Source organism: Trifolium pratense, linkage group LG4, assembly GCF_020283565.1.
Source record: "Trifolium pratense cultivar HEN17-A07 linkage group LG4, ARS_RC_1.1, whole genome shotgun sequence".
NCBI lineage: Eukaryota > Viridiplantae > Streptophyta > Magnoliopsida > Fabales > Fabaceae > Trifolium > Trifolium pratense.
Window position 1 is genome coordinate 31,395,232 of NC_060062.1, and position 141,739 is coordinate 31,536,970.

At 34.5% G+C, this 141,739-nt stretch overlaps 7 protein-coding genes, 4 long non-coding RNA genes and 1 pseudogene across 15 annotated transcripts; 6 read left to right on the forward strand and 6 right to left on the reverse strand.

Annotated features, from left to right (window-relative positions):
- The first annotated feature begins 17,517 nt into the window (after positions 1–17,517).
- Positions 17,518–24,762, forward strand: LOC123923088 (sorting nexin 2B-like). 2 transcript variants are annotated; one of them, XM_045975728.1, is made up of 5 exons: positions 17,518–18,888; positions 19,244–19,453; positions 19,604–19,864; positions 23,432–23,518; positions 24,440–24,762. In XM_045975728.1, the coding sequence occupies exons 1-5, from the start codon at positions 17,806–17,808 to the stop codon at positions 24,518–24,520; spliced, it is 1,722 nt and encodes a 573-aa protein (XP_045831684.1). In that variant the 5' UTR covers positions 17,518–17,805; the 3' UTR covers positions 24,521–24,762. The 2 variants fall into 2 exon arrangements, with proteins under 2 accessions (XP_045831684.1, XP_045831683.1); XM_045975727.1 differs by having other exon boundaries at positions 17,535–18,888; positions 19,601–19,864.
- A 14,592-nt stretch (positions 24,763–39,354) lies between these two features.
- Positions 39,355–45,988, reverse strand: LOC123882126 (transportin-1-like). The gene is made up of 9 exons (XM_045930930.1): positions 45,813–45,988; positions 41,437–41,487; positions 41,020–41,105; positions 40,545–40,611; positions 40,403–40,459; positions 40,282–40,311; positions 40,147–40,206; positions 39,880–40,013; positions 39,355–39,608 (listed from the first exon to the last, which is right to left on the reverse strand). The coding sequence occupies exons 3-9, from the start codon at positions 41,076–41,078 to the stop codon at positions 39,584–39,586; spliced, it is 432 nt and encodes a 143-aa protein (XP_045786886.1). The 5' UTR covers positions 41,079–41,105; positions 41,437–41,487; positions 45,813–45,988; the 3' UTR covers positions 39,355–39,583.
- On the reverse strand, positions 42,288–45,072 carry LOC123882127. The gene is made up of 4 exons (XR_006799690.1): positions 44,696–45,072; positions 43,907–43,969; positions 43,285–43,440; positions 42,288–42,566 (listed from the first exon to the last, which is right to left on the reverse strand). It is a non-coding gene; the product is annotated as an uncharacterized LOC123882127 (long non-coding RNA).
- An 8,330-nt stretch (positions 45,989–54,318) lies between the features above and the next one.
- Positions 54,319–56,460, reverse strand: LOC123881993 (F-box/FBD/LRR-repeat protein At4g26340-like). The gene is made up of 4 exons (XM_045930763.1): positions 56,282–56,460; positions 55,273–56,012; positions 54,836–54,997; positions 54,319–54,738 (listed from the first exon to the last, which is right to left on the reverse strand). Exons 2-4 carry the CDS (start codon positions 55,987–55,989, stop codon positions 54,466–54,468), a joined length of 1,152 nt encoding a protein of 383 aa, XP_045786719.1. The 5' UTR covers positions 55,990–56,012; positions 56,282–56,460; the 3' UTR covers positions 54,319–54,465.
- A 6,812-nt stretch (positions 56,461–63,272) lies between these two features.
- On the forward strand, positions 63,273–67,040 carry LOC123882339. 2 transcript variants are annotated; one of them, XR_006799780.1, is made up of 6 exons: positions 63,273–63,837; positions 64,812–65,105; positions 65,287–65,406; positions 65,698–65,746; positions 65,892–66,045; positions 66,695–66,999. It is a non-coding gene; the product is annotated as an uncharacterized LOC123882339 (long non-coding RNA). The 2 variants fall into 2 exon arrangements; XR_006799779.1 differs by lacking the exon at positions 65,698–65,746 and having other exon boundaries at positions 63,285–63,837; positions 66,695–67,040.
- Positions 67,041–74,060: 7,020 nt separating this feature from the next.
- Positions 74,061–75,357, forward strand: LOC123922478 (FBD-associated F-box protein At4g10400-like). Its single transcript, XM_045975194.1, has 4 exons — positions 74,061–74,194; positions 74,273–74,744; positions 74,832–75,002; positions 75,091–75,357. The coding sequence occupies exons 1-4, from the start codon at positions 74,061–74,063 to the stop codon at positions 75,355–75,357; spliced, it is 1,044 nt and encodes a 347-aa protein (XP_045831150.1).
- Positions 75,358–78,058: 2,701 nt separating this feature from the next.
- LOC123924613 lies at positions 78,059–81,060 on the forward strand. The gene is made up of 4 exons (XR_006814787.1): positions 78,059–78,379; positions 78,539–78,670; positions 79,406–79,990; positions 80,521–81,060. It is a non-coding gene; the product is annotated as an uncharacterized LOC123924613 (long non-coding RNA).
- Positions 81,061–83,183: 2,123 nt separating this feature from the next.
- On the reverse strand, positions 83,184–86,855 carry LOC123924612. 2 transcript variants are annotated; one of them, XR_006814786.1, is made up of 10 exons: positions 86,508–86,855; positions 86,363–86,393; positions 86,235–86,263; positions 85,672–85,801; positions 85,522–85,583; positions 85,331–85,446; positions 85,101–85,239; positions 83,944–84,062; positions 83,709–83,851; positions 83,184–83,399 (listed from the first exon to the last, which is right to left on the reverse strand). It is a non-coding gene; the product is annotated as an uncharacterized LOC123924612 (long non-coding RNA). The 2 variants fall into 2 exon arrangements; XR_006814785.1 differs by having other exon boundaries at positions 83,204–83,399; positions 85,672–85,981.
- Positions 86,856–113,108: 26,253 nt separating this feature from the next.
- LOC123919465 (cytochrome P450 71B9-like) lies at positions 113,109–118,582 on the forward strand. Of its 2 annotated transcripts, XM_045971388.1 has the most exons (3): positions 113,109–113,631; positions 113,815–114,056; positions 117,770–118,582. In XM_045971388.1, the coding sequence occupies exons 1-3, from the start codon at positions 113,130–113,132 to the stop codon at positions 118,382–118,384; spliced, it is 1,359 nt and encodes a 452-aa protein (XP_045827344.1). In that variant the 5' UTR covers positions 113,109–113,129; the 3' UTR covers positions 118,385–118,582. The 2 variants fall into 2 exon arrangements, with proteins under 2 accessions (XP_045827344.1, XP_045827343.1); XM_045971387.1 differs by having other exon boundaries at positions 113,109–114,056.
- Positions 118,583–123,161: 4,579 nt separating this feature from the next.
- Positions 123,162–125,783, reverse strand: LOC123922479 (annotated as a pseudogene).
- Positions 125,784–131,592: 5,809 nt separating this feature from the next.
- On the reverse strand, positions 131,593–133,023 carry LOC123922480 (putative F-box/FBD/LRR-repeat protein At5g56810). Its single transcript, XM_045975196.1, has 4 exons — positions 132,894–133,023; positions 132,346–132,818; positions 131,953–132,118; positions 131,593–131,837 (listed from the first exon to the last, which is right to left on the reverse strand). The coding sequence occupies exons 1-4, from the start codon at positions 133,021–133,023 to the stop codon at positions 131,593–131,595; spliced, it is 1,014 nt and encodes a 337-aa protein (XP_045831152.1).
- A 6,853-nt stretch (positions 133,024–139,876) lies between these two features.
- Positions 139,877–140,715, forward strand: LOC123924647. Its single transcript, XM_045977600.1, has 2 exons — positions 139,877–140,114; positions 140,201–140,715. Exons 1-2 carry the CDS (start codon positions 139,986–139,988, stop codon positions 140,438–140,440), a joined length of 369 nt encoding a protein of 122 aa, XP_045833556.1. The 5' UTR covers positions 139,877–139,985; the 3' UTR covers positions 140,441–140,715.
- The last annotated feature ends 1,024 nt before the right edge of the window (positions 140,716–141,739 follow it).

The window sequence follows — 141,739 nt, forward strand, 5'->3', positions numbered from 1 at the left end:
AAATTTTTAAAATATGAATCCTGAAGATTCATAGTATGATGAAATTTTAAAATATGAATCCTGAAGATTCATAAACCTACGCTTCTAAAATATCAATCCCTGAAGGATTGAAAAAAAATAATTGATTTGATCTATTATATAGTTCTTAAAGAACTTAAAAATCCAAATTTTGTTCTCCATGAAATCTTGATGAATTCAATTGGGACACATCCCTGAAGGATGTACAAAATAATTGATAAGATCTATTATATTTATAGAGTTTTTGAAGAACTCATGAATAATTCAATATATTTATGCATCCCTGAAGGATTGCACCAATATATGTATTCCTATTACATTATAATATATGTTATACAGTTCCTGAAGAACTCGATGTTGTATGCATTCCTGAAGAATTGCATAAATGATTAATTTTACATTATAATGATGTTATATAGTTCTTGAAGAACTTCTTATAAATTATTTCTTATGAATTCCAGAAGAATTCAAAATACATATACATGCATCCCTGAAGGATAGCTTTATCAATTTTTTTAGAGTTTTGGCTATTTATAATTTTTATTGAATTTATTTTTATTTATTGTTATAATAATAATAATAAATAATAAGAATAATAATTTAATATGTATCATCATATTGTAAAGCTAAAGCATAAAAATATTCCAATTTATTTTCAATAAGTTACTAATTAATCTCATTCATAGCATATGTTACATTATAATTATTATTAATTTCATTATGTTACTATTTAATTTGCATTATAAAATTTTAGTACGTTACATTATATTAGTATTAATAAAAATAATTGGAATTATCTTTTATTAGACTGTGTTTACTATGTTTATTTAATTATTTGCTTAATTTTATTATTTGATGATAGTATATATCAATGATAAATAAATGAAAAAGCATTCCCAGAAGTGAATGAAACCTAACCCACTGATGTTACTCCATTCCCAGAAGTGAATGTAGTAACACACGATTACCATGAAAAAAATTTGTGGTCATGGTCGTGGTAATAGTCATGACTGTGTTAACTTTAAAATTTCGGCTTCTCACTAGAAGTGAAAGAAAAAATAATGAAAAAAAAGAGTAAAAAGTGGGCAAATTAGTTCCTGAAGAACTAAAGAAGAAAAAAGGAAAATTCAATTGAATGCACAAGGAATAAATTATTCTTAATCATTATGAAGATCACTTGTGATATAGTTCTTGAAGAACTAATACTTTAATAATAATGATCTCCGATGGATTACTCAAAGAATATGAATTTCCCGAACCATTGTTAATGAAAAATTATTTCTTGTAGTATCGCTCAAGAACAATTTTTCATAATCAATGTTTATAAATATTGGTGGTATAATTCTTGAAGAACTAATATTTTAATTTCCCTAAAGATATAGTTCTTGAATAAGCAAAAGTTTAATATCAAGTATTCCAAAAGGATTGGAAAATTGTAATTTTTCCATAGCCATTGTTGATAGAGATATATTGTTAAGTTCCTAAAGAACTTACAAAATTTTACAACATGATTACAATCTATATGATATATTTGATCTTGGTATAATGTGAACCAAAATTAAAAGGAAATCAATAGAAGAATTATTTATGTCTCTTGAATATGCTCTTGAAGTAGCAACTTTGAAAAAGAAAAAAAAGTTCAAGAATATTTTGTATATCCATTGTTGTACATACATTGGATGGATATTATTGATATATTAAACTCGTGATTGAATGCATGGTTCAAACGTTTTTTTTCTTCCTCTCATAATAATAATTATTCTTTGCTCTTAAAAAAAAAAAAAAAAAATTATTCCTTGCAAACATAAATTGATTTTAATTATTCGGTTACATATTTAAATCAATTGATTGATTTTAATTTTAAAATCTTTTAATTGTTACTATATTTTAATTATTCGGTTACTATATTTTAATTATTCGGTTACTATATTTTTACTTTTTTAATTCTCATACAAATAAATTATTACTATTTTTTTATTGTGTTCCACCGAAAAGATTTTTTTGTAGAAACATATTTGTTTAGCTTGAAAATATTCATTGATACTACTATTCATGAAAAATTAAATTTTATATTTGGTAGTACGAAAATTATTGAAGGCTCCAGAAGAGACAATGCATTGTTATATCGAGAAACAAAGTTGCACTTTGCTAATGTATTTTATATTTTAAGTCTTAAAGAAATTTGTTACCGAAGGATATTCACATAAATGAATATCATATTGAAACAAGAAACGACGGAAATAATTGGCAAGATCAGTTGGGTCATTTCTGGTCTATTATGAAGCGAAAAATTTCTATGAATATGTATTGAATGGCCAGAAGTTCATTCATTCTAACACTTTTTGTGTATTACTAGTTCCCGAAGAAAATTGATAAATTTAGTAAACGAGCGTCTCTTATTTTATATATAAGGTGATATTTATAAATCAATACACCGATCATGTGGACCAATTAAATTTCTATAATTTTAATTGATGCATCAACTAAATGGTCACATGTATGTTAGTTATCAACTCACAACCAAAAGTTTGTGAGATTATTTTTGAGAGCTCATTATGTATATATTATTCTAGAAAGTATTTGATAAGTATCATATGTTAATTGAAATTTATACCGAACATCTTGTAGAATATGTTCATACAAACAAAAATAATAATGGACTTGAAGATCCATTCTTTAGACGTCTAAAGTTAATTACATGATCGATACTTATGAGATCAAAACTTCTATGTTCTATTTTATATTTTGGGAACATTTAAATATATATGTTGAGATATTGATTCGCTCAAGCCAATAAGTTATTATACGAAAGTCTTCCCCTTAACTTACAATTAAGTTTAGTTTTATACTCTAATATTTTTCATATAAGCATTCTTGGATGTGTTGGTATGTTCCAATTGCTCCAATATAATGCAATACGATGAATTATTAAAGAATATTGGGAAAATATATTTGATACAACTCTTCATCCCTTATAAATTATATTGAGCCAATAGGGACTTGTTTGTAGCCTAGAAGGATAATTTTCGAGTGATGATGAATTAGTTTTCCCAATATTAGGGGGAGGGAATAAGCAGCTGAAAAATATGAACCTGAAGTTCAAATGAATCACTTGAAATAAATAGTTATTATTATCTCATCTTGATCCTCATATAAAATAGATTGAACCAGATGTTCAAAAGATGTATCATTTGCAAAGTTTATGAAATCAACTATCAGCTGCTAATGCTCCAATCAAAATGGATGTCCCTGTTGGACAATCTTATATTGCAAATGAATTTTAACCACCCTGTAGCGTGGTAGGTCAGTCGGTTCCAAAGATTAAAATCCTCAAATAAGAAAAGGAGCTAAAAAGAAAGATGACCCAAGTGAGGATATGAAAAGATTATTTGACATAATTAATTCTCTAGTTCCATAAGAACTTATCAGGTACCTGAAATTTATGAAAATAAAGAGATCTCGACGAATTATGTCATGAATGGAATACGATGAAACCGAAAGAAAAATCAACGTTGACGATGTTTATTTATATAATATAGCGCTATATATGATAAGAAATAATGAGGATCATAAATCAAAGTCTATTAAGGATTATAGACAATGAAATGATTGACTAAATAGATAGACGCAATTGATACAAAATTAAACTAGCTTTGCAAAGCGGAATGTTTTTGGACCAATAGTCCATTCCATCTGCAGATGGAAATAATTCGATATGAATAAATTTTCAAGAGAAAAATAATGAAAATCAAATATTTAGAGTTTTAATTGTTATTCAAGTATATTGATAAATGTCTATCATTGATTTTCAAGAAGCCTATTCACCTAAAGTGAATTCCAAAACTTCTTTGTAATTAATTAAGTTGAGTAGCATATGAAATACTCAATTTATGTGAAATATGTGTTTTAACGTATTTGACTAGCTCACTTGATAACGATGATTATATGAAAATCTCAGAAGGATTTAATTTTCGTAAGACACATATATATTGGAGAGATGACTTAATAAAGATGAATAAGTCTCCTTATATACTCGAGCAACATCTATATGCATGTTGAATATTTCCAAGTGAGAAATATGAAAATGACAATTTGTTCATTTTAAGAAAATATTTGGCAATAAATTTGTTTAAGATTGTATCATCAAGAGACTCCCAAAGAGCTTGAGATATTGTCATTTATTACAAAATAAGTATTTGAAGAATATTTTGTGAATCATGAAGCTTATATACAAAAGGTTCTAAAATGATTCTATAAGATCAATTACATACCCTAATTTTTGTAAGATCGTCGATGTAAACAAATGTCATTTTAGAGTTCGAGTAAATGGTGAAGAACTAATTGGTCCTGAAGCACCACATTTTGGTTCTAATGGGGACAAATACATTGTTAACCTATTATTTGTTGTCAATATATCATCAAGTATATACTTTGCTATTTTAGATATGCAGGTAATTTGTTTAATCCTCGTAAAAGTATAGATCACAAACAAACTATATGTTCACATGAAGAAGTACAATTACTCATGGAGATCTATGAAACAAACAACAATAACAATCTCATGAAACAAAATGATGAGGAAAGATGAGCACTATGAAGGTGTGAAAACACAAGAAGGGGGGGGGTTGAATTGTGTTTTAGCTAAGTTAAAACTTTTTCAAGTTCTTAACTCAACTACGTTAGCAGCGGAAAAATAACACAATAAATAACAAGATAGAGAGAGAGAGATCACACAAGCAATTTATACTGGTTCCTCTCACAAAACGAGAGTAGTCCAGTCCCCTTGCACTTCCAAGGGATTTCACTATAATCACACAAGATTACACCTGCTCAAGCACACAAGCAAGAGACTTCTCAACAATGCTCAAGCACACAAGCTTAAGACTTCACACTTAAGCACACAAGCTTAAGTTACACACGTAACAATAAAGTATATAAAAATATACAAGTGCTCTTAGATGAACCTAAAGAGAGCAAAATACAAATAGTACAGAGTATTTGGCTGAAGTGCAAAAACACTTGACAGAGGTTCAGAGCTTGTATATCAGAGTTCAGAGTTTGTTCAGCACACGTTCAATTCTTGATAATCAATAATTTGTTGTAGCTGAATCTTCTAGTATATATACCACTAGAAAAGAGTCGTTGCAAAAATAACCGTTGGAGTTGATAATCTTTTGTCCTCAAGCAGTCTGTCTTGATGCAGTTTGGTTGTATCCAAAACTAAGAAAGAGTTTCAGGTACTTTGACTACTGCAGAGTGGACTTTCCTTATTCAGCTAACAAAACTGAAGACCCACGTTCTCAAGATAGGACAGACAAAACAGAGGTAGCTGAACTAATCAGGCTTGAAAGGTCCTTTTCTTCATTGGTAGAAGAGTTGACTGGAAAGGAGAATCTTCACAGCTTACAAAGAGATCTTCAGAGTTTGATGAAGCTTGTAGACAGATAAGAAGTTCTGAAGTCTTCATCCTCTGAACGTTGTAGCCTCTGAAGTCCAACATCTTCTGAGCGCTTGTGAACTTCTGAGTTCACATCCTCTGAACTTCACTCAGGACTTAAATGATGCTTATATCTGCGCACTTAAAGTAAATTTTTAGTCCTTCCAATTGTTTATTAATACTTTGTTATCATCAAAACCTTTATAGATTTAGGGGCAAACATTTTTAAATCAATTTTGTTCCAACAATCTCCCCCTTTTTGATGATGACAAACACAAGTATTAATTGACAATTGTTGTTAAATTAACTTATCATGTTTCTCTTAGGTTTATGAGGTTTGCAAGCTCCCCCTAAGATTGATACTCCATAAAGTCTGAACTTTATGTTTTATCCATGATATTTTAATTTAGTATAAGATTAAGATGGTTTGAAATAAAACAAGTTTCATATCTTTCTTCAGAGTGAGAGGTTTGCAAGCTCTCCCCCTAAGTCTCATAAGGCTAAGTTAAAATTGCACTCTTAACTTATCCTTACTTATGAAATTTATTTCAGTTTCAACTAACTTAGTCTCCACCTTGAAATACGTAAAACAACTTAAAAGTAACAACTTTTAATTTAACAGATAAAAGCGAGATAAAAGGCGTGGTTTCAGTTTTGGAACATATCAATTAATGCGTAACTACTCCCCCTTTTGTCATTATCAAAAAGTAAAACAAAGTTATAAAACCAAGACAGTCAAAGAAAGAAGAGTGGTTGTTACAAAGGTGAATTAATTGCAAAAACGAAAACCAACGCGCTCAAGGATTTATAAAAAGTGAACGAGTTAACATGCCTTCTTCACGTAAAAACAAGAGTAAACAAGTGAAGCAAGAGAAAGTAGGAATAATGAAAAGATTTAGTTTACGCATCGCAGAGTTTAAGAGAAAGAAAAACGAGGAGAAACGCGAAGACGAAGAGAAGGATAAAGAAGACAACAAGATACCACAAGATGCTGAGATAATAATCATCTCATCAGATTCTGAAGCTGAAGAGAATGAAGATGATGCTGACTATGTTGAGTTCTTGGCTAGCTATGTTCCAGAGGAGGAACAAGAAGAAGAAGAACAAGAGCAAAACCCAGATCCCATAGAAATTTCATCAGAGGATGCTGAGGAGAAATCAGAGATTTCTTCTGAGTTTTATCCATCTGATTAGGATTAGGTTGTCTTTTTCCTTTTCTTTTTACCAATGTACTCAACATGGTTAGAGCATGAATAAAAAATTTTCGTTTAAAAGCATCTTGTGTTCTTATGTTCTTATTTATCAAAAAATTAGCACAAGCAAAACAAACAAACATAAACCAAACCACATAACAAATAGCTTAAAAAGAAAATTGTTCAGAGGATAAACAGAGAATAAAAAGAAAGCATAAAACATGTGCATAGAATCCTAGGGTTTCTTAAGAAAGGCTAAGAGTTGGTCGAATTTATCATTCAAAGATCCCACATTGGAAACTAAACCATCCACCTTGGTTTCCAATGTCTCTTGAGCAGCTCTTTGACGTTCTAGACCTTCTTGCTGTTCCCTCAGGGCTTCTTGAAATATCTGCAACTGTTCTGCCATAACAGGAGCTTGATCTTCAATCACAGGTTCTGGTTCTTCAACTAAAGGTGCCTTGCCTTTATCAGAGGGTTCACCTTCCTCTGGATAGTCTATCATCAGCACATCCTCTTGATCCTGAGAAGCAAGCACATCCAGTACATCCTCTTCTGTGGCATCTTCATTATGTAGCTCATTTGCTAACTCAGCAACTCTAGTAGCAGCTTCTTCCAGACGTGCAGTCTCAATCCTTTGATCCTCAAGACGTTGCAGAAGAGTAGAATCAACCCAGCAATCTTTGAATTCAGACATACGCCTCACAGCAGCAGCTATAGCAACAAGCTTAGCACGCTCATGCTCTTCATGATTGAATGGCGTTAACCTTTTCAACTCAGCCCTAGCCAGACTGTCCCTCATGAAGCTTATACCTTCCAGATCCCGCTTACCAATAACAGCCTTAACCTTTGCAGCAGCAACATCCAACGCATTGCAAATCCTTGCCTTAATACTTGATACTTCGAGGTCCACATCAGAAGGACAAACTAAGAACCTGTCCTTTATTGTAGATAATCTAAGCAAGTCTTCATGAAATTGAGTGGATAGATTACTAAAAGTGTTGGATGAAGAGGGTGAAGGATTGGGAATGGTAGAGAGAGTAGGTATTTCAGGAGTAGGGTTGTCAAAGGTCACAACTTCTGCCTCTGAAGGCTTGGGAGCACAAGTGTGAATACGCTCAGGAGAAGCATGTTCAGCACTTGGGTTAGGATGGGGTTCAGGGGTTGGTTCAGATGATGAAATGTCAGAAGTTGCTTCAGGGTGAATATGTTCAGGAGATGGTTCAGGAGATTTATGTTCAGGGGTTGGTTCAGGAGATTTATGTGGAGAGGGTTGTTTTGTGGGAGAGGTTGGTTTAGTGACAGGAATATCTGGTTGAGGTTCAGATGGTGGAATGTCAGGTTGAGGTTGAGGTGATGTAGGTTTAGGAGGTGAGTTAGATTTGTGTTGAGTTTCATGAGAAGGAGGGTGATTATTGAGAGGGTCAGGGCTCAGATGTTTTTCTAATTCAGATAGGGGGTTATCAGAGGTTGGATTATCAGAGGTTGGTAAAATGGTTCTGAGAGGTTTGGTGTAACCTCGTCCAATCTCATTTTCATTAAAAACATACTTAGAAGACTTACCTTTATCTTTGAAAATAGGAGCAGGTCTTCTACGAAGGCTTTCAGCAATTGTTTCTTCATCAGACTCAGTCTCATCTTCAGAGTCAGATTCCTCAGATGAACTTTCAACTTCAACAACCATAGGCTTTTTGGAAGCTCCCTCAGCAGCCTTGTTTGCAGATTCTTCGTGCTTCCTCTTAGTTCTTTGCTCAGCCAAAGATTGCTCAACCTTAACTTTCTTCTGAGCCAAAAGATCTGGCTTGGGTAGATCCTCTTGAGTTCCAGCCTTTCTCTTTTGCTTCCTAGAAGGATTATACTGATTTGCAGGAGCAGGAGGAACCATACTCCTATCAACAACAAAACCTTCTTGTCTGAGCACTTCCAAGTAATCCTGAATTACATGCTCAGCATCAGCTTCAGATATAACTGGGTAGCCTTCGACATACAGACGATCTTCAAGTGTAGTAGATATCTCTTGTGGAGGTGCAACAGGCTTAGAAGCAATAAGGCGCATCTTAGTAAGGAAACTAGCATGAAGAATTTCAGGAGTGAACTTCTTCTCCACAAGCTCTGGGTGAAATTTCTTTAAGTTCTGAACAACGTGACCTTGATGCAGAAGGTCTGACAACAACCTAGGATAAACTATAGTAGTTTTCCTCTGAGATTTACTTGCAAAGATGGCTTCACAAATCCTTTCAAAGAAGTAATCTCCAAGATTTACCTTCTTTCCTGTCAGAAGGAAATACAGCAGATGACGATGAGTCCAGGAGATTGTATCAGTCCCTCCAACTCTTGGACTGATAGCTGCTATGATGATCTTGAAAAGAACTCGACATTCATCAGTCAAACCCTTTACTTTCCCTTTTAACTTAAAGTCAGTGCAGATGAGATGCAGAAGATCATCTCTGAATCTTGTATCCTTTTCAAACACATCTAACTCTATCCCAGAGTTAGGCAGACCAAGAAGAGCATTGAAATGAATAGGCGAGAGTGCCATGTTCATCCCACAGATATTTGACCTAATCTGTACACCTGTATAATCCAGCAAACCCATTTCCTTCCTAGTTTTACCCTTCAGACTAGGATTCCTTTCTATTGCAGCAAGCTCTTCCTTCTTAGCTTCATGCTTGTCAAACACCTTAGCTTTCATCCAGAATTTCTTCAACAAATCTGGGTAGATAGGACCGTTAAGCATGTCGAAGTACTTATCCCAACCTTGAGTGATAAAGTACGGCTTAACGTCGAAACCATTTGCTTTCAGACCATCAAAATCAACTATCTTCTCTGACAGAAACGTGAGTTCAGATTCTGGGAATTCCATCTCGTTCCCAACAATCTGAAGGTTCTTGAATATGAACGGTGGAATCCTTTTTGACGAAGAAGATGAAGTACCAGCCATTGTTGGAGATTAGGGTAAGGTTTGGAAAACTAACGAGAGAGAAAGAAATTGTGTTGGAGGTTTAGAGAGAATATGAAAGTGTAGGTTGTGAAAGTGAATAGTGTGCAAGTGTATTGTGTAAGTTTATTTAAATGAGTACAGTTAACACGAAAATAGCAAATTTGGGAAGTTACGCTAATTGACAGAAAGTTGAATACCAAAAATCATCATTAACCACCCACTACCTGACACACGTAGACCACGTGCAGAAATTTACTCGGTAACTGCTATTTTAATGGACAACTGTTCAGCAGTGAATACTAAACGTTTCCCACTAAAATAATTCAGAGCCTCTGAGTTATTTAAAATTCTCTATCAGAGTTAAGTACTTCAGAGCTTGTGTTTCAGATGTTCTGAATCATAAGTTCTGATATACCTAACCTCTTACACTTTAATTGCCAAAAACAATTTTTCATTCAGAGATTGAAAACATGTTCAGATGTTTCTTTATAAAATCAAATCTTTCAACAGATAAAGCTTTAGTAAATATATCAGCCCATTGATTTTCAGTATCAACAAACTTAATATCTATAATGCCTCTCTGAACATAATCTCTGATAAAATGGTGTTTAATTTCAATATGTTTGGCTCTAGAGTGTAGAATAGGATTTTTAGATAAATGAATGGCTGCAGTATTATCACAATATAAAGGAATATTGTTACTGCTTACCTGATAATCTTCTAACTGATATTTTAGCCAGAGTAGTTGTGTGCAACACTTAGCTGCTGAAATGTATTCTGCTTCTGCTGTAGACAAAGCTATAGTAGTTTGTCTTTTACTAGCCCAGGAGATAAGGTTTTCACCAACAAATTGACAATTGCCACTTGTGGATTTTCTTTCAATTTTATCTCCAGCATAGTCAGCATCACAGAATCCATTTAGCACATAATCATTGGATTTCTTATAGAGAAGTCCAAGATTAGTTGTTCCTTTCAGATACCTAAAGATTCTCTTTACAGCAGTAAGATGAGATTCTCTGGGATCTGACTGGAATCTTGCACATAAGCAAACACTGAATAAAATATCTGGTCTAGAGGCTGTCAGATAGAGTAAGGAACCAATCATACCTCTGTAGACCTTTTGATCTACCTTTCCTTCATCATCTGACTTGCCCATGTTGGTAGTTGGATGCATAGGAGTATTCATTATCTTGCAGTCATCTAGATTGAATTTCTTCAGAAGTTCTTTAGTGTATTTTGATTGATGAACATAAGTTCCTTCCTTCTTCTGATTGATTTGAATTCCAAGAAAGAACTTCAACTCTCCCATCATGCTCATTTCAAATTCATCCTGCATTATCTTAGAAAAATTCTTGCACAAAGCAGCATTAGTTGAACCAAAAATAATATCATCAACATAAATTTGAATAATTAAAATGTCTTCTTTGGTTGTTTTTCTAAAGAGTGTGCAGTCAACCTTTCCTTTTTCAAAACCTTTTTCAAGAAGGAAATTACTGAGTCTATCATACCAAGCTCTGGGAGCTTGTTTCAGACCATACAGTGATTTCTTCAGTTTGAAAACATGTTCTAGGTTTGAGATATCTTCAAAACCAGGAGGTTGCTTAACATACACTTCTTCAGAAATAAAACCATTTAAGAAGGCACTTTTAACATCCATCTGATATAAGGTTATTCCATGATTAACAGCATAAGATAGAAGTAACCTGATTGCTTCAAGTCTAGCAACTGGTGCAAAGGTTTCAGTATAGTCAATTCCCTCTTGTTGACTATAACCTTGTGCAACCAATCTAGCCTTGTTCCTTACCACTTCACCTTGTTCATTCAGCTTATTTCTGAATACCCATTTTGTTCCAATAATGTTCTTGTGTGAGGGCTTAGGCACTAGAGTCCACACATCATTCCTTTGGAATTGATTCAGCTCTTCTTGCATTGCTACAATCCAAGCATCATCCTTCAGAGCTTCATCAATCTTTGAAGGTTCCATCATTGAGATAAGACCAACTAATGATTCCTCATTTCTCAGTTGAGATCTTGTCTTTCTTGGACTATCCTTGTTGCCTAAAATCAGTTCTTCTGGATGTGATGACTTGTATTTGAAAGTATTCCTTGGGGGCTCATCATCTTCAGACTCATCAACATCAGGTTCAGCAGATGCTTCAGTTCTTGGTTGTTCAGAGTCTGTAGGAACTAGTGTGTTCAGAGGTACTTCAGAGAATGGATGTTCTGAGTAGTTTGGAATATCTGAATATTGATCCTCTGATACCTGAAATCTAGACAAACCTTCCACAAGCTCTGACACTTGGTCAGGCTCTTTGTCATCAAATTTGACATGCATAGTTTCTTCCACAGTATGTGTTTCAGAAATATACAGTCTGTATGCTTTTGAGCGTTCAGAGTATCCTATAAAGATACCCTTATAACCTCTAGCATCAAATTTCTTTAGATGGACTTTGTTGTTTAAGATGTAACATGTACATCCAAACTGATGAAAATAAGAAATATCAGGTTTTCTTCCTTTGAACAATTCATAAGCAGTTTTGTTCAACTTAGATCTGATATAGATTCTATTTTGAACATAACATGCTGTGTTTACAGCTTCTGCCCATAAAAACTTTGCTACATTTGTTTCATGCATCATGGTTCTGGCCATTTCTTGCAGAGTTCTATTCTTCCTTTCTACCACCCCATTTTGTTGAGGAGTTCTAGGAGAAGAGAATTCATGCAGAATGCCATATTCTTCACAAAAGTTTTCAAAAGGTTCATTTTCAAATTCTCCACCATGATCACTTCTGACTTTTAAAATAGTGTAGCCTTTTTCATTTTGAATTTGTTTGCAGAAGATGCTAAACTCATCATAAGCTTCATTTTTTGTTCTTAGGAATTTTACCCAAGTCCATCTACTGTAATCGTCAACAATTACTAATCCATACTTCTTTCCATTGATTGAAGCAGTGTTAACTGGTCCAAAAAGATCAATGTGAAGAAGTTCCAATGGTCTTGAGGTAGAGACAATGTTCTTAGGTTTAAAAGATGATTTTGTAATCTTTCCTTTTTGACATGAGCCACAAAGTGTGTTTGAGTGATATTTAATTTTAGGTAAACCTCTGACAAGGTCAAGCTTACTAAGCTTAGAGATTAACCTCCAGTTAGCATGGCCTAACCTCTTATGCCAGATCCATTTTTCTTCACTCAAGGTCAAAAGACACATCACTTTTTGTTCATTCAAATCAGAAAGATTAACTTTATAAACATTGTTCTTTCTCAGACCTTTGAATATAATGGAGTTATCAGATTGTTTAGACACAGTACATGATTCCTTATTAAAGATGACTACATAACCATTGTCGCAAAATTGACTTATGCTCAATAGATTATGTTTAAGTCCATCAACTAACCAAACATCATTAATAGATAGGGAGGAATTACCTACTGTACCTGTACCTATTATCTTTCCTTTCTGATTACCTCCAAAGCCAACAGAACCTCCTTCTTTCATGGTTAGCTTGGAAAACAGTTGCTTGTCACCAGTCATGTGCCTTGAACACCCACTATCCAGATACCATGAATGATTCATGATACTTCTTTGAGTGATAGGCTGTATGAGAAACAACTTTAATCACTACGGTGGAACTCTTTATCACAGTTAATGATAAAGTCATCCCAATATTCTTCCTCTTCATTTATCAAGTTCTGATTGTTAACTTGAGAGCTTGTCAGCCATTGGTCAAGGACATAAGCCCTTCTTCCTTTGCATAGGACTTGTTTCCATACTCTAGGTAGGACATATCCTTTCCTAGTTGGTAAATCTGAATGATACATAATTTCAGCTTTTGGTACCCATCTTCTGGGTCCACGCTTGTTAGTCCACAAATGTTTACTGTGTTGTTGAGTGTGAGAGAAAGATTTTGGTTTGGAATAATAACTCTTTTGAAAATGGTTCTTAGTTTGAGTTCTGTTATTATTCCAGGACTTGGATTGTTTGTGCTTCCAGAGTTTGTATTTATCACCAGTCCATTGATTTGACTGGTTATATTTACTGACTCTAGAATCATAAATAACCTTAGTCCTATGTTGCCTCTGAGGTTTGAGGTTTGACTTTCTTTTAAAAACTACTGAGCTTTTAGGTTGACTTTTCTCATGAACTAGAATTCCTCTGGTTCCAGAAGTTGAAGCCTCAGATTTTGAAACTTTCAGAACATCTGAACTAATACTGTCAAGTTCTGAATAGCTTTTATCTTCTGAGCTTTTCTTCCCAGATCCTGAGGAACTTGGTTCTTCTGAGTTGTTATTTCCCAAATCTCTCAGATTATTGTCCTCATCTTCCAGAGTACCAAATTTCTTTCCTTCTTCACTCTGAGGTATAACATAGTAAACCCAAGATTTTCCAACCTTTTTGGGATAGGTCTTTAGCTTTGAATATGTTCTACCATATTCATAGCCAAGTCCCTCTCCTCTATGTCTCATGACATTATAAACAAGATTAGCAGCTTTGCTTTTACCAAGGTTGAGATGCACAAACTGTTGAAGAGCCATTTCTTGCTCATCAGTAGGTTTGTGACACACAGCACAACCCTTTTCAAGATCATTTACTCTATTCAGAGTTTCTTGATATAGACCTTGAAAATGTTCTGCTTGTTCAGTCAGAGTGTTAAGGTTTTCTTGTAAAACTTTTTGTTTACTTAACACTCTGAGATGTTTCTCAATGACCTTGTTAAGTGCAGTTATGAGTTGAGATTTAGAGCAGTCAGAAAATACCTCATCAGTTGCTTCTGAATCTGATTCTGATTCATCGTCTGAGTCTACATCTGAGTCAGTTGAAGCCATCAGGGCTAGATTTGCTTCTTCTTCTTCCTCAACTTCTTCCTCAGATGATAGCTCTTCAAAAGTAGCCATCAGACTCTTTCTCAGTTTACTCTTGAATTGTTGCTTCTTTGAGGTGTATCTTTTGCTTTTGTCTTTAGCAGACATTTCTGGACAATCAGCAATAAAGTGTCCTGGCTTCTTACAGTTGAAGCAGTTCTTCTGATCATCCTTTTTGCTGACAAAATTTCTGGAGCTGTTTCCTCTGAAATTTCTTTTGTTAAATCTGTTCCATTGCTGAAACTTGGTGAATAAAGCAAACTCATCCTCATTCATCTCATCCTCTTGACCATCAGCAGAAGATTCTTCTTCAATATCAAGAAGCTGAGTCTTAAGAGCCTTAGAAGTAGTCTTAGTTGACTGTAAAGCCACTGACTTAGACTTCTTCTTAGTTTCTGAGTCGGCATCCAGAACCATCTCATGGCTTCTGAGATTGCTTATCAGAGCTTCAAGACTCAGAGTCTTGAGATTTTGAGCTTCCTCTATTGCAGTGACCTTAGGTCTCCAAGCAATAGGAAGACTTCTCAGAATCTTCTGAACATGGTCATAGGTTGAATAACTTCTCTTAAGAGCTTTAAGACCAGATACAAGGATTTGAAACCTTGTAAACATAGTCTCAATGTTTTCATCTTGTTGCATAGTGAAAAGTTCATATTGTCTTATCAAAAGACTAGCTTTAGCCTCTTGAACCTTTTCATTACCATCATAGGTAGCACACATAGAATCAAAGATAGATTTAGCAGTAGACTTGTTCTCTATTCTGACATAGTCCTCATGTCTAATAGCACCAACAACAATGTCCTTTACTCTATGATGTTTTGTGTAGATTTTTAGGTTAGCTGGTGTGAGTAACTTTCTATTCTCCATGGACAACCTACCATGTTCATTCAAGTTTTCAAAAGTTACTCCCAACTCAACCAAATCCCACAACTCATGATCAATAGCAGTAATATTGCTATACAGTCTCTCTTTCCACCACTCAAATAATGAAGCATCACCATTGAATATAGGGGCTTTTCTATTGCCACTATGTTCATGTGATTCATTACTTAAGTAGTCATAACCAAAAGCATTTCTAGGACCACCACCAGCACCACTGGCATTACCGGCTTCACCGGTTGTTCTAGTACTACTATCATCTCCTCCAGACATAGTGTTCTCACAAGATCTTTACTGTCTCACTGTTAAGTGAAAGTAACAGACCAGGTGCTCTGATGCCAATTGAAGGTGTGAAAACACAAGAAGGGGGGGGGGTTGAATTGTGTTTTAGCTAAGTTAAAACTTTTTCAAGTTCTTAACTCAACTACGTTAGCAGCGGAAAAATAACACAATAAATAACAAGATAGAGAGAGAGAGATCACACAAGCAATTTATACTGGTTCCTCTCACAAAACGAGAGTAGTCCAGTCCCCTTGCACTTCCAAGGGATTTCACTATAATCACACAAGATTACACCTGCTCAAGCACACAAGCAAGAGACTTCTCAACAATGCTCAAGCACACAAGCTTAAGACTTCACACTTAAGCACACAAGCTTAAGTTACACACGTAACAATAAAGTATATAAAAATATACAAGTGCTCTTAGATGAACCTAAAGAGAGCAAAATACAAATAGTACAGAGTATTTGGCTGAAGTGCAAAAACACTTGACAGAGGTTCAGAGCTTGTATATCAGAGTTCAGAGTTTGTTCAGCACACGTTCAATTCTTGATAATCAATAATTTGTTGTAGCTGAATCTTCTAGTATATATACCACTAGAAAAGAGTCGTTGCAAAAATAACCGTTGGAGTTGATAATCTTTTGTCCTCAAGCAGTCTGTCTTGATGCAGTTTGGTTGTATCCAAAACTAAGAAAGAGTTTCAGGTACTTTGACTACTGCAGAGTGGACTTTCCTTATTCAGCTAACAAAACTGAAGACCCACGTTCTCAAGATAGGACAGACAAAACAGAGGTAGCTGAACTAATCAGGCTTGAAAGGTCCTTTTCTTCATTGGTAGAAGAGTTGACTGGAAAGGAGAATCTTCACAGCTTACAAAGAGATCTTCAGAGTTTGATGAAGCTTGTAGACAGATAAGAAGTTCTGAAGTCTTCATCCTCTGAACGTTGTAGCCTCTGAAGTCCAACATCTTCTGAGCGCTTGTGAACTTCTGAGTTCACATCCTCTGAACTTCACTCAGGACTTAAATGATGCTTATATCTGCGCACTTAAAGTAAATTTTTAGTCCTTCCAATTGTTTATTAATACTTTGTTATCATCAAAACCTTTATAGATTTAGGGGCAAACATTTTTAAATCAATTTTGTTCCAACACACTATAGAAGATAAATCAAGAATGTGATTTGGTTGAAGTATATGATTCATCAGATACAAGAATTTGTGAGTTTTCTTCTAAAGGGTTCTTGCAACGATTCAACATGAAGATAATGTCGCACAAACTACATATTTGGAGAAGAGTATATGATCAAGAAGATAAGACAAGTCTTTCTACAAAGTCAACTTCAAGTAAAACTTTTGAGCAACTACTACAACTACATAAGATTATTTGAGTTTCTTCGTCTCATATACAATTGTCTTTATGAGGGGGAGATATAAATATGTTCTGCACTCTTTTTCCCTTCACCGTGGTTTTGTCCCACTGGGTTTTCCTGGTAAGGTTTTTAACGAGGCAGTTCACACACAAAAGATGTTGTACTCTTTTTCCTTCACTATGATTTTTCCCACTGGGTTTTTAATAGTAAGGTTTTAATGAGGCATATCATCGATGGACATCCAAGGGGGAGTGTTATGAATAATATAGATGTGGATGTCCATTTGTCTAGCCCCATATTCTTGGCCCATGTAATCTCCTAATTCGGTCGCTCCTTTTATTATTTCTCTAAATAAAAACAAAAAAAAAACATCTCATAAAAATAACATCACATAATTCACCTCGTTCAAAAAAAAAAAAAAATACATAATTCATCATTTTTCAATATAAAAAAATAAAAAACTCACCCTTTATTTTAGTAATTTTATTTTTTGACAAAATTTATTTTAGTAATTTTTAGTTAATCTAAATTGACACATCCATACGCCCAATCAACGTCCAGACTCCTGCCACTTCAATTTCCATCTGGTCCTTGCATGGTCAGTCTTCTTCAACCTCACACCATCCCAAAAAAAACCATTACACCTCTGCGCAAGTTAGCCTCCACCACCACACTCATGCAAATAAACCTCAACTCAATTTCTTAATCATCTTCATTCCTCCACCAAACTTCTTAATTAATCAATCAATTAACCAAAACCAATCTCTCACAATTTTTTTTTCTATCACTTTCTATTTCAATTCAACAACAAAAAAAACATCAACAATGATGGACTCCGAAAATCACACCACAGAGGAACACCTACACCCGCACCCTCTCTCTTCATCAAATGATGAATTAGAAAACCTCAATCTCCACGAAAACAACGAACACGATTCGTTATTAAGTACTAAATCGTACTCTAATTACCGGAGCGTGATGTCCACGCTCTCTGATTCTCACAATCATCCACTTTCTTCGCCGAGTTTCGTATCATCGGCGGATTCCGATCCACTTCTATCTCCACCGCAACACTACCGCGAATTCACAAACCCTAATTCGTCTGATACTTCTTCTTACATCGATCCTCCTTCTTACGCAGACGCGATTTTCACTTCTTTCGACGGCGAGACATCTTCTAACGGCGTTGATACTCCGACTCGAAGCTCCTCCGATGGAATTTTTTTCTCGAGATCTTCTTCAAGTTCGGAGTATTTGAAAATAACGGTTTCGAATCCGGTTAAGGAGCAAGAGAATTCGAATTCGATTGTTCCTGGTAGTAGTAGTTATGTGACGTATTTGATTACAACGAGAACGAATATTCCGGAGTTTGGAGGTTCGGAATTCGGTGTCCGGAGAAGGTTTAAGGATATAGTGACGCTTTCTGATCGGTTATCGGAGGCGTATCGAGGGTTTTTTATACCGCCGAGGCCGGATAAGAGTATTGTGGAGAGTCAGGTGATGCAGAAACAGGAATTTGTTGAGCAGAGGAGAGTGGCATTGGAAAAGTATCTTCGGAGATTGGCGGATCATCCGGTGATTAGAAAGAGTGATGAGTTTAGGGTGTTTTTGCAGGTTCAAGGGAAGCTTCCATTGCCGACTACGACTGATGTGGCGTCGAGGGTTTTGGATGGGGCGGCGAAGCTTCCGAAACAGTTGATGGGGGAGAGTTTGATTGCTCCTAGTGAGGTTGTGCAACCGGCGAAAGGGGGGAGGGATTTGTTGAGGTTGTTCAAGGAGTTGAAGCAATCAATGTCCAATGATTGGGGAGGTTCTAAGCCACTTGTTGTGGAGGAAGATAAAGAGTTCCTTGCAAAGAAGGAAAGGGTTCATGAACTTGAACAGCAAATCAATAGTGCATCTCAGCAGGTGTTTTTTTTTTGTAAATTGTTAATTATAATTTTCAATTTCAGCTTATTAGACCGTGTTTATACTTTTATATCTGCTCATGTGTTTGATATTGAGATCATTGTTATCAATTGTGGATTGCGGAAACGGTTTGCTTAACTTCAGTTACGTGTGTTATAGCCGTTATAGCTGTTATTTGACAACACTTTATACTAAATAGTGTATCACGGAACAGTAGCAATTTGTTCAAATTCCGCTACGCTATTGGGTTGTACCTGTATCTACCCTACGACTGATATTTGAAAACATTTGGGTTATGAATGTGTGGTTAGATTGGTACTTGTAGAGTTTCTCATCATGAGACAATTTTGTGCAGGCTGAATCGCTTGTTAAAGCACAACAAGATATGGGAGAGACAATGGGAGAATTAGGGTTGGCATTTATTAAATTAACAAAATTTGAAAATGAAGAAGCTGTTTTGGACTCTCAGAGGGTACGAGCTGCCGACATGAAAGGTGTAGCAACAGCTGCTGTGAAAGCTAGCAGATTATTTCGAGAATTAAATTCTCAGACTGTGAAGCATTTGGTATATAACAAAAATTTTGTAATGTTAATTTTGCAGTTATACATTTGTTGTCGTTGTCTACTTAGAAAGGGATCGCGCTTTCCTTATTAATAAAGGGCAACCCACTAACTAGGTTTAATTGTTGATGATTTTCCATTTTATGCATAGCAGGATACACTTCATGAATATCTTGGATTAATGTTGGCTGTTCACAGTGCATTCACGGATCGCACAAGTGCACTCTTGACGGTACAGACCCTTCTATCAGAACTCTCTTCTTTGCAATCAAGAGCTGAAAAACTTGAAGCGGCTTCATCTAAAATATTTGGGGGTGACAAAACAAGGTCTCGTAAGTTAGAGGAGCTACAGGAAACCATAAGAGCAACCGAAGACGCCAAAAATGTTGCAATCAGAGAATATGAGCGGATCAAGGTAGGGGTTTAATTGTTATATAGTTTGATTTGGTTTCTTAGGCTAGATACATTGTCTTCAATTAGATTATGCTTTGCGACAGTTTGTGATTCAAAATGGTATATGGTTCAATCTTCTATGATTCGGCTGATAATGTTTCTTGTTCATGAGATCCATCAAAGTTTTGTTTTGGTTAATTTCCTGTTTTATATCTATCATAGCAGACATATTAACATTAGTGCTCATCACTTTATTTTCTCCAGCTTAAAATGTCCTATAATTGGTCATTTACTATCCTTTACAGATATGATTGATGCCTATTAGTAAATTTATTATTAAATGTTATTATAAATAAATTAGAGGTTTCACTCTTTGTATTTGTAGACGAAAGTGTTTGTGTAAACTTGTAGATCGGACTCGTGCTATAGGCTAATATCCATCTACATTGGAAAATTTCTTAAGTGTTAAGACTTCAGACATTAGGGTTTAGGGTATAGGCTAATGTAAATTTAATTATTTGGTTCGAGTTTATAATACGAGGACTGCTATTGACAGACGCTTTAACACTCCTCTAAACACACACCCATTTGATAAGCCACGTCACTCTTTTTAATAAACTACTTGTTTACGGGCTAACCAAGTTGAGTAATTTTTTATTTTTTCTTAAAAAAAAAGTTCAGTAACACCTCTGCGGCGCTCACAGTCGCCTGCCTTCTTACTATGACTGTCGTCTAGCTTCAAACACCATCCTTCAACAATCCAACTAACTCCTCTTCCCCATCTTTACAACCATCAACCCATAAACAAAAAATAGAGAAACTAGTGTTGGGGAGTAACGACTAAAGTAAACAGAGAAGGAATAATCTAATTCAAACTCTTTGAACTTCAATCTCACTTTTCTAGAGGAGGAACAATCTAATTCAAACTCTTTGAACTTCAATCTTCACCTTCGTTTTGCTTTTCCTAGAGGAGGAATAATTTAATTCATCCCTCGTGATTAACTAATTTGGGTGAAATTAAAAATTGGGTCTAAAGCCATGAGAATGGTGTGGCCTGAGAATACATGGCAACGATAGGATTTTCAAAAGTGAGATTTATATTTTTTTATGACGAACAAGGGGGTTTTTAAAAGGGAGATAATGGTGAAAACTTTCCAGTTTCAGATATGTTTTGGTGAAGAGATTTTTAAAAAAAAAGTGTTGGAAAAGTAAACTTGAATAGCCGGTAGCCAGGATTGGATTAGAAACCTGGTCCAATATATGTGCGTGTGTTAATTGGAGAGTGACAAAGCGTTTGTCCCTAGCATCTCTCTTATAATACATCACATGTATTAATGATATTTTCAGTTTATTTATTGTTGATTGACTTTTTTTCCTTTCTCCCCTAACCCAAAACTTGATATTCTTAACATGGTATCATTTGCCAGAGTCTCTTCTTGTGTCCAGTTCTTTGTAATTGATGACGTTTTCTCCTCTGCCCCTATATTATTCTCTCCCCTATTCATGTATTGTTATCTCTGTTGGCGATACTTCTCAATAATCCTAACCATCTCTTTATCTTTCTCTGCCTAAAACTTGTAATTTCAACATGTTATCCTAGCCTCTGTTGAATAAGTAGTCGCGGGTTCAAGAACCACTGCCAAAAGTTAACTTTTAAGTGGAAATGCACAAATCATTCCATAACTATCTCGGGTACTATGGTGAATTTTCTGGCAAACTGTTGCATGAGAAACATCAGACAGCTAGTTCTCTTGTGGTATAGATTTTCCACTAAGCATCGTATATAGATTGCTTGTTTTTTCGTCTGTTATTTCTTATTCTTTCAGATTTTTCTTGTTCCTTCTTTGGTGTTTCTCGTTTGTCGTGGTTTTGGTGGGTTGGGTAACTATCCAACATTTGATAAATGTTTTCTAGCTACATCCCTCCTTCTGTGCTTGTTTTGGGTTACCAACCTTCTTTCAAATAAACTTATGGTTGCCTTCTTATACAGCTGGTTCAACATCTCAAACTGATTTCCCTTCCTTTTCTGCTAAGTTCCTTTCCTTTTTTTCTCTATGACATTGTTCCAACTTGTGATTTGCTCTAGTTCATTGCTGAATTACTGTTCTGCCAATGCTTGGCATATTTGGCTGTTCTGTTTTTTTTTTATTGTTAGATTCTTATCCATGTTGCAACTCCGCATGCCTGCCCTGTTTGGCGTTGCAGTTTGAACAACAATACAACGATGCTATTTAAGATTGTGGAGTAATTTATATTGTCTATTTTGTGGAGGGTTTTTGGTTGAAAATTTTGAACTTCTGTAAAGAACCCTACTCAGTGTTTTCGTAATTTGGTTAGAGGTGGATTTTATGCTAACCAGTTAAGAGTTTGAGAATCAGTTTGGAGGTCAAGGGCACCTCTGAAGTGAAAAGTCAAAGACTGGAGTCAAGATAGAAGCCAAGATAGAAACCATCTCATCTGCTTGGGATGTGTTCAGAAAAGATAGAAGCCAAGATTTATGTCTCAGAGGGAGTATTAGGTTCCCAAGGTCTTAGGCTAGAGAGATTGGTGTTATGTGTCTCATGTTTGCATGTTTATACTTGTAGCAGCTAAAGCTTCTGTCTTGTATATTAAACAGTTATGTGGTTATTAGTCTTATTATTAGTGAGCTTTGGCTCGTAGTAGTACTGTAGAAATAATTGTTATTTGGCCTAATTACAAGTATAAAAAGGACTTTTAGATTTAGCGATTCAATTCATTCAATGTGTTAAAGTTATAGGTCAAGACCTTTGGGTATAGGAGGAGAACATAATTTTTCTATTAAATTAAATTGATATTAAAGTGAATGATATGCTGGATGTTATCTCAAGAGACAAAGCACTAATCCTCATATCATACTTGAGTCACAATCTTAATTAAATAAGGAAAGATTGATATATACGAAATTACTAAACTAATCCTAAGAGATAATTTAAGATACTCTAAATTACTCTTAAGATACAACAAAAATATTACAAGATATTTTTCATATATTCTGAAATCATCTATCAATTAAACCAGAAATTCTTCACAATAAGTATATGTGGCTATTATTTATTTATTTATTTGTTTATTAAATCCCGGATGTTTAGTATAGAATCTTCAATTAGGAAATCCTACCATTGGGAATCAGTATCACAAGCTACGGTAAATACCCTATTCAACAAACTGGCAATGTAATATGATATAGGTGGGAACTAGTGTTCTATCTGCAGCATTGCTTTGTATGTGAATTTTATGTTAAGAAGAGTACATGCAATGAATATACAGTTCTTGTCTTCTGTTTGGTCAGGAACCTACTTTTAATGGATCATGGTTTATCCCTCTTTTCTCTCTTTTCCATTAGCAAACTTCTGCTAGTCTAGTCTTTAATGCATTCTGGTTTGGTCTTCCAAACTTCATATTATAACTATTATATATTCGATTTTAAAATGTTATACCTGGCCTTTCCGATGGATGTTTGATTATTAGATTCAGTTTTCCGATTTCATATTTGTATTATGTTTATTTTTCCGTTTTTGTCTATTTCCTTTGTTGCCTTGTTTATTGAATGATGATGATGCCAATGCAGGAAAACAATAGGAGTGAACTTGAAAGGCTTGATAGAGAGAGGCAGGCTGACTTCTTAAACATGTTGAAAGGATTTGTAGTTAATCAGGTATAATTTATGTTTGTTCGTTTTTATTTCCTCCTTACGTAGAACTTAATTTTCCTTTCATGTTGTTTCCACTCTCTGTTTAATAATTCGTTCTAATTTGTGTCGTCAACTCTAATGAGTGATCTGATTTAGAAGTGTTGGTGATGACATAATTTATCATTAAGATCACTTTTTCTGACATGTATGTACCTTGTGTAACTAGAACTTTTTGATCAGTTGAGATAATGCACTAGTTCTAGGGTACTTTATTATCCTTACATTAAGTAATAAGTGTGACTAGGCAATGCATTAGAGCTGAGATGATTTTATTTTTATCAAGAAATCTAATGGAGAAATAATTACTCGGGAAAAGAGAAAAATTGAAATCTACTTGAATGTAACTAGTTAAATTATATCTAAACCGGGATTCAAGAATTAAATTGACATCTAAATATGTTGAGCTTTTTCTTCGAGAAAAAACTTTTGGATTGTTTGGCCCTTGTTGCAAGCATTTTTGAAATGTTGCATATGCAATGCTATCTCATTGAAGAAGTTGCAATACACCGGTGGTTGAACCGAATATTGCCTCTTCTGCAATGTAACCCGGGTATACCATTAATTAATTCGATCGACAAAGTGTAGACATAATCATAACATGCTAAAATTGTGAAAGCATGCTTAAGAAACCCTAGAATACAAGATTTTAGTGATCTACCACTGCATGCTATCAAGAATGGTTGGAGAGCAATTTGAATGTTTTGAATTCATCTGTCTGCAAGCGTTTTTAATCTTAAAGCAAAATTAATGGGACATGCAAAAGAATGGTTGGAGAGAAATTGGAATATTTAGGTCAACTTTTTATTAATTTGACACCTTGTCGCATTTTGTTAATGTTATGTTATTGTTAGTTTCATTCATCATATGATTAACTTTCGTTAATAGGTGGGATATGCTGAGAAAATTGCTAATGTCTGGACAAAAGTTGTTGAAGACACCAGTGGATATGCGAAAGAAAGCACGTGAAATCCGGCTATTGATTTAAATTTTAATCTTTATTCATTGATGTGCAATTCTCATAATATGTCTGTATTCATGACAATAAATCAAAATGTGTTTTGCGGGTTGGTAGGTTTTTTCTTTCTCACTTGTACCTCAGAACATTTTACACATCATTCAATACTTGATGTTGTACATTACATGCTCTTTGTTTGACTCTTTCAGCTTTAACAATGCCTAATTTTTTTTTGGTTTTTTTCTGTTTCTAATTGTCTAAGTGTATGCTTGATTATGCGGTGGCTAAAATTGATTTTGATTGAATTGATTTTGTAGAATTAATTTTGGTTAAAAGTGAGTTGAATACAGAATTATTTTTGTTTGGACCTTCATCTTGTGTTATCCTCCATCAGCTACACCTAATTTTCCATTAAAAATTTCAAATGCAATTTCATCCATAAGTTATGGCCTTGTGTGCACCACTCTATTCGATGAACATAAGAACAAAAACAGATTTAGTTTCTGCACAACATAGTTACATTGATCGATCTCACCATTGTTGTTGATTGAAGTTTAAACACCTTGATATAAGCATGGCATCATAATGTTTTCCCTTCAAAAGAACCCTTTGCCAGTTCGACCCCTAAAGGAGCAACGGCGTCTGTGCCCATAAAGGAGCTCTGTGATATTGACAATTATAAAGGGCACTGATAGCAATGACACTTTGGGCCTTCCTACTACAAGGAGACTATCTAAGAGAATCCCAAAAAGGCCCATTTATCTTGATGACTTTGTGCCTAAATAGAATAATAGCATATTCCTTAGTTTTGTCATGTTATTCTGTTTGTAGATATCTAGATCCTTCCAATAATTGGAACGTAGTAGTATAAATATTATGTATGTTGAACCGTTGGAATCAATGAAGAATAATTTTATCTAGATTAGTATAGCAGTAGTAGTAGTATTACCATATCAATTTGGTGCTCTCATTGCAATCTACTCATGGCCTCCTCTGAAAACTCAGTAAACATGGACGCCCTTCTCCATGCTCTCCATGAGAAATTGGACTCCATAGCTTCTGATGTAGCCACCCTCCAAGCCCGTGATTCACCGCCTCCATCACAACCACCACCACAACCATCTCACCAAATCACCCCCAAACCACATGAAACTTGAAGTCCCAAAATTTGATGGATCTGACGCACTTGGTTGGATCTTCAAAATTACCCAGTTTTTCGATTTTCATCAAACCCCCGATCACGATCGTCTCACCATCGCATCCTTTTACATGGACGGTCCTGCTCTTAGCTGGTTTCAATGGATGACCCGTAACGGCCTCATTCAAGCTTGGCCGGATTTTCTGATGGCGTTAGAAACGCGTTTTGCTCCGTCTTACTACGACGATCCTCGTGGCGCTTTGTTCAAGCTTACTCAGCGTGGTTCTGTTAACCAATATCTCACCGAGTTTGAACGTCTTGCTAATCGTGTTGTTGGCCTTCCCCACCACTTCCTCCTCAGCTGTTTTATTTTTGGTTTGATTCCGGAGATCCGTCGAGAGGTTCAAGCCTTCCAACCGATGTCACTACCTCAGGCCACCGCTCTTGCCAAGATCCAGGAAGACAAAATTGAGGATCGCCGCAAAGCTTTCAAATCAACCAAACCTTTCACTCCATCCAGCTCTACCACCACATCACCTGTTTCCACCCCACCAAAAACACCCACCGCTTCACCTGCCAAAGTCCAATTTCGAAAGCTCTCACCTGAGGAGATGGCTGCTCGCCGTGAGAAAAATCTTTGTTATAACTGTGATGAAACATTCACCCCACAACATCGTTGTAGGGGTCGCTTTTTCATGTTAGTCTCTGAAGATGATTTGGAGGATCCAGATCTGACTCTGGATATACCGTCGGTAGACCCTATTCCGGTGATTATGACAGATATTATTCCTGCCACCGATGCTCAGCTCAGCTTACATGCTATGTCTGGTTCTATTACTCAGAACACTTTCCGCATCCTGGGGACTATAGCCAACAAGCAAGTCACCATTCTTGTTGATAGTGGAAGCACACAAAATTTCATTCAGGATCGTGTCGCCAAATTTTTGGGGCTCGCCATTACTCCTGCTTCTCAACCGTTCCGTGTTATGGTAGGCAACGGTAGCACTCTCGAATGTGTCACACAATGCGCCGGCGTGACTTTCGCAATACAGGGTAACAAATTTCTTTCTGATTTCTTTGTCCTTCCTTTGGGTGGTGCCGAAGTTGTTTTAGGGGTATCTTGGTTGGTTAGTCTTGGCCCAATACTAATGGACTACACCACTCTCTCAATGCGTTTTACTTATCTGGGTCAACCCATTGAGTTGAAGGCAGATGCTCCCTTCAAACCAAAAGACATTACTGCCCCTCAAGTGAAACGGTGCGTCTCTACTAATTCAATTTCTTACTTTCTCCACCTCCAACATATACCTAACCCCTTCAACAGCCCATTCCACAATACCCCACACTATCTTACCAGATATCCAACAACTTTTGACCCAATATCAGAATCTATTCAACCCACCATCTTCCCTACCACCTCCACGCACTCACGACCATCATATTCATCTCCTCCCAGACGCACCACCAGTTAACGTTCGTCCATATCGTTACCCTTACTATCAGAAATCAGAAATTGAAAAACAAATTGCTGAGCTACTTCAATCGGGTATGATTCGACCCAGTCGCAGCCCATTTTCTTCACCTGTGTTACTTGTTAAGAAGAAAGATGGGACTTGGCGTTGTTGTATTGATTATAGAGCTCTCAATGCTATTACTGTGAAAGATCGCTTCCCAATGCCCACCATCGATGAATTACTTGACGATATTGGTTCGGCATCTTGGTTTTTTAAGCTTGATCTTCGCCAAGGGTTTCATCAGATACGTATGAGTGAAGCCGATATTCCTAAAACCGCTTTTCATACTCATCAGGGCCACTATGAGTATCGTGTTATGCCTTTCGGCTTGTGTAATGCGCCATCCACATTCCAAGCTGCTATGAACGAGCTCTTCCAATCATTTCTCCGACGTTTTGTTGCAGTTTTCTTTGACGACATCCTGGTATACAGCTCTACTCTTGCTGATCACATTAAGCATCTTGATCAAGTTTTTGCTACCCTGCTCTCTGCTGAATTTTATTTGAAGCAATCCAAATGCTTATTTGCTCAGCGCCAGCTTGAATATTTGGGACACATTATCTCTGACAAAGGGGTTTGTGTTGACCCGTCCAAAATTAGCGCCATGGAGCAATGGCCAACACCTAATTCTGTCACATCATTGCGTGGCTTTTTGGGACTCACTGGATTTTATCGCAAATTCATTCGTAATTATGCTTCTATTGCCTCCCCACTTACTAATTTACTGCGCAAAGATGCTTTTCTCTGGTCTGCTGAAGCACAAGTTGCTTTCAATTCTTTGAAACATGCCATGACACAAGCTCCAATCCTTGCTCCGCCTGACTTTTCCATTCCATTTATTTTGGAAACATATGCATCGGGTATTGCTATGGGTGCAGTGTTGATGCAGAATTCTCACCCTATTGCATTTTTCAGCAAACCATTTTGTCCTAGATTACTACGTGCTTCTACATATGTACGAGAGCTACATGCTATCACAACGGCAGTAAAAAAATGGCGTCAATACTTGCTAGGCCACAAGTTTATTATTTTTACGGATCACCAAAGTTTGAAGCAACTTATTTCGCAGGTCATTCAAACCCCGGAACAACAGGTTTATCTTTCCAAACTCTTAGGTTTTGATTTCTCCATTCAATACAAAACTGGAAAGACTAACGTGGTAGCAGATGCCTTGTCTCGAATTACCACTGATAATACTTGTTTGCTCCTTACTGTGCCCACTTTTGTTTTCCTCAATGACCTGCGTGCCCAATTAGCTGTTATTCCTGAATTCCAACAACTTTTACATGATATTGAGGTTAATCCGGGTGCACACCCTGCTTATCGTGTTAATCAGGGACTTATTTTCTTCAACAATCGCATCTGGCTTCCGTCCTCCTCTGATTACAAGCAGCGACTTCTAGAAGAGTTCCACAATTCTCCAATCAGTGGCCATATGGGAGTTGATAAGACAATACATCGTCTTCAAGCTCATTTCTTTTGGCAGCATATGCGTAACGATGTTCGTGCATATGTGGCTCAGTGTGCTGTATGTCAAGCCACTAAGTATGAGACAAAGAAACCGGCAGGTCTCCTTCAACCATTGCCCGTTCCTTCTGGGATATGGGAAGATCTTTCCCTCGATTTCATTTCTGGATTACCTCCTTCACACGGCAACACTGTGATTCTTGTTGTGGTTGACCGTTTTTCTAAAGGAGCTCACTTTGGTGCTTTGCCTTCTACTTACACTGCATATAAGGTAGCATCATTATTTCTGGACATGATTTGCAAGCATCATGGTCTCCCTAGAAGTTTAGTATCTGATAGGGACCCTGTTTTCATCAGCAAGTTCTGGCATGAATTGTTCAAATTATCTGGTACAAAGCTTCGTATGAGCACCGCTTATCACCCGGAAACGGATGGACAAACCGAGGTTCTGAACCGCTCCCTGGAACAATATCTACGTGCTTTTGTTCACCATAAACCATCTTTATGGTTCAATTTTCTCTCACTTGCTGAATGGTCTTACAACACCAGCAAACACTCTTCCACAGGCTACTCTCCCTTCCATATTGTGTATGGCAAATCACCTACTGCTATACCTCAATATGTGCTTGGTTCATCACCAATTGAAGCTGTGGATACATTATTGGCACAACGCCACCAGCTCCTGCAAGTTCTGCACAAAAAATTACTTAAAGTGCAAGCCACTATGAAGGATATTGCTGATAAGAAGCGCCGATTCCTAGAGTTTGCTGTTGGTGACTTTGTTTATGTCAAACTCCGCCCGTATCGTCAACATTCCCTTACTCAAGCATCCTATACTAAGTTCTCTAAGCGCTTCTTCGGACCATACAAGATTCTGGAACGTATCGGTCCCGTGGCTTGTAAGTTGGAACTGCCTCCCAAATCTAAAATTCATCCGGTTTTTCATTGCTCGCTACTTAAGCTGCATCATGGAACCGTGCCTATTGCTGCGTCTGAACTACCTCCTGCTTCCACAGATCACCATCCTATCATTGAGCCATTGACTATTGTGGACTCCAAGCTCGATAACACTACCACCCCACCAACTCAATTGGTTTTAGTTCAGTGGTTGGGACTCCCTCCAGAAGAGACTAGCTGGGAAAAATGGACAGACCTGCAAACTACCTATCACCTTGAGGACAAGGTGGTTTTCCATGGAGAGGGTATTGATAGCAATGACACTTTGGGCCTTCCTACTACAAGGAGACTATCTAAGAGAATCCCAATGACTTTGTGCCTAAATAGAATAATAGCATATTCCTTAGTTTTGTCATGTTATTCTGTTTGTACTAGGCCTATGAGCTGGCAGATATCTAGATCCTTCCAATAATTGGAACGTAGTAGTATAAATATTATGTATGTTGAACCGTTGGAATCAATGAAGAATAATTTTATCTAGATTAGTATAGCAGTAGCAGTAGTATTACCATATCAGGCACAAACGGCCAATATCCATATCGTGGAAATTAGAATCATTTTTGTCTAGTGAAAAGCTAGCTATGTGACAGGAATTAAGTATAGTTTAATAGTTTATTTTAAATAAATAGTTTATTTTATTTATTTACTCTTTTAGTCATGAGAGTTGTATTTAAAGGTCTTGTGCCTCATTTGAAAGAAATCAATCAATATTCAACAAATTATCTTCTTCTCTAAAAACCTTTCTCATTCAATATTATGCTTTGCATAATCTCTCTTTGGTACCGGATTCTATTCTAAATAATTGGAATCCCTACTCTTGAGACTTGATTCTACCGGCTTGTCCCTAGAATCTAATTTATCCGGTTACACAATACCAGTTTCATTTGAAATGCGAGTTAAGCAACAAACGCATGTTGACCAAGGGCGAATCAAACATGTAAAATGCACGACCTAAATGGCGAGACACACGTTTTTTACGGTCCACGGCCAAACCAAATAGGGGCTACAAAAGTTTATTATAACTAAATTTTGTAAAATGTACTTTACATCAAGTTCCAATTGCTTTTAACTTTGTCATTTTTATTGTTTTAATAAAATAAAAATAATCTACAAAGGTATGTTTCGGAGGGGTTTTTTTTGGAAAGTTTTGGAGGGGATGACTTGGTTGAGTTAAGTCTATATTTTTGAAAAAATGCAAATAATCATATAATAATATTTAAATTGCATTTAATTGATTTTAAAGTATCATATGTGATCCGTTATGCAAATGTAACCTCTCCATTTGTTATGTACGATGTGTTAACACAACTCGTCTTGTTTTGAGTTCCAGTGCGGACATGTGTCATGACACCGATAAATGACACCTATAATACGGAAATCCTTCTTCCCTAACCTCTCTCTTTCTATTTCGAACTATCTATTCAAACTATATCATGTAATAATTACTCTCAAATTTTGATTTACAGATCTATTTATACCAGGTAAAAAAAACCATATCATTTCTAGGCGACCAAGCTTTTTTGGGGTGTCTAGTAGCTAGCATCTTTTTAGTGAAAAAAAATTCTTCGATGGAGGGAAGTGTCACGTCAACTTAAAAGTCCTTTGAACCGCCCTTGGTCGCTCAACGACCGATTTTGGGTTCCAAAACTAGAACCTATTGGTCATGGTCACTTTGTCTTCGCTAATGGATGGCATGCTGTCGGAAGATACTTCTTGGGAGCCATGGGACGAGGTGAAGTGCACCCACAACCTTTAGGAAAGGGTTTGTTTTGATGGGAGGAGTATTGTTATGAACCTACCTTATATATGATGACAATGAGACACAAGGCACGTCTTATAGAAACTCACTTAACTGCTCTCACCATCCAATTTGATAGGATGAGAAAGCCCCATTTGAGTGAGAGGGACACCCATAATCCATTTCGGTTAGTCATATCGTTTCCAAAATGGCCACAAAAAGTCTCTCGTCCATTACCATATTGTTCTTAACGATGATGACTAACGCTGATAAGAACAATATGATTAATCGAGGACGAATTATGTGACCGCTTACACGAATGAGAGAATGAATGTCTGAATGTAAAAGTTGACGGAATGAGAGAATGAATGTGAGTGAATTTTGTTTTTTACACAATGGTCCCCTTTTATAGAATTAATCGAGGCTTGTGATTGGTGGATGCTATGTCACAGTCATGCACGTGGCCAATCAAAATTGGCTACCTGTCAACACAACTTGATTGAACCAGGACTTTTTTTTACTTGCCAACATGTTCACTGTTTGAAATGCGAACCCCAAACACTTTTTTTCTTCTTATTTTTTATAATTTTACACACTCGCTACTTAACTTATAAGGAAGGTAAAATTATAAATTCATATGGCACTTGAGAAACTCGAGGACGGAGGCGAAAAAAGAAATACTTTTATTTTTATCTGACAAATTGGGCCTTAAGGCCCCTTCATTCTATTTCATTGGAAGAACTTGTTAAAGAAAATTGCTTTTTTCGCCCCCCCATGTTCCTCTTAAACCCCCCAAAAATCCCAAAATAACCTTGAATTTGGGGGGTTTAGGAAGCTATGGATCCTCGGATCCGAAATATATTATGTGTGGTCTGTGGGATCCGAAACAAGCCAATTATAGATGGGAACACGTTTTGGGGGGGGGGGGGGGGGGGGGCGAAAATTGTGCTTATACGTTGGTTTGGAGTCTACAATCCAAAACCAATTATGTTTGGATTCTGCGAACCGAAATGGTCACGAAAATCACAGGTTTGGATCCTGCGAACCGAAATGGTCACGAAAATCACAGGTTTGGATCCTGCGAACCGAAATGGTCATTAAAATTACAGGTTTGGAGTGTACAGTCCAAAATCAAGTTTTCTGCAGAAATTTTTTACAGTTTTACAGGCCAACTTTATGCATGTTCGGAATTTGCTCTTTTGCACTAAATTAAAAGTTAAAAATAACCATTGTCATTACATACGATAACTTCAAACATAATCAAATAAATCACAACTTCAAACTCTCACTACAAGATAATGAGTTTTTTGCAGGGACTTTTGTCGCTGACAAATGTATAAAGTTGCTGCAAAAGAGTTTTGTTCCAACGGAAAAAAGTCGCTGCAGGTTGTTGCGATAAGTTCCGTTACCAAAAGTTTTGCAACGACTTTTAATATTGTTGTCGTTAGTAGTGTTTTGCCAATGATTTTTTTGTTGCCAGCACACAACACAATTGTTGTTATATCTAACTTATCTCGACGATTAAAGTCGCTGCAATAAATTTTTTCCAATATATAGTTTTTGTTCTATTTTTTTTCTTCTCGATAATAAAAGTCGTAGCCATAGTTTGATATTTAAACACAAATAATTTTTTATAAATGTTTTGTGAAATTTTTATATCATATTAATTGTTTTATATGATTACATTTTATTTTAATATTGATTATAAAGTTTTGTCATGTAAGTTTGGTATAGTCTTCCTTGATGCGTAAAATATAGTATCTTTGTTATGTTCTGATTCACCAATTTTAAAAGTGTCCTGCATAGAGCAATGAACATAAAAAAAACTATGTTAGATATTATTAACACAAGAAATAAAAAAAAATTATGAGATTAAAATTACCATAACTCAAGATTCTTAATAAGAATAAGGATTTCATTAACAAAATCAATAGCTATGTCTTTTCTGTTGGAATGAAAGTTCTTCCCCTTTTTTTTCTCTCTCTTTGCAATACTTAAAACTAAGAGTTGAGTTCTTCCGATATTTTTGTATCGATTCATTCCTTTGCATTATATCACTGAAAAAATAACAACGAATTTTAAAATAGAAATAAGAAAGAAAAATTGTGTAAAAAGAATAATTGAAGAACAATTAAGTAAAATCATTATTTTACCTTCTTAAAGTAGACACACACTTGTGATGTATTGAATTTGAAATAACATTTGAGACTTGAGAAGTTGAGAGAGAGAACCAATGAACCATTACTAAACATGGATTGGGAAAATATTAAACAAGAAAACTGAGTAATTGGAGTTGTAGTGCTTAAACTCTTCCAGCAGTTTCCAAAGCTCACCCAAAGAGAAATTCTAGGCTCACCCAAAGAGAAATTCTAGCGTTATTATACTTAGTTAGTGGAACGGTTTAGTTTTTATCCTCAAACAATAAAGTGGCTCCTAATTTATTGGTACAAAATATGTAAATAAAAGCCTCCATAATTCAAAGTATGTGTTGATCCATGTTCACAAAATTTTGAGTGGACAGTTTTTTTTTTAAACCTTGTGAGTCGGATCGGTAGTTAAAAAAGGTAGTGATGTAGTGGGATCTAATTAGCTTATCAGTTTTTTTTTTTTTTTTAAAAAAATAGCTTTATCAGATTTTAGTTAGAGAATTATTGTTATTATAGAAAAAACTTGGTATATATTTATAGATTAAATAAGATTCTGGATAAAAAAATAAAATAGAACACATTTTTATTTTAGTCCAATAAAAAAAGCAAATATTTTTTTAAGGAAAAAAAAAGCAAATATTTAGGTCCTTTTAAATTATTTTTTTGGTTCGGATATTTTAAAATAGGAAAATGCTGAATCAAGCGAAAAAACTTTTCGTGAAATATAGCGAATGCACTGTTTTCATTAATTTATCGTTTTTCAACACAAAGTTGCATGCCTTATTATATTATTATAAATTATAATGTATCATATACATATGATCATTGTCCACTCACTCAGCAACATCTTAAATAAGTGTAAATAAAAATCTTAATAATGCAATAAAACAAAAATAGGTAAATTATTTTTTAGTGTAGAATTAAATATATTTTTTTGGTTTTCACCACCAGTTTAATCTGATTCGGGGGTTAATTCTGACATCAAGTGGTTCCAGCCCTCTCTCATCGCAGTTGCGAGGGATCGAACCGTGGTCCTCTCTACCAAGTTCAACGTCAATCACCAATGAACCAACTAACGATTGGTGAATTAAATATATTTTTAGTCCCTATAAAATAGTGATCTTCTAAGTATAGTCTTTATTTAATTTTAATAAATTTTTAGTCCCTAAAAAAATTTTTTGCACTCAATTTTAATCCATAAAGTTAAGATAACTTGTATTTTTGAGTGATTTAATAGTAGATAGGTTTAGAACATCATAAAAAATTTGTACGTCCAAAAAAGAAAAAAAAACTCAAAATATGATTTCTTCATGATTTTTGTTACGATCGAGAGAACCATGGTTTGATTCACACAACCACTATGGGAGGAGACTGAAACCACTTACTGTCAGAACTTTCGACCAAACTAAATTAGGCGGTCCGGTGGGCTAGATACCGGTGGTAAACAAAATTAAAAAATAGGAACAATCTATTAAAAAATTAAAAACAGAAACATGATCAAATTGATGTTGCAACAGTGACATCAAGCTGTAGAAATATTTAGTGAATGTTAAAGTGACAAATTGTATGTGGCAGATGACTAGCTAGATATATTTAGTAACAAGTGCTGGATTCACGTGGAGAAGCCGTCGACAGCTAACTTTTGTTGGAAGGAAGCGTAAAAAAAAACCAATTCGTGAAATTCACGAAGAAACTTGTTCGCTATATATAGCATTACTCAATATTCTTGAACATATATCGACACGTAGAGATTTGAAATAATAATAAATACTAGGTATCATACTTGTGTGAACATAAAAAAATTATAATTTTAACATAAACATATAGTTGTTTTAAAAAAATAAACATAAACTAGTTAATAGTGATTAAAAACAAAACTAAAATTAAGAGAATGAAATAACTCGTTTTTTTTATGTACTAAAATTAAAATTTGCAATATTTTTTAGGGCTAAATTTCTTTACTCCTATATTTATTAAGGTTTTTTTTATAAGAAATTTATTCAAGTTTTTTAATTGTATATGTGTACTACTTTTTTTAATAAAAAAATTAGAGATGCCTGTATTATAAAAAAAATAAAAAATAACAATTACCCACTAATTAAAACGTGAGAATATGGATAGCAAGTTGTATGTCAATTGGCAGCAATCTTGGAAAATCATTGAGAAATGGATATACTATACCAGCGATTTTTTTAATTCGTGGGGATAAGTGTATTTATCCCAACGATGAAAATATTGTTAGGAAAAAAGTTACTTATCTCAACCATGTGTAAATATTGCTGCTAATTCCTTTAATTTGCCAACAACAATTGAACTGTTGGAAAAATGTTGCAGCCATATCTCCTAATCCTTGTAGTGTCTAAAACGTAAATTACAACTTCAAACTTAAAAACAATTCAAGCAAAATGAGTTCGTCTTCATTTGGCTCCATCTTCATTTGTCTCTCACAACTACAGGATCATCTTCATTTGTTTCCATCTTCATGTCACCTTTTTCATTCTTCATGAGTTCGTCAAACTCAACCATCCGGTCCATAAATGTATCCTCCCAAGTCTCAGCCTCTCTGGCACCCTATGATTTTTCCATTCCTTATAAGTTGGAGGCAGTGGACACCCAACCTTCAATTTAACATACACAAAATGGTTTGGAACCATACCAACACACATAATGCGTGCAGATGGATCCAACGGTGGACGGCCGCGCAGTGGAAAATAGGTTTCACAATAACCAATCTCGTGTTTAGTTAATAAAACTACAACGCGGTTGTAGGTCGTTGCAAGGATATGCCCCATATCTGATTTCACAATCCCCATAGTAAATCCAGCTTTTATAGCCTCTTTTTTTGCACCATTCGATCATCTCATCTCGGACCTTATACTTTTCACATTTAAAAAAATAATTGGCAGTGTTAACCAAAATATTTGCGGGTTCAACTACATTAGGTTGTGCAATGTCGGGTTCATCGATGTTCGGTTTCATTTCAAACGGAGGTTCGGCCATCACAAACCCTACCTATCACAATAAATTTCAAAATTTTAAAAAGTTGTCCATTTTGGCATGTGGGATCCGAAATGGGTTCGGATTGTATGAGCCAAACGCGACTGCGATCATAAAACCATGAAAATTGAAAAAATTAACGGTTTAAAGTGCTTATTACCTCTTGTATGACTCCGATTGTGTATTGCGCCCCTCTTTGAGTGAATAAACGTTGCTTTCAAGTCTCTGATACGCCAAAAAAATCGCCCTAGCTCCAAAGCTCCCAATTGAGTGTCCAAGTGGTTATGAAAGTGCAACTTCTGAAATATAGGCTATATAGACTCTATTCGGATCCTACACACCGAATATGAGCGTTTCCGGTTGGTAGAATCCGAAATGACGCAAAATTTTAAAAATCAAAGCATTTCGGATTGTACAGTCCAAAATCAAGTTTTCCTAGGCAAATCATCAACGATGTACAAGTCAGGCATAGCCAGCCAATGACTTGTTTAAACTGGTTTCGGATTGTATGGTCCATATCAAACAAGTTTCGGCTTCCATACTCCAAAACCGTTAAAAATAAGGACGTTCGGATTGTATAGTCCAAACCCAGGTTTTCCAGGGCAAAACATCACGTACAAGGCAGGCATAACCAGCCAATTGCTTGTTTAAACTGATTTCGGATTGTATGGACCATAACAAACAAATTTCGGATTCTAGAGTCCAAACACATTTATAGGGTCAAAATGGTCACTTTGGGAGGCCTTGGAGGAAACAATGGGGAAAAAAAGCAATTTTCTTTGTTAAACAGCGGATTGCAGAGAAAAATGTTACCCATGTGTATATATATATATATATATATATATATATATATATATATATATATATATATATATATATATATTGTTTAATTTTAAAAATGAAAGAGGGAATTTTTCTTCTCTCTACTGGGAAAAGTCTAATGTGCACAAGTATATCAAGTTGTGCACCATGCACAAGTCATTGAAAATACTATAATGAATACGAATTTTATAAATTCATCGTTGGATTGAAAGTTTATATCGTATAGATCATCCATAATTTTTTTAAAAAAATTGAAAATCATTTGATATGTTATTGAGACCCATCAAAATTAACGGTTTATAGATTTTTATTGAATACCATTAATCTTGATGAGTCTCAATAACCTATCAAATGATTTTCAAAAAAATTTAAAAATATTTATGAATGATCTAAACGTTATAAATTTTTCATCCAACAATAAATTTTGTAAAATTCGTATTCGTTATAAAAATATCGAAGACTTGTGCACCATCAAGTAGTGCATGTTAGACAAAGCCCTCTGAAAGTCTCAAAGAGTTTACCAAGGATAGTATATTAATGGTTGTCAATATTTCAAAAAAAATTTGCAAAAAAATTAAATTCATAAATTTCTGTTTGTATCTAGGACTAAAGTCTCATATTAATGGTCGTAAATGGTCTTCTATATTTCAAAAAAATTTGCAAAAAAACTAAATTTATAAATTTCTGTTTGTATTTAGAACTCCTGTTTTGTTGTTTTAGCCACCATCTAATTTGTTATTGATGCGGATAATTTGCAAAAATTTTACTCTAACAGACTTATTTTTAAAGTATCTGCAAAGATTACTATTTCTCTAGTTTTCATAGCTTTCATATTATGTGTTTCATTGCTTCTTTTTCAGCTCCGATGCCGATAAAATGTTCTCTCATTTTTACACTAATTATTCTATTTTGTTTTTTCTATTTCTTAATCTTCTTCAAAACATTTCTTTTGAAGTATATCTACAATAGTCATATTCTCTAGTCTTCATAGCTCTCTGGTTTTCATGGCTTCTTCCAGCTCCAATTTACACAAAAAAAAAAAAAATTCTTACATAATTTTGTTATAACGAGACCAAGAGAGGTAGGAGAGCTATGAAAGATACAAACTCAATGAAAAAACTCATGGTGGTTTTTTCAAGAAACAGAATGGAGGCTTTTGGAAATGCTAGATAATGCAACCATGGTATAAAATTATTGAGAGTGAAATGTTACAATTTCGTGATTATAATATTATGATAAATAATTGTATTGGTAAAAAAGCTAGAAGATTAATATAAAAAAATTTAATAATTTAAATAATATCAAATTTCTATAATTTTTTAGTTAGGCCCCAAAATTCCAACTTTCCTGTACATAGACACACATATATAAACCCTGAGACTGTAAGATTAGTCCTGCATTAGTAGCAAGTTACAAGTTCTAACATAAATACATTTCTAAATATGAGGTCTTATTGCCAAGAAGTGCATTCTAACAAATATTCTGCATATCTTAATCATTTGATGCTAGAACTCCCTCCGAACTCTGAATTTCTAGGACCCCCTTCACCTAGGAACCAGAGGGTGAAAACCAAAAAAATAAAATATTCTGCATATCTTAATCAAACTCATATTCATAATTAATACAACAACTACACTAGTACAGAAAACACTTTTTACATCTGGCCAAAACCCCCTTTTACATCTGGCCCCAGTCAGAGGTAGACGTACGAGAAGTAGTAAGTTTACGCTTTTTACATCTGACATTCGCCAGATGTAAAAGTATCCCCTTTTACCTCTGTTCTCGTGTTTCAGCTGACCAATTTTTTTTTTTTTAATTAAATTGGACCTTTTACATCTGACCAAGTCACCAGATGTGAAATAGTAACTTTATTTAATTTTTTTTTTTCAAAATCCTGCGTTTTTTTTTTTATATTTTTAAATCCTATTTTGTAATTAAAAAAAACCAAAATAGCATTACAATTCAACAATCAACCAAAATACAATTACATTCAACCAAGTCATTAAAATTCAACATTCAACCAAAATACAATTACATTCAACCAAAGTCATTACAATTCAAATAAAATACCAAGTCTTACAAGTCAAGCAAAATACCAAAACAATCCAAAATGTTATAACATTCAAGCAAAATACAAGTCATTACAATTCAAAACATCCTAATTAATGTGAATCCATTGTAACTAGCTAGCTCATAAACCTCATCATCGGAAACAACATAATCTACCTCGGGATTGTACAGGTCAAGAAAACAAGTAGCCCAGTTGTTTCGCAATTCATACATCTCCTCCTCGGTTAATGACGTGGGATCATCGAACACCTACAATACATATACATGATCAAGAATGAAGCATATGAGAAGTGAGAAGGCTAGGATTAAAATGATGCCATTATAATTCCAAATACAAAACACAGCTAGGAAACTACAACAGCTAGGAAACAGGACAGGAAACACAGCTAACTACAATAGGAAACACAGCTAGGAAACTACAAGAATTTCTAATTGTGGAAGGAAGTCCTACACAGCTAGGAAACTACACAGAATGCAGGAAACTGCATCCAATTTGCCAATCAAGAAGAAAAAAAAATACCTCCATCCAATTTGCCAATCAAGAAAAAAAGGCATCAGAGTGGGAAGGATCTCATCTCCAAACACGTTCGAGAGAATATCTAGAGCAGCTGCACTACATTTCCGTAAATTCCAAGTATTAACAACATCATCATCCTGTAATGTGGAAAATAAAATTCAAGTCCAGATCAGAAAAGCACATTTTTCTCGTCATTTCATTTTATAAATAGAGACAAAATGATTAATCAAATGACTATAATAAGCAATCAACAGAGTAGATACAACATACATCATCTTCTACTTCATCTGATCCATGAAACCTTGATACATGAAATCGAGGTTTAAGATCCTGTGGGAAAAACTATCAAAATTAGAAACATGTCAAACTAAAGAAATCCAGTAACTCAGCCAAAATCAATCAGACCTGATCTCGATCAGGTTGAGAACCCTCTTCCTGGAAGAAAAAAGAAAAAAATGAGGTCATGTAATCAAGAACAACAAGAGGATTTAAAGGCATCTACAAACACAAATCAATTGAAAGCAACCTCAGCTTCAATAAGTGATTCATCATCATCTGCATAAGCCATGTTTGACAACAATATCTGCAAAGATACAACAGATAAATTTCAAATTTTAAACCTCGCAACGTAAAACAATAATAGTATAAATATGTATAATTAGGTTTACTGGAATAAGACGAGGCAAATATTCTCTCAAGTTTTCTGGTGGCATTTGAGCATCACAATATGCCGACCTGCAATAACAATTATTAATAAGAAAAACAGACAGAACTTGCACGGTTTAAGATACAGCATAACCATAATACAGAAATGTCAAACTTTAATTTGCATTAGTTTGCTGACTTCAGAAACAGGAAATTGACTATTCATATGCTATCCTAGTAAACAAATCATACATAAACAAAAAATAAATAAATTATAAAATCAGCTACCCTTGTGGGATATACTACCCATACCCATATTGTAAAATATTATAGACACCCCCCACCCGAACTCTCCCCCCATCCCCTTTTCCCATAAAACAAGCAATTATAATTAAGTTTATTCTTTTCCATGAGAATCATAGCAATATATAGAAGCTAGCTATTAACAAAATCCCCTAGTTGTACAGTAAGTAAATAAAATCCCAAAAAAAGCAGTACCAAAATTCACAGGATTCAAGGGCCACTTCTTCATCTGGGTCCTTGTTAACTTGTAACATATATTCAATCACATTCCTTAGATGTGGCTGCAGTGTGGCAAGCAATTGATCAGAAAAGAAGGAGCTGATAGAAAAGGATTAATTTTAAATAAAGCAAATGACCATCAGACTTGGTGCTGGCTTATTTAAGAATGTAAGACATAGCAACATATTCAGATTTTACTGCTTCCAAATGACATGCATGATAATTTTCCAGTTTCTTTGCTTCCTACTTACTCAAACAAGTAAACACTTATATGAAGTGTAATGCGATGGAATCAATAAAGTGCAAAACCCAGCTCAATATGCAATGTTCCCAAAAAACAGCATACTCAAATAACTTTAAAAATTTAAATGAACTAGAATAAGAAGCTCACACCTCCAAGACAGACGGACGGACTTCAATCAGCTGGACAAATGCTGCACAAACCTGGTCGTCAATGGAAATCAGAATGGTCTCAGTTAATTACAGCATTAATAAGAAATAGAAATAGCTGATTTGAGAAATAGAAGTTAATCAATTTCCTTCTTATGAATGGGAAACCTATCAAAAATTAGGTTTCGTGAAACATCAACAGGATCTGATCTTGACTCTCCTCAGTCATAAAAATAATACATTCAATCACTCCCCGTTCAAACTCGGCACTTAATCTACTAGCTTTCATCCAACTACGATCCATACCTATGTTGTGAAATTAAGTTAAAACATGGTAACACCAACTAAAGTATTGGTTTCGTACCCGATGGGAAACCAATCACTTAAATGAATCAATTGCAGATGAAAAAAACATAAATCAATTGCAGTAGAAACAATTCTAAGAGCTAAAACCAAGTAACAAACCACAAACCATGTAAAATCACGAAAGAAATCACAAAGAAATCAAGTAACAAACCAACACTAGTAGAAAAAAGCTTTTTTACATCTGGCAAAAATCACTTTTTACATCTGAAAAATGTCAGATGTAGGCGCACGAGACTTAGTAAGTATATACGTTTTACATCTGGTGTAGTCAGATGTAAAAAAACACTTTTTACCTCTGACCAAGGCGAAAATCAAATATTATTTTTTTAAAATTAAATTGGACCTTTTACATCTGACCAAGTCCACCAGATGTGAAATCTTAACTTTATTTTTTTTTTCTTTTCAAAAACCTGCTTTTTTTTATATATATATATTTTAAATCCTATTTTGTAATTAAAAAAAAACTAAAATAGCATTACAATTCAACATTCAACCAAAATACAATTACATAATATAATCAAATGTCATTAAAATTCAACATCATCCAAAATACCAAATGTCATACAATATTTCAAACCAAGGCAAACTAATTAAAATAATAACTTATTCTGTAAAAAAATTAGAAATTTTCATTCCTACTTCTGACTAAAGTCTCTTCTATTCTACTAATTATGGTTTACACTATTAGCTTACTTGGAAGATAAAGTGTCCAAGTCAACATTGAACCAGTTGTCTCATGAGTTATCCCTTAATTGCAAACTTGAAACCTAGCATGTAGCATCACCAAGTAAGAATATACACATGAAGAACATACCAAAAGAAACTTCAAGTACCATATACATTATTCTCTAGTTCATTATGCTAAATTATGCATTTATAATTCATATAGAGTGGCATCTACTACATTCCTGCCAAATCCCACTACAGCAAGGCCAGAACACAATAATTAGGGCCATCTAAACATAACATGACAACAGTGGCATGAATTGTCTAAAACAAAACTATATATAGCATACCTGAAGCATTCTAGTATCATTCTTACATACTTAATGGGCAAAATTTACACATTCAGAATACACACATATCATAGAAATATGTTCAAAATATTTGCACTTAAATAAATTATGTAAAACTAACCTATTATATAAGTAATCACATTATACCTTTGTACACATTTTTATATGTAAGACAAGGAATCAAGAGCTCCTTTAATGCTAACCATTGTAAAATTTCATTTCTTTCACCAATAAAAATAATGATATTGGCAAACAAATAAAGCCATCATAATTTCAATGTTATCATAAAATCCAATTCGATTAAGAGAATAAGAGAAACCTCTCATAACATATAAATTCATTCATAGGCGTTCATGTATGTACTCTTCTCACTTTCTTAGTTCTTACATGCGCAAAGACACATGAAATAAAAACATTGCAGGCTATGACAATAAAAAGTTTTCCTTTTAACTTAAAACTCTAAACTCACCAGCTTTACATAGAAACTATTATGGTCCCCTGGTCATATCAGAAACATTTGTTAGTTACTCTAGTTTGTGACCATATGACAATAGTGCATTACTTTCTGCCCGGCCATAGCAACCATTGATCTCTCTCAACCAAACAGACCAAGTTATATAATCTCCTGTTATAGACAAAAATTATGAGTCTTTTCAGAAACTACACAATAACAAATACAATCGAGAATCAACGGTTACCATAATCCCAATAATTACAATCTGAGTATATTCAATTTGAAAAAGAGGCATGCTAATGTCACCTACAACACATGCTACTTACAATTTGAAAAATTCTAGCATATTCAAGTATATTCTTTACATTTAAGACTTGAAATTAAACCATTGTTGCATAGCATATGAGACAATGTCTGCCACCCCATGAAGATAAAAACACCAATGGATTGGGACAAGGAAATCACTTTCCTTGTTCTTGGTACACTAGTAAACACTCAAGTAAAGACATAAATAACATTTAGTTATTAGTACTTATATTGTTGTTACTATAACAACTGATGCATTATTTTATATTGGTAAGGAGAAATATTATACATAGTCCAATCCTAGAATAAACTGAAAACTTTAATGACTGACCTTGCTCATAGCTAAGCCAACAAACTTTGATGGTCTGAATTGACACACTCTAAGTAGGGATCCCTGAGAAATGAAAGAGAAGGTACGCGTTATCTTCAAGAACTCAGCATATACAAAATTCAACGGGTTCGAGTGAGAGGGAGCTTCAAAAATATAATAACTTTTATATAATAACTTTAGAAACTGAATTGAAACTACTATAGCCTAACAGAGTAGAATATTTGTTCTTTTCACAAGCGATGGTTAGATAATTTTTCCACCAAATTACTTTAGAACCAACAATTGATCTCAACTCTGCACCGAGTAAATTTTCAAGTTGCTAGATTAAACCTCATTCAAATCCACAAAACACCATCATAAAATTTCCAATCAATTGAGATAACAAAAATTCAAATAACACCACTTAGGACATTTAACAAACACCTTGAAGGCAACACATTAAGTGCAAATAAGTCAAATAACAACACAAAGATGTACACCAGCATTTTAAGTGCACAGATGAAAAAATAAGTCAAATAACAAACACCTTGAAGGCAACAAATTAAGTTACAAAGAGACATTACACATGAAGTGCACGAATGAAAAATTTTAGAAAAAACCAACACAGTAAAACCAGAATGGAAACAGTTCTAAGAGCTAAAACCAAGTAACAAACCACAAACACAAAGAAATCACATAAAAACCTGAATCCACTACTAGAAATAGTTCTACAAGTATTCTAGAATCATCAATAAATATACAGAAAATGGAAATATTTAAAAAGGAATAAAATAAAATAAAAAAGAGTACCTGAATCGATGAAGGTTCGACAATAGTGAAAGAGAAAGAGAAGCTTCGATTCGTGAGAGCAGAGACCGGTGAGAAAAAAGAGAAAGGACGACAATAGTGAGAGTGGAGAGAAGCTTCAATTCGTTCCCCTTATAGCTTCGATTTGGAGCTAGGGTTCAAGAGAGAAGCTTCGATTTGACAAGTTCGAGAGAACGAGTGAGAGAGAGAGAGGAAGGCTGAGAGTGAGAGAGAGAGAGAGGACGGCTGAGAGAAGCGGGTGGTGGTGAGTTGATTTTAGGTTGCTGGCGTGAGAGGAATCAATCGAGTTTGGTGTGAGAGGAAGGCTGAGGGTTTGTTCGCGTGAATGTTTGGGTATCGAGAGAGATAAGATTGAGGTTTTTTTTTTTACTCTTATAATTGACTTATTTGATTCCAAAAAAAATATTTTATTTTTTTGACCTTTTACATCTGTGGATATTATGCACAGATATATATTTATTTTAGACAATTTTCGTCATAATTACAGGATTGCCACCGCGTTCAGTTTTGTTTCTGGTGAAATTGAAATCAGATGTAAAATGTTTTGCCCATGTATTTTTCACTTCTGTGGATATTGAAACCAGATGAAAAGACCACTCAATATAGCTTTTCACATCTGATATATGTTCCACAGATGTAAAGTGCTTATGTAATATGTCATTTTTCTACTAGTGCAAGTAATAAACCACGAAAATCACAGAAAACATTGTTTATAATATGAACGCTTATAAGTCACGAAAATCTATATTATACTGGTGTTAAGCTATCAATTTATATAGCTATCAATTTAGTTTCACTTTGCTAAAATTTCCTCAACACAAAAGAATCAATTCAATCACAAACTAATAGCATAAACTAATTATTAGTAAGTAATCACAATGCAATAAGCTAATTTTCCAGAAAGAGATTAACACCAGTATTAGCTTTAAATAACATCAAATCAGAGAGAGAGCGAGAGATTACGGATAAGCGACAAAAATCACGATAGAAATTTATAAGCACTTAGATTTAGCTTAACACCAGTATTAAAAAGGAAAATCACGACAGAAATCACGAAAAGGAAAATATTTAAAAAGGATTAAAAAAGAAAGAAGAGTACCTGAATCGATTTGGAGTTAGGGTTCGTGAGAGAGAGGACGGCGCTGGTGGTGAGTTGAGAGAGAGGACGGCGCTGGTTCTTGCGAAGGTGAGGACGGCGCTGGGTTGATGCGTTTTGGGTGCGAATCGAAGGTGAGGACGGCGCTGGGTTTTGCTTCGTACGTGAAGGTGAAGAGGGTGGGTGTTGCTGGGTTGCTGCGAATTGAAGGGACGGCGCTGTGGGTTTTGCTGAGGACGGCGCTGCGAATTGTTGCTTCGTACGTGAAGGTGAAGAGGGTGTTGCTTCGTACGCGAATTGAAGGTGAAGGTGAAGAGGGTTTAGTTCTTTTGATAATTGGGAGAGAGACAGATACACATATTACCTTTACCTTTGTTCCAAAATTTTTTTTTTTTTTTTATTTAACCTGACATTTTACATCTGTGGCTAAATATGGTCAGATACATACATATTTTAGATAATTTTCACCATAATTACAAGATTGCCACCGCGTTTAGTTATGCTTCTGGTATATTGAAGTCAGATGTAAAAAGTCTTGTCTATTTATTTTTCACATCTGTGGATATTGAAGCCAGATGAAAAGGCTACTCCATATAGCCTTTTACATCTGACATATGCTCGTCAGATGTAAACATGATGTGTAATATGTCATATTTGTACTAGTGCTAGTCTAACAAATATCCTAATCAACCTCTATTCAAAGAATATCTTGATCAAACTAACATTCAATATTTACGACAAAGACACAACCATGCTAACCATATCGTGAAGAGGTCAAACCCACAGGACAGAAATCAAATGACCTCTCTGTCTCTGATAAGGGGCTGTTACCACGAAAGCCAAGTGATTGTTGATCATGATAATTGATAACATTCTTCTAAGATGCTTATTGCAAAGTAACACACAATCCAAACTTAACAATATTCCTTAAAAGAACAAAAAACAGCACAATCCAAACATGAATATATCAGAACAAGCTCCTCAGATTTTGCAGTTTAAGTAGCATAGTTGCAATATTAGAAACAAGTGAAGATATATGGTAGCTAATAGATGGTTAATTTCCTTAAAGTATCTACTAAATTTATCAGTAGCTAAATTAAAATTTCTAAAAAATAGACTGATTAGTATAATCTATTCAATTCAATAAGATAATAATATATCCATCCAACAATAAAACATACATAGTTGATTGTTCTTCAGCCATAATGGCAGTTCACCCTCAAATTAGATCATATTAAGAACTGTGACTTGCCTCCTGCTCATTTGTATGACGAGACAATCCTATGTTCTTTCAAATACAAGAATTGATTGAAAGTTTACATTTGGGAGAAATAGTTGGACACGAGGTTAGTTTTTCTAAAGCAACCCGACTTAGCCTTGAATAATAGGAACGTCTAATGTTGATCTTCATGACCTCTAAAAGTTGCGCATTCTGTAGAATATATTTTGTAAATTGAAGTTCGTCTTTCGAACCTTGAGGGCAATACTGAAGAACTTCTATTACTTCTTTCCCGTGAAATCTACATAAGCATAAGTTAAGGTCAATTAAGTTTCCAAATACCGGAAAGCCTCCATAATAGGAATTGATCTCTGGAAGCCTGATCTCCGCCTACGAAATTTGAGGTGAAACGTTTTGATGAGTTTGGTGGAGAGTATGACTGTGTTGACGAAGTGGCGGAAGTGACGCAAGGTCTCTTCGTGGTGGATAGTTTCAGCTTGGACAGATTGTCGTCGAAATGGAAAGATGTGAGTGATCGGAATAGCGAGGTCCATCTTTTGGAGAGAATGGTTGTGGTGAAAGCATCTTTGATTGGGAGTAAAGAGAGTACGTCACACAACAAATCATCAGCTAAATTGCTAATCATATCAATGCCTTCAGAGTCCTCCATTAATTAGGGGAGAGCAGAGAAGAGGTGACGGCAACACAATCAATCAATGAATGATGCGTTAGGGTTTCGAAAAACCAAAATCTTTTTCTTTTTGTTTATCTTTATTCTTTATTATAGGTATAGATAGATAAAAGTTGTAACTTCTCCGAGTAACCCTAATAATACATATTAAAATGCTAAAAAATTACTCGGATTCAAACTCATGTCCTTTTAGTAGGGGTGTACATGAGTTGGGCAAATCCGGTCGACCCGGTCAAACCCACCCAATCCAACCCAAAAAAGTGGGTTGGGTTGGGCAAGTGGGTGAATATGGATTTCAAAAATGAAAAACCCATTAAAAAAATTGGGTTTTGGGTAACACCGGACCCAACCCAAAAAACCCACTAACCCACTAGTGCTATGTTTCTTGAATTTTTTTTATGAAAATACTAAAGATTTTTTCATTTGATTATTAAATATTTTTATATTGAAAATGAGTTATACTATTTTTTACGAAAATAAAAAAGATTGAATAATTTTTATAAACAAATATGATAATTTTTCGCATTATTTTTTTAAAATTTTTAAAAATTGAATAATTTTCATAAACAAATATAGTGATTTATGGTTTAGTCATTTAATATTAAAAAAAACAAAAAAAATCATTTTGATAACACGCTATCCAACCCGTAAATTAGTATACTTACACAAAAAAATGGATGATTATTTTTTATAGTGAAAAAAGTTACCCTATTTTTCAAGAAGATACATTGATTGAGTTATTTTTTATGAAAAAATATGATGATTCAACATTTAGATATTTAATAAAAAAAATAGAAAAATAATTTGGGTAACCCATAACCCAACCCAATCCAACCCGGAAATTAATGGATTTACCCAACCCGGCCCAATGTTATAACGGGTGGTTATTTTACTAAACCCAACCCAGAGTACCATGTGTGGTTTGAGTTTTGGTTTTAGCCAAACCCAACCCAATCCGGCCCACGTACACCCCTACCTTTTAGTATTGCTTTTCAATTATTTATGAAATGTTACTTTTCAATCATTGAAAAATCTTTGGTCGAAGATAATATTCCATCGAAGGTTAATATTTTTTGGTGGAGATTGTTGCTTGATAAACTACCAATTAGGGAGGTTTTATTCAACAAAGGCATCTCTTATACTCCTTATAATTCAAATATTGCTTATAAAAAAAAAAATCATTTATGATTTACCATAACTTAAAGCTATATAAATTAATTTGATATAATTTTGTAACCAACACAATTGATATTTCTCCCATTTACAAATTAATCAACCTCAATTGTCAAACACAAAACTCCCACTTTATTACTTCTCCCACATATTTTTTCTTCTTTTTATTTATAAATCCAATTTATTGTATGTAATCAAAATTCAAATTACCCCTCTTTATTTGTTACTTCTCCCACGTTTTTTTTTTATCTACAAATCCTATTTTTTGTAAGTAACCCAAATTCAAATTATCCCACTTTATTTGTTACTTCTCCCACATTTTTTTTTCTTTCCTTTTTATCTACAAAACCAAATATTTTTGTATGTAACTCAAATTCAAATTATTTTTATGCAAATTAAAAAAAAAATTATTAAATAAAAATCAATTATTAATAACACATCAATATGGAAAGTCAATGAGGATGTCAAAAAGCCGATTCTGTTTAGATATGGAGCCACAAAGCTGATGACAATGTGTGGTACAAATATTTTAAAATTAATTTATAGTAATTTTTTTATATTGAACAATTTCATATCTGATTAAAATTTAACACAATTATATGAGAGAGGATTCTCTCAATCGTAGATTTCACTACAGAGGAAACAATTAACATCTACACCATCCAATATTCTGTTATTTGATTTTAGCCACTTACGGTCATCATAAGAATGGTTGAGATCAATGCAGAGTAATGTCACTGCAGTGGATCTGTTCTCCAATTATATGTAGGACGTTATTGAAGGGGTGATTCAACCAAGGATGAAATTGATACTGTAAATTCAAATACTACACCCACTAACAAGAACTTGGGAAAGATACTGGCTAATAGTATCAAGGATGTATCTGTTATTGATGTTGACGGTGACAGTGACGGTGTATAAATAATGGAATGGATTGATACATAAAAGAAAACACTTGAATATTGTATATGAATTTTTTGTATTACACTTCCTTGTAATTTGATGTACGTATATACATATAAGAGTACAAGCATTTGTATATTAATTGCCTATAATTGTCTAGTCTATAATTGCCTATAATAGAAATCCTATTTTAAATATAATTATGATACAATTCCTGATATACTTTGACAGCTATAATTGCTTGTGCTTATCTTAATGTGACTAATATGTGCTTATCCTTAACACACGTGCTTATCCTTATCTTTGACACACGTGCTTATCCTTAACACCCCCCTCAAGTTGGAGGTGGGATTGAAATCTCAAGAACACCCAACTTGCCGAGTAGTCGTTTATAAGTATCGCCTCCAAGAGGTTTAGTAAATATGTCAGCTAGTTGGTCAAAAGATCGGAGATAAGAAGGGCTGATAAGACCTGATTTAATTTTCTCACGAACGAAATGACAATCAATTTCAATGTGTTTTGTGCGTTCATGAAAAACTGGGTTTTCGGCGATGTGAATAGCAGCTTGACTATCACAATGAACGGTGATTGGTTGAGGATGGTCAATGCCGAGATCCGAGAGAAGATATTTTGACCATTGTAACTCGGAAGATAAAGTTGCAAGGGAACGATATTCTGCTTCAGCAGAGGAACGAGAAATTGTTGGCTGCTTCTTGGTTTTCCATGATATAGGATTAGAGCCCAACATGGTAAAATAGCCGGTAGTGGAGCGACGAGTAGTAGGACAACCAGCCCAATCAGAGTCGGCATATATATCCAACTAAATTGAGAGGGCTAGAAGCTGAAAGGAATAAGCCTTTGCCAACACTCCCTTTAAGATATCGGAGAACTCGTGTGGCCGCATCGAGAAGAGTTGTACATGGAGACTGCATGAATTGACTGAGAGTGTTAACAGCGTATTGGATGTCGGGCCGTGTCACTGTTAAATATAATAGACGGCCAATGAGGCGACGATAGACTGTCGGATCAGGAAGAGGGCTTCCTTCATTGGGCCGTAGACGGAGGTGTTGCTCCATAGGAAAATCTGATGGTCGGCAACCAGTCATACCAGAGTCGGATAAAATGTCAAGTGTATATTTCCTTTGACATAAGAATATTCCCTTTTTAGAACGGGATACTTCGATGCCTAAGAAATATGAAAGATTTCCAAGGTCTTTGATGGAAAAGGCCTGGGCAAGAAATTTCTTGATGTCGGAGATAGCGTCTTCGTTATTTCCAGTGATGATGATGTCATCTACATAAACAAGTACAAATATAGTCGTGTGAATACTTTTGAAAGTGAATAGACTATAATCAGAGATGGATTGATGAAAACCCTTTTGAATGAGGGTGGTGGAGAATTTTGAGAACCATTGACGGGATGCCTGTTTGAGACCATAGATGGATTTGTTTAATTTGCAAACACATGATTTCCCTTTATGAGAGAAGCCGGGTGGTAATTTCATGTAAACTTCTTCATTAAGGTCTCCTTGGAGGAAAGCATTGTTAACATCAAGTTGATGTAACGACCAGTTTTTAATGGCAGCAATGGAGAGAAGGAGTCGAACCGTGACAAGTTTGGCAATCGGTGCAAATGTTTCATGGTAGTCAATACCATGTACTTGATTGTAGCCTTTGGCGACTAAACGAGCCTTATATCGCTCAACAGTACCATTAGAGTGATATTTAATTTTGTATACCCACTTACAACCTATGGCGGTTTTGCCATTCGGGAGAGGAGATAAAACCCAAGTGTTGTTGGATTCAAGGGCGTGGATTTCTTTAGCCATAGCGTCACGCCATTCAGCTGATTTGATAGCTTGAGAATAAGATGTTGGTTCTTTATTCTCAATGATATGAACAAGAAGAGCTCGATGGGAAGTGCTCAAATTGGATAAAGAGAAATAATTCTTTAATGGGAAGGCACTCGGTGATGTGACATTATTAATGTCACATACGTGGCCCGTGAGGCGAACGGAAGGAGTACGAAGACGTTGAGGATAACGACATTCTGGAGGATTGGTCGCTGTAGGTGAATGTTGTTGGGGAATTTCTACAGGAATGGATGGAATATCCGATGAGTTAGCATCCTGAGGAGTGGGGATAGGCACAATTGTGTCATCATGATGACTAATGCCGGGAGAGATACTTGATGCAGGTGATAAGTTGGAAGAGGAATCATCAAATTCACAATCAAGGATTTGAGTGTTGATGCTTATGTCGTTAGCGAAGGAAGGAGTTTGAAGGTCGTGATATGGAAACATGGTTTCAAAAATTACCAAAGCACGGAGTTTGAAGGAGTTTGAAGCTTCATCTGTTACCAAAGCACCAACAATTACCAAAGCACGTAAATTGATCCGTGTGAAGCAAAAGAATGTTGATTGAAATTGTTTTGAAGTTTTAATATTATAAAGTGTCCATTGCATTACTATTAGTTTTATGTTTCGTTTATGATGTTTTAGCACTTTCTCTTAGTTTTTTCCGTTGCTTAGTGCTTTTTGATGTTTTTTTTTTTTAAACTATTTATCTAAATTCGTCTTTGCACCTAATATTTTCATTTTTAATATTACTATACATCGAATTCATTTTATTTTTTTCAATTTTTATTTTAAAATTATTCTTATACTACATTTAATATCATATATGATACTGTACAAAACCCTTACGACAGAATGGGTCGGCGTCTAATTATTTATTTAAAGTTATAAATTTAATATAAAATGCACAAATTTCAATACAAATTTTCTATTTATTTAATTTGAACAGAATAAAAACTTTCCATTTTAAATAATTATTTATTTATTTATTTATTTATTTTTTTGGTTTTTCACCACCAGTTTAATCTGGTTCGGGGCTCAGTTCTGGCATCAAGTGGTTTCAGCCCCCTCCCGATTGTAGTTGCGCGGATCAGACCATGGTCCTCCCTACCAAGTTCAGCGTCAATCACAACTGAACCAACTAACGATTGATATAATTTTTTTAACATGTGCACAAATTTGCACATGATAGAAAATTCTTAATTACTACTACATTCGATCCTATATATAAATTTTTTATTTATTTTTTAGATTTAGTGTAAAATGTATATTTCTAGATACTTGGGAGATTCTAGGTGTCTCGAACTACCTAGCTTATCTTTACAATTTCTGCATTTAACATTTTCTAATTTCTCTTCTTAAGGTTCATCTATGAATACAACAATGTTCTTACTATATTACGATACTTTACTTCAATATGTACTCTAGATGCATAAATGAATCCTATCAGATTTCTATACATACCAAATCACTTTCAATTATCAATTACACAATTTTTACCTATATGAATTAAACTAGCAATTAGTAAAAGCGCAAGATACACTGAAAAGTATGCTGAAAGATTGAACCCAGCTACACAAATCGCACCAACACCAAAGCAAAAAATATGGGCACAACAAAGGAGCAACAAAATAAATTAGCACTTTGATGGACGTGGGAAATTGGTGGATTTAGTGGACTATTGGATCAAACCCACAAGCAGGAGGACCATGGTGAATTGAAATCATATTCAAGACAACAAGAGAAATAGCAAAGCAGATGTTTACAACCAAGACAGAGGGAGAAACCATAGTTTCCTTCATAGAAACACGGACTGATTAGAGCATGCACAGGCGAACCTCAACGGAGAAGAGATAGAAAAATGGAACATGTTTCGAGTGGTTTAAGTAAGTTACATTGTATGATATGATGGGATAGTGATATAAGAGTTTATAACAGTTAATAATATAGAAACATACATGGCCTCAAACCTGACTCCAAACGACATCCTGTCTACATAACGGGTGAGGAAAATTGATAATATAGAGAAAAAACAGCGATAACAGTTTGATAAAGACTGCACGGTTCGTAGTTATTAATAAGTTACTTTAACTCAAAAAAAAAAAAATAGTACTGTATAATGCAACTAGTACCCATCATGTAAAGTTGAAATATATATTGACCCAACCAAAAATGAACTCAAAATGCTTTGCTACTTGTTGTATTACTTATGGTTTGGGCATTCCAAAAATTGCAACAAGCTACATATGTTCTGAGTTCTGACCTTGGCCTAGTTGGAAGATATGCAGTTTCCCATTGATGACAAGCATACCAAATCCATAGAACTAGTATTTATCAATTTCTGTTGGCATTAAACTCTAATTAATTACATCCACTTATTGATCTATGCACCAACTTGAGGAGGGTGTTGGATAATAATAATATCTGCAATTCTATCCTTGTTTAATTAGTGCAAATTTTCTAATATTATATTGTTATGATTTTGTTTCCTAAAATCTCTACCTAATTCAAGGAAGATAACTGATTGTGATTTCACTATAGAAACAATCTTTGACTGATGAGTAAAGCATAACAGAATATTTATGATGGCATCATCTTAGATGCCAATAGCAAGGTAATGTTCCATCCTGCAACATACTGAGATTCCTTAAAAAAGAACAAGATATACAATCCAAACATGAATTTATCAGCAAACAAGCTCTTCTACTTTGTTATGAAATTCATGAAAATGCAGTTGAAAATCCACTCCTACATAAAAGTACTCATTCAAATATACTCCAACTAGAAGAAAATATAAGGTAACCTTCATCGTCTCTAGTCTACAACAAGTATACATTTGGGGGAAATAATTGGACACGAGGTTAGCTCTTCTGAAGGATCCCGATTTAGCCTTGAATAAGAGGAATGCCCAATGTTGACCTTCATCATCTCTAAAAGTTGAGCATTCTGTAAAATATATTTTGAAAATTCAAGTTCACCTTTCCAACCTTCATAGTTTATAGTACATGATATGAGGTGAGAGGCAATGCATTCGGGAACAGAACTTGGGTATTTCCAGTTTATGGACAGATGTTTTTTGACAGCCAACTGCAAAACATATGCAAAAATATGACCAACAAAATAAGATTGGTGAAACACATGCGAAGAAAAGAAAGAACAAAAACAATTGACAAACTCAAGAAACCTTAAAAATAGAAAGGATTTGAAGCTTGGGGCAATACTGGAGAACTTCTATAACATCATTCCAGTGATTAAATTTATAAAAGCATAAGTTAAGGTCGGTTAAGTTTTGAAATACAGGAAAGCCTCCATAATAGGAATTGATCTCTGGAAGCCTGTTCTTCACCTACAATAAAAAAGAAAAAAGTAAACAAAAGTTACATATATATAGAGTAAAAAGAATATCCACCGATAGTGTAAAAAAAATTTACATTGTCATCCAATAACAACCATGTATTCTGCCATGCTACTCCACTTTACCCCACTTTCTTGATATGACATGGAAAATTAGACCATTCTTATTGGATGTCAGTGTAAAAAAGAATTAATTTACACCGACCGTTCTTAACCATTAAACTCCTATAAAAACAAATTTGATTCATATTAATACCGGGTCCTTACCGTGAGCATTAAAATCTTGACATTAGAGATTACTCTAAACGGAACATCGAATGCATCAATATCGATATCAGCAGTGTTCAAGTTGGATAAGGATTGAAACCATTCTGTACTAAGCCTAACACCCTCATCTTCTTCTTTTTTTATATAGTAAATGGAAGTACGCAAAGTCCTTAAAATGGGACACCCAAAAAGAAGCTTGTTAAAACATTCCTTATTTTCGAAACAAACATCATTCAATTGAAGGGTCTGAAGCGAGGGAAGATCGGCAGAGATATCACCAACCACCTTTACACTCATCAACTTGAGAACAACAAGCGTTGAAAATCTGAAAATATTAGGCGGCAAGGAGATACAGTTAAACCTACTAATGAGTTGGAAATTCTCCACAGGATGTTGCTTTGCAGTTTCGATCCAACGGTCCACATTGTAACGGTCGTCACGCCAATGTTTAGAACGACACTTGAGGTGAAATGTTTTGATGATTTGGGTGGAGAGGGTGACTGTGTCCACGAGTTGGCGGAAGCGAAGGAAATTCTCTTCGTCACCAACGGATTCATCGTCGAAGTGGAGAGATGTGAGTAATTTAAAGAGTGGGGCCCACCTTTTGGAGAGAAAGGATGTGGAGAAAGCTTGTTTGATTGGGAGAAAAGAGAGTATGTGACACAATACCTCATCAGGTAAATCGCTGATTTTGTCAATGGATGCTGAGTTCTCCATTATCGAAGGGTAATTAGAAAACCCTAAATTATACAAACAATACACAAATATTAACACAGGATCACATCTATTCCTAAAAGCAATTTTTTAGGTCTATAAACTATATAATATTCATATGGATCACAGCAGTATAAACAATATTAAGAAGAATAAACATTGCAATGGCAACACAATCGGAAAACCAGAATGAATCGAAAGGGAAAAGATGCAACCGAGAGACAACACAAACATGGAAATCGAAACCCTAAAGCCTAAATTGAAACAGAGGAAGAATTTGAAAGAGAAAACATACCTGGAAATCGCAATAGAAGGAGTCGCAGAAGCCTGTATCGTTACCCCTTCAACTTCATCACCATGGAAATCTTCTCTATTTCGTTTTCATCTTTCAATTGCAATTTCTCTTTCGTTTTTTCAGTTTTTCCCTTGCGATTTTTTATTGTAAGCTCCTAAATTTCAAATAGAATCAAATTGATTTGCCAAATAAAAAATAAAAATAAAAAAAACTCAAATTTTATTATTTTTGGCAGTTAATATTTAGTTATGACTATAATTTTTTATTTTTTTTTAAAGAAGTTATTATAATTATAACTTTGTTTTTTTTATATGATGGAAGGCCTAAGCCCCAAAATCAGTTTGGAAATATTAATTTCAATTTTGATTACAATAGTAATTTCAATTTTGTCATCAAGAAAAGTATGAAAAACTTTGTCATCAATAGTACCAAAAAAAAAACTTTGTCATCAATAGTACCAAAAAAAAAACTTTGTCATCAATATTAATTTCAATTTCGAATATGACCCATAAATCACTCAAAACCTAGATTTAGGCATGACAATGGGGCGGGGGCAGATTTTGTCCTCTCTAAAGTCAAACCCATAAAGTTTAGGTTTCTTCAAACTCATTCAAATTCTAAGTGCGAATAAAAAATATAACTTCAAACTTATACCCAACAATGGGGATCGGGTATCCCGTTACGTCTCTTTTCCACATGAATTTTGATTGTATTTTAGTATTTTTTTTTTAAAGTAAAGTTAAAATCCCAAAATTATTTTGTATTAACAATTAACAATATTTTTTAAATAAAGAAAAGAAATAGAGAAAACGGTTTATTTATTACTCAAATTAAAAGTTAAAAATAAACATATGAATGTAATTTAAGAGTTTCTAATTTAAAAGAGGTAATAAAATATAATGTCAACATAAGCGGGGCGGGTTCGTGGACGGGTTCAGGGTGGGTATCAATGTCATCGTTACCCGCCCCAACTCCGTTGTTTTGAAATCGAGGAAAACTCAAACCCAACCAACTCGGGATTTCCTCGTCAAAGCGGGTAGGGTTTGAGCGGGTACCCACGAGTATGAGTTTTATTGCGATGCCTACCTAGATCGCACCCTCTGTGTGTGAAACTACAACCACTCAATCCAAATGCAAAAGTCTTCTAATTTGCTGCAATAACATACTCCATCCTTCAGTACAAGATCTTTCTTCATTTTTCAACATGCTCACCACACTCATGGAATCACTCCTTAACTACATGCTCACCACACTCATGGAATCACTCCTTAACTCCACACGTCGAAACCTTAAACTCCACGTTAGACGTAAGCCTTCTAACGTCCCTCGTAGCTCAATAGTTATAACAGTACAGTCTCCTAATCCTTTTGCATATCAACCCAACTAGTCGCCATTACTTCCTCACACAATCCCACCACAACCACATCTACATGCTATCGTCTTTGCTCCATCTATGTTAACAACAACCCAGTCAATTATTGGAGGTTTCCATTCAACTCGATGCTCAATGTTGTTTCAGACTTGTATTGTCCTATCCGCCTTCTTGGACATTTCATACCCTCGAGTATAATTGGCTATAATTATATGCGAATTGCTCGGCCTATTGAAGTTATCAACATGGTCTTCATTATTAAGCCACTTCCAAATTGAGTGACACACTACAACCCATAAGCTTGACCAATTCTCAATATCAATACCACCAATAACACCAGTGATGTTTAATGTTATCCACTGATGAAGTTTATATTTAAAAAATAAGTTGAGGGCCTTCTAATCCACATTATGCAACCATATACTACCATGCATTTGGAATAGTCCCTTAACACATGAAGTTTCGTTTCTATAATATTTCAACAAAATAAGCAACTCGGGGAGCCTAGCTGCTTCTTACTCTTACGGTACTGAGTCAATAAATGATCATGTTTCATTAACCAAACAAAACTCCTACCTCACTCCGACACTTGCAATTTCCATATCTTGCTCCACACTACATCATGCGTCTAATGCTCATCCGTGGACAACAAGTTGTATGTTGATGCTACAAAGAAACCACTATTCTCACCTGCTGACCACAACGTTTTATCTATACCATGATCAATAGTTGGAGGCGGAATAACATATAGTTTCTGCAAAATAATTTCAGGTAGCCACGCTCTCAACAGATTCCAATAACTTTTTAAACAATAGAGAAGAAGAACAAGAACAAGAACAAGAACAAGAACAAGAAGGGTTACGTTGCTTTCAAGCTTGACCTTGAGAAAGCTTTTGACAATGTTAATCGGGAGTTTCTTAAATCCTTCCTTCAAGAATTCAGATTCCCAGACACTATAATTCGGCTCATCATGCATTGTGTTACGTCCCTCAATTTCTCGATTTTGTGGAATGGTAAGCAAATGCCCCGCTTCAAGCCATATATCTCACGGTCACATCAGGAAAGGAGATCCATTATCTCACTATCTTTGTATGGAAAAGCTCTCTATTGCCATCAATGATGCAGTTCAACATGGTGCTTGGAACCTCATTCACTTCTCTGACAACGACCCTCGCTTATCTCACCTTTTTGCAGATGACGTCATGCTATTCACCAAGGCTAAGAATTCCCAGCTTCATTTCATCAATAGTTTGTTTGACTGTTTCAGTTGTGCCTCCGGGTTAAAGATTAATAGCAAAATCTAGAGCTTTCTGAAGGTTCAAGAAACACAAGAAAAAGGGGTTTGAATTCAGTTTCTAAATGATTTAAACTTTTTCCCAATTTCAACATACACTAAACCAAGACAATAAAAACAACAACAAATAAATGACAAGGTGATTTTTTATACTGGTTCACCATTAATAAGACTAAGATTTCCCAACTTCGCTTCATTAATAGTTTGTTTGACCATTTCAGTTGTGCCTTAGGTTTAAAGATTAATAGAAAAATCTCGAGCTTTCTATAGGTTCAAGAAACATAAGAAAAAGGGGTTTGAATTGAGTTTCTAAATGATTTAGACTTTTTCCCAATTTCAACACACACTAAACCAAGACAATAAAAACAATAGGGTATTCCGCCTGCATTGTGTTTGTGACCGTAATTTCTCTCGAAATCTTTGACTCCACCTTGGCTGCACCGATTGATAGGTTCATCAAATTGAATAACAACAACCACTGTTGTATCATCCTTAATGTTGATGGAAGTTGTCTTGGTTCTCCCGTTCGAGCCGAGCTTTAGGGGTCTTATCAAAAATAACTCAAGTTACTATTTATCAGGGTATTTTGGCTTTATTCATAGGTCTTCAGACATTATGCTTGGTGAATTATATGCTATCTATCAAGGCCTTATTCTTGCCAAGGACATGGCCATTGGAGAACTTGTTTGTTACTATGAATCATTACATTGCATCAATCTTATCAAAGGTCCCACTTCTAAGTTTCATGTCCCATTTCTTTGATTCAGGCACTACAACAAATTTTGTATTTTACGGCGGTTCGGGATGCTATTAACGGTGGTTTTGAACCGCCACAACACCATATACGACAGTTACACAAAGGTGCAAATCCTGGCGTCGACACCACATATTGCGACGATTGTGTCAACTGCCACACAAACTGTCTTGTGTCGATTAAAACCGTCGCAACATGCAAAACAAAGCTAAAAATGTTGAACTATTTCACAGCGGTTTTGCACTGTCGCCATTGTATTTTAAATTTTTGTTTTTTAAGCGGCAAGGTTTGTTTGAAACCGCCCAATATCACTCATCAAGACTTTGATCAAAATATCCTTGTTGTTCTTTATAATTTTAATGCAAACATCAACATCTCTATGTGATGCACCTGAAATTTAAATTCTCTCGGTTTCATTTCTCAAGAAATGTCGGGTGATGGCTATCAAATACAATGTTCATATAGTAATCAAATATTAATGGAGTTAGCCACTCTTTTTCAATATAAAATAATCTAAATATTAAAAAATCACAAAAAAAAAAAAAACAACATAAGAAAAGTTGAACAGAGAAGAAGAAATTTAAAAACAAATAAAATGGGCATATCGTATTCTTCAATTTCCTTAGAATTCACATATCGTATTTTTCTTTTGAAATTTACATCTGCAAAGAGAAAACAATATAAAGAAATGAATATAGATTGTACTATAAATTGAAAATAATATAAAGAAATTAACCAAAGAGAAAACAATTAGAAAATGTGAGTGATTGTTAGTATTCACCAAAGACCATTTGTATAAGAAACAAATATAAATTGGTTAAAAAAAAAAAAAAAGAAACAAATATAAAAAAAAAGTAAAAACAGGCGATAAAAAAAAAAAGTAAAAACGAAATATAAAAAAATAATACAATGTTGACAGGACATCATAATAACATGTACTATATTTAATCAAATGCATAAAAAATGTTGTGCATGGTGGGAGACCTAGGAGGCTTGTGCATCCTAGCGAGCGCCTTAGTAGTAAACTTGATAGTAATTGTTTATGTTTATTTATTTTTTTGATGGAAAATATTTTTTATGTTTTTTTTTATAAAGTATTGTTTTTTAATATTAATTATTTCTACATTCTTATTTTTATGCGGTTTCTTCTTATTTTTTCTAAAATTTCTTTTCTTCACTAAATTTTCTATAATGTTTTTATTGTTTTGTTCCTTTTTATAGTAATGTTTTTATTGTTCTATTTTGTTTCTATCTATAATTTGTTTTGTTATTTTTAAACATATATTTTTTTTTGTATTTATCTTATATTTGTTCTATATATATTTTTTTATTTATCTTATATTCTTTCTATATATATTTTTTAGTGAAACTACAATAACAGATATACAACTTGCAAACGTGGTTAAAAGTATTAAGGATAATTTAGGAACTTTGGTGGTAATCGATTTTAACTAGTTTAAAGACCCGTGCATTCGCATGAGTCATTTAATTTTATAAAATATTTGAATTTTTTTTTTTGAAGGATAAAATATTTGAATTTGTCACTATATTAATGTAGCAAATCTATTTAAAATTTTGTTAAAATATAAGTGGAATTATTGTGTTAATTATTTCTTGTAAACTTATTTATTCAATTTTTGTTTGTTTCAGCGACAAATAATGATCTCGTGTATATTTTTAATTAAAAATTAGAAATTTTATTAGGAATATATAGGGTAATTTAGTAGGTTTGATACTAACTAACTTTATTATATTATTAGTAAAAAAAACTTTATTATTTATATTATTAGTAAAAAAAAAAACTTTATTATATTAATTATTATTAATGGTTAGTTTTTTTTAACTGGATTAAGAGCGTCTAAACATCAAGGTGAAGGATGGGCATCCCAACTATGTTGGCATCTCCAACTCCCTCCATCCCAATTATTAATGGTTAGTACTAAACTTGGTAGTAATACTAATATTGGTTATGTTTCGTTTATAAAAAAAATTGTTGATGTTTTTTTTTTATTTATTTTTTTTATTTTTTTTATAAAAAATATTGTTTATATTTTTTTATAATTTATTTTTTATTTATTTCTATATTCATATTTTTATGGGGTTTCTTCTTATCTTTTCTATATTCTTTCGGTATTTTTTTATTGACTAAACTTTCTATAATTTGATTTTATTTTTTTTTCCCTTATTATTTTTATGTATAAATTGTTCTATTTTGTTCCTATTTATAATGTGTTTTCTTCCTATGTGTAAGCATATCATCTTTCTATATTTTTTGTTTTGTTCCTATTTTTAAGCATATCATCTTTCTATTTTTTTATTTTTTTTAGTAAAATTACAATGAAGGATATAAAATATGCAACATGGTTAAAAGTAATAAGGATAAATCAGTAACTTTTGCGATAATCGATTTCAATATATTAATAATTAGTAATCGATATATTAGTAAATAGTAATAGAAAACGGCACCTCCAAAACCAAACAAAACTCCCGTCACATACTATCTTTCTCTCTCTCCCTCCCTCTCTCCCGAGGATGGAGAACTCAACACATATTGATAGGATCAGCAATTTACCAGATGAGTTACTCTGTCACGTACTCTCTTTTCTTCCAACCAAACTCGTTTTTACTACCGCCATTCTTTCTAAGCGGTGGACCCCACTCTTCAAATTACTCACAACTCTACACTTTGACGATGAATCCTTCTGTAACAAACAGCCCTTCCCTCGCATCTGTTAGGAACAATAACCGTTAGAGTAAATTATGCAACAATCTGGGAATGACTTGTTTATTGAATTGAAATACTACTAGCTATTAAATAGCCTTTACATACCAAAGAAATAGTAACAACTAAGTGCCACATACATGCTTATCTAAAACGTGGCAATGAGTCAAATAGAAAAAACTACCTGCTACTTAACTTTCCTAGTTAATAGGATTATTCCAAACAAACATAATCTCAAACTAAACATAACATAAAATAGGGAAATGCTACTTATCCCGAAAACTTGAATCACGAATTATTCCCGAATGAAGTGGCAATCGTTGGTGGCATCGATTTGCATCATCTAACCGTTAATTTAATAAACTTTGTTTCTCTCTTCTGTCTCATCTCATCCCCAACAACAACTGCCCCTTCTCTTTGCTCTTCTGAATTTCTCTCTCAAATTCTTGGCTGGTCGTTTCCCCCTCAAACTCTTGAAACAAAGATTTTTCTATTACCTCTCAAGGCCAGCTTGCTCAATTGGATTTTGTTTTTTCTTTGTTTGGAACTTGGAAGTACCATCAAGATGGGGTTTTTAAAAGTAAAGATTTTGATAACAAATTGGGTTTAGAAAGTCTTTGTTCACTACTAAAAATGTGGGAATTAGTGACGAAATTTAGGGAGGGAACAAAATCCCTCACAAATTGTGACGGATTTAGTGACGGAAAGTGATTTTTTTATTAAATAAAAATTAATTAATGTTAGTGATGGAATTTGTGACAATTAATTTCCCTCACAAATATTCCGTCATAAAATCCATCACAAAAGTAGACAATTTAGATTTTGTTACGGATTTTGGGTTTAAATTAATCCCTCCCTAAATATTCCGTCACAAATTTCCGTCACTAATGTAGATTTTAGATTTTGAACTTGATGATTGTTATTATAACTTTAGTCACAAAAAAGAAAATCGCACAGAAACCCTTCTCAGATCAAATTTTCACAAACACGTCCTTTGTTCGTCGATTTCATCTCTCCGAAACCCTTTCTTCATCGATAAATTTTCAGATGAATTCTTCATCGCGTTCTCACCGTTTCCATCTCTCAGATCAAATTCTTCATCGATTTCAGTAAACATTACCGATTTTAGTAAGCTTCTTCATCGATTTCAGTAACCATTACCGATTTCACAAAGCTTCTTCGTCGATTTCATCTCTCAGATCGCGGTGAAGATCGAAATTTCTCTCAAATCGAAATCACACATAACTTTAGTAACCTTTCTCAGATCAAATTTTCACAAAGCTTCTTCGTCAATTTCACAAAGCTTCTTCATCGATTTCACCTCTCAGATCACAGTGAAGATGGAATTTGTTCTCAGATCGCTCGCTTTCCATTCCAATTGATCTCAAATGAAATTGAATTGACTTTGCTGAAGGTTCGTAAAATTCATCTCATGTTTAGCATTTGAAATTGTTTAGGTTCTGCTTCATTTTGATTTTCTAATTTGATTTTGTGTATGTTAACAGTTGATTTTAGCAGTAGAGATTTGATAGTTTCTTGGATTGGTTTTGTTTTGAATTGTTTGTTATTATTGTCATAATTTGAAATTGTTCCTGATTCATATGCCTGGTATGAGGTTTGCCATGATGAAGTTTTGGTATAATTTATGAGCTTAGCTTTGATGAGTTTAATGGTTGAGAGAAATTGTGAGAAAATTGAAAGAAAAAACTATTATGAATATGTTGATTTATGATGATATGATCCAGATTCAATTAGAAGCAATTAGATACATTAAACATAAGCAACTAAAATTAGGCAAGTCATACATTAAACATAAGAAACAAAACTCCTTTACATTAATTGTAAAAACCAAGCACAATATTGAAACAACCTACGTTTCCAATAAATTATTCTTAAGTACTCTCACCTAATCTGTTCCAACTAGATTATTCCATGCAAAACTATACAAAATGATTGATAAGGGAAAACAAATACATACTAAGTTTTAACTTCTAAGTGAAGATTAGAAAGAGATAATGTTTAATGTTCCATATGCTTGTGCCACAGGTTGGATCAGAAAATAAGCAGAGATTCCAAATGTTTTGACATACGTCTTGTGCATATATTAATAACTAGTATTGATCTCATGGACTTGGACTAGATGCAAAAAAAAAAAATCCAAAAAGTGATCGTTCAATGTGCTAAGCCCATCAGGCTATGTGGGCTGAGAGTACAACAACCTAAAATGTATACTAGCAATTTGATTAGTTTGGTTACTCTAGAAGCAATTAGAAGATAAATAATAATTCTATTACTAGCCATTGAGATGGTGATATTTAGATACTATTTAATTACTACGATTATGGGGTTATTTATTGTTATTTGTATTGTGTTTCTGTTGATGAACAGGTTGGACTTCAGACATGATGAAAGAAAAAAAAGGGAAAAAAAGACATAAGAATTGGAGAACAAAAGAAAAATAGGTTTAGTACTAGTGATGGTGACCATAGATTTGGATAATTGGAATAAGAAGAAAGATGAGTACAATGTTACTGAAAGAAGCAAGAATGTTGATAGAATAAGGCCAATGCTTGTTTTGCAACCACGTTCGGTGAAAATCAAAATGTTCCTACTGCTGCTGTTTTTTGATTAGAAAGGTCTGAATCAGAAGGTTTTACCATCTGATGATGGACGTTCAGAAAGGTTAGGGTTATAGTTTTGATTATGTACAAATGAATACATTTTTATTAGTCTTATCATAAGCCCACTTGGTCATTGTGTTGGATACATTTTTTTGCTACTGGTCATTGTGTTGATTGTGTTGAGTTTCAATAGTATTGTTTCATGTATTATTCCTATTCTTAAATAAATTTGTAATTTGCAGTACCAGAAACTACCAATGTCAGATTGAAATTTTCAAGAGATATTTGGGAACCAGACTCTTCAACTCCTCCCCATTGGACCTAATCTCTGCACATATCAGCCAGCCGTTGTTAATCGCCAAGTAATAAACACTGTTTTTTCCTTGCTCCTTTGTTACCACTTCTAACATAGTTTCTTTTTAACTTTTGATTTTTGTCTATCTTGCTGACACCAATGATGTTAGAGAACTAAAGGTATCATACAACATTTAATAGAAAATAGACAAAGGTGAAACAAAAGCATAATATGTAATAATTATAATAGCTAGATAAAATGATGCACATATGGGATTAGACCTTCCAGGACAGAGTTGGAAAATATACTTTTGTGATATAACTATTATATTAAAACTCTCAAATATAACTCATTTCAGGGGGTAGAGTTAGAACTGTCCAATTATACTAAAACAAGAGAGCTTTATTGTATGTAATTATCTTATCTTTCATTTGTTTGAATTGTTCATGCGTTGACGAATTATTTGTGAACTGGCTATTTCATTTGTTATAATATATCTTTCTGTCTGCTTAATTTCTTCTGATCATAAGCATCGGTTACTGATTGGAACAGTGAGATAAGTCAAGCCCAGGATAGACTTACAGAGTTGCTCCAGAATGTTTATGCAAGTTATTCACAGTACATGGAAGTTGTGAGGATGATCCATTCTACTGTTGATGGAGGTGAAGGTGATGTGGGACAGCGTATCTGTCACCCTTTTTCTCAGGTATATGCTGGATTAGTACACATAAGCCTGAAGCTGTATATTAATTGTTTCAGCACACGTGTTAATTTTTCCATTAACCAATCTTTATATTGTTGTGATTGTGTGTTTACTTTGTGATTCACAGTTTACACTTCCATGTAGTTCGTTATGTTGTATTGTTACTTGATTGTCCGAACATGGTTGAATCTTTAAAGACCAAGTTTTTAGTATTTGGTTAGGATATATAATTATGTAACTTGGCTTTAAAGCAAGTCTTTAGTATTTGGTTAGGATATATAGTTATGTTGTATTGTTACTTGATTGTCCAAACATGGTTGAATCTTTACATGACACATCAATTCAAAAAGCATTCATATTCTCTTAACAATCAATATGGGTTACTCTTGGGGTGTTCACTTTTCAAGATCTTGAATTTTTTAGAAACTGGTAATATGATGCTCAATTCAGTGTTTTTTGCTTTCTTTATATGTAGAATAAAGCAATTTCGGAGTTGTGTTGTTTCTCTATGCTGTTACTAGTTATGTGCTTTGTTTCTATGTTTCTTTGTGATCTATCTACTTTGTTTTTTTGTGATTATCTGCTTTGTTTCTTTCGTATGTTTTACGCCTTTTTGTTTTGTTCGTTACAATTTTTGTTCATTTTAATGTAGGTTACACAATTGAAGACGAATGAGAAATTGATTTGTGCATTAGATGGAGAGTCGCTTTTAGCTATGGAGGAGTTGCGCGTGTTCGGCTCGAGAGGACCACATTTGCTTAGGGAGTTATTATTTGGCCTTTGAGGTTCCTGGGACTAGTAAATTCTTCTTCTTCTTTTTTTGACAAAAAGAACTAGTAAATTCTTAGTTAAGTAAATAGTATATTTTTGTTTTGAGAATTTGGTTGTAAACTATAATTTCAAGAACAATGTTAATACTAATGAAGGCTGTTTTGTATTTTTGTGATGTATATGTTAAAAACATATGGTTTCAATTAAAAAAAATTATTTGTATAAAATTTGTGAGGAAATTTAAGAAGAGGAAATTGTAGTAATTAGTGAGGGAATTTCAAATCTGTCACAATTATTAGTGATGGAATTTCAAATCTGTCATAAATTAGTGATGGAAATCATATTCGTCACTAATCAGCGACGGAATTCCAAATACAAACGTTGTATTTCTGGTCAGTCATCAACGACGGAAGTATTGCTTTTGCGGCGATATATTTCCGTCTCAAATTGCGAGGGAAGATAAATTCCCTCACTAACCGTTTGCGACGTTGAAATTGGGTACGGAATGTGGGTCGTCGCTAAATCCGTCACTAAATGTGTTTGTGACGGAAATTCATCACTTCAGCGACGGATTTTGTCCCTCTCTAAATTTAATTTTTCTAGTAGTGGTTTTAGGATTAATAGATTGAAGCTTCTAAATTAGTTCTTACTTTGTTCTTTGTTTGCTGGGCAACAAATTAAGCTCAACATGGGTATGGTTGATAGTGTTCTTTGAGTCTAGTTTTTCACTCTGTTACTATCCAAACGGTGGGTCTCTATGTTCATAGCACCTATGCTGCAACACATAACTAATATTTTTTATTAATTTTTTGAGATGTTAAAAAAATAAAGCCACGCTCTAAGTAAAAGAAGAAGCTATGTCCACGTTCTAAAAAATATAAAAGAGACAATATCAAGCGGTTCGTGAAAATTCGGGAAAACATTTTCGCTCTAAATAGCATTACTGCATAAAATATCTATCATTCCCTCCCTTAAACTGAGCACTCAGTTTACTTCTGGTATTTGACAAACTCCTAATAAACTTCTCAACTTAAGAAAAATGTCCAACTTAAGAGGTTTAGTCATCACATCTGCAACTTGCTCTTGAGTTCCACAGAAAACTAACTCCACAATTCCTTCTTTTGTAAGATCACGCAAGAAATGGAAGCGAACATCAATGTGTTTGCAGCGACCATGTAACACAGGATTCTTAGATAGTTTTATTGCTGAACTATTGTCACAAAACATAACAGTACTGCCACTTTGTGAGTGACCAAGTTTATCCAAAATTCTCCTCATCCAAACAATCTGACTCGCACAATATGCAGCAGCCACAAACTCCGCTTCAGTTGTTGAGAGAGTAACAATAGGTTGCTTTTTAGACGACCATGAAACAACACCTGAGCTCATCAAAAATACATATCTAGATGTACTTTTCCTGTCTTCTAAATCACCAGCATAGTCACTATCAGCATAAGCTACCAAATTTTCACTCCCTCCCTTCTTATAGAAAATTCCAAAATCTGCAGTTCCCTTCAAATATCTTAAAACTCTTTTTGCAGCCTGCAAATGCAGCTCAGTTGGTTGTGCCATATATCGACTAATGAGACTGACCACAAACATTAAATCGGGTCGAGTAGTTGTCAAGTACATCAAACTACCTACCACTTGTTTGAAGAAAGTTGCATCCACTTTGACTCCATCTTTATCTTTGCAAATTTTAAAACCAGGGACAATAGGATTATGTACAGAGTTACTTTCTTCCATTCCAAATATCCTCAACACCTCTAAAGCATATTTCTTTTGGCAAATATAAATTCCATCATTTCTTTGCAGTACTTCAATACCAAGAAAGTATCTCATCTTTCCAAGATCAGACATATCAAATTCATGCATCATTGAATTTTTAAAATCTTCAAACATTGACTCATCATCACCAGTAAAAATAAGATCATCAACATAAATACTAACAATCAAAATTTTACCTTCTTTACTAATTTTGACAAACAAAGTGTGCTCACTGTGACATTTAAGAAATCCCTCCTTCACAAAATAAGCTTCTATTCGACTGAACCAAGATCGTGGGGCTTGTTTAAGACCGTATAGAGCCTTTTTCAACTTGTAAACCTTGTTTGGACTATCTTTCTTCTCATAGCCCCTTGGTTGTTCAACAAACACGTCCTCATTCAATTCGCCATGTAGAAACGCTGATTTTACATCTAATTGATATATAATCCAGCCTCTTTGTGCAGCAAGCGCAACAATCATCCGAACCGTGTCCATTCTTGCAACAGGTGCAAATACTTCAGTGTAGTCGACTCCAAACTGTTGTGCATAGCCTTTAGCAACTAAGCGTGCTTTGTACTTATCAACCTCCCCATTTTCATTGAGTTTTGTTTTATAGACTCACTTAACACCAATCTTTTTGGCATGTTCTGGGAGATCAGTCAAAACCCAAGTTTCATTCTTCTCTATAGCTTTTATCTCAGCATCCATAGCTACTCTCCATTTCTCACTTTTTACTGCCTCTTCGAAATACACAGGATCAGCAGTTGCAAATAGTACCATATTAGCCTCATCTTCTTCTTGAGAAAGGCCTTCTCCACTCTCGTAATCATCCATCCAGCCTGATCTTTTTCTAGGTCGCTCTTCATTTGAATTGTGTGAGCTTACATCATTCATATTGCTTGAGGAATTAGTCTCCACTTCTTCCGAGTCATCATCTCCTTCACTGCCGTCGAAATTGTCATTGTTTAAGACAACTTCTCCATCGTTTTCACCCCACTCTAAGTCAGCTACAATTAATTCTTTGTAGCTATTGTTCCAATCCCAAAATCTATCTTCTTCAAACTTCACATCTCGACTCACCACAATCCTTTTTGACATTGGATCATAAAGCCTATAGGCTTTTGATTCCTCACTAACTCCCAACAATACACAAGCAAAACTCTTATCTTCCAATTTCTTTCTCTTGGCATCGAGTACATGTACATGTGAGACACATCCAAATACTCGAAAGTGCTCAACTGACGGCTTAATTCCACTCCAAGCCTCTTCAGGAGTCATGTCTTTCACAGCTAAAGTAGGACTGCGATTCAGAACATGAACAGCCCAATTCACAGCTTCGGGCCAAAAATTCTTTGGAATCTTTTTCTCTGCAAGCAAACTCCTTACCATATTCATGACCGTCCTATTTTTCCTCTCAGCAACTCCATTTTGTTGTGGAGTGTATGCAGCCGTCAACTGTCTCTTTATCCCATTCTCTTTACAAAACTCATTAAATTCAAGTGAGGTGAACTCCCCTCCTCGATCAGTACGTAGACACTTAATGTAATTTTTAGTTTCTTTCTCAACAAGACTTTTAAAGTGTTTAAAAGTATTGAATGCATCTGATTTCTCCACCAAAAAATAAATCCATATTTTTCGAGTAAAGTCATCAATAAAACATATTAAATACCTTTTGTTGCTATTTGACATGGGAGTGATCGGACCACATAAATCTGCATGAATTAGTTGAAGCTTTTGTGAGGCTCTCCAATTGCTTTTCTTCGGAAAAGGGTTACGATGTTGCTTTCCTACCATACATGATGTGCATACTGTTGAGGTGGCAGAAAATTGAGGTAGTCCATAAACCATTTTCTTGAACTGGAGAGTTCTTAGGCCTTTGTGACTCAAATGACCGAATCTGCAGTGCCACAAGTGAGACAAGTCTTGAGAGGTTGTATGAAAACAAACTGATTTTCTTCTTTGAGACATAGCTAACAGAAAAAACATTCTATTGGATGTCATTTCAGTTTGGATAATCAATCCTTTCTCTGGATGGTAGATTTTGCACTTGTCATGTTGAATAATAATTGTTAATCCCTTTTCTTGCAACTGGTCAATGCTCAATAAGTTGTTCTTCAACTCTGGTACATAAAACACCTCTGTGACTACATGAACAACACCATTCACCAGTAACCGCACGTTTCCTTTTCCTCTTACAGACATCTTCGAATTATTTCCCAATTTCACAATCTGCCTGAAGCTTTCATTTAGATCACTAAACAAGGTTTTGTCTCCGCACATATGATTGCTGCATCCCGAGTCCAGAAACCACACATCTTCGCTTTTTGCTTCGTTTTGCTCCACATATGACATTAGCAACATCTCTTCATTCTCATAGAGCTCCGCATAATTTGCTTCTTTGTCTAAACTAGGACACTCATATTGAAAGTGTCCGAGCTTGTGACATCTGTAACATTCAATATCGGATTTGTCGAAGGCTTGTCGACCTCTCCCTCTTCCTCTTCCTCTAAATGATCCTCGGCCACGACCTCTTCCTCCTCCTGATCTATTCTCATGAGTTATTTTCAGGGCTTGCTCCTCGACATCATGCTTATGAAACTTCTGCTCAGGGACCATTAATGAACTTTGCAACTCATCGATGGATAAAGTATCAATATCCTTCGACTCCTCAATAGAGCAAACAATGTAATTAAATTTCTCTGTTAAGGATCGAAGTATTTTCTCCACAACTGTTGTATCTACCATTTGTTCACCAAGTCCCCTCATTTTATTAACCACTGACATTACTCTTGAAAAATAATCTGAAACATTCTCACCAGATTTCATCTCCAAGGTTTCAAATTCTTTTCGAAGAGCTTGAAGATTTAACCGCTTCACTCTTGCATTTCCTTCATACTTTTTCTTCATAGAATCCCAAATCTGCTTTGAGGTATCCTTCTGAAGAATTGTCTCCAAGATGATACGATCGATAGCTTGTAACAAATAGTTCTTAGCATTCAAGTCCTTCAACTTCAATTCATCTAGCCTTTTTCTTTCTGCATCTGTCACAGCCCCTACTGGTTCTGCATAACCAGTCTCAATTAAGGACCAATACTCTTTGGATCGGAGAAAATTCTCCATCAACATACTCCAATGATCGTAATGACCATCGAAGCGGGGAATTGCAGGCTGCACAAAGGTTCCTTCACTCGTCATTTTTGTGTTTGTTTGTTTTCAAGTCACTCAAAGTCTGCAACTTTTATATAATATCAGGCCCCAGTGGGAGCTCTGATACCAGATTGTTAGGAACAATAACCGTTAGAGTAAATTATGCAACAATCTGGGAATGACTTGTTTATTGAATTGAAATACTACTAGCTATTAAATAGCCTTTACATACCAAAGAAATAGTAACAACTAAGTGCCACATACATGCTTATCTAAAACGTGGCAATGAGTCAAATAGAAAAAACTACCTGCTACTTAACTTTCCTAGTTAATAGGATTATTCCAAACAAACATAATCTCAAACTAAACATAACATAAAATATCTATCAGCATCTTCGAAACAGTAATCCTCTCTACCGAAGTCATCAAAACATTTCACCTCAACTGTCATTCTAAGCATCGAAACCGTTTCAACCTTTGGATAAAAACTGCAAAATTGCATCCTCTCGAGAATCTCGAACTCCATAGTACGTTTCATGACATTGGGATCATCTTGTGTCCAAGTATTTTCATATTTCCAACACTTGTTGTTCTCAAATTGACGAAACTAACAGTGGTTGATGATATCTCTGTCGATCTTCCCTCTCTTAAGACCCTTCATTTGAATAACGTTTTTTTCGAAATCAAACTCGAGATAATTTCAACAAGCTTCTTAACGGGTGTCCCGTTTTGGAGGATTTGCAAACTCGCGATATTTTCTATATAGAACAAGGCGATGGTGGTGTGGTGTTAGGCTTAAAACCTTATCTAATTTGACTAGAGCCAATATCAGTACATTTGATGTTCCTATTAAAGCAATTCATAATGTCCACTTTTTACAACTCAAAGTAATATACTGATTTCATTGGATGAATATGTTGTTCCCTTCGGATCAATTTATAATGTTGAAATTTCAGTTTCAGAGAATTGATTTTGCCATGAAAAAGGTTTAGTAGTGTCCGTCTATTTTTCATTCATGTGTAATTATCACTTACATTATGTATTGTATTCTATTATATTAATTGTAGATGTTGGGTATGTATCGTGAGCCAGAGATCAAATCCTATTACAGAGACTTTCTTGTACTTCAAAACTTAATCCACCTTGAATTACACTTTCATCATCAGCATCACTGGGAAGATGTAGCGAAAATGCTCCTGACTTGCACCAAGCTTCAAATTCTTTCTACTAAAGGTTTCTTGTGTTTGTTGTCGATTTTAGGTGCGATGCAATTGCGTGGAGCAATACTGCGCCGCAATTGCCGATACGGACTGCAATTTAAAACCTTGATAACACTTATAATAACAAATAAAATATAAAATAAAATAAAATGAGATAGTTTTCAAATTTGATCAGAAATAATTGTTGATTGTATGCTTCTCAACACTTGATTGACCTTCTTATAGTATATTTTCTAATATTAGATAATAACTCTGTGCTTTGTCAAAAAAAAGATAATAACTTTGTGCTACACCTATTTTTATGATTTTAAATTATGAATATTATGTTATTTGATTTCAGTTAGACAAATAGATCAGAGTATTGGAGCTGGGAATATGGCCTTGAAGGGACCATTTTATGTCATTGAGCATTGCAGAGTGAATTGAATCCCTATAAAATTGATAGCCACACAAATTTGATGAAGGTTCATAGATAAACATGGAAGTGGTCATGTTTTGAGCTCAATTTCTTGAACATCCGCAAACAATGAACAAAAGAAAAGTATGAATGAACCACCAATCTCTTGGCAACTTAGAAGCGTCAATTTTTTCTTAAGGTTTTTACATCTCTTTCATAGCTAACCAATTTTCCCATCATTTCCATTCACCCGAATGAGAAAAATAGGTCTGAGATTGTAACAGAGAGTTACCTAAATTGTGAAAGAGTTTGAGAGAGATATTTTGGAAGAGAGAGGAATATGACCAGCCAAAATTTTGAGAGTGAGAAGTTTGAAAGAAGAAAGAAGAAACAAGAGCATAGAGAAGAAGAGGTGTTGTTGGACTAGGGTATGTTTGGCCTGACTTTTTTTGCTCTTATTCTTATTTAGAGATTATGCAAATAACTTATGCAATTTTTATATATTAGGAGTATGAGAGGAGTATGAGAGAGAAGAGAGAAACCGAGATAAGCCTTCGTGATATTAGTGAACAGACTTTTCCTGATATTAAGCATTTTTCTTATTTGAAATTATCTTTCAAATTGGTGATACAAAAAAAATAAAATAATCCTATTTACCGTATTCTAGGTTTAGCGATACAGAAAAAAAAAAAAAACTCCCTCATTCTCTCCCGATTATGGAGAACTCAGCAGACATCGATAGGATCAGCAATTTACCAGATGAGTTACTCTGTCACATACTGTCTTTTCTATCAACCAAACTTGCTTTTACCACCGCCGTTCTTTCTAAGCGGTGGAGGCCACTCTTCAAATTACTCACAACTCTCCGCTTCAACGAAAAATCCTTCTGTAACGAAGAGGCCTTCCCTTGCATCGTCGAAACGGTGATCCTCATTACCAAACTCATCAAAACATTAGACCTCAACTTTCATCCTAGGAATCGCAAGAGTTTCAACCATTGGATCAAAACTGCAAAACAGCATCCTCTCGAGAATCTCGAACTACGTAGCATGCTTCACCACAACAAGAGGATCACCTTGTGGCCAAGTATTTTCATATTTCCAACACTTGTTGTTCTCAAATTGACGAAACTAAAAGTGGTTGATAATATCTCTGTCGATCTTCCCTCTCTTAAGACCCTTCATTTGATTAATGTAATGTTAAAAAATAAGGATAATTTCAACAAGCTTCTTAATGGGTGTCCAATTTTAGAAGATTTGCACACAAACATTTACTATATGGAAGAACAAGGCGAAGGTGTTAGGCTTAAGCCCTTATCCAAATTGATGAGTGCCAATTTCAGTAGTACACTTGATGTTCCTATTAAAGCAATTCAAAATGTCCATTTTTTACAATTTAAGGTAATTAAAGTACTGATTTTAATATCAATTCATAATGTTCATATGTTCCCTTTTGAGCTATTTTAATACTCTAACTTTTAAATGCAGATTTTGGGGATGTCTCTTGAGCCAAAGATAAATTCGTATTATAGTGACTTTCTTTTACTTCAAAACTTAATCCACCTTGAATTACACTTTTATCACATGCATCAGTGGGACGATGTCGTGGAATTGCTCCTGACTTGCACCAAGCTTCAAATTCTTTCTATTAAGCTTAAGGTTTCTTGTGTTTGTTGTGGATTTTAGGTTCTTCTTTTCTTTTTCTTTTTTTTGTTTCATAAATCTTATTTTGGTATATGTTTTGCAGTGGTCATACTTATCCAACAAAGATTTGGATATAAACCCAAATGTTGTTCCTAAGTGCATTTCTTCTCACCTCAGATCATGTACTTTAAACTATGAGGGCTTCAAAGATCAAATTCAATTTGCAACATATATTTTAGAGAATGCCCCACTTTTACGAGTCATGAAGATCACCGTTGCTGAAAAATTTTCAAGTCAGGGAGATTTATATGAATTAGAATCGTGTCCAAGGATTTCTTCCGAATGTGAACTTTCAATTAGTGTCACCTAGTTTCTTAATATTTATCGTTTTCGTTAGTTTTTACATATGCAACTTCTAGATTTCCGTAGTTTGACGGAGGTAGGATTGTCTCCTTAAACAAATGAACATGAACAACAATTTTTATTAATTTGATGGTGAACTGCAATTGCAGTGGAAGAACTACGCAGTATGCACTATATTTTATTATCTGTTGCTAGACATATTATTATCTTATTGCATTGTTTAGATTATACTAATCTCTCGATATTTCAGAAATCGCTAACCAGACTTTTGCTACTGATAAATTTAATTAATAGCTCTAAGGAAACCAACTATCTATAAGCTACCATGTATATATCATGATGAGCGCAAGACCTATCAAGCTGATAGGCGCAGCTTAGACTCAATTTGTTGTAATTGAAAGGTGTTTCAATATGAATACATGTTTTAATCAATAACACTTCTATGAAAATGACTTGTTATTTTAGCATGTGTATTTGGCATTAAAAATGTGCTAACTCCACCACATTATAATCAAAATTATGGAAATAGTGAGCACCTTTACTGTTTTATTAAGATCAAGGGTTTGTGCTTGTCCAATAGTAGACTGTAGAAGCGGAAGGTTACTAAATATTTTCTTCTGGTTGAAGAATATTTTAATGACTACTTTTATGTGGGAGTGGATTTATTTATAAAAGTTTGTGCACTATGCTACTGTTAGACTTCTTATTAGAGTACAATATATACTTAATGGATGTAGGCCGCTTGCTAGTTATTTTCGGGTGTTTCCTTGCATACTTATATGTTAAAATTAGAATTACAGACTACAATATGTTACTATGGGAACATAATGTTTGTTAAAATGAAAAAAGAATAAAAAAATATTGGGGACGGTCCTCTTCATGTCGTCAATCCACTTGTTATACCGTTGTTTTTGTCAAAACAAAAGCTAGTTTAAATTGAATTTGACAAAATGAATAAAAGTAAAAATGCAGAAACTTTATGTGTAAGGCAAGTTAAGAACTTGAAAGATAAATTGCGTTCGAATGTAACAATTTTACATTAGATAGTTTACATAATCTTACATTTGGCCTTGGATATTCGTTTCTCTCTTTTACGCGGATGCTTTGAATATTTGGTAAGTTTTTTTCTGTATGTGATTTGTAACCCCGATTTCAAATAATGAAACCAATATATATATTGAAATTCTCCATTCTCCCGCGCGATGTTTGGAAAAGAATGGAGGAAGGACGTTGTCTCCGTGACAGACGGGGTCCGACGGCAGCGGCAAAAGCAAGAGGAGATGAGGCGATCGAAGATGGAACGGAACAACTAAAGAAAAAGAAGACAACCAGGCTATTTTTTACTTTTTGTTAAAACAAATAAAACAAATACTTAATTATACTGTTTTAACATATACTCATTATATTAGGCGTGTTCAGGTGTCGGACACTCATTATATTAGGCGTGTTCAGGTGTCGGACACTGACATATGATTATATTTTGCTCTTTCAACTTCCTGCTAATTACATCCATATGACTGCTAACCCTTTTTCAGACTAGTTTTTACTTCAACACATAAACAACTTCAGTCCATTATGTGATGTAGATCTGATGTGTTAGCATATGTGCTGGAACCGCTCTAACAAAACAGAGTGACTATCAAATGAGAGTGCAAAGTTGCAATATTAGAAACAACTTAAAGATAAAATAAACTATCATGTAATATATGGTAGCATATAGATAGTTTATTTCAGAAAAATAGAGAGATTAATATAATCTAAACAATTCAATAAGTTAATATGTCCAGCCACTTATTAAAAAAAATAATATGTCCAGCCAATAATAAAAATATAGTGTATACGAAGCAGTTCTTCCACAGCAATGGCGGTTCACCGTCAAATTAGATCATAATAAAAATTGTTGCTCATGTTCATTTATTTGAAGAGACAATCCTACCTCCATCAAACTGTTGGCGCAGCTGAAGCTTTTGGCTTTGATCACTTTGGCCTGCACAGGCCTCACAAACCAGCAGTCAAGCAAGGAATCTCGCGCGCGCTGCACTGTCACTCTGGCCTTGCCTATGAGCACACTTTCTGCAGGATCTGCTTTTCCTTGTTGCTGCAACAATGGTGAATAGTTTTGGAAGAAAGAAACACACGATTTACAGAGGAGAAGGAAGAAGAAGATTAGAGAAAATAGGAGTCAGTTTTATTCATCCTCAATGGGGAAAGAAAAGTTGATTACAATCACTAATCATGACACTAGTAGAAAAATGACATATTACATAAGCATTTTACATCTGAGGAACATATGTCAGATGTGAAAAGCTATATGGAGTAGTCTTTCCATCTGGTTTCAATATCCACAGATGTAAAAAATATATATACAAAACATTTTATATCTGGTTTCAATGTACCAGAAGCATAACTGAACGCGGTGGCAATCCTGTAATTATGGCGAAAATTATCTAAAATATAAATATATCTGGCTATATATAGCCACAGATGTAAAAAGTCAGTATGAATAAAAAAAAAAAAAATTTAGAACCAAGTAAAAGAAAGGCAAATCTTATCTTCTCACCAAACACATCTTACGCGATATCACCAAACACCATCTTCTCCAAATCGATCGAACCCAGCTGCAACCCCAAATCGACTCTCCGCCGTCTCCCTCTCTCACTCTCAGCCGTCCTCTCTCTCTCTCTCTCTCTCTCTCTCTCTCACTCTCATCCGTCCTCTCTCTCACTCGTAATCTCCAACCCTAGCTCTAAATCAAACCTTCTCTCACTCGCAAGGGAAACGCAGCATCGCAAACCGTCAACTCATCCTTCAACCGTGACGATCCCGATATCAATTGGCGATTCTCCCTAAATCTCAAACCCCAGTATGGATTCGTCCCCAAATCCTTAACCCAGTGTCGATTCATCCCCAAATTCCATACATCAGTTCGCGCAAAATCTCTTGAAGAATTGGTACCACCATCGAAGGTTCATTCTTCCACTTCAACCGATTTCGTCGATGCCGATTCGCCGATTCTTCGTTCGTCAAAGGTAACCATTTGTTCTAATGCACTTTGGTTGTTCTAAAGTTATTATTTATTTTTTTTGTTTTGATTTTTCTGTTGTTGTGCCTCCTCACTGTGATTTACTTTGTTTTAATGTCCTGTTTGTTGTTGCATTTTTTATGGTTACTATCTATGGTGTGGAAAGTCTATCCTCTGCTCTTTAGTTTGGAAGTGATGTTGGTGAAGCCTTGGAACCACAACGAAAGCTTCAGTTTGGAGTGTTTGAATGTGACATGCTAAAGTGTGAGGGAGTTATAGAAGAGTTTCTTTTAGAAGTGTAAGATTGTTAAAATTGTCCTTTCTAATAACAGGATGTATAGTTCTTTATAGAGGAGTTTTGTATTTCCATTACATGAGCTTAGTCATGTTTTTATGAGGAACTGTTTCTTAGTTGATTTTAGGTGTCTTCGTTTTGGAATTCCTCTAGCATACATGTTTGTTTTAGGAGACTCACAAGATTCATATTGTTTTTGTATGTCCTATCTTTTGCTTCTTACTTTGTTTCTTATTTGGTTCTAAACTCACTTTGTATGCTACTAGTCTCGAGAGTATAATGAAAGGATAAGAAAACGAAGAAGAAAATTTCAATTACTATACTTTTATGTGATGTGTCACTATCCAATAACCAAATACTTAATTAAGATATTGAATGCTTCACTGGCCATCATTATATAAATCAATTTTATGTGTGAATAAAAGTTCTTAAGAATTAATGTATTGTTAAAGCTTTCTTAGGAATTTATGTTATTTGTTTCTTAAAAAGCATTTGGACTAGTAATCCTTATCATGAAAGAGTAGTATATGCAGAACTACATCACCTATATAGTGTGTCTATTTGTGATTTCCAGCTGCTAATGTATTCTTGTGGAAGTGTAGAAACTGTGGTTTTTTTCTGATTCATGTTTATAATGTACCAATTTACTTGTTCAAATGTCAATTTTATGTTTTCAAATATTTAATATATGGTTTCTCATAAATTTTTTCATGTGATTTGTGATTTTTTTTTTTATAGATATTTTGGAATGAAAGTGAGTTGGAGATGATTGGTCAAAGTTCAGATTATCAGAAAACTATTTACCAAAAGTCTCAAATGCAAAAGGACTTTTTGGCCATCAGGTCTGTGAGTACTTTGCATACTTAGCTTGTTTCTTCAATGCATAAGTTGTTTTGATCAATTTTAGTTTGAATTATTGTTTTGTTTTATCATATAGTATTATAGTAAGTGAAGATGATGTTCGTTCCATCTGTGTCAAGGCATAATATTATCCATGTTTGCATGTAGTTGTAGTTATGCAGTTTGCTAGAGTAATCTTATATTAATTATCGATCTTGTGTTGGGTGGTTTTTTCTTCAATACACTATATGCAGGCTATTTTCTCTTTTCATTCTTTAGCTTCGAAGAAAATTTCAATTTTGGGTTTCATTGTTTTTCACTATGTGATCAATTTTGAAGAACAAAGATTGGCCTTTTAGATTTCTTGTTTTTCTTCTATTGACTATTGTTGTTGATTTTGATTGTTGATGATCATCATGGAGAATTATTCAAGAAGTGGTGTTCATGATTTTACTATGGCTTTAAGAAAAGCTGAAGAAACAAGTAAGTTTTCAATTTTCATTTTACCCTCAATTCATTCTTTTTCTTTATTATAATGTTTCAATGTTACAATGTTACAATGTTAATTTGAATTTCTAAACCCTGAATGAATGATTATGATGATCATGTTTTCATAGAGTGAACGCTGAATGAATTTCTTAACCCCGAATGAACGCTTTTATTTGATATAATTTTTATAGTCTCTGAATGAATAAAAATTACAAAAACATCCTCAAATATATTTATCTAGTTTTACTGCAAAAGCTGAAACTTCAATATTATTGTTTTAGATAATTAATATATAAATGGCTCAAGACTAATGTTTAGTACTAGTTGTTATGCTTCCCATGTTGCTGCATTTTGATTTGGTTGGTTACTCTAGAAAAATTGAAATATTTGATGGTTGGATATATATTATCTATCGTCTTTATAGTTAACTAACTCTGTTTGGCCAAACTGGTTACAATTAGTGGTGTAATAGGAGCTACACTAGTTTTATTTTATAGTCAACTTATGAAACTAAAATTTTGCAGTGTGGTTAGTTGTATCAGTTGAGGATGCGTACAATTTCATGATGAATTGGCTTACAAAGGCTCCCACAGTTTATGGGATTTTTCATAGCAAGAGAAAGCTATGTTGGTAAGGGTAAGTGTTTAATTTGAATTCGGTTAGTATGTTTTTTAGAATTGTTTATGCTCTGCGTAGTATTTAAACTTCTGATTGAAGGAGTACCGATATGTGTCGGCGATACAACACCTACACCGTTAATGGTTATATTGAATCACTTTTATTTTCTTTTATAATGCTTTGTTTTATATGCTAGCTTGTTTTAGGACATTGATGCAGAAGACTTTGGATACTCTAGGATATAGACTTTGGATACTCTAGGATATAGATTGATGCAGGTAATTTCGATTTCTGCTGTCCCATGGATTGTTCTTCGAGTGTGCCTGTTTTCAGATGTTATTACTTGCTTGCTATGTTCTAAGGAGCTGTATGATTTGCGAGACCGCTGGGCAACTTGTTTTCTTGACCTATATAATCCTGAGGTAGATTATGATGACGCCGATGAGAAATATTAGGAGCTAGCTAGCTAGTTTGTGTGAAGTTACAATGGATTAGTATTAATTATGATGATGTTTTGATTTGTATTTTGGATGAATTAGTATTAATTATTATGATGTTTTGTATTTTGGATTTCAATGGTTGTACTTTAATGACATTATTACTATATATATATATATGTTAAATGTTGAATTTGGCTATGGATGTTGAATGTTGAATTTTAGTATTATGTTCTTGATGCAAGTTATGTTATATTGTTGGCATTGTGGGTTAGATTTTTTTAATAATAAAAAAAAGATTTAAAATGTATATAAAAAAAAGCAGGTTTTTGGAAAAAAAATTAAATAAAGTTAAGATTTCACATCAGGTGGACTTGGTCAGATGTAAAAGGTCCAATTTAATTTTAAAAAAATAATATTTGATTTTCGCCTTGGTCTGAGGTAAAAAGTGTTTTTTTACATCTGACTACGCCAGATGTAAAACGTATATACTTACTAAGTCTCGTGCGCCTACATCTGACATTTTTCAGATGTAAAAAGTGATTTTCGCCAGATGTAAAAAAGCTTTTTTCTACTAGTGTGAGCCTTATTTATACTAACACTAGATCATCACATTTTGATGATTCTCCTAGGCTCTAACCACTTTAACAACTCCCTAACTGACTCTAAAACAATTTAACAACCTAGGTGAAACAAACACTAACTGAATCTAACAAACTCTATTAACAAACTAACTAACTTGCATCTCAAGTAATTAGTTATTCCTTCACTTTTGGCCAGCTTGCACACCAAGTCAGCTCACACAACATGGATTAATCATCTAAGGCCTTCTTAGATTTAACACACCCCCTTAATTCATGTTGTCCACTGTCTCAATTCCCATTTCACTTCTCAATTTTTCAAATACCTGTGTTGTTACAGCCTTGGTTAACAAGTCTGCAACTTGCTCATCACTTCTGCAGTGCATTAGGGCCAAGTTACCATTGCTTACCTGCTCTCTTAAGTAATGGAACCTTAGCTCTATATGCTTGCTTCTTCCATGAGCAATAGGGTTCTTTGCAAGATTGATAGCAGACACAATATCAATCTTCAAAGTAACAGTTTCACACTTGTCTTGACTGATCTCTTCAATTAGGTTTTTCAACCAAATAGCTTGACAAGTGCTGAGTGATGCTGCTATGTATTCAGCCTCACATGAGGATAAGGCTACTACAGGTTCCTTTTTTGAACACCATGATATTGGTGATCCACCATAGAAAAACATATAGCCAGCTGTTGATTTTCTATCTTCATGATCACCACACCAATTTGAATCTGTATAGCCCACTAGCTTGCATTCTCTGTCTCTGTCACTTGCAGGGAACATAATACCATAGTTTATAGTCCCTTTCACATATCTAAGTATCCTTTTTACTGCAATCATGTGTGAACTTTTAGGCCTTTCCATAAACCTGCTAGCAATCCCTACACTGTAAGCCAAGTCTGGCCTTGTATTGCACAAATACCTCAGAGAACCAATCAGCTTTCTATAGAATGTAGGGTCTACATCCTCTTCTTCTGCACACTTAGTTAGCTGTGACCTTGGCTCAGCAGGTGACAATGCAACATTGCATTTGTCCATCTCAAATTTCTTCAAAATCTCTGATGCATATCTAGTCTGATGCATTAAGATTCCTTGCTCATTCCTCAGAAACACTACTAGAAAAATCTTAAATACCGACGGGAGAAATCTGTCTCTAAAATACAAATATTCGGTCACTAAGCATGTTAGAGACAGAATTAGAGACAGATTTGATTCTGTCTTTAATTTCCTCGTCTCTAAACTATCAGAGACGGATTTTATATTCCGTCTCTGATTGGAGACCGAATCTATTCGTCACTAACAAATAAATATCTGTCACTAAACATTGAATTCAAAATACAATAAATCCGTCTCTATTAGAGACAGAATTGTCCGTCTCTGAATTTAAAAAATTCTGTCTCCATAGAGACAAATATTTTCGGTCTCTAATTAGTTAATAAATTATTATTTTTTTGTCTATTTAGCAATTAAAGGCTTATACAATTTTTTAAATATTAATTTTTATTTTCTATATATAATTCATATAATTCTAGAATGTGAAAAAATCAAATTTTGATCAACACCAAATTTATAAAATTTGTAACATTAACATAAAAATTTGTCGTTCTTACAAAGTATCAAGTGCACTACTGCGGCACTACATAGTATCAAAAATACATAACGAAAAGTAACTAAAGCTAATTCGTCGGAATATAATTAGCTTCTAGTCTTCATCTCTTCTATCTTCATCAATGTGTGGACTTGGATAATTTGTTTGGCCTTGAACCTATCGAAAAAAAAAATATATATATATATATATATATATATAAGTTATAAACTCAACTTAATAGATGTCATCAACTAAAAACAAGCTATTTTATTTTTAGTCCAATCTAACCACAACCATGTATCATAAATTATATTCAAGCTAAGTCTCAGTGCTGCAAGATAAAAACATAAGTTATCTTATTTTGGCAACCTTGTAAACCATAAGTACAAAGCATGCCTACGTGGGTCACAAATGCAAAAACAAATGGCATTATACAAAGTATCAACTACAGCATAATATCCAAACCAATTGCAAGACTTAACTTACCTAGCTAGTAGAAGCTTAATCCAACATATAAAGTTTCTAGCTCCTGACTTACATAGTCTATGTCATCTCTAGATTGATCCCTGTGAAGTGTCTTTATAAGCTCTAATTCATTTATGTATCTTTTACATCACTTTCGGTTTAACCTGTATATTAAATAGCAAATAATTAAAGTCTAGAATCATAAAATAGTGTCAATTTTATAAAGTATTTTTCATCCACAACAATTACAACTTACATTTTTGTGATAATCAATTGGTAACTAAAGAGCATCCCATCAAACAAGTAATGAGCAAATCAAGTGTTTCAACTCTTCTTGAGTACTAGAACAATGCTAGTATGTGTTCTAATGAGAAGCTGAACATGTAAAAGTAACTAAGTTATTTCATCTGAGGCATAGTGAGTATCAAGTGTTCTATATTTAAAGTTAAAATATAACCCTTGACCAAAAAAAAAAGAAGTTAAAATACAACTATTGATGTCATTAAAATAAAGAAAAGGAGAACTTAAAATTGACACTACAAGAAAATAAGTTATCTTTATTCTTACTCTCATTGACTTTGAAATAAGGGGTATATCTAATATATAGTATACATAGTTCATTGTTTCATATTGATTGTGGCTTGGTAACTTTTGAGTCAGTTAGAAAAGCCTAAAAAGGCTCAACAAGACAACACCACCTGCTAAACAAAACTACAATAGTAACCACCCTAAACCAGCACTAATAGAGCCTAAAATCCAACGGATAACCGCAAAAACCAGATCAGAAGAAAAACAAACAACAATCCCTAACGCGTAACAACAAAAACCAATACATGAGAACCCTGCCATAACACCAAAACTGAAACTACCCTGCACCAGAAACAAAACAACAATGATCCAGAAACAATAGAGAAAATGCAGGAAAAACGCGGATCAGACATCAACATTTGGGCAACAAAATACATCCTCCACTAAATTTTGTCTTCCAAAACAGTACACTTGGTCCCAAGATCACCCAAAGTATAAAAAAAACTACACACATAGTTAAAAATGAAAGAAAAAAAATCAAAACCTAACTAAAATCAAAACCGCACAATATGAGTCTATGCAACAAAACTATAAAGTTGATTTTACTAAAGGTGAAGCACATGATGGCCCATACTTAATTACCCTTTAAAAAATGCACAAACACTATATACACACAAAGATGTTCGGTTTATATTATTTTGAATCTTTTTTTTTTATTTCTCTTTGTTGTCTCAAATAATAACTATACTAAACATATTGAAAGCAAATGGAACTAATGAAGCTATACAACTCAAATGTATAAAAAAAAGAGTCTTCTTCATCCACCCGGAGAAGATGTCATTGTTACCTTCATATTCTAAATTTTCCCAAAAGGAATATTTATACCTTATGTTTTCCAGATTGCAGCAGTTGCTTAGTAAGCAATATTTTCTTGCCATCACACAACATTAATATCTTCTTTTGCACTAGAGGACCTCCTATTATATATTATCTTGCCATCTTCCCCTAAGTTCAGAAGCAATAGCTGCAAAGGTAAAATATTCATAGCATAAGATAATAGCAGTAAAATTAAATAACAAGGACCATACCGGGAGAACGCAAATAATAAAATGTACATTCATCAGGAATCATGCTTAGGATCTTTTCATATCTCTCCTCAGTAGCAAGTAAGTTTTGATTAGTAAGCAATATTTTCTCAAAATAGTCCTTGAGAACATTGGTGTATGAAGTCCTGGAAAAATATAACACTGATTAGGATATGAAATAAGCATCAGAAAGTTGGTTAGTCATTCATCTCAAGACTTACGCCAAGAAAGGATGAAGCGCAGCACCCATCAAGGAAACCTTGTTATGACTTTTTTCATTGCCCTGGACAAAACATGAAATCAACAAACATCAATACAAGTATTGACAAACAGATTCAGATTGCCATTGTGTGCAGTCAATTAGTATCTACCTCTAACTTGATATTGTTGTGACTGCATTAACTGCATCAACCATTGACAAACCCACCACTTGTTACTAAGGATAATACCTTGTAAACACGAAAATAGTCAGCAATAGAAGCTCTTTGCTCGTTAGTCAACCTGCAATAGTAAAGATAGTATAATCGAATCAATGTCAACGTGTACTACATGCAGGTGAAGCAAATATTAGAACTTTTGATGGTCTAGTGTCTAGCCTTCTTGCCTTCCCATCACACACCCAACAATGAACACCTCTACGTCCACTATAGACCCAGAGTATGTGCTTAAAACCAAAGTCATCTGAAACAGTAGTTCCAAAGCAGAATACACAACAATCAGTGACGTGACACAGTGTGAAGATTAGATTTTTCAAACGTCAAATAACACGATTTCAATAGTTGGCCAGATAGGTTCAATCTGATAAAGTTAGAATTGGTGATTTTACAGCAAGTTGGATATTACTCTACATCCTTCCCAATCTATTTTAACCATCCTAAAATGAAAAAGAGGAATCAGAAGATAAAAGCTTGATTTGGATATCATAGAGACTCACGGGTGGATGAAGAAGACTCCTTGGTGTCGCTGAAAAACAATAATAAATTAACATAAAGAAGCTTATAGAAAAAAAAACCAACAAATCTGAAATAACTCAGAAAGAGAAAACCTATATAAACTCCAAACCTCTAAATCTGATGAAAAAAGATTATAGAACCTGAAACAACACAGAAAAACAAATTCCAGCAAATAAAAAATTAACGAAAATCAAAACCTCCAAATTTGAGTTTACATAATAACAAAACTATAAAGATTTGAGATTCAACAATACCTTTTGAGACGGACTAGTATGCATAGAAAGAAAACCTAGCAAGCGGAATTGGAAACAATCCATAAAGAGAAGAATGATTAGGGTCGGAAACAAGGACGAAATAAACGATTTGGGATTAGGGTTAATGGATTTCTTCATGATTTTAGTGTTTTTATTTTTAGGGTATAACTGCAAACTCGAAATCATGATTTGTTCATGATTTGTGCAACTGATTTGAGTTTACGATTGATTTGGAAAATAAAAAACAAAAGAGGGAAGAGATGAAATATGGGCGCGAGTGAAAATTTTGGAGATTGAAAATATCGCCCGCGTTGCTTTGCCACAATTTCAACCTTTGTCAATTTTCCTTTTTTTTCTTTTTTTTTTTTACGGTTAAAAAAATTATTTATAGTATATTTAAGTTTATTATTATATTAAGATAAAAAAAATTATTTATAAATCTAGTTTTATTTTTTGTCAAGAAAAAAAGAGTGGATTTTTTTTTGTTACAAAATTAAGAGTGAATTTGTTTTAGATTTTTTTTTTGGTATTGAAAAAATTATTATTTTAAAATAGTGTATGTGATAGGATTTTATTTTTAATCATATCGTCTTTAATCTGTTTTGATTATATTTTTAATCATATCGTCTTTTTTGTATTTATCTCTATATTTTTTTTTATTTATCTTATATTTTTAGTGAAATTTTGTTCCAAACAATAATTTGTTTTGTTTCTATTTTTAAGCATATTATATATTTTTTTGTATTTATCTTATATTCTTTCTATTTTTTTGTATTTATCTTATAATTTTTTATTTTTTTAGGGAAATTACAATAAAAGATATAAAACTTGCAACATGGTTAAAAGTAATAAGGATAAATTAGTAACTTTGTTGGTAATCGATTTTAATATATTACCAATAGATAATTTTATGATGGTAAAGAAATGAAAAGTATCTTTAGAATTTTTTAGAAATCTCTAAATTATAAGAGAAGGTGAAAAACAAAACATCAAGAAACCTAAGAGAAAAGCATTACCTCCGAATTGTGATCGGAGGAGGTAAGAATCGTGACTGGCGGTGATGATAACGTGTGGTGGAAATTGAAATCATGACTAGCAGATTGAGTTTGAGCGGCGGAGACGACGTAGAGAAAAGGGACTGAGTTCGTGAGCGTTAAGTCATTGTGAAGAGAAAAGGAAAATTGTGACTCAGGAAAATGTGTTTTAAAACATTAAAAAAAATATTATTATAAGAAAAATCATTTTGTTTAAAATTTTGGGCGGACAAAAAAAATTTGGCGGGATGAATTTTCAATGTTATTTCATTTATAGAGACGGATTCCAGAGACGGGTTAATTCAGAGACGAATAAATTCTGTCTCTGACAAATGTTTGACTATTTTAATATCAAGTTGACTAATTAGAGACAGATATAGAGACGAAATTATTAGACACTGCAAAAATCTGTCTCTAATTTCCGTCTCCAACTATTGATTTTCAATTATAATTATAAAAATGATAAAGTAGAGACGGATTTAGAGACAAAACTTTGTTGAGACAGAAATTTCCGTCTCTAAAATCCGTGACTAATACATATATTTTAATTTCGGTGTCTAACTACTTTTTTCCGTCTCCAATTTTGTCTCTATTAGAGAAGAAATAAATTTCGTCTCTAAATTCCGTCGGTATTTAAACTTTTTCTAGTAGTGAAACTCAATGCCTAGAAAATATGTCATGAGGCCTAAATCTGTCATTTCAAACTCTTCCTTCAAGTCACCCTTGAACTCACTAATATAAGAATCATTGCTTCCTGTGATGAGCAAATCATCTACATATAGGCAAATTATAATGACTCCCTTTGCAGCATCTTTCTTGACATACACTCCATGTTCTGTGACACATTTCTTAAACCCTATTTCATTTAAGAACTTGTCAATCCTTTTGTTCCAGGCTCTTGGAGCTTGTTTCAGACCATAGAGTGCCTTCTTAAGCTTATACACTTTAAGCTCTTGACCTTTCACTTCATAACCAGGTGGCTGGGCAACATATACTTCCTCTTCTATAGGACCATTCAGAAAAGCTGACTTCACATCCATTTGATACATTGGGCAATCATTTAGGTTAGCAAGAGCAGTTACTAACCTAATTGTTTCCATTCTAGTAACAGGTGCAAACACTTCATCATAGTCAATACCTTCTTTCTGAAGAAATCCCTTTGCCACTAGCCTTGCTTTGTATCTGGTTATCTCACCCTTTGAGTTCACTTTCAGCTTGTAAACCCACTTCACATCTATTGCTTTCTTTCTCTGTGGTAGATCCACCAGCTCCCATGTTTGATTGCTTTCAATTGAATCCAATTCTTCTTTCATAGCACCTCTCCACTTTTCACTTTGTAGAGCACTATGCACATCAATTGGTTCAGATTCAGCCATGAATGCTAAATGGATCAACTCACCATCATTATTCACTTGACCATCTGAGTTCATTTCACATTCTTGTAGTCTTGCTGGCAGAACTCTAGGCCTGTTTGATCTCCTCACCTCAGAAAATGGTTGATTTACTTGTTCTTCACTAATCTCTTCAATCATCACACTAGTTGACTTCTTTCTGTCATTAGTGTTCCAGTCCCATTCCTTAAGCTCATCAATTATTACATCTCTGCTGATCACCACATTGTTGTTGATTGGATCATAAAGTTTGTAACCTCCAGTTGAGTGATAACCAACCAATATCATCATTGTTGACTTATCATCCAGCTTCTTCCTCAATTGATCAGGTGTGTGTTTGAAGACTAGTGAACCAAACACTCTCATATGATTCACATTTGGCTTGTGTCCTGACCAACATTCTTCTGGTGATACCCTTCAATCTCTTTGTAGGGCACCTATTCAATGTATAAGTAGCAGTAGAAACTGCTTCACCCCATAACTCCTTAGGTAAATGCTTTCCCTTCAACATACACCTCACCATATCCATTATTGTTCTATTTTTTCTTTCAGCAGTCCCATTTTGCTGTGGAGTATATGGTGGGACTATGTCATGCACAATGCCTTCATTATCACAGAATTTTGCAAATTCATGTGATACATACTCTCCACCCCCATCTGTTCTTAGGGTTTTGAGCCTTTTACCACTTTGCCTTTCAACTGTAGCTTTAAATTTCTTAAAAATTTCAAACACATCACTTTTCTTACTTATTGAGTAAGTCCATAGTTTTCTGCTAAAGTCATCTATGAAACTCACAAAGTACCTGTTACCTCCAATTGAGTTCACTTGCATTGGACCACATACATCTGAATACACCACTTCAAGTACACTATTGGTTTTACTTGCTGCATGCTTGCTGAAGCTCCCTCTGTGCTGTTTTGACTGCACACACTCTTCACAAATCTCTTCAGGCACTTGCAGGCTTGGCAAGCCTGTCACCATCTTTGATTTTTGCAGCAAGCTGAGGTCCTTGAAATTCAAGTGCCCCATTCTATAGTGCCATCTCCACTCTTCTCTGCTTGATGCAGTCATCAAACACTTGTGATTCAGAACATTGAGCCCAATCTTGAATGTCCTATTCTTTGACATTTCAGTTTTTAACATCAAGTTACCTTTAGTGTTGTACACTTTCAGCAACCTATTCTCCATTACAATTCTGTAATCTTTCTCTAGCAATTGGCCTATACTGAGTAGATTACATTTCATACCTAGTATGTACAATACACCAGAAATCACTGAACACTTGCCATCCTTTCTTTTGATTGTTACATCACCAATGGCTTGTACTGCAAGACTGCTATTGTCTGCAAACTTGACATTGTGATTCTGAGTAGCCTTTAGGCTTGTGAACCAATCTTTCCTCCCTGTCATGTGTGTTGTACATCCAGTGTCAAGATACCATTTCTCTTGAAGATCACTTTCATCCTTTGTAGTTACAAGAATCATAACTGAGCCTTCATCATCATCATCATTTCTAGCAATTTTGGCCTCAGCATCACTTGATTCCTCTCTGAATTTACATTCATCTGCAAAATGACCATAATTTTGGCAATTATAGCATTGAATGTGTTTCTTATCAAACTTGCCTCTTCCACCTCTGCCACCTCTTCCACCTCTTCCACCTCTTCCACCTCCATTGTAACCACCTCTACCACCATTGAACTGTTTCTTCTGATTTCCACCTCCTCCTTTGATATCTTGATTCTCTTTTCCATTTCCATTCTGATAACTATCTTTTCCCTTATTGCCTTGCCATTTTCCCTTTCCTTTCTTATTCTTGTTACCCTGCTGCACTTGTAATGCTACCTCACCATTGGATTTATCAGAATTTCTCTGATTCATCCTTTGCTCATGTGCTTCTAAAGACCCTTGCAGTTCCTCAACCTTGATAGTGTCAAGATCTTTAGACTCTTCTATTGCAGCTACCACATAGTCAAACTTAGGAGTTAAAGATCTCAGTATCTTTTCAACTCTCATTGTACCAGACACAATTTCACCACATGCTTTCATTTCATTAACTAATTTTGCAATCTTTGTAAAGAACTCACTTACAGTTTCTTTTTCTTCCATTTGTAGCTGTGCAAACTTGCTTCTTAGGGTTTGTAGCTTCACTTTCTTCACCTTCTGATCTCCAGCATAAGCTGTAGCCAAAATATCCCAAGCTTGCTTGGCTGATTCACAATCTCCAACCTTTTCAAAGATATCAGGGCTTACACTTTGATGAATTATGAACAATGCCTTGTAATCTTTCTTCTTCAATTCTTTGTGTTGTGTTCTTTGAACCTCTGTAGCACCTTCTGAGAGTGGTTCCACACCACTAATCACTTGTTCCATCACATCTTGATAATTGAATAGCACTTTCATCTGCTTGCTCCAATTATCATAATTCTTTCCATCCAAAACTGGTAGATTCGCAGGGAATTGACCATTGTTAAAGGTTGCCATGGTTAAAGCACGAACCAGGCTCTTGATGCCAGATGTTGGCGCAGCTGAAGCTTTTGGCTTTGATCACTTTGGCCTGCACAGGCCTCACAAACCAGCAGTCAAGCAAGGAATCTCGCGCGCGCTGCACTGTCACTCTGGCCTTGCCTATGAGCACACTTTCTGCAGGATCTGCTTTTCCTTGTTGCTGCAACAATGGTGAATAGTTTTGGAAGAAAGAAACACACGATTTACAGAGGAGAAGGAAGAAGAAGATTAGAGAAAATAGGAGTCAGTTTTATTCATCCTCAATGGGGAAAGAAAAGTTGATTACAATCACTAATCATGAGCCTTATTTATACTAACACTAGATCATCACATTTTGATGATTCTCCTAGGCTCTAACCACTTTAACAACTCCCTAACTGACTCTAAAACAATTTAACAACCTAGGTGAAACAAACACTAACTGAATCTAACAAACTCTATTAACAAACTAACTAACTTGCATCTCAAGTAATTAGTTATTCCTTCACTTTTGGCCAGCTTGCACACCAAGTCAGCTCACACAACATGGATTAATCATCTAAGGCCTTCTTAGATTTAACACAAACTACCGCCAAAATTCATATTCGGTGAAACTAATCGAAAGTTCACATTCGGTAGAAATCCTCGGACATGATTCTAATTCTTTTAAAGCATCCTGATTTGAACGTGGTTCAGCAAGGGCGTTGATCTTCATGACTCGTAAAAGTGGTGCATTCTTTAAAATATATGTTGCAAATTGACTTCCATCAATCATACCGTATAAGTTTAAAGTACAAGATCTAAGGTGAGAAGAAATGCACTTTGGAATAGATTTTGGGTTTTTCCAAATTCTGTCCAAAGTTTGGTTGTATAAGTCAAACAACTGCAAAACATATACCAAAATAAGATTTATGCAACAAACACAAAGAAAAGAAGGAACAAAAAAATCCACAAAAAACAAAAGAAACCTTAGTAATAGTAAGAATTTGAAGCTTGGAGCAATTTTTGAGCACTTTCATTACATCGTCGTTCCAGTGATGAATGTTATTAAAGCGTAATTCAAGGTGGATTAAGTTTTGAAGTACAAGAAAGTCCCTGTAAAAGGATTTGATCTCTCGGTCGAGGTGCAAACCCTGTAATAGTTTTGAATGTTATTAAACCTTTTTTGAATGGCAAAACCAATCCTTAAATTTCAACATTATAAATTGTTCCAGAGCAAGGTTTTAAATTGCGGTTGCGGTCGCGAATGCTGTTGCAGTTGTTGCGAATGCGGTCATTGCGGTTGCTGTTGCGGCTTGAAATCATTTTGAAATTTCACAAGCTATATAAAATCAAACTACCATGTAACTACACTATTTATCCACCATTGCATAGTCTTAGTTTATTCTATAAACAATAATTTGAATGTATGTAAAATACACCTTGAGAGATTGTTAAAAGTAAGATTTTTCATTAATTTGACAAAAATTAGGATTTGAAGTTCATAAATTTTACTTTTTGGTGAGAAAATTTGAAGGAACATCGCCGAAAACATCTGATGCGGCTTTGATGCGGCTACGATGCGGTTACGATGCGGTTACGATGCGGTTACGATGCGGTTACGATGCGGTTACGATGCGGCCGTACACGTGAATTAAGATCACACCGCAATTGCGGTGCGATGCGGTTGCGGTGGCTACAGCATCAGCAATACTGCGGCCGCAATTGCGGATGCCGACCGCAATTTAAAATGGTGCCTACCAGCACCATCCCTTTGTTCTGAACAGTAAATATCACGAGTTTCCAAATGCTCCAAAATGGGACACCCATTAAGAAGCTTGTTGAAATTGTCCTTAGTTGTGAAATTAACGTAAATCAAACGAAGGGTCTTAAGCGAAGGAAGATCGACAGAGATAAAATCATCAACTTTTAGGCTCGTCAATTTGAGAACAACAAGTTTTGGAAATATGAAATTACTTGGCCGCAAGGTGATCATAAGGTAGTGAAACGTACTACAGAGTTCAAGATTCTCGAGAGGGTGCTGTTTTGCAGCTTTGATCCAATGGTTGAAACGGTAGCTATGTTTAGAATGACAGTTCAGGTGAAATGTTTTGATAAGTTTTGTGGAGAATATGACTTTGTCGACGAAGGAACTGAATGTTATGTCACTCAATGTTATCCAAGCAACGGATTCGTAGTGGAAGTGGAGAGTTGTGAGTAATTTGAAGAGTGGGGTCCACCGCTTCGAGAGAACGGTAGTGGTGAAAGCAACTTTGGTTGGAAGAAAAGAGAGTATGTGACAGAGTAACTCATCCGGTAAATTTTTGGCTTTGTTTGGAGGTTCCCTTATGAATACGGCGGAGCCTTATTTAGGTTTGAGTGATAGATAGGATCTGTTTTGAGAAAAAAAAAAAAACCAATATATAAAGAATAAAAAAAAAACAGATGATATGCTTAAAAATAAAAACAAAATAGATTATAGATTCAAATAAAACAGAACAATCTATAGTCATAAAAATAGCAACAAAACAGATTGATACAATCGACTGAAATAAGATGAATATATTCGTAAAATTAAGAATATAGAAATAGAAACATAAATAATATTTTTCATAAAAAAAAAACAACAATAGACTATTTTTACTTTTATTTTTTGAAAAAAATAAAATATACTATTAAAGATTGATAATAATAATAATAAAGGAGTTGCAAATTAGGCCGTCGAGCAACTCCTCTTGTTCTGGATTTGGCCTAGAAGCCCAACAACTGAGGAGTTGCAAATTAGGCCGTCGAGCAAGGCCAAATGAGGAACAACCCATAAACAGTCTCTACGAGTTAAACGGCCACAACATTCGACGCGTTGTAACGGTCGAACACCGGAATGATGAGCATTAATTGCTCATCATGACTTTTCTAGCTGTTTTCCGGCAGCCACTTGATGGCCAATAATATCAACAAGGGCCTTGGCCCAACACTTGGAAACTATACATACATGCCTCACTACCATTCACAAGGTACCTATTACTACTCAGAGAAAACCTATACTCCACACCAAAACTGACTTGAGCATCGTAGTGTATGTAGGTACACATCCCCCTTCCGTCTCACCGAGGGTATCAACGGAACAACGCCGGCGAAGTCGTCTCTCTGATCCGGTAAGATCGATTTGTAAACCAGTCACCGAGATCGACTCATCGGATTTTGTATTTCTCCGCAGAATTTTAAATTGATAATAACAATTTGCCTTTAAATTTACCTTTAAATCTTAATCCCTCACCGCAACACATGTCAGCCACCATGTCTAATTCATATTTGAAATAAAAAGCACCATTTGTGCTTTGATTTCCATCTCTTGAAATTCTGTTCTACAAAATATATGTTGGATGGGGGATCTGATGAATTGTTATGCGCAGCGTTAATTGACATTGATTTCCTTAAAAAATAAATTGTTTTGTTGCTCTGTTCAGTGTTATGTATAAAAATGGGTATCTCAGAATCAAAACTCGTCATCGTTGTAATTGAATGAGTCGTGGTTCCCACACAATTCCAATAGGTTTTAAATTCGAAGCAAGTGGTGTCGGTTGCCGGCGAATGAAAACTCAGGCGCGTTAGAGAGGTGATTGCGTATTTGCAAGAGTACAAATCCGTCAATTGAGTAATAAAAGATTATCGATCCACATGGATTGCGCGATTATAACGAGAAAATTGTGTCTATGAACATAATGAAATTAACAAACATATTTGGGGGTTTGATTGAGTAGTTTGGTATGGTAAGAAAACGTGCTAATGCAATGATGGAAAAGAGAGGTAGGATTGTCGGAATCACTTAGTCTATAGATATCACATGCAACCAATTATATCGATTTGAATCACTCAAGTGTTACAACTAGATCAACAATATGGTGAATCTCAATCTCTTGACAAATTCACCCTATCCGTTGTTGATACTCCTCTGATCTCTCGGATGAAAGCTACCGACACCGAAGTATTTGAAAACGCGTTGATCGTTCGCTACACTCTATGTTTCAATCTCTCGACCGGAAACACTCAAGTGCTCAATGCAATCAGTTCAGATTTTCAATCAATATTCTCATACGTGATTAAAAACTAAGTTCGTTATAAAGTTGATCAGAAATTATAAAGCATTAAGTAAAGAACTGCATTGGATAATCACTTAAAAGAGTAATTACAAATCAATAAGCATGGTTACATGATCAAACTATATCCTAATTCATCCTAGATCCTACCTCTATGAGGAAGTTAGTTCCTCATAGCTCCTAGATGAACCTCAAGCTCCAACTCCATGGCTATTGCTTCCATCTTGTTGAATATCTTGAAGCTTCCACTTTAATTCCAGGATCGGACCTTCTTGATCGCTCCAAATCTCAGAAAATGTGATGAACTGCAGAAAATTTCCAACCCAATCCAGAAAAATCAGTTTTCCATATATAGTAATTGCAACCACGCCGCGCGTCAGATCCATCACGCCGCGCGTGGTGGCATTTCTTCATCCTACGCTGCGCGTGTAACAGCATCACGTGGCGCGTGATCATAGTCAGAGGCAACTGGACTTCAGCAAGGTTTACTACGCCGCGCGTGATTGGTTCCACGCCCTCGGCGTATTTCAAATCCTCTATCACGCCGCGCGTGATCCTTCCCACGCCGCGCGTGATCACTAGTCAGTGGCCAATCTTCTCAGGTCAGGGTTTCACGCCGCGCGTGGACAGGCCCTACGCCGCGCGTGATCATAGCAGGTTTTTGGGCTCTCTGTGATAAGCATCACGCTGCGCGTGATGGACCACGCCCCCAGCGTGGTTAATTTGCAACCTTTCCTGCATAATTTCCTGCTTTCTTGTATTTCAAGTAACCTTGCTTCTGAGTTGATTTCTCTTGATTTATTGCTTAAAAACTTCTAAAATAAGTCTAATGTTCCTCAAATAAGCATGGATTATGAGAGTGTGACGATACGTCATCAAGAGGGAAGTGAGTGAGTTGGATAATAAGAGGAGTGAGTTATGGAAAACGAGTTAGAAGGAAGTGGGTGAGTCGTTGTTCTGACTTGTGAGTGACTGAGGTTCCGAATGAAAACTCAGGCACGTTAGAGTTTTTTTTAGCATTAACCGGAATGAGGATGGCCTTGATTTGACGTGGATTAAAATTCCATTTGTCATGTTATTAGAGGTAAACAGTAGAACAGTACATAGGGTACTGTTTCTAAGTTTTTCCCTAAAGTTAATTACTATCAAATTTATTATTAATTATCGTAAATATTCCGAATTAAAATTCTAATATTTATTAAAAAATATACACCGGACTATAATTTGTGAAAGTTGCAATGAACTTTGAATCATGGAACTATTTTAATAACTTCTCCAAAGCAGAGGAAGTATGCAATAAGTTTAGAGAAAATTAAACATGACAAACTGTTCAATAAAATATCCTACACTAAAATAAGGATTTTGCATTAGACTATCTACTAAATTTATCAGTAGCATTCTGTAAAAGATATGTTGCAAATTGAAGTACATCTACCTTTTGGTTATGGTATATAGTACATGATTTGAGATGAAAAGAAATGCATCTAGGAACAAAATTTTGGTCTTTCCAATTTCTGGGCAAATTTTTTGTTGTTTGAGTAAGTCAACTGCAAAACAGAGAGACTAAAATAAGATATGTGAAACACACGCGAAGAAAAGAAGGAAACAAAAGAACCCACAAACACAAGAAACCTTATGGAAAGAAAGAATTTAAAGCTTGGGGCAACTGCGAAGCACTTCAAAACTGTTGTAACTGAAAGAATTTGTTGTAACCAACTCTATTGTTTCTCATTGATTAGCAAAAGTGATTACAAGTGATTACAAAGCTTGGCTTATATAGCTTGGCACACAAGCAACACAAATGGGCTTGACACATACTAGGCCCAATGCAAGCTAAGCCCAAAGACACATATACAACTATCAACATATCCTCCCTTAAACTGATTTCTACAAACACAAATACTAAAAATCAGTTTATACACAAAATACTAAACATCAGGTTAAGCACACAAGATCTGCCATTCCCATTTTGCTTCTAAGCTCACAGAATGTATCAAGCTTCAATGGTTTTGTCATAATGTCAGCTAGCTGGTCTTGAGTTCTGCAGTGAACCAGCTCAATGATGCCATCCTTTGCAAGATCTCTAAGGAAGTGAAATCTGACATCAATATGTTTACATCTGCCATGTAAAATAGGGTTTTTTGAAAGCTTGATTGAAGAACTATTATCACAGTTGATGATGGTTGTATTCTTCTGACTTATCCTTAGATGCTTCAACACATTACCAAGCCAAACACACTGGCATGAGCAGGAGGCTGCTGCAACAAATTCTGCTTCAGTAGTGGATAGAGTTACTATAGGCTGCTTTCTTGAAGACCAAGAAATAGCACCACTTCCAAGCATAAACAAATATCCAGATGTACTCTTCCTATCATCTAGATCTCCAGCATAGTCTGAGTCAGTCCAAGCACTTAACTGCAGTTCATCACTAGTTTTCTTGTACAACACTCCATAACCAGCTGTGCCTTTAACATATCTCAGGATTCTTTTCAATGCAGCTTCATGAATCTCTGTTGGTCTATCCATAAATCTAGCTACAAGACACACTGAGAAGGCCAAATCAGGTCTTGTTGCTAGCAAATACATCAGGCTACCAACTATCTGCTTGTATCTTTTCTCATCACTTGCTATTCCTGTTTCATTTTTCACTAACTTGCAACCAGGCACAATTGGACTACTTACTGCATTACAGTTCTCCATGCCAAACTTGCTTAGTATCTCAGAAGCATATTTCATCTGATGGATGAAAATTCCATCATCAGTTTGACAAACCTCCACTCCTAAAAAGTACTTCATTTTTCCCAAATCTGACATTGCAAATCTATTCATCATTGATTGCTTGAAGGTATTGATGTGAACTAGATTGTTACCAGTGACAATCAGATCATCTACATATATACTAACAATGAGACTACCATCATTGTTATCTACCTTCTTGACAAACAAAGTGTGTTCAACAGGACACTTTTCAAATTTTTCACTTAAAAAATGAGCTTCAATCTTGCTATACCAGGCTCTAGGGGCTTGTTTAAGTCCATACAAAGCTTTTCTCAACTTATACACCTGCTTACTGTCACCCTTTAGATAACCTGCTGGTTGTTCTACATAGATGTCTTCAGTCAACTCACCATGTAAGAATGCACTCTTTACATCTAGCTGATAGACACACCATCCCTTGCTTGCAGCCAAAGCTAGCACTGTTCTAATGGTTTCCCATCTGGCAACAGGTGCAAAGACCTCACTATAGTCTATACCATACTTCTGAGTGTAGCCTTTAGCTACTAATCTTGCCTTGTGTTTGTCAATTTGGCCCATTTCATTATACTTTGTTTTATAAATCCATTTCACTCCAATTGTGTTGGGTTTTTGAGATTGGCTAAAATTTTGCAAAAGCCAACCAGCCAGATGCTGGATCGCGATGCTGTAGCATCATCGTACAGCATCCTGATACTCTGTTTTTCGTGCAGAATTTTTATTTCAAATCTGAGTCAAGATTTGCTTCAATTATATATTCAAGCACGTGCGTCTGGGCAAAACGAGCCTTGCTCAGCAAGTTTTATTAAAGTCGGCTGAAGGAAAGTTATTTAAAACAAAAATATAATTATATTATATTTTTGCGTTTTTTTTGTTTGGTACAACATGAATTATATTTCTGGAAATAATCTAGGGTTGGCCGCAATTTCTACAGCTGTATCTGTCTGAAGACCTAACTTGGACATCAAGACAATTGAAGACTATAAATATGTGAAGCTTCAAGCCTTTACAACTCATGTATTCTAAACCGTGTTGTTTACAAAGTGTGAGTTTTTAAGGTTTAGAGTTTGTGTCTTTTGTCAGCCTTTCTTGTGTCAAATTGATGCAAGTTTAGGACTGTGTTTTGGTTGTTAATTGTAAGCTACTCCTAAGCTTTGAAGCACGGAGTTAGTGTGTGTGATTCACTCATAAGCTTTTAAGCAAGAGTGTGGTCTAGTTTCTAGGAGAGTGTCTCCATATTGATTATTATTATTGACAGCAACATGGTACGTGTTGTTAGAGGGAATTTGGGACGGGGTCTCATTATCTAAGAGGTTCTTAGGTAGGATTGCACGGGTAGTGTCTAGGTGATAAGTCAAGTGCCGGGTGTTGGTCGAGGGCTTTGAACTAGAGCTATTATAGTGGATTCATTCCTGGATTGGTATCCCCCAGAGTAGGTGACGTTGCACTGAACTGGGTTAACAAACGATCTGTGTTTTTTATTATTCTGTCGTTTATTGCTTTATTTTATTCAGCGCCTGTCTTGCTGCAACATATGCTATAGCATCTTGTGCAGCATTGTGTTCACTGCGTGCCAGATTTCAATTGGCATCAGAGCAGGCACCCTTTCTGGTTATAGGGTGAGCTCCAGGGAGAATGTCTGGCAACATGGAAAAAGAAGGAGGGCTTGTAAGCAGACCACCGCTTCTAGTTGGTGTCTCCAACTATGATTATTGGAAATCACGCATGATTGCTTTCCTAAAATCTATGGATAGCAAAACTTGGAAGGCTGTTCTGAAAGGATGGGACCCCCCTGTGGTCATGGACAAGGATGGAAAGCCAACACTTGAACTAAAAGCTGAGGAGGACTGGTCTAAAGAAGAGGATGAGCTTGCTTTGGGAAACTCAAAAGCATTATATGCATTATACAATGGGGTTGACAAACACATCTTCAAACTGATCAAAAAATGTGTCTCAGCAAAGGAAGCTTGGAAGATTCTTGAAACTGTTCATGAAGGTACTCCTCAGGTAAAAATGTCTAAATTACAGATTCTTACTACTCAGTTTGAAAATTTACGTATGAAGGAGGAGGAAACAATTCAAGATTTTCATATGACTATTCTAGACTATGATAATCAATTTGATGCTTTGGGTGAGAAAATTCCCGAAGAAAAGTTAGTAAGAAAAATGCTTAGATCACTTCCAAAGAAATTTGATATGAAAGTCACAGCTATGGAAGAAGCCAAAAACATATCTCAGATGAAGCTGGATGAACTGGTTGGATCACTTCAAACTTATGAAAGTGTTGCAAATGGAAGAAGTGAAAAGAAAAATAAGAGCATTGCCTTCTCATCTAAAAATAATGAAGAAGAACTGGAGGATGAAGAAGAATCTAATGAGAGTATCTCTGAGGCTATGGTGTTATTGGGAAAACAATTCAACAAAGTTCTGAAACGAATGGATAAGAGACCCAGATCAAATTTCAAAAACAATGCTCCAGGCACTATGCGCAGCAATGAAAATCAAGGAAAACCAAAAGGTGAGGAAAAACCAAGCTTAAACAGAAACATTCGATGTCATGAATGTGAAGGATATGGCCACATCAGACCTGAGTGTCCAACATATCAGAAGAGAACAAAGAAAGGGCTAACTGTCAGTTGGTCTGAGGATGATGACTCAGAAGATGATACAGCATCTGTAACTGCTAAACATATCTCAGTCTTAACAGGTATTGTTACATCTGATACAGAATCTGATGATGGAGAGGTAACCTATGAAGAGCTTGCTGCATCCTACAAGGAACTTTGTCTTAAAAGTCTTGAAATCTGCAAGGTTATTGAGAAACAAAAGGTAACCATCAATGAGTTAAAAGCAGAAAAATTTGAGAATATCTCAAAGATGGAGGAACTTCAAAAGAAGGTAAATTATCTATCCTCTGATCTTGAAGAAGCTAAGGAAGTCATTGAAAAATTAAATGCTGACATTTGGCGGCTGAGAAAATTCTCTGACATGTTGTACAAAGATGATGAGCATCTTGACAAACTTCATAAGGCTGATGGACAACTGGAGGAAATCTTAGAGAAAAATGTTCGAAAGCCTAGGAATATTGGGCTTAGCTATGAGAATGTCAACAAATTCAAAAAATACAGTCCTGACCTCATGTACATGGAGCCTAGAGAAACTCAAAAGCAAAGGATGCCTTATCAGAAGCCGCAGCATCATCAGCAGCATCCCATGTCAAGAAATAGAAGAAAGCACCATGCTTGGAGATGTCATTACTGTGGTAGAAAAGGGCACATAAGGCCTTACTGCTACAAACTATATGGGTACCCTAACAGACGTCCTCAGCACAAACGTGTTTCCACAACTGCCCCTACTCAACAAGAATGGAAACCTAAAGGTGAAAATGAGAAGAAAAGTGATACAACTCAACCTGAAGAAGAGATTACTGCTCTGATTGCTCACACATCACTTAGAGCTTCATCAAGGGAAGACTGGTATTTCGATAGTGGTTGTTCAAGACACATGACCGGAATTGGAAAATCTCTTGTTGATTTAAAGTCTTACTCAAATAGTTTTGTAACTTGTGGTAATGGTACTAAAGGAGAAATTGTTGGTATAGGGGAGCTCAACAGTAATAGCTTGCCTAAACTAAGCAATGTGTTGTTAGTAAAAGGATTGACTGCAAATTTAATAAGCATCAGTCAATTATGCGACCAAGGGATGAAGGTAAACTTCACCAAGTCTGAATGTTTGGTTACAAATTATGAGGGTGAAATTTTGATGAGGGGCGTCAGATCAAAAGACAACTGCTACTTATGGGTTCCCCAAGAAGAGGAAAATGTGTCGACATGCTTAATCACGAAAGAAGATGAAATAAAATTGTGGCACCAAAAACTTGGTCATCTCAACCTAAGAAGCATGAAGAAAGCTATACCTGAAGAAGCCATCAAGGGCTTGCCAAATCTCAAGATCAAAGAAGGAAGCATTTGTGGTGAATGTCAAATTGGAAAACAAACCAAGAAGCCACATCCAAAGCTGCAGCATCTTACCACTACCAGAGTTCTTGAGCTTCTACACATGGATTTGATGGAACCTATGCAAACTGAAAGCTTAGGAGGAAAAAGGTATGCCTATGTTTTTGTAAATGATTTCTCTAGATATACCTGGATAAATTTTATTGGAAAGAAATCAGAGACCTTTGACGTATTCAAAGATCTATGTATTCTACTTCAAAGAGAGAAAAACAATGTTGTGTTAAGGATCAGAAGTGATCATGGAAAGGAGTTTGAAAACTCTAGATTCTCTGACTTTTGTGCCTCTGAAGGCATCATCCATGAATTTTCATCTCTCATTACACCACAACAAAATGGTGTAGTAGAAAGAAAGAATAGAATTATACAAGAGTCTGCAAGAGTAATGTTACATGCAAAGAAACTCTCTCATGGTTTTTGGGCAGAAGCTATGAACACTGCTTGTCATATTCATAATCGTGTCACCTTGAGATCTAGAACTACATCTACTCTGTATGAATTGTGGAAAGGTAGAAAACCTACTGTTAAGTACTTTCATGTGTTTGGAAGTAAATGTTATATCTTGTCTGATAGAGAACCAAGAACTAAAATGGATCCTAAAAGTGATGAAGGCATATTCTTGGGATACTCAAAATATAGCAGAGCCTACAGAGTATATAACTACAGAACCAAAACCATGATGGAATCTATAAATGTAGTAATAGATGATATTTCAAGTGAAGTTGTGAAAGATGATACAGAAGATGCTACAGCATCTATCCCAGGTAGTATAGATTCTGAAACTATTGAGGAATTCAAGAATGATACAGAGATTACTACACCTGAACCAATCTTTGCTACTTCAAAGAAAGGGTCATCCATTCGTACTCAAAAGAATCATCCTACAGATCTGATTATTGGTAATCCGAATCATGGAATTACTACTAGAAGGCCACTTGACTTAGTTCCTAATGCTTGTTTTGTTTCTAAGTTTGAACCCAAAAATGTGATGGAAGCCCTCACTGATGAGTTTTGGATAAATGCTATGCAAGAAGAGCTAAATCAGTTCAAGAAGAATGAAGTTTGGGACTTGGTTCCTAGACCAGAAAATACTAATGTGAATGGTGCATGTGATTATGGGATTTTGTATACTCATGGTGAGAATTCTATGCTAGTGGGATATTGTGATGCTGATTGGGCAGGTTGTGCAGATGATAGAAAGAGCACCTCAAGAGCTTGTTTCTTTTTAGGCAACAATCTTATATCCTGGTTCAGCAAGAAACAAAATTGTGTATCTTTATCTACAGCTGAAGCAGAGTACATAGCTGCTGGTAGTAGTTGTTCCCAACTATTATGGATGAATCAAATGTTGCTGGAGTACAATGTGGTACAAGATGTTATGGCATTGTACTGTGATAACCTTAGTGCAATCAATATTTCAAAGAATCCTATCCAACATAGTAGGACGAAGCATATTGATATTAGGCACCATTTTATCAGAGATCTTGTTGAAGAAGGTATTATAACTCTTGAGCATATTGCCACTGAAGAACAACTGGCTGATATTTTTACTAAGGCTCTAGATGCGGTCCAACTTGAAAAATTGCGAGGCAAACTTGGGATTTGCCTATCTGAAGAGTTATAGCAATTATTGCAAGTGTGGCGTGCAGTTTTCTCTTCAACTTATTTAGTAATGCACGCTATTATGGGTAATGTTGAAACATCTGAAGATTTGGTAACAATTTTGTGTCTGTTGATGATAAAGATGTTTCTTGTGGTGAGAAAGTGTTTGTTAGTAGAAGTTATGTGGTGTTCTCCCCTGCTGTATTTAACAAATTCTAAGGAAGGAGATGGAAAAGAAGAAGATGTTACTATTGGTGATGATATTGACTTTATGTTGGAACATGTAAAGAAGAGTGTTCCTGAGAAGGATGCTGCACATGATGCTACAACATCTGCAGCACAGGAAAATTTGGAGAACATGATTGTACCTCAATCTCCATATAATGTTATTATCCCTGATAAAGGGAAATATTCTGATAGTAACACTGCTGTGATCTCTCAGTCTGATGAGAGTTTGAATACTTTGTCTGTGCATGATGAATCTGCTAAGAAAGATAATAATGCAGATTCCAATGTTATTGATGTGGACAATCTGACTCTTACAGAGAGGACTCCTGCTCCTAGTACTAGGAGGTTAAGATGCAATGCTGGTAAAGGTGTAGCTGTTTCTAATGTTCCTGTCAAGACTGCCAAGGAAAAGAAAATCTATGGTCTTAAAAGACAGTGGAGTAAGATTACTAGGCCCTCTGAGCCAAATAAGAAGCTTTTGAGGAGGAAGACTATTTCCTCTAGTGATTCAGAGTTTGAGGAAGACCAACATGCTACTGCATCGCCTGCAGCATCCTCAAAGAAGTCTGTGAAGAAGAAGAGGATCCCTCAAGATGTATCCCCTGTACCCATTGACAACATTTCCTTTCATCGTTTTGAAAATGTTGATAGGTGGAAATTTGTGATAAAAAGAAGGCTTACTGTGGAAAGGAATTTAAGTGAAGTTTTTTTACAATGCCAAAAGCTTGTTGATTTGATTAATGCAGCTAGATTGATGAAAACTGCAACTGGGCTCCAACTACTTATTCCAACACTGTGGCTACAGGTTTGGCTCAGTTTATAAATGTTGTAGGGACCAGATCACCTCTTGACCTTGGTTTCCATATTCTTGATGAAACTGTTCTGCATGGTAGAGAGGTTGTGATTTGTCTTTTGAATTTAGACTGTTTGAGGGTACACATGCTGTAGACTGTGCTGCATCATCTGTCAATCATTCAACTGATGTTTTGTCTAGGAAGCAAATGATTGTTGACCTCAAGGTGTTCTCCAATGTCAATCCTGGTGTTCTAGATGATAATGCAGGCTGTGATACTGAGGTAGAGGACGAGGAGGACTCTGATGCAAGTCCTTCTATGTGACCTGCTTATGCTTTATTTGCATGTCCTTTTGGATTTTAATTTGTTGGGCTACGCCCTGATGCTCTTTGGATTGTAACATGCATAATCCATGTCTTTGGGTCCGATACTCCAGGTTTTCTATGCCTTGATGGTTTGTATATGCACTTTATGAGTTCATATGCTCTGATTCTCTCTGCACTCTATGTTCTCTATGATCTGATAACTCTTTGAAAATATGTAATTTGCTCCTACTATGTGATACTGACTTTATTTGTCAGAATTTATGGCTAAAAAGGGGGAGTAATATGTTGTGCATGATGTGATGCATAATGCTATAGCATCTAGTATAGCATGCTGTTCTATGTGATATGCAAGTTTTGAGGAGGAGTGAATTTACGCATGTATTGAGGGGGAGTAGGTAGAATTTATTTTTCTACTACTTTTAAGATGCATGCTTATATAGGAATTTATTTTTCCTATTCTCTGTGGCGTTGCTTAAATTTTAAGGAGTTTATTTCTCCGATCTTGAATCCACTATGTGAGAGTTTATTTCTCTCTATCTGTACTTTGAGGCTAGATGTGTTATGTTCCGCTGTTGCATGCCTCTGATGCTTACGTGCTAGCTATCCTTTCATCTGATGAACTTTTTACTTTCTTTCTTAGTTGTGTGCTTATGTTGACTCGAAGGAAAGTTTAAATAGCTTAGCATCGTTCTACTTTCTTTCCTAGTTGTGTGCTTATGTTGACTCGAAGGAAAGTTTAGACTGTATCTCTCTATGCACTGGCCTAAGGTTGTTTTAGCCAAAATTTGCCAAAGGGGGAGATTGTTGGGTTTTTGAGATTGGCTAAAATTTTGCAAAAGCCAACCAGCCAGATGCTGGATCGCGATGCTGTAGCATCATCGTACAGCATCCTGATACTCTGTTTTTCGTGCAGAATTTTTATTTCAAATCTGAGTCAAGATTTGCTTCAATTATATATTCAAGCACGTGCGTCTGGGCAAAACGAGCCTTGCTCAGCAAGTTTTATTAAAGTCGGCTGAAGGAAAGTTATTTAAAACAAAAATATAATTATATTATATTTTTGCGTTTTTTTTGTTTGGTACAACATGAATTATATTTCTGGAAATAATCTAGGGTTGGCCGCAATTTCTACAGCTGTATCTGTCTGAAGACCTAACTTGGACATCAAGACAATTGAAGACTATAAATATGTGAAGCCTCAAGCCTTTACAACTCATGTATTCTAAACCGTGTTGTTTACAAAGTGTGAGTTTTTAAGGTTTAGAGTTTGTGTCTTTTGTCAGCCTTTCTTGTGTCAATTTGATGCAAGTTTAGGACTGTGTTTTGGTTGTTAATTGTAAGCTACTCCTAAGCTTTGAAGCACGGAGTTAGTGTGTGTGATTCACTCATAAGCTTTTAAGCAAGAGTGTGGTCTAGTTTCTAGGAGAGTGTCTCCATATTGATTATTATTATTGACAGCAACATGGTATGTGTTGTTAGAGGGAATTTGGGACGGGGTCTCATTATCTAAGAGGTTCTTAGGTAGGATTGCACGGGTAGTGTCTAGGTGATAAGTCAAGTGCCGGGTGTTGGTCGAGGGCTTTGAACTAGAGCTATTATAGTGGATTCATTCCTGGATTGGTATCCCCCAGAGTAGGTGACGTTGCACTGAACTGGGTTAACAAACGATCTGTGTTTTTTATTATTCTGTCGTTTATTGCTTTATTTTATTCAGCGCCTGTCTTGCTGCAACATATGCTATAGCATCTTGTGCAGCATTGTGTTCACTGCGTGCCAGATTTCAAATTGCTTTCATCCCTTCAGGTAAGACTGACAACTCCCAAGTGTTATTGTCTTCTATAGCTTTTATCTCAGCATCCATAGCATCTTTCCACACTTGATGCTTACAAGCCTCATCATAAGTGCATGGATCTTCACTACTGCTATAGACAGCCAAATTCTGCAATTCTTGCTCATTGTCAATCTCTGCACCCATCACAAAGTCTTTGAAGTGACTTGGAAGCTTCCTTACTCTAGGCTCCAGTTGATTACCATTTTCATCTGAACTTTCATCTTCTGCATCTGTACTCTCATATCCAATGTCCATATCTGAGCTGGACAAGGGAGGATCATGAGTAACCTGAGGCTCAACAAGTTCATCAATAGTAGCTGTGATTTCATCAGAGTCAACTAGGACTTCATTTCCATCACTTTCTTTCAGCTTATTGTCCCAATTCCATGCTTTTGATTCATCAAATACAACATCTCTGCTTATTATTACCTTTTTATCAACTGGATTGTACAGCTTGTAGGCCTTTGATTCATCACTTATGCCTAAATGAACACATTTGATGCTTTTGTTGTCCAATTTCTTCCTTTGACTGTCTGGTACATGAGCAAAAGCAATGCATCCAAATACCCTGAAATGTGCAACAGATGGTTTAATACCACTCCAACATTCTTCAGGAGTCATATTCTTGACTGATACAGTTGGGCTTCTATTCATAATATGTGTACTCCATTTTACTGCTTCAGGCCAAAACCTTTTTGGTACATTTCTACTAGCTAGCATGCTTCTAACAATGTTCAAGAGTCTTCTATTTTTTCTTTCAGACACTCCATTTTGCTGTGGAGTGTAGGCTGCAGTGAGTTGTCTTTTAATGCCATGAGAGGTGCAAAATTCATCAAAAGCATTGGAGGTATATTCACCTCCTCTGTCAGTCCTCAAGCATTGTATCTTGTTACCACTCTCATTTTCAACTAATGCTTTAAAATTTTTGAAATTTTCAAAAGCTTCTGATTTTTGTTTCAGCAAATAAACCCAAGTCTTTCTACTATAATCATCTGTAAAGGTTATAAAGTACCTTTTTCCTCCATTAGAGCTTGGATTTATAGGTCCACAGATATCAGAATGTATCAGTTGAAGTTTTTCAGTGGCTCTCCATTTTGCCTGCTTTGGAATTGCTTCTCTTTGTTGCTTGCCTGACAAGCAATCCGTGCATCTTCCTTCCATATCTTCTAATTCAGGCAAACCATTGACCATTTCAAGTTTGGTTAGTAATTTCAGGCCATTCACACTCAAATGTCCATATCTATTGTGCCACAACTGAGTTCTTTCTTGTTTGGAGAATTGCATACACATTGGCATTATGACTGGTGCTGAAATTAGAAACATTCTATTTGCAGTCATTTGAGTAGAGAATATCAAACCATTTTCATCATGATAACCTTTGCACATATTATCTTTGAACACAATAGTTACTTTCTTTTCTTGCAGTTGCCCAACACTTAGCAGATTTGTAGTGAGGCCTGGGAGATAGTATACATTGGTAATTACATGAATCTTTCCATTGATAAAAAGTTTCACATTACCCTTTCCCATGACAGACATCTTGGTATCATTACCTAATTTCACTGAATCTTTGAATGAAGAATCAAAATCATGACCAATCATATGGTTGCTGCAGCCTGAGTCTAAGTACCAAATTTCTTCTCTAATCTCATGATCTTTATCAGTTCTTGCCATTAATAAGGTTTCTTTTTCTTCATAGAATTCAGTGTAGTTGACATTGTCTCCCCAATCTGGACAAGAATTTTGATAATGACCTAGTTTATGACATTTGAAGCATTCAACAGTCTCCAAATTTTGCCTACCTCTGCCACCTCTCCCTCTACCTCGACCTCTACCTCTTCCATTACCAGCACCTCTTCCACCATTGGAAATTTTAAGTGCTTGTTCAACACTACTTTCTTGTTGACCACGCATTCTTTGTTCTTGTACCAAAAGGCTACTCTGCAGTTCCTCAACTGATAGCTCAGCCACATTGGTAGATTGCTCAATGGAGCACACAACATAATTGAATCTTGGAGCTAAAGATCTTAGTATCTTTTCCACTATGGTGACTTGCTGCACAGTTTCACCACTAGCTGTCATGCGATTTGCTATTGTTAGTGTTCTTGAAAAGTACTCATCCACAGATTCACTTTCTTTCATCTCTAGTAGCTCAAATTCACGCCTAATTGCTTGCAACTGAGCCCTCTTCACCTTCGTTGTACCTTGATACTTTCTTTTCATAGCTTCCCAAATATCCTTTGCAGTTTCACGATTGAGTATAGTTTCCATTATTGTGCGATCAATGGATTGGAAGAGATAATTCTTTACCTTGAGATCATTGAGTTTGCTTTCATTCGCAAGACGCACTTGTTCTGCAGTTGCGTTTGCTGGTGCTATGCTAACACCATTCTCAATTAACGGCCAAAACTCCTTTGATCGAAGCAAATTCTCCATGAGCATTGACCAATGCTCGTAATATCCATCAAATTTGGGAACGGTAGGCTGCAGATAGTGCGATTGTTCTGCCATTGCTGAATCAAGAAGCTGAAGAAAAGAAAGAAATTGCAGATAAGGCGATGCTTCACCGGAGAAGGAAGAAAAGAACAGCCGTTACGGTGGTGAAAAACGGTTACAACTCCAAAACTGCGGTTCTTGGAGCTAGGCCCTATTGAAAGGCTCTAGATACCACTTGTTGTAACTGAAAGAATTTGTTGTAACCAACTCTATTGTTTCTCATTGATTAGCAAAAGTGATTACAAGTGATTACAAAGCTTGGCTTATATAGCTTGGCACACAAGCAACACAAATGGGCTTGACACATACTAGGCCCAATGCAAGCTAAGCCCAAAGACACATATACAACTATCAACAAAAGACACATAGGCTCGAGACACATATATATATACACTGTTTTTTATAAAAAAAACTAGTTTAAAGACCTGTACATTTGCACAGGTCATTGACTTTTATTCGATATTTAAGTTTTTCATTATATTATGGTAAAAAAATTATTTAGAATAAAACATTTAAAAAATTATTATATACTAATTTCTTGACTGATTATGAACAGTAGTGTTGGTGTTGTTTTGATCTTGTATATGTCTCGTGAGTGGTTGGAATTTTGGTGGATGAGAAGTGGTGTTGCTCTTGCATGAGGAAAAAAGCTCCAAATTTGGATTCCAATTTCTGATTCTTGCATGTGAGGAGATTGGATATATGAACTTAGAAGATTATGGTTGTTGTTGTTATGATCTCGTGAGAGAGAGAAGAAGATTGGGAAGCAAATGACTTGTTTTGGTTTTATTCCATTTGCATGTGTAACCATTGGTCCAACATAAAGGTGAATGGGGGTGTGGAGAAAAGAGAGGGCTGGTGAGAATCTCCGAAGTCCCGATACTTTAAAAATGGCAAAGTATCGTGTCCGATACATACTCAATAATAATACTCGTTTTGATACTTTCTGATACACGTATTGAAGAAGTATCGATAATTTTTTTTTATCAACAAATAATTTTATTAAAATAAACCGCATCGTACAAGATGTACAATGAGGCAAAGAGTACACTACAATCCCAAGGGGAATAGGGACGAAACAGAAAACATTACAAAAGTCACCAAGAAAAAAAAAACAAGCAAAAACACAGCACCCGGAGAAGTATCGGCAATTAATATTATTTTTTTAAAAAAAATATAACCGATACTTCTCCGATACGCGTATCGAAAAATTATCAGACAATTAATTCTCTTTGATGATGGAAACGTAGGAGAAAAGACTGATACAATTCATGTTTCATCTTAAGTATCGAATGTTAGAGTATGATGTTCTTTAAATCAACTTCTATTTTTTTAGCCCACAAAAAAAAAAAAAACTACTTTCATCGTAATCCAAAACTCCCACATTCAGTGACCTTGAGAAATATAGTGTAAATTGATGACATGCGTCATTACATGAAAATAAGAAAAATTTCAAGTGCTTTTAGAAGAATGGTAACTCATTTCATGGAAGAATAATGCACTAGTTTGAAGATATTTGCAAAGGATGAAAGTAGCTGAAGAATGAAGAAAAATCAGCTAATATTTTGTTTTCACGCCCCAGACGAAAAATCATGTGCCTGAGGCGAAAATTTCAGCTGAAAACTGCCTCTCTGTCTGCTCTCACGCCTGAGGCGAAAATGTTGGTGCCTCAGGCGAAAATTTCAGCTGAAAAAGTGCCTCTATGTTTGCTTTCACGCCTGGGGCGAAAATCCTGCAGCCTGGGGCAAAAATGCTTGTGCCTTAGGCGAAATTCTCATTTATTGACCCCGGTTATAAAAGGAAAACACAGATCTGATTAGGGAGATCGAAAAATAGCATTGGAAACATCAATTTTGAGAACTTTTGAAGATCAAGGAGCTTGGAGACAAGGATTTGAAGGTGGAAACACATTAAGATCATCTTGTAATCATGCTTTCTTTCATTTCTTTGATTGTAATGTCTTTTATTACTATGTGTAACTAAATTCCCATGATTGGTCCTTAGGGGATTCTGATTTCTATTTCTCTTGAACCATGTGATTCTCATTTGAATTGATATATGAATTACGAAGTTAGTTTTTTCAATTATTCCTTGTGCTTAATGTTTTGCATGACTTGATCAATTGTGTAATGATTTTAATTATTTGTTTTACTATGACGATAGGAATGAATGATTGATCTAGGAATGATTGATCAATTAACTTTCAGTTAAGACATTTCAGATCGTTAATTGAGATTAAAAGATTAAAGTTTGTAAACCTCAATTGATCATAGATTACCTAAGACATTAGGAATCGATGATCAAGGGAGAGGATTATGTTACCAAGACATTGGACATAATCAATTTTGATTTAATCTAATCGTGAAACTAAATTGAGTAATTGGTAATCATACATGAAATTACCAAGAGAAGTAGTAATTATATGAACCAAAAGGATCAATCGCTTTTCTCCTATTGATTTTAATCTTAAGTTATTTCCAATTCTTGTGATCGAAATTTGAATCAACAAATTCCCCTCCATTTTTACATTTAAATTTATATGTTTAAATATGAATTCAATTCGTTTTTGAATTACAACAATCCCTGTGGAAAGAACGATTTTTATATTACTTGACGGCTATTTGTATACTTGCAAATTATTCAACATAAATTAAGATTATTTTTCCCATCGTTCTGTCACTTTTTTTTTTTTTTTTTATAAATCGTTCTGTCACCTTTTTGTTTCAACATGTTTCATAGCAATCCAAAACTGACACTCAGTGACCTTGAAAAATATAGTGTAAATTAAGATAGTTTTTCTCATCATTCTCTCACCTTCTTTTTTCGGTTTGTTTCATAGTAATCCAAAACCCCCACATTCAGTGACCTTGAAAAATACAGAGTAAATTATTATCGCTTTTCTCATCATTCTCTCACCTTCTTATTTCAACCTGTTTCATAGTAATCCAAAACTCTCAAATCCCATGATCTTCCTTTGCTCACATTCCCTATTTCAAGTTAAATCTCATCTCTCTATTGACCTTCCTTTGCCCACATTCACTTTTTGCCACTTTATTTTTGTTAGAAATTAAATGTCAAAAATCGACCCTTGATATTGTACAACATTTTGATACGAAAAGTATTGTTAAAGTAATCGACCCTTGATATTGTACAACATAATTAATATAATTTTGTGGTTATTCATTAGTTTATGTCTGACACGACTTGAAAAACAATCAAAATGTATTATCAAATAAATAAATAAATAAATAAATAAATAAATAAATGTCATCAAAGAAATATGATTTAAACGATAAAATTTAATCTCACCATAAGTTAGACAAAGAATTTAATCTAACTATTACAACATGAACTTAATTATAGAGATAGAGATACCCGCCTACCTGACCCGCTAGTGTACATAATAGAGATAGAGATACGTTTAAATATTTAATCTAATTATAGTTAAAAATAGTCTGGTTTTTAATATTTTAATTTAATGAAAAGTAAATTCATTCAAAAATTAATTGATTTGACTACTTATACCTAACAATCACAAATTAAAAGCACTCAAAAAAGAATAACCAAACAGAGGCGATAAGGTTGCATCATGGGGTTTCTCGTGCTTCTTTCTCTCTTGTCAATCTTTATTCTATTCATCATCCATATACACAAAACAAAGAGTAGAACATCATCAATTCCACCACCAGGTCCTAAACCACTACCTATAATTGGAAATCTACACCAAATTGATCCTTCATTACCACATCACTCCTTATGGCAACTTTCCAAACACTATGGTCCTATCATGTCTTTGCACCTTGGCTATATCCCAACCTTAGTTGTTTCTTCATCAAAAATGGCCAAAGAAGTAATGCAAACCCATGACCTTAAATTTTCAAGTAGACCATCTTTACTAGGACTAAGAAAATTGTCTTACAATTGCTTAGATTTGGCTTTTGCACCTTATAGCCCTTACTGGAAAGAAATGAAAAAACATTGTGTTGTTAATCTCTTTAGCACTCAACGTGTTCATTCTTTTAGACCCATTAGAGAAAATGAAGTGGCCCAATTGATTCAAAAGTTGTCACAATATGATGATGATGAAAAAGGTGTGAACTTGAGTGAAACAATGATGTCTTTCACAAATACACTTATATGTAAGATAGCTTTAGGGAAAAAATATTTTTTTGATTATGAGGATGAAGTTGAATTGGGAAGTGAACAAAGGAGAAGTAGATTGCAAATTTTACTTAATGAAACTCAAGCTTTGTTAACTGAATTTTACTTTTCAGATCATTTTCCTTTGTTGGGTTGGGTTGATAGAATCAAAGGAACTCTTTGGAGGCTTGATAAAACTTTTAAGGAATTAGATTTGATATACCAACGAGTCATCGATGATCATATGGATAATTTAAGAAGGCCTAAAAGCAAGGAACAAGAAGTAGTTGATATTATTGATATATTATTGCAGATGATGAATGATCACTCACTTTCTTTTGAGCTCACTCTTGACCACATCAAAGCTTTGCTTATGGTATGAAACTCATCCTTGTGTCATTAAAATCATTTGTCCTCTAGTTTTTTTTTTTTCCCACAAAAATTTGAATTTTGGTTCATTTGTGAGAAACTAGTCAATTCTGCTAAACCTATTGTAGAGCTATGAAATTGTACGGATTAATTAGTACATTTCACTGTAAATGCCTGGAGGAATTTGTAATTTACCCCTCATATCATATGCAGTGATGAGATGTAGTGACTGCAAGGAACCAACCACTATAAAATAATATAATTCATGTAATGTAATTAATTGCAGAAGTATTATGTCTTACAATTTTAATGACTATGACTATACGGATCTGGTTATGCTCCATAAGTTAAAACTTATGCACAATGTATAAACTTGCTTCCTACATCCAGCATATTTGCTTCCTACACCAAAAGTCAGCCCAAGCCTAAAATTAGGCAATTCATTACTCGCGCGCCCCCATATACTACCACATTACTTGCGCGCCCCCCATCTGCTTAGTGCACCCCTCAGTTTTTTTTCCTTTTTCTCCCTAGATTTCTTGTGAGCCCCCCAATTTTTTTTTCCTCCCCCAAATTTCTAGCGCGCCCCCAATTTTTTTCCCTCCTCCAAACTTCTAGCGCACCCCCCAAATTTCTAGCGCGCCCCCCGTTTCCAATTAAATAATAACTTTTGTTCCTTTGAAGTATATATTATAAGAATCCATTTTTAATTAATTTTCGTCATACACCCCCTCGAAGCCCAAAATAATAACCAATGGTTCATGTATATATAAAGCATACTTGTCAAACATACAATTTAATTTTAAGTTTTATCAATCATAATCACAATATAAATAAAATCTCATACATTAATTACATATATATATATATATGGATTTTTTTCTTTACAATAAAAAAATGATCGAATCCAATATCTAATGCATACTATCCAAATTGTTCTCAACTAAACTAACCCTAATTGCTTTATATGATTTTTTGCTTTGTGTAGCATGGTTTTGTAAAATGGTTATGTGATGTTTTACTTAATAACAATGGTTTTAGTATATAACATTTTGTCACTAATCCCCATATGAAACCATTTAACTAAAATAATGGTTTCAGTGTATAACGCTATGAAACCATTTAACTAGACTAATGGTTTCAGTGTATAACATCTTGAAACCAAATAACAAGACTAATGGTTTCAGTGTATAACGCTATGAAACATTTTAGCTAGACTAATGGTTTCAGTGTATAACAGTATGAAACCATTTAACTAGACAAATGGTTTCAGTGTATAACATCTTGAAACCAATTAACAAGACTAATGGTTTCAGTATATAACCAAAATAAGCAAAATAAACGGTTGGAAAAGCTTCAGGACATGATTTGGAACATGAATCAATTCGAAACTTACTTAGTTTGTCTTTAAATCGAGCTAACCAAATAAGTTTTCTCTTAACTATTTTTGAACTTTGGGTATGCTTTTCTATTGGTTTTTGTTAGTGTTTCTTGGTATATTTCGATTTCTGGAAGTGTTTGGAAGCTTTTGGATGAAAGAAATTAAAGGTTTATGGTGTTTGAATGACTTTCAATTTTTCACAAAAATGGTGAAAAAAAATAGTCTTGTTAAATGGTTTCAATATGTTATACACTGAAACCATTAGTCTTTTAAATAGTTTCTGTTTTGTTAACCCATTAATATTGTTAAACGGTTTCAGTTTTGTTAACCCATTAATATTTACTAATGTTATACACTCAAACCATTAGTCTTGTTAAATGGTTTCAATAAGTATTACACTGAAACCATTAGTCTTGTTAAATGGTTTCAGTTTTGTTAACCCATTAATATTGAGTAATGTTATACACTGAAACCATTAATCTTGTTAAATGGTTTCAATAAGTTATACACTGAAACCATTAATCTTTTAAATGGTTTCCGTTTTGTTAACTCATTAATATTGTTAAACGGTTTCAGTTTTGTTAACCCATTAATATTGACTAATGTTATACACTGAAACCATTAGTCTTGTTAAATGGTTTCAATAAGTATTACACTGAAACCATTAGTCTTGTTAAATGGTTTCAGTTTTGTTAACCCATTAATATTGAGTAATGTTATACACTGAAACCATTAATCTTGTTAAATGGTTTCAATAAGTTATACACTGAAACCATTAATCTTTTAAATGGTTTCCGTTTTGTTAACTCATTAATATTGTTAAACGGTTTCAGTTTTGTTAACCCATTAATATTGACTAATGTTATACACTGAAACCATTAGTCTTGTTAAATTGTTTAAATAAGTTATACACTGAAACCATTAGTGTTGTTAAATGGTTTTAGTTTTGTTAACTCATTAATATCGACTAATGTTATACACTGAAACCATTAAACTTGTTAAATGGTTTCGATAAGTTATACACTGAAATTATTAGTCTTGTTAAATGGTTTCAGTTTTGTTAACCCATTAATATTGACTAATGTTATATACTGAAACCATTAGTTTTGTTAAATGGTTTTAATATGTTAATTCATTAATATTGACTATGAGGGTAAAATAGATTTTTTGAATCCTTAAATTTCAGCAAGAGATGATTCTTGCCATGTTTCCCTGGACTCAAGTGCTTATAAAAGCACTTGTTCAAGTAAGCACTTATTTGATTAAGTTAAAAATAAAAACATAAAAATTAAGCAAGTAGAGGGGGTGCAGAACGTAAGTCACGGGGTGCAGAAAACAAATACAGATGTCCAGGCCCAAGCCCAGTCCATTTTCAAAAAAAAAAAGTAGAAAGGAAGAAACGATTCAGTGCGGCGCCAGTCCATGGCGCGTGATACAGATCTCAGATGTCGGCCTTCTGATCCATCAGATGGCTAGGATTTAACAAATCAAAATAGATCGGAGCCTTTGGATCGTTTTATAATAATCTAACGGTCATGACTTAAAATTGGAGGGAGCCAATGACGCGTCGCCACGTCATCGTCTTCAACCTCCACCTTCTTCTTCCTCATGAAGAAGATGAAGGGAAGCCATGAAAACTTCAAAAAACCTTCACGACCACAACAACAACAACACTAAATCTCAACCGAAAATTACGAGTGGGTATACCATTTTACTCGAAATTTAACGCTGATCATGAATCCATTCTTAGATTTCACAGTTGAGGTATAGATTTTAAAAAACGATTCAATCTTTAAAACCTAAAAAAATTGAAAACACTTATTTGAGCGAAATAACCAAAATAAACGGTTAGAAAAACTTGAGGACATGATTTGGAACATGAATCAATTCGAAACTTACTTAGTTTGATTTTTAATTCGAAACTTACTTACTTAGTTTGGGATTTTGAGATGATAACATGTGTCATCAAAATGTCTATGATCGGATGATTGTGATTAACTTATGCACCGTACATAAGATTGACCTTATGCATATTAACTTGTGCTGTTATCCACATTTGGACTGTAATGTCGTTACAAAGCTTTATTATTTACACCACACATAATCAAAATAAGTTTTATATATGTTGTATTATTGTTATATTACTCAATTAGATAATTTGGGATTCGGCCCTTATAACAAAAAAAAATTGAAAATTTGATGAGGTCAGAAAAATCATGTGAAAATTTTCAATTCATCCGTCTACATCTGCAACTTCAATAAATATGATAAGGGTCATGCTAAACACATTGATTAATAGTTAAGTTTATGCAGTTAAATAAACACATTGATCTATGCAGAACATCTTTATAGGAGGAACCGACACAAGTACAGCAACAGTGGTTTGGGCTATGACAGTATTGATGAACAATCCTAGAGTGATGAACAAGGTTCAAATGGAAATCAGAAACTTATATGAAAACAAAGATTTCATAAATGAAGATGATATTGAAAAGCTTCCTTATCTTAAATCAGTGGTCAAAGAGACATTGAGATTATTCCCTCCGACACCATTACTATTGCCAAGGGAAACTATACAAAATTGTAACATAGATGGCTATGAGATTATACCAAAAACTCTAGTGTATGTTAATGCATGGGCCATAGGAAGAGATCCTGAGAATTGGAAAGATCCTGAAGAGTTTTATCCTGAAAGATTCTTTATGAGTTCAGTCGATTTTGAAGGGAATAATTTTGAGTTGATTCCGTTTGGAAGTGGAAGAAGAATGTGCCCAGGAATAAAAATGGGAGTGCGCACTGTTGAACTTTCACTTGCTAATCTTGTTCACTCTTTTGAATGGAAATTGCCTAATGGTTTTGATAAGGATCAAGTTTTGGATACACAAGTGAAACCAGGGATCATTATGCATAAGAAAATTGATCTTTATCTTGTTCCGAGGAAAAGGAAACAATAGTGTTTTGTACTATTGACACTATGTTCTTGCTTGCATCAAAGTTCTACTATTGGGTTACAAATTAACAAGTCTGGCCCGACCTATATGGTTGGGTTAATGGACCAACCCGGTCAATTTTATTTTAATTTTTTCTTTTATTCACTCTTTTTTATGCCGCTTTGATGTATTTGTTTCTCACAATTATTAATTTTATTGAAATAAGATTAAATGCAAGTGTAAATAATTTTTAAATCAACACTAAATATCAATTAAACTCTTGTTTGATTCATGTAAAAAATTTGAATAAATTTAATGAATAATAAACTTAACATTTAAAATTTTTAGTTAAATATATCCCTTTTATTAAACTTAAATATTTAAATATATTTTTATAAATAAATAAACTTATTATAATTTTTTTGATAAATTAATAAAGAGCATCTAGATATTTAGATAGAGATAGAAATCCAAACTCAGTTGCCACCCCTTCCTCATCCTCCGATATTGACCACTTAATAATCCGGCCTTATTGTTTCAAAAAACATACACTTCATTGTTTGTGTCATGAGAGTTCCACAAATTAGCTAATTCTTTAGAACTTGAATTTGTTCTTTTAATTGATCGCGGTTGCTATGAAAATAACTCACCGAAGCACATTGTTTGGTACCCTAAGCCTTTTTGAGGCGACCATATTCAAGCTAAATCTTTTGTTAAATCCCTTTCAACCTAATGTAGTTTGTGATCTTAGCCAAGTTTTTGTGAAAAAGAAAAAAAAAAGATTTTCTTTAAGTTTAGATTTCTTTTCTAATGATTTATGCACATCACAAATCATTAAATTTGGAGTTGCCTTTAAATTTAGCAACTCACTAAGTTTAGGGTGGGTGTACTAGAGAACTTTGTAAAAAAAAATATTGAAAAAAAAAAGAAAGACAAAAGTTGAAAAGAAAATAAAGAGGTCAAAAAGTGTGCAAATATTTTTTTTTACTAGAAATAAACGATATTCATTCATTCAAATTTAAAAAGTACATCGATGCAATACAAATTCAAAATCCTAAAAACAAAAAGGATGAATCTGCGAACAAACTCACAACATCCATGTTACGGCAAATTACATAAGCCTACGAATATGAATATTGAAGTGTCTGGAATGTCCATGCCTCCAGATCTGTAGCGTTGATGACACAAAAGTCGACATTGAAATATGGATTTGCATTTGATCGAAACTAATCCTTCAACCCGAAACAAATGAACACCGCACAAAGAAGGGATGACAAAATACACCGCACAACCCGGAGGGACAACACCACACAAAGACGGGACAACAAAATACAAAAAAACAATTTGGAGGGGTGATTTTAGGTCAAGATTTGACCTGAATTTGACCTGAAATCACCCCTCTTTGATAAACTAAGAAGAAGAAAAGGAAAAAATGGTGACGGCTAGGGTTAGAGTTGAGGAAAAAATGTGTTTAAATGTGTTTAACTATAAGACAGCTAATTCACAACAAATCTGTAGCTAACCCTGTTTTACTGGAGATTAGCTACGAATTAGTTACAAAAGCAGTCGTAGCTAATCCCGTATTTTCTTGTAGTGAAGAATAAAGAAAAGTGAAAGAATTACACATAAACATTGATGATGAAAAGCTTCAACTCCAATGATTGTTGTTGAACAACAACTTCTCTCAAAGCTTAGCATAGTGTTTATCTCAAGTTCAATTAAAATTCTCATAACCCTAGAGCAAAGAATAATGCTAGCAAAACATGACTTTTTTGCTTAAATAAACCAAAATTTCGTAACAATATAGTGCCTCAGCATGGCTAACATTAGTAATCGGGGCGCCTCGTGTAACAAAGTGGTGCCTGGGCGTGGATTTTAGCGTCTGGGCGAAAAACAACAAATTTAACTCTTTTCCATGGTTCAGATTGGTGGGGGTAACTAGGAGTGAATCCTATTTATTGGATCAAATCTAGGATGTGGAAACTCACACTGGGGGAGGGGATTGTTGGTTTCAAGTGTGAGTAATTAAATCCTACATCGACTAGATTATCAAAAAAAAAAAAAATCCAACATCGACTATGTATGGAAAAAATGTTGAATTTATCAGAGAGATGACCCATATTAACCTAAAACGTTACGGTTTTGAGTGAAGATATGATGTATCTCTCTTGTTATCCTAGAGCTTTTGACCCGATGTTTTTCCCGAACTTTTCTGAATAAGTGTCCAATAACACTTCCACAAAGTGCACCCATTGAATGCAAGAATCATTTTTCTTGAACAAGTGAATGCAAGGATCATTTTTTTTTGAACAAGTGAATGCAAGGATCATTGCCCGGAAGAAATTAGATATATGTCTTATGGAAGCTATTATGTCCCTCAAAAGCAATAATAGACGAGAATGAAAAAGTGAGTGGCATGTTGTAGTGTAAACTAAGATTTTATCAGATTGTTTTTTTTTTAAAACTCAGTATTCGGTATTAGGACCGACTAATCCGAGGGGACCAATCCCACCACCCACATGTGGGGGGCCCATTTAAAGCTAGAGTTTCTTGCTCTGTATGAACTAGAGCACCGAATTTGAGAGAATCGAACCTGAGACCTTAAGAGTTGCATACTCCAAAGACTCAAGCGAACACCACAGGTCCAACCCTTGCTCTAAGATTTTATCTGTTTCTAGTTTTTCTTTTTGCAGGTTTGGAGTGTTTGTTTTATCCTTGTGTAAAATATGGAATATATAAAAGTCGCAATGAACTTTGAATGATGGAACTATTTTAATATGGATGTTAGCTAAAGGAAATAAAAGTGAAAGTGGTGAATTGCCTCTATAATATGCATCATCTCATACCAAATATCTGAATTGATTTGATTCAGACTTCTCTGCTCTTAAACAAGCTCTCGTGTAAATCTACACAGATTCTTCTATCAAACTCAACAACATATACAATTGTTCTATAACTTCTCCAAAGCAGAGGAAGTATGCAATAAGTTTAGAGAAAAGTAATGACAAACTGTTCAATAAACTTTCCTACACTAAAATAAGGATTTTGGATTAGAGTATCTACTAAATTTATCAGTAGCTAAATGAAATATTGTTGTAGGGAAGGAAGAAATTTGCAATTTCTAAAAATAGTGTACAGTATAAGATTATAATATATTCATCCAAAAATAAAATATAAAGTGCATAGTTCTTCCACCACAATGAAAATTCAGCGAATTAAAAGCTAACAGTTAGGAGAAATCCTTGGACAAAGGGTTAATTCTTTTAAAGCATCCCGATTTCTCAAAGCACCAAATATATCCGTGACGATCTCAATGACTTCTAAAAGTGGCGCATTTCGTAAAATATATGTTGCAAATTGAAATTCATCTACCATTTGGTTATAGTTTATACTTATAGTACATGATTTGAGGTGAGAAGAAATGCAACTAGGAACAGAATTTGGATCTTTCCAATTTGAGTAAGTTAACTGCAAAACAGGGAGACCAAAATAAGATATATGAAACACACGCGAAGAAAAGACAGAACCAAAACAACCCACAAACAGAAGAAACCTTATTGAAAGAAAGAATTTGAAGCTTGGGGGACTGTGAAGCACTTCAACTACATTGTCCCGGTGATGAAATTCACTAAAGGATAAATCAAGGTGGATTAAGTTCTGACTTACAAGAATGCCTCTGAAACGTTTTGATGAGTTGGGTGGAAAGCAAGACTGTATCTACAAAGCCACAAAAGCGAAGGAAGGTGTCTAAGTCTACAGAATGAACCGATTCATAGTGGAAGTGGAGAGTTGTGAGTAATTTGAAGAGTGGGGTCCACCGCTTCGAAAGAGCCATGGTAGTAAAAGCAAGTTTGGTTGGAAGAAAAGAGAGTACGTGACAGAGTAACTCATCAGGTAAATCGCTGATCGCTGATCCTATCAACAGGTGATAAGTTCTCCATCATCAGGTGTGTGCCGAGGAAGCTGGTGCCGGCACCTATAGGATTTGTTAGAGTTGGAAACGAATTTTTGTGTTATGCTGCTAAACCTATAGGTGGATACGGCACTAATCAGAAATGATATATAAACACAATTTTTAGAAACAAACTAGACAAATATACACCTTTTTATTTTTTAGGCAAAATTACAGTACAGGTCATTTATCTTATTTTTTTTGTAATAATTTGGTCCTTTATCTTTTTTTTGTAACAATTTGATCCTTTATTTTTTTTTTGTAACACTTTGGTCCGTATCTTATTTATTTATAAAAAATAAAGGACCAAAGTGTTATAAATAAAAAAAGATAAAGGACCAAACTGTTACAAAAAAAGGACTAAAGTGTTACAAATAAAAAAAATAAAGGATTAACGTGTTACAAATAAAAGCTCAAGGACCAAAGTGTTACAAAAAAAAGATAAAGAACCAAAGTGTTACAAAAAAATAAGATAAAGGACCTGTAATGTAATTTTTTTTTAAATAATATAATGTATTTTATAGATTTGTGTGCGCACTTAATCCCTCTTGTATTAATACGATGTCAAATACTAGTCAATTACATTTGTGTTTAAATAACACAGCTCCTCTTATGACATTGACTTGAGTGGTAAATAGGATTTGTTATTTTGTTATGGATTTTTCCAGCTAGATAGATACGGTATAGTCTTGTCTACGGTACACATCTCCATAGTATTTTGTTCCAATAATTTTTTTCTTTGAAAAATACTCATATCCAAATATATATCCGTGTGAGTGATAAAAACCTTTATATATGTATCTATAATCAGTGGCGGAATCAGGAATAAAAACTCGGGTGGGCCGCTAAAATAAACTATAATATTGCATATTAAAATTTAAGTAGTACAACTTATCAAAAAAAAATTAAGTAGTACATAAAAACAAAGTTGATACTAGAAAATTAAACTACATACCTTAAAATAACACTCTACGTGTATCTAGTGACGCGAAATCATCAATAATACAATCTGAACTAATACTTGCACTAATTTCCCTTTCAATGAAAACAGTCATGCTATTTGCTAGAAACCGACCTTTCATCTTGTTTCGCAACTTAGTCTTGATAATTTTCATTGCCGAAAAAGATCTCTCGGTTGTGGCAATAGAAACTGGAAGGGTCATGACAAGACGAAGAAGTCTATCAATCAAAAAGTAAATTTTATTCCTGTCAGTTGCAACCAAACACGAACATAAATTTTGAATAGTTGCTAAATTCTTGAAATGTGGTGATTGACTGGCATCAACAACAAAATGTCGAAGCTGATATGGCAAAGTAATCTTCTCTTGCTCGTTGAAACCCAAAGGATGATATTTTTCAACGAGAGTGCAAATAGTATCAACATCAAAAGCTTTAAAATTACCCTTAGGATTCAAAGCACCACTTAGAGTTAACAACTCCATTGCTTGCTCACTAAATCTGTTATTATCAACTCTAGTAATTGTTGGTCAATAATTGCATAAAATATTTCAACTTTAAAGTAATGTTCCAATGTGACCTTATTCTTTAAAAGACGAGACCGTCCATATCTTGTTGGTGCACGAGTATCATCAAGATCAGGAATCTCAATTGATGTCTTACACAATAAGATGTCACATTAACATACAACTTATCCCAACCATTTTCTCTCAGTTTTTGAATAAGACATTTTGTTAAACGAACTAAATTCATAGCATTAACCACATCCTGAGTTTGTTGTTGTAAAGCTTGACAAAGCACATCTGTTATCCCCATAATTTCTTTCATATGCATGATCAATATAAAATCAAATCGCTTCAAGTGATTGTAACCACTATGACCATCCCCACGTGTATTATAATTCCCTCCTTCTTCTGATAATGTTGTTAAAACACGACAAGCAGCTTCATATATATTCATCAAGCTACAAATAAAATTTAAATGTGATCCCCAACGAGTACTCGCCGCTCGTTTCAAAGTACCAATCTGATTTTTTGACCTTTACCGGTAATGATCTCATCAATCTCCAACAAATGTTTAATTTCTCTTAATTGGGCTTCTTGTAACTCATCATGTCGCTTTGGTGAAGAACAAACAACATTGACCACATAAGTTAGATTTTCAAAGAATTCATTGACTAGTGTGATTTCTCTTGAAGCGGTGACCAAAGCAAGTTGTAATCGATGAGCAAAACAATGGACGTAGTATGCATAAGGACAATCCTTCATAAATAGTGCTTGTAAACCGTTCCATTCTCCTCTCATATTGCTTGCACCATCATACCCTTGACCACGAAGGTTAGAAACATCAAGTTTATGTCGAGAAAGTATATCACATACTTTTTTCTTAAGAGTTAATGTCGTCGTGTCTTTCACATGTGCCACATCAAAAAACCGCTCTTGTATTAAACCAAATTTATCAACAAATCTTAAAACAAGAGCCATTTGCTCCATGTTAAACTCATCACGAGCTTCATCGACAAGGATACAAAATTTGGAATCACCAATTTCTTCACGAATATGCTTTCTAACCCTACTAGCAATAATCTCCAAGAGGTTTTTTTTGAATTTTAGGTGAAGTATATTTGGCATTTTGTTGAGCATTATTCAACACAGGTTTTGCTACTTCATCATTATAAGATGCCAAAAGTTTTACCAACTCAAGAAAATTACCTCGATTTTTTGACTTGCTAGATTCTCTATGGCCCCTTAAAGCACAAGCTTGAAGTGTCAACCAACGAACGGTGTCAATTGAAGCCTTAGGACATAGTCGATTCTTCTTTATTTGACTTGAGCTTTGTTTTTGGAGAACATTCTCAATATGTGCCTCTTTATTCAACAAGTCTTGATAAGCTTCCATTGCATTGTTGTGTGCCGAGCGAAGATCCTTCCCTATATGCTTAAGAAAAGCACAATTATTTCCATCTCTCACTCTTTTCCAACCTCTAAAACCCGTAGTAATAAAGGCATCAGATCCACAATTTCCACTTGGTCATTTGCTAAAAAGATAACACGGTAAGCAATATGCGGGGTCCTTTGAAGGTGAATATTCGAGCCATGAATAAAAGATTTCATACCAAGTTTCTTGAAACTGTCTTGGATGATTGTTGTTACCGGACAAAGGATATTCGTCTAAACGGATTTGATATGGACCCCATTTCATATAAGCTCTCCGTATTTGATCGACTTGATTTGGTGGATATTGCCATATTGGAGGACGCTTTCCGGGATCACGTTCTAAAGAATTCAAAATATCAACTTCTACTTCTTCAATTGATGGAACTTCAACTTGTTGAGGGATAGCGGTTGTCACTTCTTCAATTGATGGAACTTCAACTGGTTGAGGCATAGAAGGAAAGTGTTCTTCAATTGATGGAACTTCAACTTGTTGAGGGATAGCAGTTGTCACTTCTTCAATTGACGGAACTTCAACCTGTTGAGGCATAGAAGGAAAGCGTTCAACCGGTTGAGGCATAAAAGTTACTGCTTCTTTGATTGAAGTTACTGCTTCTTTGATTCTTGCAACTTTAACGGGTTCGGACGTAGAAGCATCGTCACAAGCTTTCCTCTTAAAAAATTGATTAATTTTTCCATCCTTCATCTTCATTTTTTTTCTGCTTTACAAGAAATCAACAACAATCAATCAAATAATCTATATTTAGCAACAAACAATGAACAATCACAAAAAAAGAACACTCACAATCAACAAAACAAGGCATATTAATAGATTATAATTTATAACAATAAAAGCACAAGTTATAACCAAAACAAAAAACTAACAATCAAATCTTGTTTTATTTATCTTTCAAGTAACAGGTATGCACCTATGCAACGAGGAGTTGAATACCTGGACATTGAAATTACAACAGGGGAGGATTTCGTATTCACAATAACTCCAAACATTTTCAGTTGCAAGACACTAAAGGTTCTCAAATTGAAGAATCTAAATGTGAATAAGATTCCTACTCAAGTACATTTTCCTCTACTCAAAATTCTCCATTTGGATAAAGTGCGCTTCTCATGTTATGAAGATATCTTCAAGTTTTCACTATTTTGTCCCATTCTAGAGGATTTGAGTGTAAGTGATTTACATATACGTCGTGGGAGCAAATTTATTTCAGAGAAATTCATCTCAGAAGCAAGTAAGGTTAAATGCTTACATAATTTGGTCAAAGCAAGTTTTATAACAATAAAAGCACAAGTTATAACCAAAACAAAAAACTAACAATCAAATCTTATTTTATTTATCTTTCAAGTAACAAGTAGAATGTTTTGAAGCAATATGATGAAAATGGACATCATTATCTATATCTGGATAAATTCTACAAGCCTGTAAGTAACTAATTACTCTTCACAAGCCTACACATAGCTATTAGAAGCTGGTAACCTACCTAGTGACACATGAGAGTTCAACTTCAATTCTTATACAATTTTCAACTCTTTGAGCCATTGGGTGTGTAGAGGACAAGGGTCAGGCTTGCCTTCAGCAGTAGCCTTCTCAAAAAGAGAATAAAACCAACCATTCCTCCATTTGAATTGCAAACACAGCCAAGATAAGTAAATAAAAGTTCATATCATAGTTAAAAATCTTGTTAAGTTTTTACGGTAAACCCAAAAAGGAAAAGAAACATCCTCTGATTCCTCTATATAACTTGTTGAACAAACTAAAATAAAAAAGCAAAAAAAGTTATAAAAAACAAATGGATTAGGGTTAGGGGATTTAGGGTTAACTTGTGTTGTGTGGTGTGGCTGTAATTATAACAATCAACAACAATCAATAGTTTAAGGATAATATTTTCAAAGATTGTAATCAATTTTAGTTTGTTAAAACATTCTCAATATCAAACCACATGTTTTAAAATTGCTTCACAATTTACAAAATTTCCAATAACAAAATCATTCATTCAAACTAAACAATCAAAAACGTGGAGAATAGAGAAAAAAAGTGCTTACCTTTCTAAAAATAGAGAAGAAGTGTCACAAAGAGGGAGAACGATTCGCCGTCGACCGTCGACACCGATGAATGATTTTAAGTGAGGAGATGGCGTCGTATTTCACAGAGGGTTAGAGGCGAGATGAAGAAACGACCGAAGCCGTCGAGAGCGCGAGAGAACAGAGCTTCAGTGTTAGGTACGGTGTGGTACGGTGTTAGAGAACAGAGCGCGAATGAAAGAAGGAAAACAAAAAGTTTTCTAATATTTCTTTTCATATAATTTTTTTCAGGGGTAGTATAGTAACTTCCCATGGTATAAATTTTTTTTTTGGGGTGGGCCGTGGCCCACCACAGCCCCCCTAGGCCCGCTGCTGTCTATAATCTATAGGTACCTAAGTACACATACATCCGTGCATTAAAAAAAAATTACACATGCATACGTGCCCGTTATCTGTATTTTTCCTAAAAATAAATCGATAAATGTTGAAGTACAAAAGTAAGTATTTTTATCGTCTCCACAGGGAATGATGTGATATCGATGTCGTTCAACTATTAATATAACTTTAAGTAAAGTGATTGAAAGTGTTTGTTTGTGAAAAAGTACGAATATTATCACAAAGAGATAAGTTTGTTGGGATTAGATTTCATTAACTCATTCATTTGTATTTCCCTAATCAGTTATATAGATTTTAGTCATCTACCAATATTATCACGTATCGTTCGTCGTATGTTTCCGTGTCCAGATAACGTCGAGATGTCTATTATACCTATTAATCTCTGGTGTCTCGGATGATCAATCAATATAATAGCATTAAGATCTGATACTTTGAGTGAATATTAAACCTAAATCTATCTCTAGAATTTAGAGTTCAATAGATATCATCATGGTTCTTAGATTCAAAAGGTATATGTCTATAACAATTCAAATCCAAAGATAAAACATTGAAATCAAAGATAATATCAACATTAATAGGACTCGCAAGATAAATACATATATAGAAGATAAATACATAACACCATGATCAAGATAAATACATATTAATAGAGTAAATTACATCTAGTCCCAACAAAAGAGAGATTAGCTATTCATTTTCATGATAGCTTTATAAAAGATAAGAAGAAAAGAGAGATGAACAAACATCAATGATGATTTCCCAACTAGAGTTGTAGATCCACCCTCAAATCTCTTTGATTCTAGCCCCTGGAGTCTCTCTATGCTTCTGGACGTGTTTTTGAGTGGTTGAAAGTGAATGAGATATGAAAAAATGAAGTCTGATGACCTTTTATAAGTGACAGAAAAGTGGATCTTCGCTTAGCGACGGAACTGTTCGCTTAGCGACGGAGGTTTCTTCGCCCTGAAGTACTCTTTAACCGCCACAACTTCGCTGGCTCTCGCTACAACTCGCTCAGCGACGGCCTCTCGCTATCCCTCACTATCTCTCGCTACAGCTCATCCTGCCACTGACTTGACTCGCTATCACTCGCTCAGCGACGACACTGATTTTTCTGCATTTTCTGACAGCTTGCGTCGCTTTGTCTGTCGCTTTGACGTCGCTTAGCCAACAACTCATACTCAAAATCTTGATTTCTTCATTTCAAATTCCATTAAATCCAAATTTTCCTACAAAAAGTGTTGGAATTAGATAGAAATGGCAAAAATAACTAATTTTCTCATTAAAACTAATATTTACAATTAGGTGGATTTTTTATATGAAATTACTTTTAAAATAAGTCAATAAATGCTTAAAATATATATGTAAAATTACCAATTTTTGGCACTTATCAATAAATCATAAAATATCATATAATTTTATTAGAATTAAAAAATATTCAAACATTTTAATGTTGAATAAAATTATGAACAAAATTATTACTAATATCATGCTAACGTTCATATCATGTTTTAAATAAATATGTTTATTAAAATTGTGTAATATAGTTTAATAGTGTTATATTTTATATATATATTTGAATCAAATGGAACTTATTGCATTTCTTCAAATATAATAGAAAACATACGACTCGAAGGTTAATAATAATGAGCAATATGGGGCTAGATTGAAATAGTTCTAGTAATGTTATGAGAAATTCTATTGGCTTGCCTTAGACCAAAAGTTATGTTGTAACTAACATTAGAGTGAAGTAAAGATCTACAAGAGGATAAGAGAGTTCGGAGCTCATTTTCATGCATACAATCATTCTTTAGAGCATTTACAACATGTTGACAATTACTTTCAAAAATAACCCTCTCAAACCATTAGATATATCTAGAAGAAGAGCATGCTTCAAAGCGGTGGCTTTGCATTCAGGGGCTATGACTTCAAGAGGAAATAAAAGTTACAAAGAACACAAATAGTTTGACATTCAAAACCACGTATATGAAGGATGACACAAGTTGGGAGGCATCTACGGAGCTAGAACAAAAATAATTGAGACGGTAAAGGAAGTTAGAACAAATGATTAATAAATATAAACAACGAAGAAGAACAAATCACGAGCAATCAATGATTAATTTTTTGATTTGGTAGAAAACCTATTTTCTAGATAATTTTTCTGAGACTGGATTAATGATATTTTCAAAATTAAAAAAGGGATTGTTCTTATTTTATGATTACAAATTAAACCCAAAAATAACCGTCGTTTTGCATTATGTGGAGAGAAAAATGAGTCGGGTAACATTTGGGTTGATCATGATTCATGACCCGTTTTGCAATCACAATGGTAGAAGATGATGTTCTGGAAAAAAATAAACTGGAAGATAATCTAGTGTTGGGTAGTCTATGATAATCATACCTAGTTCTTTTTTTAAAACGGTGTTAAAGGAAAAACTGACGGAAAAAACTAACTAATTAATACAAACGGTGGAAATGTAAGAGACTAAATTAAAATTTAAAATAAACATAAGTTAAGCCTAAAAATATACTTCCTCCGTTTGGATCAAATACATTCACTTTGGTTGGTGAACTTTTACTTATATGTTGGGACGGAGGGAGTATTAGCCAAAGAGAAAAGAAATGAATGCATGCAAAAGAATTATAGCATCCACTTCAACAAGTATAAATTCTCCATTAGGTGTCCACCATGGTGATGGTGTACAACATTCAACTTTCTCCGCCTGCCCATGGTACAATACCACCAGCCAAATGCTTAGAGATTTCTCTTGTAGAGATTTCTCCAGTTTATGGGTTATTCTGCTGCAAATTGAGAACCGCCTCCTACTTAATAATATCTAATACTACTATTGTGTAAATAATAATAATGATAGTGATCATTAATAAATAATAAAACTAATTTCTAGTGATTGTGCTAATGAAAACGGCCATAGGAATAAGGCTTTTTTCTTGTAGTGTGATTGTTGATCATGATGACATTTATTCTAAGATGCTTCTTGCAAAGTAATGCGTTATCTTGCAAATTACCGGGCCGGGTTCCTTGGGAACAGGATTTAATGCTGTTCAGAAAGGTGCAGTTTTCACACAGTTTTAGATCAGAACCGTCTGATCTAAAACATGTGGTTGATATTGTTTTAATATATAAAACTGTGTGTTAAATCATAACCGTCTGATCTGTAATGGATGGCTGCGATCTGTTGCTGCGTGAAACTGCGTTAAAATTCAACAGCAGGAAATCCGGATCCGGTTCCTTGAAAGTAGTGTGTTTGTAATACTATTACTAATATTCTAATAGATTAGAGACCTACATGTTATGAATGTCACAAACATGCCGTTCAAACAGATGATAGAAACTGGTAGATAGTGGACTGAATTAAGGAAAAGAATTCATAAATGATAGAACAATCCTCTGCAGAATTTGTCAAGATCAGCAATTTACATTATTAAAATAGAAATCATAAACTAGTCCATTAGAGAAAGTTAAGAGACACACGATAATCAATTTCTCGAGAGACTTTGGTCTCTTCCACTCCAACAAGTAACCCATAAAATTTGTGATTAGTAACAAGTTAAAGATAAATTATCAGGTAAGTGATGATATATATGGTAGCTTATAGATTTGTACCAAAAAAAATATGGTAGCTTATAGATAATTGATTTGCTTAGAGTATCTATTAAATTTATCGGTAGCTAGGGTTTAGTTTGCAATTTCAGGAAAAAAGAGAGATTAGTATATTCTAAACTACAATTCAATAAGATAATAATAGGTCCAGCCAATAATAAAATATACAGTGTATACTAGTTCTTCCACTACAATGGCAGGTCACCATCAAATTAAATCATAGTAAAAATTGTCGCTAATGTTCATTTGTTTGAGGCGACAATCCTACGTCCTTCAAACTACCAAAATCTAGAAGTTACATATGTAAAATCTTACTAAATCAATAAATATTAAGACACTAGGTGAAAGTAATTGAAAGTTCACATTTGGGTGAAATCCTTGGATGCGACTTTAGTTTTTTTAATGCAACCTGACATGACGATGATGGTTCAGTAACGGTGATCTTCATGACTCGTAAAAGTGGTGCATTCTTTAAAATATATGTTGCAAATTGAATTTCATCTATGGAGCCATCATAGTTTATAGTACATGATCTAAGCTGAGAAGAAATGCACTTAGGAACAGAAGTAGGGAGAAATGCACCTAGTATATAGTACAAACCTTTGTTGCATAAGTATGTCCACTGCAAAACATATAACAAAATAAGATTTATGAAACAAACACAAAGAAATGTAGGAACCAAAAAATCTACAAAAACAAAAAACCTTAGTAACAGAAAGAATTTGAAGCTTGGGGCAATTCTGGAGAACTTTGACAACATCATCCATGTTATAATAGCATAATTCAAGGTGGATTAAGTTTTGAAGTACAAGAAAGTCCCTACAATATGAATGAATCTTTGGCTGAAGAGACATCCCCGTCATCTACAATTAAAAGTTAGAGTATAAAATTACTCAAAAGGGAACATACATGAAATTTAGTGTGCATATATAATATTGATATTAAAATAGTACTTTTCCGTCTTGTGAGCCTAGCTCAGTTGGTAGGGGTTAGGGTTCGAAGTTCTAATACCGATCATCCCGATTTATACACCTTAAGAGTGAAATATCTAGCCACTAGGTTCTTGACAAAAACAAAATCAGTACTTTACCTTAATCTTTAGAAAGTGGACATTATAAATTGCTTTAATAGGAACATCATATGTATCGATATTGGCTCTCATCAATTTTGGTAAGGTTTTAAGCCTAACACCCTCGCCTTGTTCTTCTATATAGTAAACATCGTAAGTTTGCAAATCTTCCAAAATTGGACACTCATTAAGAAGCTTATTGAAATTGTCCTTATTTTTGAAAACTACATGAATCAAATGAAGGGTCTTAAGAGAAGGAAGATCGACAAAGATATTATCAACCACTTTTAGTTTCGTCAATTTGAGAACAACAAGTGTTGGAAATATGAAAATACTTGGACACAAGATGATCCCAATGTCATGAAACGTACTGCGGAGTTCAAGATTCTCGAGAGGATGCAGTTTTGCAGTTTTGATCCAAAGGTTGAAACTGTTGCGATGTATAGAATTACAGTTGAGGTGAAATGTTTTGATGAGTTGGGTGAAGAGCATGACTGTATTGACGAAGCAAGGGAAGGCCTGTTTACTGAAGGATTCATCGTCAAAGTGGAGAGTTGTGAGTAATTTGAAGAGTGGCGTCCACCGCTTCGAAAGAACGGTGGTAGTAAAAGCAAGTTTGGTTGGAAGAAAAGAAAGTATGTAACAGAGTATCTCATCTGGTAAATTGCTGATCCTATCAATGGGTGCCGAGTTCTCCATCGTCGGGAGAGAAGAATGAGTTTAGCTCTCGGGAAAATTGTTAGAGTTGGAAAGTAAATAAGCAATTTTTTCAATATTGCTAAACCTAAGTATAGGATCGGTAGTCTTATTTTGGTTTGGGCGGCAAATAGGATTTGTTTTTCTTTTTTTCTTTTTCCTGAGACTCAAATATGATTTGTTTTACGTGAAATAGAAAAATATATAAAAAGTCATGGAAGTTGGTTTTAAAATTTACTGTAGAAGCTATCCTCTAAATTATGCTATATATCCCGTAAAAATAAATACTTTTTTCGGGTATAATCACAATTTTAACCCCATTACTGCACTTGAAAAAATTTAAATATTAATTAAATATATTTTTTTTGTAATTTCATACTTATAAACAAATTCAATCGCGCTAATTTTATTATTTGCGTTTTTCTTCTTTGTATGTTTTCTTTTTTTCTACAATATTTGATAATTTTTTTTAAATCTAATATTAATTTTTTTTTAAGTATATTAAGTTTCTATTTCTATTTTACAATTTTTTTTTTTAAATCTGACATGTTATTTTCTGTTTTTCTATTTTTAAATGAAAATGACATGTTAATTCCACGTCTTCAAAAATCCTAGTCAGCATCTGTCAAATCATCAATTACTTGACATGTCAGTCAAAAATTCACCTCAAGGACCTTTTTAAAAAATTTGGTATTTTGCAAGAATTAAAATCAAATTTTTTATTTTGCAAGGGATAAAATCAAAACAAGCAGAAATCTTTTCATATTTAAGTCTTTTATTAAACACTACAAATCTATTTTTTACCAACCAGCTGATGTCTACCATTTTTTACTTCATACCGTGGGATAACTTCTTTTTCATAAATTTAATTTTTTATTTTTACTTTTTCTCTTTAAAAATAACTAAATATTCTTTCTCCACGGATTAAGCCATGAATTTGGCGTGATTAGTTAAATTTGGAGATATGCATAATAATTTTTTATTGGATAAATCTATTGATCAATATTAATAGTTGAGGTATTGATATAGAGAATTCGGAAGGAGAGGATCTAGATCCCTTGATCAAAACCTAGCTAATTTACTTACACCATAAAAAAGAGGCCTATGCTCTTTCTTGTCATTCTGCCACCAGAAAATCCATCGTCGCTCTCTCTCTATAAATCTCCAAACAAATGTCACCGACGATGATAAAGAACTCAGGACATGTTGATAGGATCAGTAACTTGCCTGATGAGTTATTATGTCACATACTCTCTTTCATATCATGGCGGCTGAATTTCGAATGATGCCTTTGTTGCCAAGTATTTTCAGTTTCCGCACACTTGTGGTTCTCAAATTGATCATGAAGAGGGCAAAGGTGGTTGGTGATATCTTTGTCGATTTTCCCTCGCTTAAAACCCTTCATTTGATTGACATTTAATAAGGACAATTTAAAATAAATCTCTACAAATTAAATAACGAAAGGAAAAAAAATGTTCACTTTATAAAAAAAAATTATAATTGGTCATATTTTTTTCATTCCAACTAATCTTTTTTTTTTTTTTAATTTGCTACAAACTAATTAAGCTCTCTTTTTTTATTTTTTTTTGTTTACAATGACATGGAAATCGAACTCAGTATCTATAGCGTATTATCCAAACCCCTCACTACAAAACCAAATCTAGTAGTTTCAATTATTTGTATATTATTATTATTTCTCTGTGTTATGGAAATTTGACTATACAAACTATTATAGCCCTGTTTTGTAAAAAAAAAAAAAAAATAGTGGGTAGTTAAACAAATATTAGAAGAATAGTATTGTATTATAAATTCGTCAAAAAAAAAATTGTATTATAAATGTATAATTTTTTTTTGTTACAGTATAAATGTATAATATAAATTAAAACATCCTTCACCTTGTTAAACTTGAAATATAAAGGAATAATGCAAAAAAAAAAAAATCACATAATAGAAACTTGTGAGAAATTCTTGTGGGAGTCCTCACTTAAACATTAATGGTTACACACACTCAATCACATAATTAAATTGTTCTATATTGTTTTCCTCTTCCTATATTTTGTAAGTTACGGTTATTTACCAACAAGAAGAAACAAAAACATTCCACAAACTCAAGAAACCTTAAAAAGGTGAAGGATGTTTTAATTATGTAACCTTAAAAATTCCATATAGAAGCTTGTGAGAAATTCTTGTGGGAGTCCTCACTTAAACATTAATGGTTACACACAATCATTCACATAATTATAAATAATTAATAGTAAATTCTTTTTATAATAAATAATTATTACTAATTAATGAAGTAGTCATTAAAACTAAATCTCTAAAAATAAGGAAAGAAATAATAATAATAAAAACACGTGTGCACTTTAATTTTTTATTTTTCAATCCTCATATTTTTTTGTTCCAAAAGCTCTAGTCTTTTCACAATCAATCACATAATTAAGAAACCTGAAAAAAAATATTTTGGAGAATTTGAAAACTTACATTTACTGTATAGAACAAGACCATATATAGACATGTTAGGGTTACAACCTTATCCAATTTGATCACGACCGATATAGTTGCATTTGAGGTTCCCTTTAGAACAATTTATAATGTTCAGATTTTAAAACTCACGGTAAGCTACTGAATTTTCATATGGAATATATTCACATTCAATTTCATTTGTATATGTAACTAGTTTTTGTGTTTTGAACTTTTTATTATTTGTAGATGACGAGCAGGCTTTCAAAGATCAATTCGTATTGCAATGACTTTCCTGTATTTCGAAACATAATCAACCTTTCCTTATGCTTTTATGACTTTCGACACTGGGATGATGTAGCTTGTAGCTGAAGTTTTCCAGTATTGCCCCAGGTTTCAAATCCTTAATAACCGTAACATACAAAATATAGGAAGAGGAAAACAATTTTTTATTGAATGAAAATCTACTATTTAATACAAAGTTGTAAGTGAAATAAATAACAAATAATGAGTAAAAAACTCCTAAACTTCAGCGACTACTTTATTTGCTAATAAGTAGCTGGAAAAATAAACAAACACTTGGTCAACAAATGCAGCTAGCCGTAACAACTGCTGATACACACGTTCAACACTCCTCCTTGTATCAGCTGTTGGATATTCCAAGTTTCTCCCTTAGTAACTCAAACCTGCTTCTTGGAAGAGCTTTTGTAAAGATATCTGAAAGCTGATCTTCGGTCTTGCAATACTTCAAACACACATCTCCATCCTTCTGTACATCTCTTAGAAAAAATAATTCGATGCTAAAATTCTTTGTTCTTCCATGAAAGACTGTATTTTTGGAGATGGCTATGGTTTCCTGGTTGTCCACCATTACCTAAGTAGTTTCCCTTTGCTCCAAGTGCATATCAGATAGTATTTTTCTTAGCCACAAAGCACACCAAGAGAATATCCCTGATCCAGAGCTAAAACAGTAGCCTGAAGTGCTTTTCATGTCATCTAAAGATCCTACCCAATCACTATCAGAGTAATCTTGCAATTTGAAATTTTGTGATCGACAGAACTTGATACCATAATTTATGGTCTCCTTGACATACCTCAACACTCTTTTTGTTGGATATTTTGATATTATAATTTATTTTAAAGTTATTTAAAATAATTTTATACATTGTTTTACATAAATTAATAGTATTTTTGTTAAAATAAATATATTTTACTTTGTGAAAGTGTAACTTATTTTTTAATTAATATCAATACTCATTCATTTATAATTAATAGGACTGATGGCTTTTCAATTTGGAGATGATTTTAGAGTTATAAGAATGATATATGGAATGAGAAAATACTCATGGAGGAGATTGCTTCCTCTTCCTTTGTTTTATATGAGAACAAAAATCACACTATTAAAATAAAAAAAAATTATTTTCCTCTTCACATTGAGTTATCTTCCTGAATTACATCACCGGTGTTTAATTATTTCTTGCTAGTTCTGTCACCTCAGATATGATTCGTATTCAGGAAGGACCTGTTGAATCCTGGGGATTTGCGCTTATGAGGCGGATAAATCCTTAAGGACAGTGAGATCAACACGCCTCAGGTAATATTTCATGGTTTACTATTCTCCCTATTTGAGACTCGGTGGTTGCTTACTTCGCGGTAGTGCCGACAACGGTATACAACAATCATAGATAAGTTCTATATATAATCTCTATTTTATCTTATTATCATTCATATTTGATTAATTACATAAATTAATATGTTGTTTATTATTATGGATGTGATGATAGGTCCAATTTTACAACACTTTTTGCTGCTTTGAAATGAGATTTTTTAGCACAATTCATAAATCTTGAAAGTACACTCACAACATACATAACATCTGGTCTTGTAGTTAACACATCCTTGACTTGATTTTCTACAAGCCAAACATACTCTTCCATCAATTTTCTCTAACCTAAACTTCACAGCGAAACTCCCTCTCCCTGATCAAACCAAGAGCTCTGATATCAGTTGTTGGAAAAATAGCCACAGAGAAAATAAAAGAATACAATCAACAACACAAGAATATAACGTGGTATGTTATCTTTCAAATATCTGTCTTTTAAACTGAATTCTAGATTTTCATATGCACCCTTGTAGAGTAAGAGATTTTAATTTTCACCTCTGAATTCTAGATGTTCAATTGCTTTATGTTCCTCGAAGTTTTGGATTCTGAAATACTGAAGTTGAGCCCTCACCTTATTGCAGATCTGTTTGATGTTTAGATCAATGCAGAAATAGATTTGTCACAAGTAACTTGGAAATCATTTTTTTTAGAGCTAACTAGTTTTAATATATCAGGGAAATTAATGATGAAGGAAAATGGAAGTCAATTCATTTTTTAGAGCTAACTAGCTAGTTTAATATATCAACGCATAGGCACTACAGGTGCAGTGCATTTTTTTATCCCTTTTATTCAGTACCATGTGATGGATTAGTTACGGTTTCCTGCATAATATGGCTCGGATTATGGAGCACAAACACTGATATAAAATATTTGTAAGCCATCTACACTAACTGTAGTAGCAATGTAGCATACATACTCCACAATTTTTTACTTCTAGTTATAATTCATATTCTTTGTTTTGTTATAGACGGAACTGAATGGCACTCCCCCGCTCCCTCAGATTTGTTTGTTCACCCACACCAACATCGCAAGAATAAACTTGAGTGTGGCAGATGATAATGATGATATGTCTGATGATGATGATCAAGTTCATAAAGATCATGTGGCAGATGATAAATTGATGATGATGATGATGATATGTCTCATGATGGTGTAGTAGTGTGGCTTACTTTTTGTAGTTTTTTGAGTTAGGATATTGACTTTTTGTATGCAAGAATTGAAAGGGATTTATTCCCCCTTAGTCTTGGTTATGTTTTGGTTGATTTGTAATACTTATTACTTAAATATAAATATATTATGTTCATATTGTTGTGTGCATAGTTTAATTGCTTGGTGTGTATGAAATAATTTGAAATATTAAATTAGATTCAAAAATTGCTTTTCTAATAATTAAAAAAAAAATCATTAGTAACTGAAATAGAGACTAAATTTTTCACATAGCGTCGCTAATTTGGTCGCAACGAATTGAGAAATTAGTTTAAAATCGGTCACTAAATTAGTCGCTAAAATCAGTCACTAAATTAGTCGCTATAGCGTCGTAAAACGCGTCGCAACCAGCGACACAATTTCAGTCTCTAAAATTGGTCACTTTTTCGGTCTCTAAAATCGGTCACTACTTCGGTCGCTACCAAATCGGTCGCTGGGTTGGTCACAACGGAGTAGCGACCAGGGTCGTTGATACTGATTTTTTATGGTCGCAAAATCGGTCGCTAACGGATTTAGAGACCGATTTTGATGAAAATCGGTCTCTAAATCGGTCGCTAAAGCCAAGTTTTCTAGTAGTGCACTCCGTCATAGCTTCTCGAGTCGCCAATGCCGGTATCAACACTTTACACCTTGACATTGCATATGCTAAACTTGATAATGCTAAATCTCTTATCATTCCCAATCTCATCATTTGGCTTAATTTCATCGTTCAACGCCAACTGAACTATCTCGATCTTCATTTCAATTTGCTCAATGCAGCTAACTGTTTTTATGAACGGCCCAGATTTCCCAATATTGTCTTTAGTTGCAACACTTTAGTTGTTCTAAACCTTAGTTGGTTTAGTGTAGATGGCTTTGCCGTGTCTTGCAGTGGATTTGGATTTCTCTCACTCAAAACCCTTAATTTGAAAAATATTAATTTCTATGATCATCAAGTTTTCATGTTGCTTCTTGCTGGATGTCCAGTTCTTGAGGATATAAAGTTATGCAATATAGTTTTCTTGTCGTGGAAGGTGGACCCAAGGTTTTAAATTGCGGTTGCAGTCATGGATGCGGTTGCGGTTGCAGTTGTTGCGAATGCGGTCATTGCGGTTGCTGCAACGGCAATGCGGTTGTTGCGGCGTGAAATCATTTTAAAATTTCACAAGCTATATAAAATGAAACTAGTATGTAACTACACTATTTATCCACCATACATAGCCTTAGTTTATTCCATAAACAATAATTTGAATGTATTGAAAATACACGGTTGATAGATTGTTAAAAGTAAGATTTTTCATTAATTTGACACAAATTAGGATTTGAAGTTCATAAATTTTTATTTTTTGGAGAGAAAATTTGAACGAACATCGCCGAAAACATCTGATGCGGCTTCCGATGCGGTTGTGATGCGGTTACGATGCGGCCGTACACGTGAATTAAGATCACAATGCAATTGCGGTGTGATGCGGTTGCGGTGGCTACCGCATCAGCAATACTGCGGCCGCAATTGCGGATGCGGACCGCAATTTAAAACCTTGTGGACCATCCAGCTGCTGAAAGGTTGTACTTAAGCAAGTTGATTAGAGCAGATATCACCGACTGTCCGTGTTTCCCGATTAAAGCAGTCTCTAATTCGGAGTTTCTGCGATTTCAAATGAGGATGGAGTTTGATGAACTTCCTATCTTTCATAATTTGACCCACTTGGTGATCAACAATATTTCGGATTTGGTACTAAAGTTGCTCCACTACTGCCCTAAACTTCAAAATCTTGTCATTTACCAGGTTTGTTAAGTTTTGATAATTTGTATTTAGTTTATCTTATCTTAACATACATTCATGTTTAATTTTATTTTGTGAATTATTAACAGAAGACACAAACTGAGTGGGATACGAACTTTGAAGACGAACAAGGAAGTTGGTTGCCCCAAAACTCTGTTCCACAATGCTTTTCATCAAATCTTCGAACTTGCACTATTCGGGACTTTGCATTTCTTGACCTAGAACATGACATGATGTTAGCAAGACATATTCTAAATAATGCGGGAGTTTTAGAAACCATGACAATATCAATATGGGGTGATAGGGAGCAACATGAAATAGAGATGTAATTATCCTCATATCCAAGGGCCTCCGCAAAATGTCAACTTCAGTTTATTGATAACAAATATGATATGTAATGTAAGCAGTAGTGTCTCTATCGTGTCTGTTGTTTCGTTAGCTTCTACTATGCAATTGTTGATTTAGTGGTTTAAACTATGAATTCTGAACTATATGCCTGCTGTACATTTGCGTCTACCATGTAACTGTTGTATAACTGTATTTGATGGTTTGATGAATTATGTGCTAAGAAGGACACCGAATTTGTCTTGTGGACAAGTTAATGAAAAATTATCCTTAAATGATTTAGCAAGTACTTCCCTATTCTTTTTTCTTTTCAGAAAACATGTTTATGATTCAATTAGATCCGCACATGCATATCAGTTTTCTCGATATTTGTATGCTAAATTCTGATTTGATGGCGAAAATCGTGAGTTATTGATTCTCATGTGCCGTCTTTTCTTTTCAAATGCTTAAATGAAGGTCACTAAATTTGTCTTGTGTACAAGCTAATGAAAAGTTATGCTTAAATGATTTAGTAAGTACTGTAAGAGTTCAAGCCTTATAAGAAGAGATAGCAAATAATCTAAGAGTTGAGTATTAGAAGAACAAATGGCTATCCTTATGCAAAACTTTGACATCAATTTCAACATATATAGCGTTAATCAAGTAAAGAATATGTAAAATAAGTTTCAATTTTGTTTGTGTTCTTGCTATATTTTTTGCATGTCTGTGTAGTTTAATTGAGAAGTGCTATGTGGTGTCAAGGAATACAAGCACGACTGCATACGGATACACGTGGCAGTGCTTATATGGTTTTTAAATAGATAAAAGTAAAGCAGGACTAAAACACAAATTTGTAATCCAATTAACGGTAATTGTTCATTCGTCGTTTTTCATCATCTATACTCCCGTACCATTTAGCTTTTTCCAGTTTAATTAAGAGTAAAATGGAGTTATGTATGGCTGTGCTTTCGTTATAGTGCTCTCTATTCCAACTGTGTTCTGTATGTCATTTGTGAATGATGCTTCTGGATATATATAGCAGTTAGGTTTATGATTGGTTTCTCTTTGGCAACTTCTGTTTGTTGCCAATATTGGGTGTAAGATTACTGGACTTGTTAATGGAACTGCTTCTTGTTGGGGTAATATGGGTGGTAGGTTAATATTGGAGTTGTTAATGGGACTGCAGCTGCTGATTCTTAGTGTTTGATGGATAATTTTCGCAAGTGAACGAATTACCACGTAGTAATAAAAATATCGATCCACAGGGATTGTGTGATTAAACTAGTCTAATAGTGTTCATAAAC

What these genes read in the sequence shown, in the direction of transcription:
- LOC123922478 (XM_045975194.1), top strand. Translation starts at nt 74,061, where the DNA reads ATGGAGAACTCAGCAGACATCGATAGGATCAGCAATTTACCAGATGAG. An exon ending in TCCATTTTTTACAATTTAAG is followed by an intron (nt 74,745 to 74,831) that starts GTAATTAAAGTA and finishes TTTTAAATGCAG; the next exon opens with ATTTTGGGGATGTCTCTTGA. An exon ending in TTCTTTCTATTAAGCTTAAG is followed by an intron (nt 75,003 to 75,090) that starts GTTTCTTGTGTT and finishes TATGTTTTGCAG; the next exon opens with TGGTCATACTTATCCAACAA.
- LOC123922480 (XM_045975196.1), bottom strand. Translation starts at nt 133,023, where the DNA reads ATGGAGAACTCGGCACCCATTGATAGGATCAGCAATTTACCAGATGAG. An exon ending in TCCACTTTCTAAAGATTAAG is followed by an intron (nt 132,119 to 132,345) that starts GTAAAGTACTGA and finishes TTTTAATTGTAG; the next exon opens with ATGACGGGGATGTCTCTTCA. An exon ending in TTCTGTTACTAAGGTTTTTT is followed by an intron (nt 131,838 to 131,952) that starts GTTTTTGTAGAT and finishes ACTATATACTAG; the next exon opens with GTGCATTTCTCCCTACTTCT.
- LOC123882126 (XM_045930930.1), bottom strand. Translation starts at nt 41,078, where the DNA reads ATGTTACAAGTTAACAAGGACCCAGATGAAGAAGTGGCCCTTGAATCC. An exon ending in CAGATGAAGTAGAAGATGAT is followed by an intron (nt 40,014 to 40,146) that starts GTATGTTGTATC and finishes TCCACATTACAG; the next exon opens with GATGATGATGTTGTTAATAC. An exon ending in GATTGGCAAATTGGATGGAG is followed by an intron (nt 39,609 to 39,879) that starts GTATTTTTTTTT and finishes TATGTATTGTAG; the next exon opens with GTGTTCGATGATCCCACGTC.
- LOC123919465 (XM_045971387.1), top strand. Translation starts at nt 113,130, where the DNA reads ATGGGGTTTCTCGTGCTTCTTTCTCTCTTGTCAATCTTTATTCTATTC. An exon ending in ACATCAAAGCTTTGCTTATG is followed by an intron (nt 114,057 to 117,769) that starts GTATGAAACTCA and finishes TGATCTATGCAG; the next exon opens with AACATCTTTATAGGAGGAAC.
- LOC123924647 (XM_045977600.1), top strand. Translation starts at nt 139,986, where the DNA reads ATGAGGATGGAGTTTGATGAACTTCCTATCTTTCATAATTTGACCCAC. An exon ending in AAAATCTTGTCATTTACCAG is followed by an intron (nt 140,115 to 140,200) that starts GTTTGTTAAGTT and finishes AATTATTAACAG; the next exon opens with AAGACACAAACTGAGTGGGA.
- LOC123881993 (XM_045930763.1), bottom strand. Translation starts at nt 55,989, where the DNA reads ATGGAGAACTCAGCATCCATTGACAAAATCAGCGATTTACCTGATGAG. An exon ending in TCAAGATTTTAATGCTCACG is followed by an intron (nt 54,998 to 55,272) that starts GTAAGGACCCGG and finishes TTTTTATTGTAG; the next exon opens with GTGAAGAACAGGCTTCCAGA. An exon ending in AAATCCTTTCTATTTTTAAG is followed by an intron (nt 54,739 to 54,835) that starts GTTTCTTGAGTT and finishes TATGTTTTGCAG; the next exon opens with TTGGCTGTCAAAAAACATCT.
- LOC123923088 (XM_045975727.1), top strand. Translation starts at nt 17,806, where the DNA reads ATGATGGACTCCGAAAATCACACCACAGAGGAACACCTACACCCGCAC. An exon ending in TCAATAGTGCATCTCAGCAG is followed by an intron (nt 18,889 to 19,243) that starts GTGTTTTTTTTT and finishes AATTTTGTGCAG; the next exon opens with GCTGAATCGCTTGTTAAAGC. An exon ending in AAGGATTTGTAGTTAATCAG is followed by an intron (nt 23,519 to 24,439) that starts GTATAATTTATG and finishes TTTCGTTAATAG; the next exon opens with GTGGGATATGCTGAGAAAAT.